The sequence below is a fragment of the Pseudochaenichthys georgianus genome, chromosome 8 (assembly GCF_902827115.2).
Source record: "Pseudochaenichthys georgianus chromosome 8, fPseGeo1.2, whole genome shotgun sequence".
NCBI classification, from domain to species: Eukaryota; Metazoa; Chordata; class Actinopteri; order Perciformes; family Channichthyidae; genus Pseudochaenichthys; species Pseudochaenichthys georgianus.
Window position 1 is genome coordinate 10186709 of NC_047510.2, and position 144179 is coordinate 10330887.

The 144179-nt window shown below is 39.9% G+C and overlaps 4 protein-coding genes across 4 annotated transcripts; 2 read left to right on the forward strand and 2 right to left on the reverse strand.

Annotated features, from left to right (window-relative positions):
• Positions 1-8856: 8856 nt before the first annotated feature.
• Positions 8857-23986, forward strand: LOC117451096 (nuclear distribution protein nudE homolog 1-like). The gene is made up of 9 exons (XM_034089210.2): positions 8857-9091; positions 9825-9965; positions 10541-10694; positions 15960-16108; positions 16529-16665; positions 17043-17294; positions 18554-18639; positions 19890-20005; positions 21823-23986. Exons 2-9 carry the CDS (start codon positions 9880-9882, stop codon positions 21869-21871), a joined length of 1029 nt encoding a protein of 342 aa, XP_033945101.1. The 5' UTR covers positions 8857-9091; positions 9825-9879; the 3' UTR covers positions 21872-23986.
• Positions 23987-25205: 1219 nt separating this feature from the next.
• LOC117451119 (myosin-11-like) lies at positions 25206-49664 on the reverse strand. The gene is made up of 39 exons (XM_034089237.1): positions 49625-49664; positions 46842-46941; positions 46092-46127; positions 45559-45651; positions 45282-45345; positions 45088-45186; positions 44242-44385; positions 43456-43551; positions 43236-43354; positions 42611-42763; positions 41884-42057; positions 41639-41806; positions 41173-41287; positions 40804-40991; positions 40191-40312; positions 39745-39814; positions 39422-39582; positions 38749-38857; positions 38268-38399; positions 37988-38194; positions 37182-37319; positions 36990-37113; positions 35748-35919; positions 35034-35246; positions 34489-34633; positions 33754-33960; positions 32437-32541; positions 32137-32289; positions 31569-31817; positions 30494-30706; positions 29845-30057; positions 29444-29605; positions 29165-29293; positions 28231-28319; positions 27768-27891; positions 26636-26844; positions 26344-26452; positions 26089-26261; positions 25206-25416 (listed from the first exon to the last, which is right to left on the reverse strand). The coding sequence occupies exons 4-39, from the start codon at positions 45610-45612 to the stop codon at positions 25206-25208; spliced, it is 5313 nt and encodes a 1770-aa protein (XP_033945128.1). The 5' UTR covers positions 45613-45651; positions 46092-46127; positions 46842-46941; positions 49625-49664.
• Positions 49665-61925: 12261 nt separating this feature from the next.
• On the forward strand, positions 61926-62729 carry hoatz (HOATZ cilia and flagella associated protein). Its single transcript, XM_034089717.1, has one exon. The coding sequence runs from the start codon at positions 61995-61997 to the stop codon at positions 62463-62465; it is 471 nt and encodes a 156-aa protein (XP_033945608.1). The 5' UTR covers positions 61926-61994; the 3' UTR covers positions 62466-62729.
• Positions 62730-90988: 28259 nt separating this feature from the next.
• gsg1l (gsg1-like) lies at positions 90989-128722 on the reverse strand. Its single transcript, XM_034089845.2, has 5 exons — positions 128276-128722; positions 115734-115781; positions 97472-97624; positions 94033-94144; positions 90989-91548 (listed from the first exon to the last, which is right to left on the reverse strand). Exons 1-5 carry the CDS (start codon positions 128562-128564, stop codon positions 91185-91187), a joined length of 966 nt encoding a protein of 321 aa, XP_033945736.2. The 5' UTR covers positions 128565-128722; the 3' UTR covers positions 90989-91184.
• Positions 128723-144179: the final 15457 nt, after the last annotated feature.

Here is a 144179-nt window from a genome sequence, read left to right on the forward strand (position 1 = left end):
CGTTTGCTTGTGGTGACGTGAAGATGAAGGGAAGGCCTTTTGCCGAACCATGCGCTAGTTTCTTGCACAATGGGGAAGAGCGGCCAGGGCCACCGTTGTAGGCATCTTTAAACAGGCTGCCAATAACAAGGGGGAACATGTGACTACAGGACATTTCAACCTGCAGATTAATCATTTCATCGCATTAGGGGATTAGGCTGAGGAAATTAAGTGTTGATGAGGTTAAAGTCTTGCAAGTTTGTTAAAAAGCCAAATGTTAGATTTTTACTATTTGATTGAACGTGAAACCTGTAAATCATGTTTGATATAAAGTTTTGTCCAATTGTTTTTCAATCCGAATAACAAAAAAAACATTGGCTTTTTGTCAAGGTAATCAGGGTAGTGCTAGCTTCCGGTTTGGACTTTAAAAATCTCCCTGCAGCACCATTCTCTAAAACAACCATTAACTCATTAGTAATGCCAGCAAATCCTGAGGGATTATACAACAAAGCTGATGAGAACTCTCCAAACTGGTCTTTCCTCAGTTTCTCCTGGGTCAAATCATCCACTCTGCAAATCCTCCTGCCGCTCGTGCCCCCTGCTGTTGTCGCAGAGGGCAGACACTAAGTCAGGTGAAGGGTGTTCTGGATCTGCCATAGTGAACATCTGCCGTGTGGTGTGTTTGTCTGACAGCAGAGGAAAAGCATCAACCTCCACATGAGACACAGCACTCCAACAAATGAGAGCTCCACGTGTGGCAGACACGACACACGTGCACACAGGCAGAATGCATGGCACTCTGACACTGCTCTCGTTTGCTTCGTATCTTTTTTCTTCTTCTGATAACTTCCCTGACAACAGCTTTAGAGAGGGAACATTTGTTTTGTTATCCATCAAGGCTCTCCTCGGTTTGCCGTGACCAAAAACAGCTTCTTACAGTAATTAAAGTGTTTTATTATTACCATTCTCCAAGTACAATAGCATAAATATCCTAGCTTGTTCTTGCATTTCAAGAGGTGAATGATGATGATGATGATAATGATTCAGCTCGTCTCTTCGCAGCTGTGTAAATCACACGAACCGTGGACAGCTGGTTATCTGTCGCCTGGCTGTAAATTAGAGCAGCATCAGCTTCTAGCTAGAGAGGAAAGCGATCGCTTGATTGAAGTCAATCTGCATGAAATACATTGTATCAAAGAGATTCTGGCACCACATGGTGTTGATTTCCAGTCATGGGTTCCACTACGATAATCCAGACAGAATTATGACCAAAAGCAATGGAGGGATTGCCATGAAATGTTGCAATGATGGTACTGCTCTGATTGGTTAGCTGGCCGCATGCCACTTAGCATATGCGTGCAATGTGTTGGGGCACTAGCTAATAGAAGCAAGAGTGTTACATATAGGGAAGTACACAAAGGAGTCCAATGGAGGCGTTTCAGGCAGGGGGGGGGGCATCCCTCTGGAGGACATTTTGGGAATTTAGCCTTACGCTGCGGCCACACGAGGACGAATTTGGTCGTTTGCATTACTGTTTAGTGTCATATAGACCGTTCGGCCACACGAGGACGACCGAATACGGCACTAAACGACTGAGGAAATGATAACGGGTCCCAAGGTGGATAGAAATGCATACGCCACTCTCTGGGGGGTCAAACGGCTCCGCGTGTACGCCCTATCCGAACATTTTCAGATCACTGATAGTGATTGCGCAATAGCCCCGCCTCTCCCCACCTCTTCTGCTCACCTCCGCTTACCCCGCGCCATTGCTGAAGTGTTTCGCCACCAACAACAACAACAATGGCGGATCGCAGAGTTGCTATCGTGCTCCGGACGCTATTGACCATGCTACAGTTGTTTGTGCAACATCTACAGCAATAATGATGAGGCAATAGCCCTGCCTCTCCCCACCTCTGCTGCTCACCCCCGCGTCAAAGTAAACTGTACCCTGAATTCAGATTATTTATCTTTCTCTCGATATGGACCTAAACGCGAGTGAAGTCTAATCTGACAGGACGGAGACACGCAGCTCTGCTCACCTGCAGCTCCTCCCGCTGCAGCAAAACACACACTTCAAGTCAGATCATCACCCTTAGCTATTTTAATTACCCCTCAAACTACCTAAACTAGTTATAAATATGTTTATTTTTACTGTCGGCCGGGTCACTCATTACTGGATCAGCTGCTGCATGAGACAGACACTGGCGCTGTCCGAAGAGAGGGAGGAAAAAGAGAGGCTCCGTGTATTTTATTATTATATTATATAGAGTCGTTATTCATTTGTTTTAAAGCTCAATAAATAACAAAGAAGACCTTTGACCGGCACTTTTATAATTTTTTTCGGAAGATTTCAACTTTAATACACGCTGACTGGCGAAAAACTCTGCCCGGTTCCCTCGGCCCCCACCGCGGAGAATAAACAGAAGGGCAACCATGACAACCATGCTTCTTCGCTGCTTTTGTGGAGGAAGTTACAGCGCCACGTAGAGGCTCCTGCATATGTACTGCAGCTTCTCCAGCGGTTGGAGCTAAACGGAGCGGTCTCGTGTGGACAGACACTATCCGGATAACTATTGCGTGTGGACGGAAGCTTGTTTGCGTTAATCCTATGCGTTTAGCCGTTTTCGTCCTCGTGTGGCCGCAGCCTAAGGCTTAGAAGACCATTTGCATAGAAACCTATATATAGCACACTATACAGGGAAGGAAAAACCCAAAATGGCATAATAGGGCCTCTTTAACTTGTGTTATCTCCGTATGAGGATGTTGGTATTTTGCTCACGGTATCACGGGGCCAGCACAGTAAAAATAGGTTCAGATATATACTTAACATTTGAATAATAAGGGGCAAACTCATTCAAAGATCGTTTGGCTTTTGCGGCTGCGTAACCTGCACACTTCAAAATGAAAAGAAAATACCTGATTCTAACAGCACCTGCAAAAGCTGAAATCAACCGCTAACTGCGCTGCCAGGCAAAAATAGATCAAATGTATCCATCAGATAGCAGCAGAGCACGTTGCAGTATGAGACTGTGAAGCAGATGGCGGATAATGTGTTCTTCTTGTCACAGATGAGTATACTTCACGTTGCGGATTGTGTAATTAATGAATGTGTGTGCATGAGCGGGCTTGTGTGTTTTTCCTCTTTAAGGCCACAGAATGTGTGTGAGGTTTAGTCACGTGTGCATGAAGGGATGTCAGCTCGTCCTGATCCGACAGCTCACTGCTCTGATATGAACTCCCTCAGTAGACGACAGACGCACAGCACTCCACGCTCAGACAGCAAAGAGACAAAGAGGGTTCAGCATGGGTTCCCAAGCTCCATGTTAGCTGTCATAAAGTTGACATTGTTTGTTTCAAAGAATCTTTTTTCTGGCCCATCTGCTTTCTATAGGGACATATTAGAAATGAGATGGAAAAAGGCATGCAAGAGAGAAGAGAGGATGACTTGCAGCGAAGGGACCAGGCAAGTGTTGAACCTGGGCCACTGAGGTTACACTCATCATTGACAACGTGAAAATGTACCATTACAAAAAACATTGACTAACTCCACGTGAGACATTTCTCTAAGATGGCACAACTCAACACACGACTCAACTCAACAAGGGCATCACTTTAAAAAGTGGTGGGGACATAAGGGCTTATAGGAAAAAACACTTTAAGCTGCGAGCATTGTAGGAGAGGTTTAGTATGAGACCAGTGGAGAGAAATATCGGGTAAGGGAAGAACTGTATAATCATGCATTTAAGGGCTTATGATATGGCTTAGTTAAAGGGGCCTTTTATACTTTTGGGGTTTTCCCTGTAGTGTGTTGAATAGGTTTGTGTGCATGTAAAGTTCACGTCGGAGGGAGTTTCTCTCTCTCACACTCTGAAACGCCTCCATTGGACCCCTTTGTTTACTATACTGAAGTCCTTTGTAAAACTTGCGCCTCTATTGGCTAGCCAGCACGCTAAAAGGCGGGTCCTTTCTGACACATCTCTAAGCAGTTGACCAATCACAACCAGCTAACCGATCAGAGCAGACTGGGCTCTGGTTTCAGACAGAGGGTGAAAAGTGGCAGTATAGACTGCTGTGCTGCTTAATTTTACAGGCTGTCAATATAATTACTTGCGTGTCTCTGTTATGATGAAAGTTGCTGTTTCCCAAAAGAAAGTGAAACAAGTGAAGCTCTGTTCCCCTCACTCAGTTATGAACTTCCAAAAGCACTTCTGATGATGAGTACCAAACCCTTTATTGATACAACGAGGAGATTCGGGGACTGCTTTGAATTGTTTGAATGTCAAATACAAAATAAATCTCTCTTTGGATGAAATCACTTTTTGAAGTTGGCACATCCATTTCTCTCTGCTGATTGAACTCTTCTCATCAAGAATAAGAAACCTCTGATCTTTGAGGTTGTTTCAAAGTGTCAGGCTCCTGATAAATGCTCTGTAAAGTGGAGGCACACAAACACAAAGCAAGGTCGGGTGCAGACGACGGTCACTCGTTTATATTCAAACTCGATGTGATTGGTGGAGGAGTTTCTTTGTGCCGCAGATGGTGAGTCAGCTCTTAAACTCATCTGTAACATGAGTCTTTAGAAATTTTAACACTGACAAACACAGTTGACATGGATTTATATAAATAATTAGTTTGTGATAGGAGGACGCTGTTCTGATGAAACTCAATGCCTCTACGGTAAAATCATTACATGAACCTTTTTTTTATAGAATTGTTGGTGTTTTTATTCACCTTAAAAACACAAAACAAGCAGAGCTACTGTATGTTCAATCTACTACTGAGGTTCATGTTCTCATTTACAAACCTGCAAGACAAATATAACACTCAAGTCTTAATTATGCTTTACCAACACAACAAATGTTACTTTCAAAAGAACAGAAACTACGGTATAACAGACTATATATATATATATATATATATATATATATATATATATAGACCCGGATTTGCTCCTGTGGGTATTGTCCACAGTACATGTATGATACCAATGTGTACGTGTAAAAGCGCCTCGAGGCGTGAAGATGGACGGTGTGGCGCAGTGCGCTGTGCAATGATCATCAGATCAAGGGGTGAAACCCGCCGCTGCTGTGTCTGTAAAGCCGGTGTGTCCTTGGGCAAGACACTTCACCTGAACTTGCTCCTGTGGGTATTGTCCACAGTATCTGACCATTGCATGTATCATATATGTGTAATGTGTGTATATGTAAAGCGCTTTGAGTCATTGAAAAAGCGCTATAATAAATGTAAGGAATTATTAATTATTATTATTATATGTAAAGAAGTACTTCCTGAATCAAGGACAATATATAACTTCAAAAAGCCCTGTTGTGCTTTTTGGAGTTTTCCTTTTCTGTAGTGTGTCATAGGTTTTGTAAAATATAAATGGTCTGCAAAGGATAATCCCAGCTAACCAATCAGAGCAGACTGGGCTCTGGTTTCAGACAGAGGGTGAAAAGAGGTGCTGCAGCACAGGCAGTATGAGAAAAACAAATAGCTTTCTGAACATTAAAGCATGGAGACATGTCACAGTAGTAGAGGCAATACATTTCATTTTGAAACCTGAAATGAGCACAATGGTAATGAGGATTTACTGGAGAACAGATTTGAAGATACTAACAAAAAATGAACCATTATGTAATGATGAGGTTCAACATGCTTCAATAATGATCTCCAAAGATGCCCCACGCTCTCCTATTGGCCAAGGTATCTCCTGTCAAATTGGGAAACCAGATTACGCACACGCAGCTTCTCTATACATGTTTGCAGATTCCTGTACACAACCACAAATATCAGTTTGGATTTCACGATTATTTTCCACATTTACAAATCGGATTACTCACACACTGATTGAAATACTGCTCCAACTCTGCACACATATCTGCGATTAGATCTGCCACGATTATTGCTGCATAGTATTCCTTCAACTCTTATATGTTTGGTTTTGGGTATGCAGTAGGGTAGTACAAACGGAAATGACACCCCCCAACATCTCTTAGTGCATTGCAGAGTTAATCTAGGTCAATTCCACGCTTCTCACAACATAGATTTAGCATTGCTGGAAAATATGTCATTCTAAAATGCAGCACTTCTGGCTTTTATTTCAAGCAGGCATGAAACAGTTTTCCAGCCGACGATGAACTAGGCATTCTTCCAGCATCTCCCGATTCATGTGATACTTTCCACACATGGCTGCAAACAGGTCTTCAAGACAAGGCATTGACATTTCCTCAAGTGAAGTTCAGAAAGTCAGGAGTATATTTGTTTGATTTTCTACTTCAACACATTTATACTTTAGGAGTAGAAGAATACTGTTATTAGTCTCACTGTCAGAAATAATTGAGCCCACTGTCTCTGTCCTGCTGCTCTACAGCTGCAGGCAGTAATTTATGCAGAAACATAATGGTCTCGTGAAATACAGCGGATACTCCCCGAGCAACTAAACACAGGGAGCAAATATACATCAATGGCAAAGAGAACAAAGATATTCTGACGGCTTCTTTCTTTTTTAATGCAGATTATTCTGCATGGCAACGAGGATTTAATTACTGCAGCATGCCTCACCTGGAAGCGATCCCATATCAAAAAGGGAATTTCTTTGGTGAATGACATCTGTCTGCACCTGCACCTCAAGTGAACCGCTGTTGAGTCTGACACACTTTGAGCGATGACACATATATTGCTTTTATAGCAACGTTAACCCATGACTTAATACAAATTAGATTATAAAGAAATAAGTTATTTACAGGATACAAATATTAATTCTATTCTAAAAAAAACAAGTATAATAAAATAAATACGTTTTAAAGAAATACGCTTAATTAAAGGAATCATAATACATACAATAATTGGGCAGGACAATATGACAATAACATTCCAAGGAAATAAATACATTTAATTTATATTTTACAAATGTCTTGTTTTTTTATTCATTTATTTCCATGTTTACCTTTTTATTATTATAATGCAGCTTTAGTCCTCCATGTTTGTTGCACACACACTACTGAAATAAGAAAGAAAAGAAGAGCAACAACAATGGTTTCCTGAAGCTATAGCAGAAATACTGAACATATAAAAGGGAATACAAACAATGTCCATCGCGAAAAGCCATGTGCTGGTTCCCATTTCATATGCATACAGCTTGCATGCTTACACAATTCATCAGAGAGAAGGAAAGTGTGTCATTGCATTATGGAATTATCATTAATATCATTAATACCACAGAAAAACGATCTATATGTTCAATGTAATATTTCATGGGAGAAAAAGTAGGCTAATGAAAAATGCAGCGTTATGCATAGAAAGAAATAATTGCATGATTCGTGATTATTCCAGAATATGGAAAAACATCACACAATACTCTGAAGCGTAAATATATGTATAGTCTGCAGATGGACATGCATAAGATTACAGTCAGCCATGTGTTGTGCATAATGCCACTAAAGATTATAGATTTAATTTAAACATTGTAAAGTCCTTAATTACATGTTTATTTTATTCAAACAAACGATTGACATGTGTACTCTGAACATAATAAACAATATATTACAGTATATATTTAAGGAATTGTACCTTACGCAGGATTTGAATGTACGCCTTTTAGTTGTCACTATATGGTACACATCAGAAAAATAATGTTACTTTTATTTGTTGAAGTAGTAATCATATACAGTACCTACATAACATGCACACTTTCCTTATGTCAAAAGTAATTTAGTGATGATAACATTTGGATCCTACTTGGATATTTGGTTGAAAAGCTTTAAAAATAGAAATGCCATTTCTATGGCTTTTACACTTCTCATGTTTCCTCCTCATTCAGACTTCTCTGGGTCCAAGTTTGGAAATGTAAAACACAGAAACGTTATTTTGAATAGATGATGGTATTTAAATAGCCTCCATATTCTCGATGCCTGAGTATCTGGGAGATTTGTCTCTAGCCATTTATTTGACCACATCAGATGATTTGACAGCAGAAAGCAGCATGGAAATATCCATGGAGTCTATGGTAAATACTGACACCGTGTGGAAAGAGGAGGGAACATGCATTTAAATACAACTATGCTTTTAACTCTACTATCTGACAGCTTCCTTTTGCAGCTTCAGAAGACATATACAAGTATATGCACAAAAATATACATCAATTCCATTAGAAGTTAAGCTACCCAGCAGTATGCACCCATTTAAATGTGTTATTTCACTACCAGCTAGTGAGTAAGTGAGTGAACACTTACCCAAATAATATGGGAATGGGCCAGTCATCATAATGCTACAGTCTTGATTGTATTGAATTTCGGTAATTCAAGTATATTTTATGCTACTACTTTGTTATTGAGTACTTTGAAGTGTAGCTACTTCTACTTATGTACTATTTCCAAGTGCTCTTTCATCCACTGGATTCATGTAAACTTGTATTCTTTCCAATGTAGTGGAGTAGAAGTAAACCATTAGAAAATGGAAATACTCAAGTAGGCCTACTACAAAGATGTGATGTGACTCAATCAACTTGTATGTTTATAGATAGCCCAATATCACAAATGTTACATTTGTCTCAGTGGACTTTACAGTTTGTACATAATATGACTACGACACCCTCTGTCCTTGGAATACTTCTCCCATCACTTGACATAGAACAACCAACCAACAAAATGCACTCTTTTATAACGTTATATAAAAATATATTGTTCATGTTTCCGACAGCACATGAAGGCACCACTGGCCCTGGTAATCCATCACAAACGTCTAGACTAGACCGTGAAGATTCTGCCGTCACCCAACTGACACCCCTTCTCTGATTGGACAATGATCTGATCCCGCCTTTTATTTTTTGATTGATAGCCTAATGACGAATAGCAATTGGCAACGAGCTGTCATCTAACTTGTGATTGGTTTAGCGGTGCGGACAATATCAATGGTAACTTGTATTGTTCGACGTCTTCCCAAGACAGTAGCAACTTTGCGGTTTCCAACTACGAGAAAGTCGTTTTTATAGTTTTCTCCAGCGGGTTTGCTATTTTCATTAAGCGAGAAACTTTGGTCGGTAGTCATACCATCATATACAGATGAATTAGAGGACATTGGTCAACATTGCGTCGAAAGAAGCGATCTGTTAAACGTAAGTCATAGCTTTGTTATGTTTGCCTCAGCTGGGATTTAAATGGTTAACGCCAAACTCCGTTAGCTGGATTTGCGAATGTATTCATCTTTAAAAGCCAAGCACATTCATAACATCATTATGCTGTCTTGTTTAACACTATGTTGTTAATAGTTTTAGCTTATTTTATGCAATGTTTATAGAAGCAGGTGTTTGTTACTCGTGATAATGAGGGTATGGATTACCCGTTATCTTCAGGGTAAGGCTTGCTTTAGGTTCCTGTTTTTAGTGGAGCTTGCTCTGACCAGACTCCGTATACATCTTGTATCTAAAATACGTCAGGAGTAGCTTGAGATACATTTGATTAACTTTGAGGTATAACAATATGTATTCTCAATCGATATGAACTTTTCTTTAATTCGGCATGAAGAAAAATAAGATTTATTATTGGTTGAAACTTATTAGCTGCTTTTTCTCTGTTATCTCTGATACTAAACACATCGTCAACATCATGGGTGACGGTGACTACCGAAATGTATATACTAAGATTTAATCTGCAACGTTGTGCATTGATGGTTAAATCACTTTGCCGAATTAATGTGGAGATCCTGGTGAATAGTCTGATGTCCTGTTTTAAGATCATTTCTCATTTCTCATTCAACAGTGTCACGTTAACTTTAAATCGACATATTTCGAAACGGACTTTCAACCGACCTTACCTTGTCTAAATGTCTTGTTTTAAATTGATCCACAGGCCAGTGTTGGTGTGCTGAGTGGAGACTCACCTCTCCCCCTGGGCCGGGCTGGAGATGGGGGATCCGGAACCTCCAGAGTTTGGGTCCCTGGAGGAAGAGCTGGGTTACTGGAAGGAGCAGGCTGCCACCCACCAACAGAGGTGTGTACCCCTCTGTGTTTGTTATTTTTAAACTGACCTCAGACACCACCACTCCTGCCTCCTGCACTGCACAAAGATGTGAAAGTGCTCCGTAATTATATAACCAATGCAGTTCTTGGTTAGTTTTTGTTGCATGCTGTGACGTATTTCATAATGTTTTTATGCCTCAGAAATGGCCTTTTCTTAAAACTTTTTTTCTCTCACAACTTCTGGGGCCCGTACTAAATTCTGGAAACATAATTAACTTTTTCTGCTCTCCGGTTAAGTTTGTAGAAAAGTGAGTCACCGGGCAATCCTGCAAGACAGATTCTCAAGGTGTTTTCCTATTAAACACATTTCTGTGATTTTAAGACTTTAGGATTTAATTGATAATGCCCAAACTTCCTGTGGTTTGGTGGGAAACTCGTCAGGTTTTGTTGTTTGTCCAAACAGGTCGGGTTTAGAATGATGTTGGAAACCTTCCTCTTTACCAAGTCTTGGTCTAACTGGTTTACTTCAAACATGAATGTGATTATTAGGGATTACTAACATGAATGATAGCTCAAATGGCTTATACTCTGCGTATGTTTGTGCAGTGCGGAGGAAGCCCAGGAGGAACTGCAGGAGTTCCAGCAGATGAGTCGGGACTACGAGGGTGAGCTGGAGACGGAGCTCAAACAGTGTGAGGATCGAAACCGCGAGCTGCTCTCCGTCAACAACCGCCTCCGCATGGAGCTGGAAAACTACAAGGTAAAGAGGAAATCATCAGTTATTAGATACTGTTCAACATCCTGCATACAAACTTACAAATAAAGACATAGTGGTAAAGAGTTTACCGAACCCTCTCAGAATATGTAATACCAGTCAGGAAGGCATTTAAATAACGTTCAACAAACTGTTAAGTGTGTTTGACTGGGGATTTCCAAATCTATCAGCTGATAAGAGGGTAGGTGTCATGGCTCCTGTTGCCTCTGCTCTCTGGGCTTGACTGGTGCTCTTGTCTGAACACACACACACATATATTTCACAGAGGATTTATTCAGAGCAGAACGAGGCAGCTGATGACTCTACACGGTCTGTGTCTGGAGGGGATGGCAGTGCTTCTCATAAGATCGACCCCAGTTATGAAGCAGTTCTCTCCTTTTCAAACATGTTAGTTTATCCTTCTGCTAGCATTCAAGAGGCATGTGCAGGGACAGTGGCTCGAGACGGAGAGCGATTGCTTTACATTTCAGTCAGTCTGTTCAGGCTGACAGTGAGGTCATTGCAACATGTGTGGAGGCTGCACTCTCCAGCCATCCAGCATGTGGTTGTCCTCTCCCCATTTGTGTAACTAGGCGGTTTTTCTCAACATTTCATAGGGAACATTGAGACTTATTATAATGATGTAACATTTAATATAAAGAGCCGCCTTTATTTGTGTCTTATTGTCTTGTCTGGCTCTGTCACTATAAACAATGTCCAACAGCCAAAACAAGCCTCATTTGTAAAATAACATTAGGCTTTGAAGATCACAGTCAGAAAGCTAAAATAAAGATTGCAGGTCTCAAAAAGCTCGCCTGAAGTCGGACGGCGCGGCGTCGGCTTCCTACTATCTCTTACCTCAAACCCACGCCCCTGGAACTTTGTATATTCCCAGCCATGCTGTAGTATTCTGTTTGTGATATTTTCCTCTCCACTTCCTTGTAGCCTGACCCAGTAGGCCTATGACAGAGCAAGTTTCTCTCTTCTAAAGAATGCACACATGTGTTTAATCGTTAATGTCAGATATGTACTAAGTAAATACATTTGTTCCTGCTCAAGATTAGATTCAACTTTATTGTTATTGCACATATTACAGGTTCTGAGACAACGAAATGCAGTTTAGCTTCTAACCAGGAGTGCAAAAAGCAGAAAAGTAATGTACACAATCTACAGAATAAAATATAGAATGAATTGAATGATGAATAAACAGTGAGGGGTATGAATACACTAGATATCAGCCTGTGAGCAGTATTAACAGTGTGTATGAATATGCTAAGATATATAAAGTATGAAAACAGTAAGCAGTGCAAGTATAGTATAAAATATATAGATATTAATTTCATGATGATAAACATTGTGGAACAATGATACAAATGTGAAGTGGCGACGTAAAACTGACACAAAACAACAACAACAACAAACTTTTGCCAGCCAATTGGAGAGTTTCATCAGGAGCACGGGGTAAAAACCACCAATGAGCGCTCAGCTCGAGATACCAGCGAGCCGTTTCCCATCAAGCATTTCGCTTCCGCAGCCGGTGGAGAGGAACTGCGTCGCCTCGCCGCGCTTCGCTCTCAAGTCTGCGGGCGTCTTTGTCCCGCGAGATTTCAACGTCTCATGTGGGCGAGCCTCCAGAGCAAGTCGGACACAATTACTAACCATCATGCAACGCACTAGCAAGACGGCGATCGCAATTGCGCAGGTCGGTCTCGCTCATCTCAAACAAGCCGACTGAAAGGTTAAAGGCTTCAGAGGGTGGAGCACCATTTATACATTAACACGAAGATATGTTCTGAGGTGGAGCTACTTCTGCAGATATAATGGTCGTTTTCAGCAACGTCACTAGTGGTTAGATAGATTGAAAGATACTTTATTGATTCCAAATTGGAAAACTCTTGTGTTACAGGAGTGTGTTTAGGCCATTTTAGGCCTTAAAATATAAACAAATGGAGTAAAGTATAGACATAATAAAATATACAGCACATTTTAAATATAAAATATCAATTGCGTTGTATGATATAACCGATTACACTATAAGAGTTGAAGTGTTTGTGTAGTATTTATTAATTTTAAAAGACCACTATGCTTTGTAAACAATGAAAATGAGTATACAAATATATTTAAATGAATAAATCCTATTTTACAAAACTATAGAACAAAACAACCTACATGACAAAAAGAGTTGCACTAAAATGTCAGCACGCAACCTATCTTAGGCCAAATCCTAGGTCAGAAGAAATTACAACGTTATTTATTATATAACTATATCATATCCTATATACAGTGGGGTAAAAAAGTATTTAGTCAGCCACCAATTATGCAAGTTCTCCCACTTAAAAAGATGAGAGAGGCCTGTAATTTTCATCCTAGGTACACTTCAACTATGAGAGACAGAATGGGGGGAAAGAATCCAGGAAATCCCATTGTAGGATTTTTAATGAATTAATTGGTAAATTCCTCGGTAAAATAAGTATTCGGTCACCTACAAACAAACAACATTTCTGGCTCTCACAGACCTGTAACTTCTTCTTTAAGAGCCTCCTCTGTCCTCCACCCGTTAACTGTATTAATGGCACTTGTTTGAACTCGTTATCAGTATAAAAGACACCTGTCCACAACCTCAAACAGTCACACTCCAAACTCCACTATGGCCAAGACCAAAGAGCTGTCAAAGGACACCAGAAACAAAATGGTAGACCTGCACCAGGCTGGGAAGACTGAATCTGCAATAGGTAAGCAGCTTGGTGTGAAGAAATCAACTGTGGGAGCAATTATTAGAAAATGGAAGACATACAAGACCACTGATAATCTCCCTCGATCTGGGGCTCCACGCAAGATCTCACCCCGTGGGGTCAAAATGATCACAAGAACGGTGAGCAAAAATCCCAGAACCACACGGGGGGACCTAGTCAATGACCTGCAGAGAGCTGGGACCAAAGTAACAAAGGCTACCATCAGTAACACACTACGCCGCCAGGGACTCAAATCCTGCAGTGCCAGACGTGTCCCCCTGCTTAAGCCAGTACATGTCCAGGCCCGTCTGAAGTTTGCTAGAGAGCATTTAGATGATCCAGAAGAGGATTGGGAGAATGTCATATGGTCAGATGAAACCAAAATAGAACTTTTTGGTAAAAACTCAACTAGACGTGTTTGGAGGAGAAAGAATGCTGAGTTGCATCCAAAGAACACCATTCCTACTGTGAAACATGGGGGTGGAAACATCATGCTTTGGAGCTGTTTTTCTGCAAAGGGACCAGGACGACTGATCCGTGTAAAGGAAAGAATGAATGGGGCCATGTATCGTGAGATTTTGAGTGACAACCTCCTTCCATCAGCAAGGGCATTGAAGATGAAACGTGGCTGGGTCTTTCAGCATGACAATGATCCCAAACACACCGCCCAGGCAACGAAGGAGTGGCTTCGTAAGAAGCATTTCAAGGTCCTGGAGTGTCCTAGCCAGTCTCCAGATATCAACCCCATAGAAAATCTTTGGAGGGAGTTGAAAGTCCGTGTTGCCCAGCGACAGCCCCAAAACATCACTGCTCTAGAGGACATCTGCATGGAGGAATGGGCCAACATACCAGCAACAGTGTGTGAAAACCTTGTGAAGACTTGCACAATTGGTGGCTGACTAAATGCTTTTTTGCCCCACTGTAATTATTAAAGTCCAAAAAGTGTTAAAACGTTAAACAAATTGACAGATTTATTTATTTTCAAGTGTAAGTTCTAATAATGTGAACTTTTAACTTATATTTACCTATACCCAGTAAATACTAAATCTGACACTGTGTTGAGAGGGGAAGGAGCTGATCACTCTCAGAGCAGTTGAAGGGGTTTGTCTGAGACTGCATGTATGTGCAGTATGCAGAGACTTCATGGAATTTAGCGAAAGCATGCTGAAGCTTGACCTGTTCTCACACACCGCCTCCTGGGAGCCCAGCACTAACATATATTTTACATTAAAAAAACTAATGTGTATAAATATCCAGAACCACATAAGCCACGAGACAATGTTCATTATGTTTTGATTTCTGCTGTCAATGTTTGATATTCTATACAACACATGATTGTTAGGGATTAATTTAGTCTTTACTTAAGATATTTGACCTTTCGGCCTGTTGACGTTTTACGACCGACCCCTAAGTCTGTTATCTGTCTTAGGTAATGGGAAATCTTTGCTATTGCTTACATTACCAGTTTTATGACCGCTCAACTCTCGGTCACAAGAGCCATAGAGTCAGATGAGTGATTCGGTGTCTCCAGGTGCTCACGGATACCTTCCCCCAATATGCTGATTAGCTCTCGGTAAACGTTAAAGGGCTACCAAGATGCGAGGCGGATCAGATTTGACATGGCAAACCACCCGTGCGGTCAGAACCTTTGACTGTGTGACTTGTGATGTGCATTTCTCCGGCCGATGCTTGTAATAAACTGCCAGTGTTTGACATCAGAACTCCTGCTCGTCCCGCGTCTCTCTGAGTCCTGACTCTCCATTGCTACAGAAGTTTCCCTTACAATGATGTCTGTGCACCAAAGTATGTTCTTAGGCTTGTACCTTTTACATGATACTTTTAATCACACTTGACATGTTTTCAAACATCAAAGTTGTTTTTGGTCAAAGGTGGGGTAGGTAATTCACTTCAGAAGCACTTTTTGTTATATTCCATGGAATGCTCTTAACATCCCGATAGCAATGAATGTCTTAAGTGCTTTGACAACAAATCCATAAACAAAAGTCACCTGTGGAAGCCGTAGCGCTGTAAAAAGCACGACCAATCATCTGAGCCGGCCCGGCTAAAATAACTGGATGGCCTACCTGCCTGTCAGCCTTCCATCTGTGCAGAAATTTATCTCGTGTCCTCATTGGTCATGAGCGCGTTCGTGTGTGTTGGAGGAGGGGCTTTGGAAGGAAGTGGCAGATTTGTTCCGGCCGTGTATTTTCAAATTCTAGCCACTCGAGCTGGTTTCTCCAAAATGACCTGCCCCACCTTTAAGCTAAATAGCATCACATTTTCAAAACATTTAAACAATCGTACTATTAATCAGAATTAGTGCCTTACATCAGAGTAAAATATATTAGAAGGTAAAAACATTAGAGCAAATATTCAAACAAAAAGAGATATAAAAATAATATGAAAGTATTGCAACATAATAAATGTGTGCAAGAAAACGAATGTTCAAAAAAAAATACAATAGATATACGACAAACTCCTGAGGAAAAATATTTGTATTGTCCTTTAACATTCTGTCTCCTCCTGCCACGGTCTGCAGGAGAAGTACGAGACGCAGCACTCGGAGGCCTACAGGCAGATCTCCACCCTAGAGGGGGATCTGGCTGAGACCACCGCCGTCAGAGACCAGCTCCACAAATACATCAGAGAGCTGGAGCAGGCCAACGATGACCTGGAGAGAACCAAGAGGTCAGCGCACAACTTATGCATACTTCTTTGACCACACAAAAAGAACTGTTATTTTTTTAAAGGTTTGGGATTTGAAATGTAAGCCTTAATTATGAATGTTCTGCTTTCCATGAAACAAGAAACCCATTGCCATGTGTATGTTGTCCGACAAAGTGGCAAGACGCATTGATTAATGTGGATATCAAATATTTGAACCTTTTTCAATTTTATATATAGCAACCATTTTGATATGAATGATTGAAATGTCTGGTCATTTTAGTTCAGATACTTTGAAGGGCTTGACTAAAAAGCTGTCAAACCCAAGTGACCGAGGCCAGATCTGCAGAAACGTAGCCGACCAAACCAATGCTTTTGACTGCCTTTCTAGACCCCCTAATATTTGACCTGAGCTCCACTAACTTCTCATGCTGTGTGTTTCAGGGCGACGATCATGTCGCTGGAGGACTTTGAGCAGAGGATGAACCATGTCATCGAGAGGAACGCCTTCCTGGAGAGCGAGCTGGACGAGAAGGAAAACCTCCTGGAGTCCTTCCAGAGGCTGAAGGACGAGGCCAGAGGTACAGCGTGGAGAATAGTTTTACAAACGTGTTTGATATGGCTTAAAAAGAGAGCAATGTTCACACTGTCGAATAAAATCTCATCCATTTCTGAGTTTTATAGCAGATTTTCGTTTTTTTGGTTAACCAGTCATTATAAATACAAATATTGCAACATATGTACTTGTATAAGAACAACTACTCAATTATTATTTAAAGAAGTAAATACAGCGGTTGTTGTTTTTACTGCTTCAAATTCAGATTGAAATGCAATAAGGCATGGTGTTTTCCAGCGAGGGTAGGGAAAGACCGATTTTTTTTTTAATTAGATGTTCTGGTTCTAATAAAATCACAAGTCCCTGTTTCACTTCTGTAACTGTTATTGATTTGTGTCCCAGACCTGAGGCAAGAGCTCGCGGTGCAGCAGAAGCAGGACAGGAGGCCATCTCTCAGCAGTGCAATCAAAGACCCTTCCTCTTCTTCCTCCTCCACCACGGCGTGTCTGCCCACCCCGCCCCTCACCCCCCCGGACAAACGAGCCGAGGACAACACCACGTCCTCCACCCAGCCCCCGCCCTCGGCCACCACTCCGTCCAGACCTCCAGCCTCAGTGGGGAGCTTCAGCACCTCCCCGCCCTCCGTCAGCAGAGGTCTGGTCATGTGTTCTAATTATCAACACATCAGTATCAAAGGGTTTCATTTCCTTTGGGGACGCCTGTTCACTTTCAAAGTCCTGTTTCTGTTGGCTCTTTGAAAGTATTTACTCACTCGATGCGTCCTGCCCCCAGGTTTCAGATAAGAGGGGCAGAAGAAAGGGATTTGTATTTGATCCTGGAGTTTGCCTCTTAGTCAACTTAGAACAGGCTATAATTCACAGGATGTAGCTCAAAGGGCTTTGACGGCTTGAACAGCACAAGACAAAAGGAGAATACGTCAATGCAAGTCAGACATATTGTATAAACTAAATGTAAATAGGAATATATGAAGTAAAGTAGAGTTAAAATTACTAAGGTTTAGTTTTACACTCTATAAAATTTAACCAAAGTCAAAGATAAAGGCTTTTCTTTTTGTATTAAAGATGGAAATACAATCATAAAGTATCAGGCCTTTATCAAGAAAACTTAACTTAAGTGGAATAAAATGTGTGCATTGATATTACAGAAATGTACATACTCTCCGATTTGTTTTGTCTTTAACTCCAATATTATAACAATTAACCATTTTCATAACGACAATATTCAGGATAAAGATTGATATTCCTTACTTACTTACACATTGAAATTTAAAGGTCACCTATTATGCGAAATCCACTTCTTCATGTCTTTCGTACATCAAGCACGTGTCCCCTCTGCGTGAAGACACTCTGAAAGTTTCAGGACAAAAGATTCTCTCTCTTTTTGTCCGGATCCATTTCTCTAACACCCGGTCTGAAAAAGAGCTGGTCACATTTTGGCCACTTTGTGATGTCACAGCTTATCACCTGAATCTCCTTCTAGAGCACCATTGTATATTTTTAAACCAATCACTTCTTTGAGGGGCGTGTCTAGCAGCAGCTCATTAGCATTTCGAGCTACAGACGCAGAATCAGCACTTTTGAAACGGGGCTGAAACAGAGGGGTTTATGGGATGTTACGATGCACGATCCGTTTGGTATTTGGAGCCAAACACTTTAGAGACATGTTTTTGATATATCCGAGATCTTTAATATATTGATGAAAAACAGTATAATGGAGGACCTTTTAATGGTCTCGTGTTATGTGCATAGCAAGTTTAGATGATATTGCTCTCTAAAAAACATACTTCTGGGAACTTCATATGAATCGTTCCCAACTCCTCCACTGAGGATTCACCCTGTTGTATAACACTGACAACTTGTATTTCTTCATATGAATCTGATTCGCTCCCGCAGGTGAAAGCCTCTCAGCGACTCCTCTCCCCTCGTCTGCGAGGATCTCGGCTCTGAGCATCGTCGGAGAGCTCCTGAGGAAAGTCGGGGTAAGAGACTTGTGTTTCTGACCCAGAATGTATTAGCTGCTGACTTCTCGGCATGTGACGCTGCAGGGCACCCACAACAGAAACAAGCACAAACCAATAATTGTTCTTCTTGAATAGATTAGAACATTTCCTTCCACGTGTCGGCAGTTAAATGCCATGTTCTCTTTTTCTATTGAGGTTTTTCGATGAAGCTTTAAATCTCTATTGCCATATTTTACTTTTAGCTTAGAAATATCAACTCTCCGGGAAATACTCATCACTTCTTCGCAATGTGAAATTGGCATTCTGTGTGAACGTGTTTATGACAAAGAACAGTTAAATCTGGTTTTTGTTTATTTTGCAGCACTAAAACAATTCGGATTCGGTGAGTCTTTTATTCAACGGGTCAAGATCTTATTCACTTCCCCGATGGCCACACTCGCCACCAGTGGACTGACCTCACAATGTTTCACTTTACACCGGGGTACTACATGTACCGTTTTCCATCGATTGGAAATCACGACACAAAAGCAATATCACAATTTGGAAAAACCTGCTTATGGAATTAATTTCAATGGGAAAATTATCTGCCGGCATAAAAAAACCAAACAATGATATTGATGCAATCTGGAAGCCATTCATTGATACATTTAATTAATAATCCTCGATCCGACTTCAGCCACCACCCTTTCTACTTCTTTAAGGTCATGCTACTATTTATATGCCCCCCCCCATCCTAGGATATATGACTATTATATTGTTACTCATTCATTTGAATTATAATGTTGTCATTTACACACACACACACACACACACACACACACACACACACACACACACACACACACACACACACACACACACACACACACACTTTTCTTTTGTTGTCTCCATGTATATGTTATTATTTGTCTTGTATGCACTTGTCTTGGAACTCCTATATCGCTAAATACAATTATAATAAAAGATACTATGATTGCAAAGTGAGGCAACAATTAAATAGACATCCAAAACAATCAGTGTCGCAATTAAATGTTTAGAATTTGAATATCAACATGAGTGAAGCCTCTTAGCTATTTGTGAAGTAGTGACATTTGATCCTTTTAACTGTAGTTTTTTATAATAAACATGGGATTCTTCGCCTTGTTCACATTTCTCCTCCAGTCTCGTCTTGCTGCAGATGAGGTTTATTTTAAATACTTCACCGTGATTCTAAACTCCAGGATCACAAACATAAAATAACTTGAACCTGTTTTCTTCGCCTCTTGTAGAACCTGGAGTCCAAACTGGCGTCGTGTCGCAGGGGCCCCGATGGGGGTCCGGGGGCCACGCCCAGCCAGAACAGCTCCTCAGAGAGCCATCCTGCCAACGGCCTCTACAACAAGGGGTGAGGTTGACAGATTTAACGTTTTTTTGTCATATGTCAATCTTAAATCTATAAGGCATACAATAAATACAGAAATAAAATAGTGCAAGAAACGTAATGGTGTTAATAAGGAATCCATATAAATAACAATTCAACACTGGAATGACTGCCAAACATGTAGAGATTGAGATTTAAGAAACATTTGGAGTGGTATCTTAATATTTTCCAGAGCTGTACTCGCTTTTCCCCCGTTGTTACATCCCACTCAGTGATTTTTAGTGGAAGATGTACGTGCAAATAAAAGTACTGCATATACATGTCTACTTAAGTGACATAAGTATTTTTAAGTGTTATCAAACATATTTACATAAAGTCCAAATCCTAGGATGAGGAATGACCCCTGATCAGCGCTATATTACACTATATTATATTTTCCGATCATTTGTTGCGGTATTAATGACATTTCAGTTCATATACTGTTGTAGTATTTCATTTCTTGACAATGTTCAGTGGCGACTGGTCATTAGGGGCAGGTGCAGCCCCACCTAGTGTCAGCAGAAAGTATTACAAATAATGATTACAACAAAATGCAAAAATATATATATAATATATTTTAAGATCATGTTTAATCATCCGATTCGTCTGTACATTGCTGTTTTAGTCTGTGTTCTTCTAATTAGTGTCTACAGTGTGTGCCTATTGAGCTGTTTAGAGCCATGTGGGACAAAACCTGCCCCTCCCTCTGACTGTCTAAGTGAACGGTGACTGTAAAAACTACACTGCACATGCTCAGAGTATTGTCCTATTTAATGTGTGTGGCAAAAAAATAATGACCATAGGGGCAAAGTGCTGCCATCCCCACCATACGTCATCTCACATAATTCAGAGCTGATTGGCTGTAACTTAAGTACGTGTGCCGCGAAAAGTGTGGTGTGTGAAGAGGAGACGAGAGAGCTGCAGTGAGGCGTCCTAAATGAGCAATGAGATTTCTCCATAGGATTTTAGAAAATATCCCAAAATAAGATCTGTGGGAAACGTAGCTGTTAGATAAATGTACGTTTTGTTCAGCCGGAAAATATCCACATGTCTACCCTACTTTTATCATTTTCGAATCATAAATCTATTGATTAGATTAGATTTATGATAGAGTTTTGAAACTACAAGAAGATAAGGAGGACTTTTACAAAAAAGTAATAGAGATTTTTGTCCAGAAGGATAGGCAAATGGACTTAATCTTCAAGTCAAGGTAAGACTGCAATTTTATTGAAAATGGGATCTTACTAAGAGAGAACAATTCAATATTGAAATGATAAAATTACATGTTTTGGGTATCCTTTTGTTGAACTGTCTGTTTAAAATTAATTGAAGCATCAGACAAAAAAAGTAATAAGAAAATAATATTATATTTTGATTTAGGTCAAAATATAATATTTGTAAACCTGAAGAGTCAGAGCCAGTGCCTCACCAGCCATGAACCTCACTGCACGTCACTGCAGAAGCTTATATATAGACACCTACGTTTTTTGTGCCCCACCACTTTTGTACATATAAAAACGCCACTGACAATGTTTAATGAAAGAAAGTGTTGCCGTGGTGACCTTTAATCTGAAAACTTTCTGACATACATTTACAACATATTCCCTCTAAATGTGTTGGAATAAAAAGCAGCATGAAATGGGTTTATTCATTCCAGTACCTATAGGTTTACTTGAGCTCTGTACCTGAGTAAGCACACTTAGCTATCTCTACCACCAGCCGACAGCAGTCCACTTCCTCTCATGGTTTGAGGGTTTCTTTGTATACTGTTCCTTTGTAAAGTGTGTGTTGTGTGTTTATAGGCTGGTGAAGAGGTTAGACTTCGGAGCGGGACCCAAGCTGCTACTGTGAAACGTCTCTCCTTCCACCCTCACCCCCCGTCCCCCCGTCCATCCTGGATTTAACGGTACTGTGTTGCACGTCGTACAGACACTGGGAGCAGCTGATGTAAACCAATGAACGTTTCTCTGGATACTTTGGATACTGGCTCAAGTTATCACTGCTCTGTTTGTCAGCAGCGCTTCCTTCAGCACTCGCACTTAGCTTGAACGGACTCGTGCTGCACGTCACCCCATCACTGTGTTTTTGTATTTGTGTGTCAAGACTGAACTCAAAGCAGATTTTAGGGTAAAAGAAAAGTCACAAACGGATGCAGGGTTACGCTGAGACGAAGATGCATCCATGTTTGAACTTAGGGAGGAAAAAGCCTTTATTCTTAAACGGCGTCACTCTAACTATGACAGGGTTTCCCACAATGTTACAGATGAGTAATATCCAGTTACAAAGACAGACGCAGAGATAAAGGCGAGAAGGCCACATTTACATTTGTCAATTCATCACGATTGAATTGAAATGATATTCTGCTTCGATACATATTTGCTTGCGTGAAGCCTTTAAAAAACAGCATTTTTTTCAATATCCTCAAAATACTGCCGTCCTGCTGGCTGCACACAAACAAAAGCTCACGCTATGTAATCCCTTTACTCAAATGAAGGGTTTTTATCTTTAGGGAGATGACATCAAAAGCTTGATTTGACATTTTGAGCTTATCTGAAAACATCAATAAAAGCTTTGAATGTCAAAGAAAATCCGTCGGATGTCGTACTTGATTTACTTTGGGTACTACATCTAAAACCAGGTCAACTCTAACATAACTGGATTTTAGTAATTCTCTTTTTTTTGTGAGTTACACTTGAAATTACTGTTAATATGTTTTGTAGGGAAAAAATAATGAACTTGCCAACATCTAGTGGCCATCAACGGTTCTGCATCTTAAAGCTGCCTTATTTCATTTATGGTTAATAATGAATTAATGTGAGAGGATTTTGTACAGCTCTCTGCGGATCTTCATTGAACTAGATCTGGTTGTATTCCTCATTCAGCTCAACGGTAACTGTTCAAGACATGAACGTAGGAATAAGGAAACTCCTGTCGACTCGCTAATATCTGTTTTGGCTCTCACCAGTCTTTCCATATCTGCTATCTGCGATCGAGATACTTACATGTACCTTCATGACGCAGACGCCCTGCGCTAAAACCTGAAAATAAGCTGATAGAATAAAGGGCATCCCAAATAAACTAAATAATTGTGCACATAGAATAAGCGCCGGAATGAATATTTCACCCACAAAAAGATCCCTTGCATATTAATCTCCCCTCCAGTCACCTTTAATGAATACCGCCACGCGTCTTGATGAACTGAAGTAAATGGACGTGTTTCATAACATCAAACTCTTCCACCACGTGTGCAGTATAATCCAAGTGTCTTTTATCTCGCTCCCTACTTCACAAACACACTTGCAGGAGTGTCAGGGTTATGGTTAGATGATATGGTTAAATTATACGGTTTTAGCAACAAGTTGTACAGCGAGATAATGAGAATTGGATTATACTGCACGGATTTCTTTTTAAGATATAATTGTATAATGTTACTGTATGTTGTCCCATTCTTTGATGCTGTGTGTGAATGAGCTCTGATGCAGCAGGGCTGACCCTCTGCAGAGCTACTTCTGGGTCTCAGGAGTGAAATAGGAAACGTCTCCTGTTAGCCAGGAGATATGAAAACTTCAGTGAAGGCTACTCGTGTTTTATGTTAAAAAGGAAAAGTATGTAATAGGTTTGAATTGTAGTGTTAAATAAACTGTACTTTGACTGTAGAGTCACTAATAAAGATGTTAGGTGCTCAGGGCAGACTGAACGCTTTGTGATAATGTGGTCATTCATACATTTATTTTACTAGAAACAAACAATTCATGATGATAACATATTATAGAATGACTTATTGTATTGTTTGTTCATAGTAAAATAACTTGGTTTTTAATTCCAATGGTTATTGTAAATGTTTTTGTTGTTTTTTCCCGAGGCCTCATTCTGATTACTGTTGAGTAATACCATGATCTCTGTCAACCTTAAGTGCTGCTTATGTTTCTGAGAAAGCAATACAACTTGAAATGTTAATAAAGTATAAGAAGAAATCATCGTTTTGTTTCTTCTAGAAAGCCAAAAAAGAGGCGAAACATCGGTGAGGATTTTATTTAGCAGTTTAATAGCACTTCAGAAAGTCAAGCTGCGTCAAAGCACTCATTGCACAATGCACATTATTATATTTGATATTATATTGTGAGGTTTAAATCACTCCGCCTAATCTTACAGTTGGTTATACAACATTTGGGTTACATGTATAGCTTTACATACAGTTTCCAAATGAACAGATCGTCTCTAAAATACTCAAGAAACCAGAGCAAAAGCCTCTTTTTCCAAAAATGATTTTTTTTAAATGCTTATTTTTATTTAGCTATTCGATTGAGAAACTATATTTTTTGCTGCATTCTTAAAAAATATGATTGAACCCTTTCTCGATTCCCCCTCAATTTTTAATATTCATCAACATTTTAAAAACTTTTTTTTTAAAAATGTAAATGCATATATCACAATATATTGACATTTCTTGTTCAATATGTTTTCTTTGTGTTTTACAAACAAATGTTTTCTGGTTACCTGGATGACAAATACAGCAAATTGAGAAATTGATACAAAAATCAGTTTATTGGGAAATAGATATATAAGAATAATTGTAATGTTTAGAAAAGTATTGTAGATTAGATTTTTCTGAATGACCGAGTAATATATTCATTTTGTGTGGAAAGGTTACTTGTGGCATCATTATAAATAAATACAATTAACATATTTAAAATACATTTAATATAATTTAAAGACATTTTCAATATATTAAATTCACATAAAAAAATGTGAAGATCATTTTGTGCACATTTAAAAATGTTGAACTAAACCAGACCTGGATGTGTCCTTTCAACCGTGTTCAAATTGTTACTTTTCATTCATACATCATGTTTTTCCTAACTCCAAATTATTTGTTGTTTTACTTTGAAATGAATTTGTTTCCATTGTGTCATAAAATATCAAACTCCTTCAAGTTATAATATAAGGAAACTATTTAAATAATTTAAATTAAATGTGTGAAATATTTCTGGCACAGGTTCTGCCATAGAAAAGAAAAATATTGTTGTGAATATGTATTATTATTATAATACTTTTTTCCAACTTGTTTGTGTAAGTGCCTCTAGAGTTTCCACATAAATCCATTGTGATATTCAAATATCTCTTTATAATATAAGGCAACTTTATAAATAATTTAAATAAAAAGTGTGGAAATATTCCTGGGCCTCTACTCGTCGGGGGAGTAGGACTCCTCGCGGGGGTCCAGTGGGGGGGACGGGGAGCGGGACGGAGGCTCCTCCTCCTGCAGATCCAGCGAGTTCTCCTTGATGCTCCTCCGGCTGAGGCCCCCCCCCAGCCCCAGGCTCCTCATGCCTCCTCCTCCACTGCTGCTGCGGGGGCTCGGGCTGCTGAACACCGCCTCCCCCCCGCTGCTACGCCTGGGAACACCCGCCACACCAGGAGGAAGAGGAAGAGGAGGTCAGGAGGAAAGAGGAAGTGGGCTTATTGCAAAGCGAGTTTGAACAAAATAAAGGTTAAAGCCCGTAAAAGTGAAAAGAGAGCGATGAGGAAATGAGAAAGAGAAGTCCCGTTGAAGCAGAGAAGAATGTCTGCAGGAAGCTTTGAGGCAGTTTGCAGATCAGTAGTGTCTGAGGGAAGTGAGGCAGGACCAAAGGAGGAGGACGACATTTAATAATAGCAAAAATGTGCAATATTATTCAATATTTAAGAAATCTTTCAACAAAAAATATATGAATATATATATATATATAAACAAATATTGTTAGGATTTTATATTACATTTTGTTGTGTATTTTTTTTATTTGGATTTCTCGGATTTGGTTAATTTTGTTTTAATATGTTACTATTTATTTTGTCGGGAAGTATTTATTTAGTTATGTTTCTTTAAAATAAAATGTATTTAGTAAGTTAAAATCACAAAATAAACGTTATTTGATCTTTTTTTAAATAGTATTTATTTGGTTGTGAATTTTAATTTGTATTTTGTTATGATTTATTAAAGTAATATTTATTTTAATGTTAATAGTTTTTTTTAAATAAAAATCATTGTAATGTATGAAATAGCATTTATGTAACTGTCCCTGCGGTACCTCAGTTTGCTCCTGAGTGAGGCCATGTCTCTGTTCATCGTGTCGTTGGCCTCGCTGGCCTCCTCCAGCTCCCTCTGCAGCTTCCTGCGAGCAGCGGCCACGCGCTGAGCCTCCTCCTCCGCCTCCTCTAGCTGGTGCTTCAGCTGCTTCACTCTCACGTTGCCCTTCTCCGCCTGCACAAAGCAGCAGCAACAAGTAGCATCAGTAAAGACAGTTACATGCAGCTTTACATACTTCTACACTAGCTTTACTTACCTGGTCTTTGTACTGCTGCGCCTGCTTCCTCTCGTCCTCCATCTGGATGGTTAAATCCTTCAGTTTCTTCTCCTTCTGACGCAGATTCTTGGCGTTGGACTGACGCTCTCTGCACAAAATAAATACAAAATATCACCAAATATTTATAAGATAGAATAAGATAACAAAAACCTGTATAACAATGTAATAATGTGCATGTACAATAATGATCTTTTATGTAACTTGGTTTCACTGCATGATTGTTAGTTGGAAATGAACTTGACAAACTCCATTTCCCACCATGCACCAGTACCTGCTCTCTATCTCCAGCTGCTCTTCCACCTCTCTCAGTTTGAACTCCAGGGCGGTGATGGAGGACTTGAGTTTGGAGCGGCCCTGGCCCTCCACCTCCTGCAGCTTGGCCTTCAGCTCCCGGGTCTGCCTCTCCAGCTGCTGTCGGGACGCCTCCTTGCTCTGAGAAGTGGAGCGCTCCACTGCCAGCTCCGCACCCAGCTGATCCACCTGCACACCGAGGGACAAGAGGAAAAGGAATTCACTCGGGGATGAAACGCCTTAAACCAGTGGTTGAAGAAGTGCTCAGATCTTTTAGCAGTAAGATTAAGTTGTAAAAATACTGACAAGTCACACTTCTGCATTTGAAATCTTACTTAAGTAAAAGTAGAAAAGCATTAACATCAACATATACTTAAGTAGTAAAAGTTAAATTACTTTTCATTTCAGAATTTTTTATTTAAAAATATTGGATTATTGATGCATTATTGTTACCAGCAGGTAATGGGTAAGTAGGATTTAATTTATATAGCACTTTACAATACATATATTTATAAACACAAGACACGTATACAAATAAATACCTAAATAAATAGCAGCTCCTATAAAGATGCGCAGGAAAGATTCCCTAAACCCAGAAACAAGTCAGCTTTTTAGCAATTCCTTAATAAATGTGTCAGTACATAGTCAACTGTTACCGTACTGTAGCTTCTTTTGTCTTCAAAATGGCAGCTGCTTATGACACTGGCAAATATCATCACTATGACATTAGCAAACTTTAGCTTAGTCGTGGGGAGATGAAGTCATATGACCGTGCTTTAGTTACATTATAGCCTAGCGTTAGCTTTTTATTACTGGTGATTGCATTTGTGCCTCAAAAAAAGATATAACTGTTAGTATGTGGACAGTATTTTGCTGAACAAAACTTGTAAGTATCATAAACTCTGCTTTTTTTCTGCCACCCTAACCCACTAAGCAGTTTGCCTCAATGTAACATGAAAAGGGAAAAAAACATGGGGCCCAGGATTGAACCCTGTGGAACTCCGCAGAGTTAAAGGAGTATATGAGGATGCAGAATTATCTTTGGCAACTTTAAAATGCCTATTTGATGAGCAGGACGACTAAACCCACTCCACTTTCTCCCACACCCTCACCAGCTGCTGGCTCTTTCTCAGCCGGTCATTGAGGCTCTCCACGTTGGCCTGCTCTTCCTCCAGCTCCTCCTCCATTTGGCTGATCTTTGCATCCATGCGGCGATTTTCATCAGACAGCATTGATCTGAAGAAAAAGGGGCGGAGTATCGAGAGATGAGCACAAACAAGAATGGAATGTTGGGAAGTAAATACAAAATAAGATGAAATTCACACAGTTTTAGAGCTAATTTGTATGCTAATATCTTCAATGTAACTTACCATATTTTAAATTATTATCTTTTATCTCTTTTTACCTCACCAATAAAAAGATAAATTGTAAAGCTTTAGAACTGAATGAGGTTTTTAGTTGTATGGTCATTCTTATTTGACACAAACTCCAACACAATGCATTTAAACTGTAGGGCTAACACATGAACATCATAAAATAAAATATAAACATGTGTTCATCAAACAAGACACTCACTTTCCAGAGGAGTTACTGGTGAGCTCATCAGCCAGCTCGTCTCTTTCTGTCTCCGCCTGTTTACGAGCTCTCTCCGCAGCTGCCAACATCTGGACAGACGGACAGACAGGCAAGACACACTTTTAAGAAGAGTGACCTTATGATCAAAATATGATATCAAAATCATATTGATGGGTAAATGCCTGGTAAATTATCACAATCACAACACATCCCCTCCAACCTGATTTTGAGTTCGTAGGAGCGTTTAAGATATTATTATTTGTGTAATTATTTTGTAATATAAGAGTTGCTCTCCTCAGCACGATGCTAAAACTTAGCAAAGAAAAAAAGGTGGTTTATTTCAAATGCAATCAATGTGGGCAAAAAAAGATGGTAACTGTACACTTAAAGGAGTAGGTAAGAATGGAGAAACCAGCTCGAGTGCGCTAGAATTTGAAAGTACGCAGCCGAAAAAGAGGCCTCTTCCTTCAGACTTCCTTACAGAGCCCCTCCTCCAACACACACGAACGCGCACATGACCAATAAGGGCACGAGATAAGTTTGTGCACAGATGGAAGGCTGACAGGCAGGTAGGCCAACCAGTTATTTTAGCCGGGCCGGCTCAGATGATTGGTCGTGCTTTTTACAGCGCTACGGCTTCCACAGATGACGTTTTTTAATGGATTTATTGTCAAAGCACTTAAGATATTCATTGTTATCGGGATGTTAAGAGCATTCCATGGAATATAACAAAAAGTGTTCCTGAAGTGAATTACCTAACCCACCTTTAATGTGAGAGGGTATGCTGTACAACATGTATGTGGATGCAATTTGAAAGTCATTGTCTTTTTTGATGTGATGTTTTTATTGATATTTTCCTGGGGGAGACCAAACAATGGTCCTGCCTCTTATAAAATGTAGTTTATTTTGAAGCTGCAGGGTTAAAAGGCCTCACCTCGTGCAGGTGGGCGATGTCGGCCTCCATGGCCTTGGTTCTGCGCTCAGACTCTCTGGCTGAAGACAGCACCTCCTTCTGGGCCACACGAGAGTCCTCCAGGTCCCTCTGGAGATCCTTCACCTGGCCCTGAGAGGAGAGCAGAGGATGTCAGGTTTTAAATATATATGACTCTTACAGTAACGCTTAGTAACTCCATCAAAATAAGGAATTATAGGATGCAGTTTGATTGTTGCTCATCAATGGGAAGATATTGAAAAATGAAAAGTGTGTGCTGACCTGGATCTTGCGGAGCTGCTTGACGGCCTCGTCGCGGGCCCTGCTGGAGGCCTCCATCTGGTCCTCCATGTCCTTCAGCTCCCCCTCCAGCTTCTTCTTGCTGCCTGAGGCCTGGCCGCGCTGCTTCCTCTCCTCCTCCAGCTCCGACTCCAGCTCTCGCACCTGATGCAGCAACAGACGGACAAAGTTACAAAGTCCTGTGTTGAAATGAATACTAGCATGAGAACGAGAATCAGAATCAAGTTTATTGCCAGGTACGTTTAGACACACAAGGCATTTGCGCTGGTATCTGGGGGTGCGAACATAAACAATCTAATACAAATAAGGTGCAATAGTAGGTAAAACATTTTTTTACGTCCTGCAGCATGCTCACATCTCACAGCGGCTCCTTTGTACTCCACCTGTTTGACGAGCTGCTTCCTCTTCTCCTCGCCCAGGTCATCGCGGCCGTGCAGCTCCCTCTCATGCTGCACCCTCAGAGCCTGGATGTTGACCTCAAGACGCAGCTTGGCGTCCTCGGCGACCTGCAGCTCGTCCTCCAGCTCGTCCATCTGCATCCTCATCTCGTCCGCCATGGCCTCCAGGCCGCGCTTCGCCTTCTCCAGGTCGTGGACCTGAGGCAGGACGGAGAGAAGTCAGAAACTGATGTTCACTTTTAAGCTCTTTCCAACATAGTCTTAAAAACTCCACATTTAATTCATACGTTAATGCAATATTTGTTATTATATATATATATATATATATATATTTTTGGATTTTATCAATTATTTATAAAATGTTTGAGAGTTCAGAAAAATGTATTTAAAATAATTTATTACCAATGAAAATATATTTTTTGGTAAAAAAAATTCAAGGATTGAGCTCCCTTTTCACAACATATTTTTTTGGGCATTTTATACGTTTATAAATACGAGTAAGGAAGTGATGGGACACAAAACCCACAGAACAAAATAATGTTGAAAAGGAGTAATTCATAAAATGTTATTTATTTTTCACTTCCTTTTTTAAATAACGCGTGAGTAATACATTTATTGATGATGTTTCTCTTACGCTCTTTCCCACGTCGTCCTTGGAGCTGATGAGGTCCTCCATCTCGCCCTTCAGACCCTTGGTGGTCTTCTCCGCCTCCTCCAGAGCGTCCTGGCTGTCCTCCAGCGCCCGGGCCAGAGATAACAACCGCGTCTCCTTCTCCCTCACCTCCGCCTCCGCCCGATCACGCTCATCAGCAAATTTAAAAGACACGGCGCGCTCCTCTGCCAACATCTGAGGGGCACAAGGAGGAAAGAGACACGTTTTATAGAATCTGCAGCTTGAGCAAAGTTCCATTTGAAAATACATTTAGGATCTTTTTTTTATGCTTTTTGCTTAATGCGAAAGGCTTCTGGTTCTTTATTATACAAAAATCATAACATTTTGTTTACATTACATTTTTTAAGTCAGAAAGAATAACTATTCAGAAAATCCTACTACTCATCTTTTAGAATTATAATTAATGTCTTGAATATTATTTAAGACACTTCAATACCAATAAATGCATTATTTTTGAATAATATATATTTTAAGACTTTTTAAGGATAAGTAGGAAAACCTTTGAGAGGAGTTTTTATTAAGAATTATTGGAGCACTTTATACTTCTTTTAGTGTGAATGATGGGATACACAACCCAAATACATTTAAATGAGGGTCGTCACATTATACCCATATGCACAATAATCATGATTATATTGTGTAAAATAATCCAACGCCGCACACACGTTAAAAAATGACTAAAAGGGACTAAAGTGTAATATTAATTTCTTATTGATGAGGATTCTGTCGTGATTAATAATTGTGTAAATAATAATTATAACGTTTCTATATCCCGATGACATATTAGATCAACAACTTTATTTATCTTTCACAGCACAGTAACTCTTTTCTGTTTTTTTTATGCCGTCTTATTTTATTTCAGATTGCTTTTTATATTTGTGCTGGCTTTAATGGCGATAATATACAATGTGTTTTATTTATTATGTTTTAAATGTTTTGTAAAGCACATTGAAAGACCTTGCTGTTGAAATGGGCCATATAAGTAGCCTTGCCTCAGCTATGAAAAACAATAAAGTTATATTGATTTTTTAAACACCTGGTCGAACTTCTTCTGCCTCTTCTCCAGGTTGGAGACGAGCTGCCGCTGTCCGTCCAGGTCCATGAGCACGTCCTCCAGCTCCTGCTGCATGCGGCTGCGACTCTTCTCCAGCTTATCGTAGGCCGCCGCCTTCTCCTCGTACTCGCTGCTGGCCGCCTCCAGGTCGCGCTGCAGACGCTTCTTCCCCTCCTCCAGCATCTCCACCGCCCCCGACGCCTCCTCCAGCTTCTTCTTGTAGTCTGACAGCTGACACGAGGAGAAGGGTGAGAGAAAAGGCCATTTACATTTCTTCAGTTGTAACATTCAAAGTAGCCAAAGAAGCTTCAAGGTAATACAAACTGGTTTTTGAGAGATTGTAAGAAAATGTATTGGCATCTATAAAGTTGATTTTTAATTGATTTTGAATAATTAGTTGGGTGTTATTTTAAATGTAATACTTTAACTAAATGTTACTGATTTAATATACTTAATTACTTTTAGTTATGATATATTTTCAATGCATGCCTTTGACTTGTAACAGTATTTCCTCTGTACTCTCCTCACCGACAGTTAGACCGTCACTGACCTGCATGCTGAGGCTGGAGAGCTGCCTCTCCACGGCCCTCTTGCCCTCCGTCTCCTCCTCCAGCTGCTCCATCAGGCTGTTCCTGTCCTCCTCCATCTGACGCAGACGCCCCGACACATTCAGCTTCTGACGGGTCTCCTCCGACAGCAGCTCCTGCAGGAGAAGGAGGGGGAATATAGGGTGGAGAAAGGTGTCAGCAACCTTTTTGGTCCAGACAGAATATCTCCAAAATGACCTAAATACAAAAACATGTACAACGCGGACTATACTTTTTGAAACATATCTATTGTGACCCCCCACCTGTGTGTCCTGCAGCTGGGAGGACAGACTGGAGACGTCTTTGCTCAGCTTGATGTTCTTCCCCTCCGCATCGTTCAGCAGACCGGTCACACCGTCCAGCTCCATCTGACGGAGGCCGAGCAAACGAGAAGATAGGCAATCTTTTTTTTCTTTGACACTTTATTTTTGAAAGTTGTTTTTTTTTTTTTACAAAGAAAAATCATACAGAATGTCATTGAGCAGTCAAATACATACTGTAGATGCAACAGTGCACATTTAAACCAGACTGCCAAAAAGCAGATCAAATATACCCCCCACCCCTACCCCAGCATGAAAGAAAAAACAAAACAGAGTAAATGAGATAAGTGTACACGTTCTCACAAATGATAAAAAAAAGAAAAAAAAGAAAACAAACATACAAAGCAAACGACAAACCAAAAGACAAAATATATGCAAAACGTACGATATTGCTTTAGAAATGGTAGTAACCCAGATTCAGCAACACTCAAATCTATACACAATCTTCTTTAAAGAGTTAAGTCCAGCTTGCACTTCTCTACGTGTGTGATCAATGGCTGCCAGGCCTTATAAAATCTATCAGTAGATCCCTTCAGAGTGGACCGGAAGATAGGCAATCTTAAATAATAATAACAACAACGTGGACTTATATAGCGCCTTTTAAAAACGCAAGGACGCTTTACAATAGGAAGAGGGAATGTGGGGGGACACAACAAAGAACACAGTAACACAAACAGGGCAGAGAAAATAAGAAGATAAATAAAGTCTCTAATATACGGTTTTGTCTTTCTCTGTCCACATTATAAATAATTCTCGCAGCGGTAAAACCAGGACTAACTCCTGGTTGGAATGACCCATTTTATGTAGATTCTTTACAAAAGAAAATACATGATCACACGAAAACAGACAAAAGAACAAAGTCAAATCAATGCATCCTGCTTAACACTTATCAGCAGATCTTCAAACAAACATGAATCAAACAAAAAATGATAATATATATAAACAAATATCTTTTAAATGGAGTAAATGAAAAAGAAACGCTTAATATGATCACCTTATCATCCCTACACTAAATCTTCTTTTAAAATGTAACTATTGAACAAAACAACCTAAACTTCATAAACTTTGTCCAACTTTTCAAATCATTTTAGAATTTAGAAATTGACTTGCAATACATCCTTTTAAAAAAACAGTAGAACTAATTAATAATATAACCGTCTATCTCAGTAGGCCAAATATAACAGAAGTCTCTTGGAAACAGCAAGAACAATAAAGAAACATTTCTAGTGATATACTGCATCGTTTATTTATGTATCTCACAGTCATCTTGGAGACCCGCTCCCCCAGCTCGGTCCTCTGCCGCTCGCTCTCGCTGAAGCGTCCGTTCAGGTCGTTGAGCTGCGCCTCCACCTTCTTCTTCTTGTGCTCCACGTCCTGCTTGGAGCTGCCGAGGGAGCGCAGGTCAGCGCTGAGGTCCGCCTGCTCCTTCTCCAGAGCCTGCTTTGCCTTCTCCAGACCCGCTCTCACCTGGGGGCAGAGGGGGGGTTCGTGACACACTGCTCCTCCCTAAATATATCTTTATTGATTCAAAGGAAGCAGGCCTGAGGAAGTAATTCAAACCACCTTCATCTAATATCATTATCTTTCATTACTTCATTCTTTATTTCAGTCATCACGTGTGTTTATATTGCTACACCAGGTGAACTGTAAAATATAGTTAATGTGGAAATATAGGGTCACATTTTAAGTATGTCTAAACTAGAGGTGAGAAAATATTTTGTAATTAATGCAATTTAAGTAAACTGACCCTTTAATATCAGAGCGAGGAAATGTTGTGTCCCAGGTATGCATCAGTGTGTGTGTTGTGGTGTGTGTGCGTGTGTGTGTGTGTGTGTGTGTGTGTGTGTGTGTGTGTGTGTGTGTGTGTGTGTGTGTGTGTGTGTGTGTGTGTGTGTGTGTGTGTGTGTGTGTGTGTGTGTGTGTGTGTGTGTGTGTGTGTGTGTGTGTGTGTGTGTGTGTGTGTGTGTGTGTGTGTGTGTGTGTGTGAGAGAGTACCCTCTTGGCCTGCTCCAGCTGCTCGTTGAGCTCCTCCACAGCCTGGCTGTGTCTCTGTCGGAGGTCCTGGACCTGCGCCTCGTGGCCCCGGCCCTCCTCCTCCGTGGCTTTCTTCAGCAGGGCCACTTCCTGCTCACGCTTCGCCCTGTCAGGTACAAATACACACATTTACGTACAATAAATACACACACAACATCAACACTACACATCTGGGGTCACAGAGGTCTCTTTGTATGCAGATGAAACCCTTTTTTCATTCTTCTGCACAATCTTAGAAAGAAGCTGTTTTTAACATTGTTTAACACAGATTTTAATATTTGCTTTAAATTAAGTACCTTTACGGTCATCACCGGATTAAGCTATGATCTGTTTGAACAAATATATTATTTATTTTATCTTAAAAGTCCTAGGCCATTATAAATGTAGACTCCTTTAGATGTTGCCATGTTGTAAGTGTACCTGGTTACACACTTTGAAATGACACATATACCGTGATAGAAGACTTTGACCACACAGTGCCCCCCCCCCCCCTCCCCAGTACCCACCGTAGCTCCTGCTGTGCGGCGGTGGTGTCCAGGCTGTCCTCCAGCTCGGTGCGGAGAGCGTTCAGCTCCTCTCCCAGATCCCTCCGGGCCGCCTCCACCTTCCCCCGGGCCCCCCTCTCCGCCTCCAGGTCCTCCTGCAGCTCGGAGAGAAGAGCCTCCAGCTCCCGGACTCGCTTCAACGCCGCGCCGCGCTGGTTACACTCCTCCTCCAGCCTGGGGACACCGGGAAGGTTCAGTATTAAGGACGTTTATGTAGAAACACCTCCGTAGAGTTGGCTGCTAAGACACACTCAGGGCTCATGTGCTCCGTGTTGTTTCTTGTAAACACATATTTAAACATATGCTCCCTCACTATGAGAGACCACACACGTCCACGTACTAGAGATCTGCAGTGTCATAGAATATAGTTGTCTCACTTATCACTCTCTTAACCTGCCAGGTCAAAATGGTTCTGGCCGTCAACTTCTATAAAAAAGTACCCAGCAGGTTTAGACCAATATAAGCCTGAATTCTTGCCTGAAACTTTATGGCGGGAAAAGACTGTTACATTATCTTTACATATAAACAAACAGAATACAGTATTAGCACCTGTTATAACTCCCGAATGTTTCCTTTAGCGCCCCTCCCAGGATAATTTTTACATGTTTAGCTCCACTGCTGATTATTCCGTGTAACACCGCGTGTTGAACTGTTATCTGAACCTCCCCAGTTTACCGGGCCTGCGTGGCCTCCAGCTCCTCCTCCTTGGCGGCCAGCTGGGCTCGGAGCTCTGCCAGTTGGTTCTGCAGGTCGGCGTTCTGCTCCTGGAGGTCGGCCAGCTCCGCCTCCACTTTCCTCTTCGCCTTCTCCACGTCCTGACGGCCCTTCTCCTCCTTCTTCATACGCACTGCAGCAGAGAGGAAACCAGTGTCACTGACCTTTTATTAAGGTTCATTAAACAACAACTGGTTTTTAAGGTCATCAAGTCTTGTGAGGCCCCTTATTTGTTTCAAATCACTGGTCCCCGAGTGGGGCACCTGAGAAGAAATTGGATTTGACAGCCTCGAAAATACAATGCAAGTTATCTTGTATAGGCTAAATCTCACCTACCATTTCCGTGCACAAACACATATATATAACACACTACAGGAAAGGAAAACCCCCAAAGGCATAACATGGGCTCTTTCTTTTCAGTACATGGTGTCAAACTCAATTTCATCGCGGGCCACATCAGCATCATGGTTGCACTCAAAGGGTCGGTTGTAACTTTAAGACTATATAAAAATACATATAAATATAAATATTTTATATATATAAAATAATGTATTATATTACATCATTGCCTCTGCATTGGATTATCATCGGATAGGGTAATAACTTCATAATTAACTACATCTGAAAGCAGAAGTCTAGGGCAAGTCTCTTCAGTGCGTATGTCCCAAAATGATTTAAAAAGAAAAGCCAAATTCTGGAGAAAAAAGAAATAGAAGTGACATTTTGAAATAATAATCTAATTCTGAGAAAAAGGAATTCTATGAAAAAAATGCATATTTTGAAGAAAAAAAGGCAAATTCTGAGAAAAAAGTCATATTTGAGATGCATTGTGGGACATGTAGTTTATGGGCAACGTGCTTCTGTAGCATGTAATCGTATAATAAACATTATATTCTTTGCAAGCTCTTGTGGGGCCACATAAAATGAAGTCGCGGTCCGAATGTGGCCCCCGGGCCTTGAGTTTGACACCCCTGATGTACACAGTCAAATGGCTTGGGATCAAAAAAGAAAGTAGACATATTTCTTTAGATGTAAAACGTTTATGATTGCTGGTTCCTTTGTTTGTGTCTGTTACTGTGGGCTTTGATCCATTCCGCTGTCTCCCTTACTAAAAGATCCTTAATCTCATTTGCACTTTTCCATTTACCTGCAAAATAAAGCGCCATTAAGGAATAGAGTATTGTGAGTGCTTCGCTGCCTCACCCTCCAGGTCTGAGATCATGGACTCATGCTTGGTTTTGAGTTTGGTCAGATTTTTGGACTTCTCCTCCTCCTCGGTCAGGTTGGAGTTCATGTCCGACATCCTCTCCTCCAGAAGCTTTCTCTCCTGAAAACACACAACGGTAAACATTGCATTGTGCTATCTACCTAGCAAAGCTTCCGGAGTGTGTGTACCTTCTGCAGCTTGTTGTTCTGGTCCTCCATCACCAGAACGTCCTCCTCCAGTTTCTTCACTTTCCCCTCCACAGACGCTTTCTCCAGCTGCAGCTTCTGACAGGAGTCCTCCTGCTCCGCGATGTGGGCCTCCATCAGCTGCAGAGAAAACAGCGGGACATTACAGTTTGGATAATGCCAAGTAGCTGAAAGCTTGGTTTGGTGAATCGGTCGATACATAGCGTCAAAAGAGCAGGATAAGAACCCAAAATGAATATTTGAAAAGCTTCACGTTCATATTTCCTCATAGGACCAAGCACCGAACCTGAGGGGACAGAGCCTTCTCCCTCTGGAACTCCCTCCCCAAACTCATCTGTGACTTCACCGATATCACCATGTTCAAATCACAAATAAAAACTCACCTTTTCAGAACTGCTTTTAATCTGTAATTTATGGTGTGTTTTATATTATTATTTTATTTTAAGTGTGTGTTGTTTTAATTATGTTTTTTAATGAATTTTTACTCTGAAAAGTGTCTGAGTTTCTGGAAAAGCGTTAATAAGTTAATAAAAATGCATTATTATTATTAGTTGTTTTTTTAAACAATGATATATGTCTTTGTTTCTTTTAGTTTATCAGAATTGTTATGACTATGATTATTAATATAATAATTAATTTATACCAATAATATATTATTATTATATTATTATTCGTATTATTATTATACTATGTTATTTTTATATTATATTTGTATTGCTGTTGTTATTAATATTGTTGTTGTTGTTGTTGTTATTATTATGATTATAATAATAGTGCTGTGCCCCCACCTGCAGCTGCTGCTCCGTCTCCTTCCTCTCCTGCGTCAGGGCGTGGCTGCGGTCCTCCTCCTCCTCCAGCCGGGCCTCCATCTCGTGCAGCACCTCCTCCAGCTCCTGCTTCTTGGTCTCCAGCCGCACCTTCATCTCCTCCGCCTCGGCGTATAGCTCCGTCTCCGCCTGAAGCTTCGTCTCCAGCAGGGTGCGCTCCTCCATCAGCTACAAACACGCACTTCAGTCACTTCGGGATCTTCTAAGGTCCTAATCTAATCTAAATGAAATGTTCCCTCACCTGGGTGTGTTTCTGCGAGATGTCTTTCAGCTCCGCCTCAGACTTCAACGCCACCTCCTTCGCCGACTTGAGCTCCTCCTCTTTCTGACCCATCTCCTCTTCCTGTCTGGTGACCTGCAGCAGGGGCTTCACCTGGAACACACACACACACACACACACACATTTTGAATATACACCTCATGGTTTTCTTACAGTCTCTTCTGAAATCATACTTTTATTGTAAAGCGTTTTATTGTTTTTTTATTTCTTGTTTAATTTGTAAATGAATTTGTACTTGTTCTCTTCACGCAGGCCGATTACTTATTATGCAGCACTTTTTTTACAATTAGGAATATCATTTATTTGTGTTGTCATACATTGATATATTATTTTTCTGAAATAAAAACAGGGATAATGATTACCTCTTTGTTAATCTTATATTTAAAAACTTCTAAAAATGACAAAACGTTGTTCTGATAGTGTCAGTAAAAAGGTGTGTAACCTTGGTGAAGAGCCTCCACCACTGCCAGTTCTTCAGTTTGAGGTAGCAGGCGCAGTTTCTCTGGATCACCTTCATCGCTGTCAGCTGCTGCTGCAGTTTATTGAACGCTCTGAAAACACACACATAAATAATATGATGTGAGCTGCAACAGGTTGAAGATGTATCCAGAATTCAGCAAACAAGTCATTTTGATCAGGTTAATTTAAGATGTTAATACTTAATACATTTTCAGATTATTATTTCAATATTAGATGCTACACATCCGAATATGCAGAGTAACACAAGTTGTCTGATAGCTGTAAATGAAAAGTGGAGTGCAGTAGTGACACACAATTGAAATACTCAAGTACAAGTACCTCAGATTTATTTTATATTTAATAAGTACTTAGTTCCTTAATTGCCGTATAAATAAAAAATATATATATGTGTAATGTGTATCTGTAAAGCGCTTTGAGCACTGGAAAAAGCGCTATAATAAATGTAAGGAATTATTATTATTATTATTAATCCAAATCCTTTGCACATACCTCTGACAATTGTGCACAACACTTTAATTGTTAAACCTGCAGAGCAAGTCACTTTGTATTGACATATACTGTGCATCATCTTTAATGTTAAGGTTTTCACCAATACTCTAAAATGAATTCCTCGTGTCTCAATATGTTTCTCTTACTTGCGGGCCAGGAAGCCTCGTGCCTGTGCCTGGAAAGCGATGATGACGACGGTCATTTTGAGGTCGCGCTCCTCCTCCAGCTGGGCCAGCACTCCGGTCCTGAAGAACATCTTACTCTGCCCGATGCGGAACAGGTTGGGGTCCAGGTCCAGGTGCTTCACCTGCAGGAGGAGAGGAGAGGGAGGACAGCGGAATAACTGCTTACTATACCTCCTAATTCAGCTAAATCCAGATTCCAAAGACCTGCACCGGAGCTGTTAACGTGGACATTCTCTGCCCTGCATGTTAACACTGAATGTATGCATTAATAATACAAAACGTACCATCAGACAGCACGCCTGCTTCCCGTCCATGAAGCCTTTTGGGATGGCGCTGGCAGCCAGAATCTCATATCTGCAGACAGAGAAACTCATTTGTTTTCATTTTGCCGTGACCTTTATTAATTAAAAGAAGTAAAAACACTTTTTGTGGACCCTGAACAATTCTCAATTGATGCTTTTGGTTATTTTATTTTTTGAATTGTAAAATGTGTACATCTGTGTTTTCCTCCAGTGGTCAAAGTGAGGAAGTGCAACACCATGTTTAAATGAATGGACAAGCACTTTTCCCATCACGATGTCTGCTCTGCATAGTATCTTTACAGATGTAATGCTTACTGTAGGCTGTAGTAAGGGTGTTGTTTATACTATTATTCACATTTCTATTAACAAACACAAATAATATAGTTATGGAACCTCCAAAGAACACTAACAGCGAGTGGTCTGCTCACCGCTGTCTGAACTCCTGGAACACGATGCGGTTGGGGAAGCCCTGCCTGCAGATGCGGATGCCCTCCAGCACGCCGTTACAGCGGAGCTGCTCCAGCACCAGGTTGGAGTCCATCTTCCCCGCCTGCAACAGCACACTCAGTCAACACACCGCAGCTTTAGTTCAAACACAGTCATTGTTCGGGGTGTATATAGGGACATATAACGTAGCATGTCACCTCGACTCGTATGCATCACTAGGGACCTATTGTGCTTTCCAATTATTATGTTTTCAATCCCACTTTCTTATACAAATGGAATTGCAACTCGAGCCCTGGCTTAGATGTTTTTGTTTTCAACTATTATTCAAAAAGATTCATGAGTTCTTTCGTTAACATGCTATCTTACTGGTTCCAGGCACACAAATGCATTCTGGGAATACATTTGGTAGCTATGATTGGATGATAGGACTGAATTATTTAAAAGACTTATCTAAGTGAAAAGTCAGTCTTTTGATGCTGATACTTTTGTCCTCCGAGGACCTCTGATCAACTTGTTCAAGCTTAACATTTAACTTCCTTGTAGATATAAAACATTGGATTAAACATAGCTTTATAAAGGCTTGAAGCTTCCTACCCTCTTCTCGTGGTTGGGGATGATGCAGCGGACGAAGTTGGGCTGCGTGTTGTGCAGCGTGGTCATCAGTTTCCCCAGAGACTCCTTGTACAGCTGACCCACCGTGCGAAACATCCCCTTCTTAGATTTAGTGGGAGCTGAGCTCTCCGACATCTTGGTCATCGTCTCCAGTCCCACCACACGGTCCACTGACGGCAACAAATATACTGATTTTATACCGATTTCTAACTCATAACTGAGCTATATTTACTAATTAAATGATTATCTGAGGGTTAAAAACGGGGGCTTTGTTGATTATTGCAGCTCTTCTGTGATGTAAGATGACTTTGAGTGTCATTGCATGTTATTACTATTTCTTTCGAGACCCACCATCTTTCCAGAGGTCCTGGATGAAGTTGCTGGAGGAGACTTTGAGCAGCGCCGTCACGTTGTCGTTCAGGGGGTCCATGTTCTTAGTCAGCCAGCTGGCTGCGTTATACTCAACCTTCAAACATAATGGAAGAGCGTTGATGGTGATCAGGATGCGGTTCATCTCTATTTCTCAACACATTTCATGAGGAATACCTCAGCTCCAAAACCAATTAGTGTTGAGAATAACGTCCAAATAAGGGTTTTAAAAAATCATGTTTTGTCACAATCTATGCAAAATGTCATGAAAACGTTTATGGAGAAAAAGAAACGCTTAATGCAGTGTGGCTCATTGATGTGTTTTTAATAGTGTTTGGATAATAATATAGCTTTGTGGGCAGAGAAGGAAGTTCTATAGGGATAGCAATATACTGTTTTTTGGCAAAAAGGAAAACGTTGTCAGGTTTTTAGTCTGAAAGGCCCTCACATTGCCGGCGTAGTGCATGACAGTAAATATCAGTTTGTGTTGTTTGGCTTTGGAGAACTTGACGTGGCCGGTGTGTGTGTTCAGCAGCTTCTCCACGAAGGAGACGTCGGTGGCTTTGGGGAACCAGCACTCCTCGTCCAGCAGGGCCAGGATACCGGGGGGGTTGTTCTGCAGGACAGAGGCTTAGCTTAGGAAACATCTTATCTTTGTTTCTGTTGGGTTTGAGGTAAGGACCGCTGACTGACCGCCCTCTCGATGAGCTCGATGCAGGGCTGCAGGTCCAGTCCGAAGTCGATGAAGTTCCACTCGATGCCTTCCCTCTTGTACTCCTCCTGCTCCAGCACGAACATGGTGTGGTTGAAGAGCTGCTGCAGCCGCTCGTTGGTGTAGTTGATGCACAGCTGCTCGAAGGAGTTGTCCTGAGGCGCAGAAACATTACAGTTGTTAGGAAACAGTGTGAATACTACCAGCGGTAGTACGTAATCCAACAATGACAAAAGTATGTCAATGTATGTTTTCATTAGGGGTGGGGCAAATAATCGTACAGCATAGTATCGCGATACAGTGCGTGGCGATATTGTATCGATACACGGACGCCAAGTATCGATATTTTATTATATAAACGTTTCATATTGCAAATCCAAATTAAAGTTTTTGGTAACAATTGCTTTTTCTATTCACTGGTGCTGAGCTTTTTGTTGTGCGGTCATGGCCAAGGGTAAAGTCAGTGGGAAGCAGGAAGTTAGTCAAAACAAAGATGGAGTCAGCGAGGAAAGAAATCAGAAATGCGCCGGTCGCATTTAAATCAAAAGGTGTGGAATTATTTGGGATTTTTTAACCAGGAAGGGAAGACACTATCGCAACATATCGCAACATATCGTATCGCAACACTTAGAAAATCGTAGAATCGCGATAGTATCGTATTGTGGGGAGCCTGGTGATTCCCACCCCTAGTTTTCATAAAGCGTTCACCTCAAAGATCTCAAAGCCAGCGATGTCCAGGATGCCGAGGAAGGAGGACGACTGCCTCTTGCTCTTGTTCAGAGTCTTGTTCACTCTCGCCAGGATCCAACGGAACAGACGCTCGTACATCGCCTTAGCCAGAGCCTCCACCGCAAAGTCAGCCTGAGGAGGAGGAGGGGGAGGAGGAAGAAGAGGGAATGCAGAAGGTGGACATGTTTTAATTTCACCCAGAACTTAAAAAAGTTAAGACCTTTTTTTATGCAGAAATTGCCACTATCGGGAAATGTGTGACATGTATCCACGAGGCTTTTTTTAAAGTACCAATTATGTCTAGATGTTGCAATGCAACATCAGAAAAAACAGGATTACAAAAATCATACTTTCCGTTTCTTATCATCTCTTTAGGATTTTTAAATATTGATTTTTGAATAATTATTTGTATATTTGTGTTGCTCCAACATTGACCCTTTAATAGTCAAGAAATATTTAATTAATGTCTTTAACTTTTTGAGAGTAAGTGCTTCCATATTTGCCCAGTTTTGCCACATGAGCTTTTCATAAACTAAAAAAGAGAATATTACAAATGTACCTTGAAATCATATTTGAGTTTTAATGGCGTCAGTTTCTCCATTACCTGCTGCTTAGTCTGCGCCTTCTGCACCACCTCGCGGCCCACCTTGATGCGGGGGTTGAGGATGGCGCGGGTGAAGTCGGTGATGTTGATGCCCTGCAGGTGACACAGCTTCTGTGCAGCTGGGGTTGATGGGTAACAGAAAGTTGGGACGAAGACAAAGTCAGAGACGTTTGAAACATACATTTACCAACAGTGCTGGTGGTGTTTTTCAAAAGGTTACCGGTGTCGTCGGGCATGGTGGCCTGCTCGCTGCTCCTCTCCTTCTCAAACTTGACGTTGCCCAGCTGGAGCACGGTGGACACCACCTTCATCATCCCTGCAGGAGGAGGGACATCAAGACGGTGCAGGAATTTACAGAAATGTTAAAGATGTCCAAAAACAGTTTGCGCCTCATTCAAGTAATGAGATTACAATTGTATAGCTGGTAAATCCAGTGGAGAAATGTAACTAAATACATTTACTCAAGTACTGTACTTAATTTTTACATGATTGTACTTTACTTGAGTATATTTAGTTTAGGCTGCTTATACTTTTATTGCACTACATTTCAGGCAATATTGTGCATTTTATATAACACATCTAAGTATCATTCATCGTTTTTTACATATAAAACGCTTTAGGATATGTACTGTACTACTAATTGACCTGGTGTTTTACATAGTATCTCAAATGTCTCCACATTAACAACATTCAAGATTAAAAGGCTTTTCGATGCATGCGTGAGTGATAATACAGTATAATATAGTATTCTAATATATAACTGTGAACAAATCTATTTTGAATACTGAGTACTTTTAGCTCATAATACCTCTGTACCTTCACTTGAGGATCTTTTTTTATTTCAGGACTTAACTTTTAATGGAATATTAACACCATTTTCTTCCTGCTTTCACTAAAGGAGGATCTGAGTACTTATTCGAGCTCTAAGTAAAACCAAATGTTTTTTGTAAGATCTGTTCATAGAGAGAAATGGTGTATTGTTGGAGTTTTGGAGAGCCCCCTGTACCTATCCTCTCCTCCTCGGCGAAGCCCATGATCTCCATGGCCTCCAGAGTCTCCAGAAACATCTCGTCGTCCTCCTGACCCGGGATCTCCACGTGTCCCGCCACCAGGAAGCGGTAGGCGCTGAAGTCCTCCAGCAGGAGCTCCTCTGCACACACATTATAATATGTACATGTGAATGTATTAGAAACTGAACTCTTGGATCCGTGTGTGAGAAATTAAAGTGACATTCAGTAGGATCAATGGATAATAAATACAAACAATTATTCCTAAAATGTAATTATTAATGTATTGATGATGCAAATAAATGCTTAACTGAAAAATAAAGTACCATTCTTTTAAGAACCCCTGGCACCAGTGAAGCCCAAAAGTGTTCATTATTAAATACATAAGCAATTGAATAATAATGTAAATTAATTATATTAAATGTATAAATAAAACAATTTGTAAAACTATCCTTTTTTGTTATTACTTATATTTTATTATTTCCAAAAGTTATTTTGACTATTCTTGTCTTCATAAAAACAGCTTCTTCTTTAATTAATGAGATTATTGTTTATTTATTTTTTACAACAATGCACATAAAATAAGAAGAATGCATGATCTGATTTATCATGAAATTCAAAAGATATTGAGAGGAACAAATATTTAAAACGGAACAACATCCGTCTCTTTAATAGGGGTTTAATGTTTTATTATAGCATATTCTTATTAATCTTTATTTTTTTGTATTTCCCACTTTAGCTGCTTGGTGTTTTTCTTTGTTGTTTACTCTAAGTTAAAAGCTGTATTGTAATTTAAAAAAGGTAAATAATGAACAGTTAAATGTCACAGTGAAAACCCCTCTCACCCTTCAGCTTGCCTTTGGCCCCGGCCACCAGGTAGTAGAAGATGTGAAAGGCTCTCTCTGTGTTTCCCTGCCGGATACAGCGAGACTTCTCCAGCAGGTCTGATCTGGTTAAAAAAATAACCAGGGCTGGCAAAAATAACACTTTATCTATTTCTTTCCAAAGTATATTCATATATTAACAAACTAAAGGATACAGGTTTCAATGTTGGCCCCAACAATATATCCGGTCACATCGAAGTTGAGCTTGATGAATTTTCCCTGTGGACAGAGGACAGTTCTGATATTAGGATTCCTTATTTTAAGGACCACGCATAAAATCATTCATCTCATAAAAGGAGGATTCATGCCATAAACTGTACATTTCCACCAGCAGAGACGACACATGTGAGTTACATGGCGCCATAAATCACTACATTTATTTTTTAACGCTGTTATTGAGTGTTTTTTCAAATAAGGGATTTAATAACTTACAAATCGTGAGGAGTTATCGTTCTTGATGGTTTTTGCGTTTCCGAACGCCTCCATGATGGGGTTGGCCTGCAGCAGCTGCTTCTCCAGCTCCCCCTACAGGACAGAACACATTGGTACATTTACTTAAGTACTTCACTTTCCATTTTAAACTTAAAACAAAGGATAACATCACTTATAAATAATGATATAATATTATAATTAAACAACACAGAAGTAAATAGTTATTTTAAGCTGTAGTTGGTAATATTAAAGTGATAAATGGATTAATTCAAAAATCATTTTAATGCGATAATACTTTTGGTATCTTTTGTTGTGCATTTAGATGCTGATACTTAAGACTGTCAATGCAGGTAAGTCCTGCGTAGACAGTCCTAATTATGTACCTGCATTACTGCTTTAACTTGGATTAAAATATATAAATATTTCTATACTGCATATATAATATATCTCTTCATTATTGTGTGTATTCAACAGTAAGAGAATAACAGAATTTCAACTATTTATCATGTAAAAGTGTGAATTGTTATACTCACGTAGGCCAGAGATCCAGCCTGCTGCTGCTGTGGCTGCTGAAGCAGGAAACAACAAAAACAAAAACAAAACTGGTCAGAAACTTTATTTATCTTCATTTAAAAAGTTACATTCCCTAAAAAGTGTCTGCTTAGGGTCTCAAATTAATAAATGATGATAAACAAACCTTTTAATCAGAGTTATGGAGGATGTGTAAGAAGAATCAATTTTTTTTAGTTATAATAGTAACCAGATTGTTTCTAAATTGAGGCATTCTTCATGAAGCAAACCAACATTTTCAAGTGTTTCCAGTAAAGTAACTACGTATAGTACTTCCAGTAAAACATTTTTAGTATTTAACAATAGTTAACAGAAATTACAACATTAAAAGGCTGCATATTAAAAATAAAATGCATTGGAAATATCATTTAGCATTCACTATTATACCCCTCGAAGTGTACATGGATCAGATTGAGAACCCTTAGCAGTTACCTCTGGGTATTAACATGTTGTGTGACTGCCACTGCCCTTTCGCAACATTTAAAAAACATTTAAAAAACATAATGCGGCTGGGGAAGATTGTCACTACTAAGATATTTATTAAAATATTTTGGAGATAATGTATCTCACTATATATGTTTTATAAAGAGTTACTTTTGTTGTTCTTATAAATTATATTCTGATATATTCAACTTGTATTTGTTATTAGATGTGTTAAGTCATTGTTTAGTTTCCATGTAGATTAATTTTCTTCTGGAGGAATCAGTACTCACAGGATTGGCCTCCTTCTTGCCTTTGTGCGAGGATGCGACCACAGCCAGGTACTGGATCACCTTCTTGGTGTTTTCTGTTTTCCCCGCTCCAGACTCACCTCTGGGGGACAGACAGAGGGGGGGGGGGGGGGGGGGGGGGTAAATAGATTATATTAGAGGGCAGATGATATATTAAAGGAGAGTTTAAAATGGAGACCGAATGCCAAATAAATACTGTTAATTGAAGCAGGGTATTTTTAAAGATGATTGTGACAATATAAATAGATAGATAGATAGATCTTTATTTGTCATTGTACAGGTACAACGAAATTACAATAGACTCAAGGTGCCAACACGCAACAACAAGACAATATAAAAACAACAAGACACTATAAAAACAATAAAAACAATAAATGGGACTTAAAAGACATGATAGGGAATATGTACATAGATAAATTATAAATAAATTAAATTGCACGATTCCCCTCGTATTGCACGGAAGGCTTATACAATTTAAATATTAGCAGCGTTTAGTGCGCATATGGCCCTGGGAAAAAAACTGAACTTGAGTCTGTTTGTCCGGGAAGACATGGTACGGAAGCGCCTGCCTGAGCGCAGCCGTACGAAGTGCTCGTTACCCGGGTGGTGTGGGTCCTTGAGGATTTTGACTGCCTTCTTAAGGCAACGAGAGCTGTACAGTACCTCCAGGGAGGGGAGGGGGCAACCGATGATCTTCTGGGCCGAGTTGATGACCCTTTGGAGCGCACCCCTCTCTGCGGCTGTGCAGCTGAGGAACCACACGCAGATGCAGTAGGTGAGGATGCTTTCCACGGCGCAGCGGTAGAAGGACACAAGCAGATCCTGTCTGAGGTGGTAATTCCTGAGTATTCTCAGGAAGTAGAGTCTCTGCTGTGCCTTCTTGACGGTTGCCGTGGTGTTGGTCCTCCAGGACAGGTCCTCCGCCAGGTGAACGCCCAGGAATTTGATCACTGAGACTCTCTCCACACAGCCTCCATCAATGTACAGGGGCTGCATGACGGTCTTCTTCCTCCTAAAGTCAATGATCATTTCCTGGGTTTTCAGCTTGTTCAGCTGCAGGTTGTTTACTTTGCACACCGCTAGCAGTTGCTCCACCTCTTCCATGTACGCGGTCTCGTCACCCCCTGAGATGCAGCCCACCACGGTGGTATCATCAGCGAACTTTATGATGGAGTTGCTGGTGTGGGCGGGGACGAGATCATAGGTGTAGAGGGCGTATAGTAGGGGGCTCAGCACGCAGCCCTGTGGTGATCCGGTGCTGAGACTGAGGGACGTGGAGGTGTGGGTGCCAATCCTCACTCTCTGGGGGCGATCAGACAGGAAGTCCTTAATCCATAGACACAAGGAATGGGATACTCCCAGGACTGATAGCTTGGTCACCAGTCTGTCAGGGAGGATGGTATTAAATGCAGAGCTGAAGTCCACGAAGAGCATCCGTGCGTAGCTCCCCCTACTCTCCAGATGAGACAGGGTAGAGTGGGGAGCTGTGGCGATGGCGTCCTCCGTGGACCTGTTGGCCCTGTAGGCGAACTGGTGGGGGTCCAGACCGGGAAGGAGGGATGAGACGATGTGGGGACGGACCACCTTCTCAAAAACTTTAGCGGGGGTGGAGGTGAGTGCCACTGGCATGGTTAAAGTCCCCCGCAATGATGTGGACAGCCTCAGGATACATGCTTTGTTGACTGCTAATAGTATCATGTAGCTGACTTAGCGCCGCGCTAGCATTGGCTTCTGGTGGAATATACAGTATACTGCCGTTATCAATACAACATTGAACTCCCTCGGAAGGTATCTAGGTCGGCATTTAACTGTCATAAATTCTAGGATCGGGGAACAGTGGTTACTCACAGTGATTATGTTTGTGCCCCAAGAATCCTTAGTTAAAGTTCCTGAACATTCGTTTAGGGATGCAACAAATAGATGCTCAATCAATAGTGTATTGACTTAAACATGTTATTGTCTTCCATTATAGTAAACTGATTATTTGGGGGATTTTTAAATCTTTTTTCTCTAACAAAAAAAGAATTTTCACAATTTAAAGCCTTTTATTAATAATATTAGCTGACATTTTAAAGATTTACGAACTAGGATGGGTCCCTGGCTATTCTTGAGTTTGTGTGCTATTTTACTTTCACACCATGTCTTCTTTCTGACAAGTGGAGGTGTTTATATTTCTAACTTTGTGTTTTTGTTTCTGCATCGTTGTTTTGCCTAAATTCACTAGGTAAGCATAAGCAAAACTTGTGCTGTTGTTATACTGTATGGGTAATCAACCGGGTAAACTTCATGGTGATAGTTAGTAGTTCTCCCTTCATTGATGAATATAGAAAACTAACATGTGGGACTTTGGAACTGGAGTGTATTAGCATGTTTGCTTTACGATCAATTGATTTTGGGAATTGTTGCCTTTAATTCTGTCCAAAACATTGTTGAATTAATCATCTCGTTATTTTGGCGATTATCTAGATGAATTACTTTGAGAAATAAATTATAATCTAATTGAAAAAAAAGGCTTTCACATGAATTGGTAATGATGCTAACCGTTAGTTGCAGCCTTACATAAACCTGAACGTACATCCATACAAAATAAGTCACATGGGGACTCGCTTCCCTTTTGGGGACAGAATCTAAATCCCAAAACATAAACAGGAACATGTATTCCAGGAAATGTCTATTGGCCACTGGCCTTTGAATTGATTGACACTGTGTGTGCTCACATGCATGGTGCAGTGTGATGGAAAATGGTTTAGTGTGTTTTGACTCACGTGCAGAGAATAGACTGATCCTCACGGTCTGTGGGGGGAGAGAAAGACAGAGGGGGAGAGGGATGTAAGAGGGGGAAGTAATGTGAAATGTTGACTGAGCTGAACTCATTAGTGGAAGCCGGGCTGAACACACCAAACATGAACTCTGAAGGCGGTGCTTCTTCACTCGGACACGAGAGCAAACAGCTCGGAAATCTCGTCCTGAGGGAGCTTAGCCTCCATCACTCATATGGTCTAAAAATAGCAGGTGGATGCGGGGCTCCATCGCTGTAAACTGGTCTGCCTGCTCCATGTATGGCTATTCTGGGGCTGAGTGGAAACTACGCAGTTGGTCTGAGGTCAGCGGTGGACCATGAGGCGGCACGCTCCGGGGCTCCAGGCAGGGCTGCTCCCTGCACCATTTCACTTTCATTAAGCAGCTTTCACTGGGCTATTGTGTCTGTGTGGTGAGGTACTCTAGGAAAACACTCACTTAGGACGGTTGCATTGATAGTTTTCGAGGCATGTTGTGCTATGAATCAGCATTTTTTAAACATTACAAATTCTAAACGTGAAAAAATAGGGAATTAAAAGTTTCAAAACAATAACAATGATGAAGAGGTTCGCATAAAAGTAATTAGAAATCAAAATGAGTGCAGTATTGCAGAACATGTTTAACTTCTAAAGGGATACTCCAGCAATTTAGAATAGTTTTCTCTCACATAGAAAAGTGTGTTTTTGTTAGTTATAATATATACAGTGCCTAGGGAGTAGTGCGGCGGTCTAGTGCCTTACAGAAGGGCACTTCGGCATGTCTTAAAACACTCAATCTGGTCAGATCCGCCTCTTGAACCAATGAAAACCATCCCTTAAAGGTAAGCTTAAGTGGCTAGGGAAAACATTTAGGCTTTTTGTTGTCCCATTAGAAAGGACAAAATATGTGTTAATTGTTTTGTAATCTGGTAAATGTACCCTTTGCATGTCAATATCATACATGGTTGTATCGATTCACAAAAGAGGTTTTTGCTAAGTTTCACAAATAAAGGGTTATCATTCAGACACAAGCGTTGAAGGCGGGAATGCTGATGATATATACTGTGTATATATATATATATATATACATGATTGCTCACTGACACACACGCAGAGTTACCCTGCATCATGTTCCTGTAGGCGTTGTCTGTGATGGAGTAGATGTGCGGCGGCACCTCATGGCGTTTCTTGCCCTTATACATCTCGATGATCTTCTCAGAGTAGATGGGCAGCATCTTGTAGGGGTTCACCACCACGCAGAACAGACCAGAGTATGTCTGCGGGAACAGAGAGGAAGTCACAACGTCAGAGCACTGATCATCTCTCTGGTTGTTAAAAGCAGTGTTGGGCAAGTTACTTTTAAAAAGTACAGTAATAGTTATAGTTACTGCTCTCAAAAAAGTAACTAGTTACTTTATTAGTTACTAAATTATAAAAGTAACTTGTAACAAGTTACTTTACTTTAAAAATAATAACAATAAAATTGAAAATGAAATGCTTTCACTGGTATTTTGCTGACTAGTTATCTGAAGGCAACAGACTCGACCGTTGCGATGGGCAGCATGTCCTCAACAACATACCTGGCAATCAATCTGTTTAGTTGACTCTGGGTGACATGTGGCGATTTAAAAAAAAAATGTGGCTGTTTAGATGGTGTTGCTCCATCTGGGTCACTGCCGGTGGTTGAGATGGTGGGGTATTTGGCGACTAGTTTTATAGCCCCATCAGTACACTACTTAGTGCTTCAGGAGATTGACATTGCTGTTTTTAGATGTGGACAAGGCTTTCTGTCCTGCACACAGTTTACATTTTACCGTAATATTTGTTGCGTCCTTTATCCCCACAAACTGAAAATTTGCTGTGTGTGTGTGTGTGTGTGTGTGTGTGTGTGTGTGTGTGTGTGTGTGTGTGTGTGTGTGTGTGTGTGTGTGTGTGTGTGTGTGTGTGTGTGTGTGTGCTGGTGCGAGTTGCTGTGTGTGTGTGTGTGTGTGTGTGTGTGTGTGTGTGTGTGTGTGTGTGTGTGTGTGTGTGTTAGCAAGTGTGTGTGTGTGTGTATTTCCCCCTAAGGCAAGACCCGCCCAACTCTGTCTCTGATTGGCTTACCCTGAAAAGTTACCCCGCTTTCACTTTTCCATGGTGCTGTGAGAGGACATCGCTGTATTCGCCTGTAAACTACATCCGCAGGGAGATTCGGTTCAGTTCCATCACATACTGTAACGCACCCATTTAAATCACAGTAACTATAACGGTGTTACTTAATGGGAATAGGTAACTATAACGTTATTAGTTACCGCACAAAGGAGTTGCGTTACAGCAGTGGTTCTCAAACTTTTTCTGTCATTCCCCACTTTGAACAGGTGGGCCTTTTCAAGCCCCACCTGTTCCTTATCGCTCCAATAAAATGGTAGGCCAAGCTTAAAATTGTCAAATGTATCGTTCTATAACAGGGGTCTCCAACTTTTTTTAGGATGAGGGTTACTTTCAAAAAATAAAACAAGTCGTGGGCTACTTTTACTCCTCTTTTTTGTTTTTTTGCAGTGTATATATTTAGCACATTTTAACATTATTATATGCTACCTTTAACCTTTGAGTGCTGTTTGGGTCTGTGGGACCCGTTTTCGGTGTTTACTAAAATAAAATGTATGCAATTTAATTATTTTAACCTGCTTTATTTGGTGGTGGACGTCACATCCTCGAGGGTCCGGGGGCATGCACCCCCAGGAAGATTTTTTTTAAATGTTGAAGTTGAATGCATCAATCTGGTGCACTTTGAGCTAGGGCTGCTCAATTAAATCGTATTTTAATCGCAATTACGATTTTGGCTTGCAACGATTATGAGAAAAACAATCGAAATAAAACGATTTTATTTATTTTTTAAATAGGTTTTTCAGTTGAATTATACTTAAAGTTCAGGGTAATCAACTGTTAAAAACATACTTTTCAAATTATTTTCTTCAATAAATTGATGTTTTTCAAAGTAAATGGTTAATCGTTTTTAATAATCGTGATATCAATTATTGACCCAAATAATCGAGATTATGATTTTTGCCATAATCGAGCAGCCCTACTTTGAGCCCAACATGAATTTATGGATACAGCTCTCAACACTCAGATGAAAGGGAGCTGTATACTTTTCAATAATCCAAACATCTTTAGAATATGATCACAACAAATCATTTAAACTTGTTTATTCTTATCTTATGTTACCTAGTTAGCATTCTTTCTTTTTATTTATGCATATTTGACTAATCACTCCCCTTTTAAACTTTTTACTGTCCTATAGTACACATTGGAATGATTTCTTACTTTATTTTGTACAACTTTATTAAATAGATAAAGGTGTGCTCTCTCTCTTGCTCTCTTGCTCGCTCTCTCTCTCGCTCCACATTGCTTTTCTTCCCGTCTGCAACGCTGTTGTGTGTGTCTGTGAGAGCGTTTCACATGTGTGTATGAGAGATTTTTACCAGTGGCGAGCCTGTCTCTGAGGGCCTAAGATATTCTACAAAATAATATTTAAAAACATTAAAACAAATTATATTTTTCTTTATATATTTTTTTTAAATATGTTTTTAGTAATATTTGTCAATAGTTTTACCAAAAATAACTTGATTAAATTGTATTTAAAATAACATTTCCAATTAAATAAATCCTTTGAATCTGCCTATTCAGTTTCTGTTTGAATGTGATGGGTTAAATGAAAGAAGCTCCTCTCTGCGAGTCTGTGAAGACAGGAGCTGTTGGACGTCCAGCTATGAATTCACAGAGGGCCAGCTATAGTAACTGAACGAGAGTAATGTCAAATGACAGTACAATTGACCAATCATATCTTCCCTCTAAATGGGTGGGCTTTATTATCGCGGACTTTATGACAAGTTCCGCCCGCTGTGAAACGTTTCTTGTTTCCATAGCAACAACAACTGTCAACAGCGTAAACTTGCCTTCAAAATAAAAGCATGCCAAATTACACTTAAGACATACAACTGCAACGAAAGTAACAAACACAATGCAATATCCTTTTCAATTTCAAAGAACACAAATTGGGTTATCTACAGGTGTTGTTTTGTGTGGTAGAGGGTCGCTTTTCATTGATACGTTTTGCACCCCGGGCGGGTCGTTGTTTTGATATTCCACCAGTGTATAAATAATAAATAAATGTGGAAAAAAAATGTAAACATTTTTTTGAATTTTATTTTAAATATTTTTTTTTTTTTCGCGACCCACCTATCACATCTCTGCGCCCCACCAGTGGGGCGCGCCCCACACTTTAGAGAAACGCTGCGTTACAGTAACGCGTTAGTCCCAACACTGGTTAAAAGTGATAAACACACTCTGCTGAACAGATTGTCCTGGAACACTGTCCTCCTTATATCATGATTTTCCAAGAACATAGTAGGACATGGTGTAATAGACACATTAAAAATGCTTTGTGTATTAATGTTAGTTTTAAGTTTCATATCAATAAATCCTCAGAACGTGTTTTCCTATACAATTAGGTCAGCTTTATCTTGTTTGTTTCCTTTACTTTTAACCTCTCCATGGGCAGACATACATGCAAAAGGCTGCAACATATGTCCTACGAAGAAGCAAGGTACACATAATGTTGTACTCTGTTATAGTTGCTTTGTGGACTTTTTTTCAGTCAAGGCCAGGGCGCCCTGGACCTGTGCCTAGGACTGTTCGGTAACCCATCATCCACCAACACATTAAAGGACCGGGTGAAAGGTACAGTTATTTCAGTAGTTTGGTACTTTCCCTGCCTTCTCCTTCCTTGTTTAAAGGTGTCAGATTGCTGAGCCCCTCATTTGGCACGAGCAGGTTTTCCTAAAAATGTCCTCTTGTTTTCTCTTTTCCTCTGGTGCCTTTTCTTTGTTTTGGTTTAATTGTGCCTTATGCAACAATATGTTAGCACATACAGTTGATATACTGGTACTTCACCATTGATGTGATATAAAGTAAGTATCTTTTGGGTTTTGGACATTTTTCACCATTTTCTACAGAAAAGGAAATTTGTCAACAAATCAAAACATTTGCTTTAGATTAACTGAGAACAAAATTAAATCTCAGACACATTTATTAATGCCAACTAAAATAAACCCAAATATATTCGCTGACACATAAATAAATCATATATTTTAAACCTTAAAATCCCATATGAATAGTTTACACAAGCTTTTCTGACATACTGCACAGCCTCCAAAACTTTAATATCATGCACAAAAAAAAACATTAAAATGACTGCTTGCAGTTTGAATTCAAACCCTGCATCCTGTTTGATTTGGAATGCAGGTTTAGGTGGTTCTCAATCATGTATTTACTTTACGTTGTGGGATCAGCTCTAAAATGCACAGTTCACAGTATAATATTGTTTTTGGCTGCTCAGGTTTGGCCTGCTCATATATGGACTTCAGTTCCTAACCTGCAGTTATCTTCATGGCCGTCTGTATTAGATGCATCAGCCTGGCTTTTTTTATTTTACATCGCCCTACCTTATTAGACTTTGTAAGACTGAAACAATTAAAACCATAAGCCCTTGATCTATTAGCGCCTGCACAAAGTCCCTGAACAAGGACTTTTTCACCTAAAAGTGGAGTCTGTGTGGGTTTATAAGGAGAACAAAAGCATCTTTTTAGTCCTCATATTTAGGTTTTACATAGATATAAAAGAGCTGCTTCTCTTTCTTTTTCCACAGAGATAACATCAGTTAGATTTGTATGTAACTTTCATTGTTTCACTTTTATCCAGAGAGGAGTCATCCTCAAGACATCAATACGGCACTATTGTTTAAGACATTTTATTTGATTTCCCGTAACTCTGAGTTCATGCTTTCTTTTTATGGAAAGTAATCCTTGGTTTCTTCATGTCATTTTTCCTTCTTCTTGCACATATGATTTATTTAATCCCCGATGATACATTTTAGGACAAACATTTTGAACTGGATTATACTATGATTATACTTTGAGTAAAACAAAAATGTATTTGCATTTATTGGCTCATCTTATCCTGCAAAGTGTTTGTGTGTGTGTGTGTGTGTGTGTGTGTGTGTGTGTGTGTGTGTGTGTGTGTGTGTGTGTGTGTGTGTGTGTGTGTGTGTGTGTGTGTGTGTGTGTGTGTGTGTGTGTGTGTGTGTGTGTGTGTGTGTGTGTGTGTGTGTGTGTGTGTGTGTGTGTGTGTGTGTGTGGCTCACATAGATGAGGCTGGAGAAGTATCTCTCCCGCAGGTTCTGGAGGACGGAGGCCTCGTTGAGGAAGGTGAGGGCGGCCATGTCCTCCGTCTTGCTGAACTTGGGCGGGTTCATCTTCTGGATGTCGTCTTTGTTCACCGTCACCTTCTGACCGTTAGAGAGCTGCACCACCACCTGCAGCCCAACACACACCCAGGATTCAAAGCTTTGCCTGCCTCTGTGTTGTCGTTTAAGACCTTATTGTTTCCAACATTTTCCATAAAAACTGAATGTTCAAAATAAGAAAAAGATGAACACAACAAAATCACGTCACAAGATGCAACTTCAGTGTTCAACAGATTCCGCTAATGTTTTTAATTAAATAAATGTTGTACCAACAGATTGAAAAAAATAAATACAGATAAACACAAACAAAAAATATTTTTGGAAAAATATCAGATTTTTGCCATTGAACATTAAAACCTTTACTTTTGTTATTGTTACATGACCATTTCAACATTTTCTGAAGTTCTGCACTTTAGTCTCTGCTTAATGCAGCTACCGATTATTTTCCAATATCGATTAATGTGCCGATAACTATTTAAATTAATGGTACCTCATTTAGTCTATACATTTTTTTTATATTTTCCCAAAAATTGCAATTTTATGTCCAGAAACCCCAAAATATGAAGTAACCTATAATATATGAAAATGAAAAGTTTAAAATCCTCTAATTTAACCTCTTAAGGGCGGGGGCAATCGGGCTTAAGAGCTGTAAATCAATTTTCTAAAATTAATTGATTTTAACACAGTTCCCAAATATTGGCAAATATTGTATTTTTAACTGAACTCTACCTTTTACCCAACCCTTTTTTCTTTACTGATATGATATGCATAGGCGGAGTTTGACATTTGCGCTTGGGGGGGCAAACCTTTTTTACTGACGTCACACAGTCCCAACTATTGCGTGGGGTGCTACGGATACAGAATCAATAAAACCAGCGTTTACCGCACTGAGTATGACTTTTCCACATACGAACACAACTTGTCTCGTCATGCACGCCTCATGCCCGCCGTACGCACACACTCATATGGAAGGGGCGGTCTCTCCCCCCAATATCAGTGCATTACATAACTGTAAAACTCATAACTGTGCACATCTTATACCTATTTGATAACTACTATATCCCTTGGTTACTTGAACACACTACAATATTATTAACCAGTGTCCTACCTTAGTGCAGAAGTAGACACCTTAAACGTCCCAGAAATTGATCGCCGCATATCTTATTGTAATACAATAGCTGAATCACTTGTAGGTAAAAAAAGCGAGGGAACTTGTGTCCTTAACCTCATACGTCACACACACACACACACACACACACACACACACACACACACACACACACACACACACACACACACACACACACACACACACACCCACACACACACACACACACACACACACACACACACACACACACACACACACACACACACACACACACACACACACACACACACACACACACACACACACACACACACACACACACACACACGTCACAACATGCGACTGCTCAAAAATGAAATTATTTCAAACAAAACATGATATTATTCAGATTTGTATTGTAACAATCATGATATTACATCTATTAAAATATTGATATACGAAATATTTGAATTGGAACAGTTTTAGAAGTAGTAATGCTGTAACATATTTCAGCCACTAGGGGGGGCAATGCCCCCCCTGCCCCCCCGCAAAATCCGCCTATGATGATATGATGAAATAATATTCTACCAAGTACCTCACATTGGCTCCATATTGCCAAGCTGGTAAAGGAGTATATTTAGAATGTGTTATTTCTACTTTTCCTCAGCAGTAAAGAATCAGAGTACTTGGTATGCAGTTATGCGACTACAGTTGGATTATCTCTACTGGCGTCCTTTACCTCGTCCCCCTTATCCTCCTTCATGCTGGCGGTCTCAAAGCCCTCCTTCTCCGACGGGATCCACACCATCTTCTTGGCAGACCAATCCGCCTGCGCCACCCCACTGTTGCGGAAGTCGTTATCCAGGAAGAGGAACTTGCTGTCGTCGGGGGCCGGGTCAGCCATGTTGGAGGTTTCAGCGTCAGGAGTCGAGTCGATCTCAGGCTCAGATTCGGAGGCTGTGGTGTCTGGGTCGGTACTGACGACTGGGTCGGCCTCTGGTGGGTCGATGGGAGTCGGGTTGACCTCTGACCTCGGTTTGACTTCTGGCCTACTGACATAACAGACCACATAATCAAAATAGCTGAAAACGTGAACCACAACATGACAACAGGAGCAGCAGAATCCTGCAAATCATTGCTGCTAGAAAAAAAATAGTTGAACACATAATTTCTTGTGAAACAACAATTCTAGGTGCTGGTGACCCCACAGTCCCCGGTTTACCAGCTGTATGTATGCTACGCTAATCGGCTGCTGGTGGTAGCTTCATACATACAGTGCTGTACAGACACAAAACTGGTATTGATCTCTTATTCAAGCAAAAAAGAAAATAATCAGATTTCCCAGAAAACTATTTATTATCGTTTTTCTTGAATTAATACCTTATTAACTTCCATTTTTATTCTTTTGCCCTACTTAAAGCTTACAGTATTTCTTATGTTTTCTTGAAAAATCTTTTTGGGCCTTTTTTATGATTTATTGGAAGCACGTTGAGTTGCTTTTGTTAAAAATGTGCTGTAAAATTAACTAGTAATAAAATATGAATTCACTAACAAAGTGTTGTGAAAAGTCTTGCGGACCGAAGAAAACTGATCCTAAAAAAATAAGCAAAAAACGTTGACCGTTAGTTTCAAGTATTTCTTTGTAACATTTTATATTTATGCTTTAAGAATAAACAATCAAAGTTAAAGCCTTGTGAAAATAAATCTATTTTAATATATATCAAGGGTTTAACACTCAAAAACTTCCTTAGTTAATCAGATGTGATTAAAGAGCTGGAAGCATACAGTGAGCAAAAAAACCCAACCTAACCCAACAACTCTTCAAAACTATTTGAATTAGTACTTAATCAGTGTAAGATTTAAAGAGCTCAATTATCATCCAACAGAGGAGGATAGTTTTACAACACATCACACAGAGGACAAACCAGCATCACAAAACACATCCTCGTCTCTCAAACTGCTGCCTTTTTGCATCCGACTTTCACTCTTAATTTAATTTACATTTATGACACATTACTGCAGATAACTGCCTCAGTGCATTTCCCTACAGGTTCACAATGAGCTACTTACTCCCTTATCCTCTTCTCTGCCTCTGCCTCTGCCTGCAGGTCACAAGGCTGCTTTGACCTCCGATGGAAGAGCAGGCAATAAAACATGAAAAGCAGCACACAGAAGATAATACCTATAATCAAACAACTCGGCTGCCATGCTGGAATGCCCATGTTTGGCTAACCCCTTTGCTCCTGGTAGCTTTGGTAGCCCAAAGAGGGATGCTACGGGACTTAGCAGGCATACTACCTTATAAGGTGTGGCTCATGTGTCCAGCCAAGCTCACCGTTTACACCAAAATGGTGACATGTCACAAGGTGCACCCAAGGGTGGCACAGGCGTGCACGCACAACAGAGTAGGTGTGTGAGCAGGAATCTCTAATGAAGATTTCTGACATTTTTACTGAGACATTTAATGATTTAAGTGAAGGTCAATGATCCTCCGTAATGATCCAAATACCAAGAAGTGTTAACACTACAAGAAATTCAGGAAAATGTAGCAGGCTACTGGTTTTTTAATCAATGTTCATATCTACTTAATTAACAACTCTATTAATAATTAATTAATATTGTCACATATTTCTCTAAAAGTGACATAACTTTTATATTCAAACAAGTTATTTTTGTGCACATTAAAATGAATTCAGAAGGTTATTTCAGCTGAATTCATTACATGGGAGTATTAGCCTGCCCTTGTCTTCTGTATTACATATATGGTAGTATACAAAGTATATAATATATGGATAAATTAAGTATTTGTACTCACTGTGCAGTTCTTCAGTTCTCAGTGCAGGATGCAGACTCCACTCCAGGGTAATGAGAATATCATGTCAGGTAAATGAACTGATGATGATGATGATGATGATGATCATGTCCTTCCTCCTTTCTCACTATTTAAACCGGCCCGCGACACCTGGGGGTGGAGCAGCAGCGCGCGCGGCCCACCTCGTTTCCAAAGTTGGCAGAGACGTCCAGTCAGCCAATCACAGAAGCAGGAGAGGTTTGCCTTCAAAACAAAAGCATAAATGTTCTAAACAGAATTTGGGTTTTTTTGTGATATTGAGCAATTGTTTCTGTTATTATTCTTGGCTGCTAAATTCACTCAAGCAGTGTACTTAAAACAACTTTAAGTTTCTGATAATTTAACTCTTATTTTGTACGTTTACAGTTTAACTCAATTCATGATTCAAAACATTCATTTGCCAGATGTAGTTGATTGTTGATTTCCACATAATCATTTAACACTTACACAAACGACTATAGCCTACAACATAGTCTATCTAACAAAATTCTTTGTGTAGCCTATGTTCTTATTTATGTACCTCAGATAACCAGTTTGGCGTCAAGGCTAAGCATGGTACTGAGCTATGCTTCTATGCTTTGAATGAAATGGTAGAAACATATAGAAGACAGAATTCCACTGTTCTGATTGGTTTCATTGTTGCCTCTAAGGCTTTTGACCGAGTTAACCATCATAAACTGGGCTCCTCTCACCGAGCCTTTTTAATATCTATATGAATGATCAGATGATTTAAGTGTCTGTAAAACAGGGTGCGTGATTGGTAATGTGATTGTAAACCATCTTATGTATGCCGATGATCTGGCAATTGTTTCTCCTAGCAGTGCTGGTTTTCAACAGTTGCTAAATGTTTGTTCTGATTATGGAGTCAAATTTGACGTTTAATACAATGCTAAGAAGAGCGCTGTAATGATCTGTAGAGCAAAAGGGGATAAGAACCTTTGTTTTCCAACATTCTACCTGTCAGGACATGCTGTCTGTTTGCTGTAACACGAAGTATCTGGGACACATCATCACAGATGAAATGGCTGATGATGATGACATGTATAGACAGTGGCGTGTCTTATATATACAAGCCAACATGTTGGCTAGAAAATTCTCTTGGTGTTCAGATAAGGTTAAGGTGAACCTCTTTAGAGCTTATTGCACTCCTCTCTATACTGCCCCCTTGTGGCTCAAGTATAAGAAGGCGAGCCTCCGGAAGCTCCAGGTTGCTTATAATGACTGTTTGCTATACTGCTTAGAAAACCAAGGTGGTGCAGTGCAAGTGAAATGTTCTGTAATGCACGAGTCAACACGTTCCATGCTCTCTTGAGAGGTCTGATGTACAAATTCATCTGTCGATTGAATGTTTCTCATAACTCTGTCATTATGCTGCTGTCAAATCCGTGTTTCAGTGCTGTACGATACCAGTCACCTCTGTGGAAACATTGGTATAACTGCCTTTTTTTATTTATATTTGAGTGTTGTATGTTTTGTAATAATGGACCAAGAGTCTCTTTAAATAAAGATGATGATGATGATGATGACGACGACGACGACGACGACGACGACGACGACGACGACGACGACGACGACGACGACGACGACGACGACGACGACCGACGACGACGACGACGACGACGACGACGACGACGACGACGACGACGACGACGATATATATCATATTTAATATCGGCTAATTCCCAAATATCGTTAAAAGTAGGCCTATAGGCCTACTTACAACCCAAAAGGGATATGTGAAGCCGGTCATTACTAAAACAGATCCGACAGGGTGGTGAATGTTAAGTCAAGGGCCGAGATGTAGGCCTAATTTGTTTATCTTAGTGAACTGTAGCTTAAACAATTATAATAATAAACGGTGTTAATGTGGAGAACATCCTGCTGAACAAATGTGTAAGTATTATAAACGTTACTGGGTTGACATATTACGAATACTGAAAACGATATTTTTGAGTAAACTCAGTTGTCTTAAGGGGAAATCAAGTTAACTAACATACTATGGGCCTAACGTACTTTTATTTTGAAAGGTTTACGCGATGTCTGGTTTCCATGGTGACTAATGATTAGCAAACAACAGGTACATTCACTTGCTTCAAGTTTCTTTTTAACACTTTTCTGTAAGACAATTAAAATGTCTGCATCGGTTGAGCAGGAGGACTTAGATAAATGCTTCACCGTGTTTGACGGCTCTTCTCCGGAGGATGTGTCCCATGCCCGGCAGCTGTGGAGCTCGCTGTCCCTCCTGCCGCCGCTGGAGTCCCGGCTGGTGTCCGCAGACATCCGCCAGAGGCTGCCGGTGTCCCGGCCGCAGCGCAGCAGCAGCGCCGGTCCCAAGCCCTCCGCCCCGGCCCCGGCCCCACAGCCGCCCAGCGTGTCTGCTCTCCGGCAGAGACGGGAGGAGAAACAGCGGTATGCCGCCATGGCCGACCAGAAGCGGGAGATACTCACTCTGCTGAGCCGGCAGAGGGAGCATAGGATCCAGAAGGAGCTGCTCTCTGTGGGCTTCAAACCGAAGCTGAAGCTCGGCAGGGAGAACATGTTGAATCTGCAAAAACCTCCAGACTCTGTCACTGACGAAGAGCTGGTGAAGCAACTGCAGTAAAAATACTTTTTAGACTTATTAAAATACTCTTTATTGGCTCTTAGATTTTAAGTTAATCAAGTTATACCTGTATGTAACTTTATAGTCTGGTGTTAACTCATATTTCAAAATGGATGTTGTCCTAGATATTAATGGTGAAAGAAGTATCTAGATCAGGGGTGTCCAAACTACGGCCCGGCGACCAAATGCGGCCCGCGGACCATTTTGAATTGGCCCTCAGCAAATTCAAAATGACTTAAGTATAATAAACTTCTGCTTGTCTTATATTGTACTTCTTCAAAATATATGTTCAATAATATTACACTGTATTCATGTGTTAACAAGCCCAATTTTCAAATAAATTGAAAACATTTTCTAACAAATCTTAGTTGATGAGAAAAGAGCCCAATAACAAATGTACATAGCCTAACAACCTTGCAATATACCCTTCGTATTTCCTCTTATTATAAGCAATCAGAAGCTTCTGTTTTAAGGAATGAGCTGCTAACAAAATAAATGAAACCCTATGGAGAGCAGTTATGTAGGCTGTTTTTTTCTTCAAGCATTTTAAAGTATCAAGAATAATTTACTTGGATTGATTTTTCCAACTTATAACTGACCTTATGAGGCAATACACCTCACCTGGCCCAGCCCTTCGTATATGTTTCTGTATAGCCCTCGTTGAAAAAGTTTGGACACCCCTGATCTAGATATTTTACTTAATTTAGTGAAAATAAAGTACAGTTCCACAGTGTACACATTTAAATTCATTACAAAAAAAGTTCAAAAGTATTAACATCAAGATGTACTTAAAGTATCAAAAGTAATAGTATATATTTTACAAAATGGGCCATTTTAGAATAGCAATATTGGGTTATAATTACATCACTTTAGTGTTGTAGTTGGTAAAGGTGGAGCTACTTATCATTTATTGATATGCTTTTTTCTGATCCTTTACTTGAATGAAAGTAGTTCCAGTGTAGAAATGCAATAAAGCCCTTGAATTATCCAAAGTAAAAGTACTAAACATTCAAAATTGGATAGTTTGCAATATCATTATATATAACAATATTGTATTGTAATTATTTATATGCTATATATCATTTATGATTATATATTATAGACTTTTTTCTTGCACAAATGTCAGAAAAATGCAGTTCAGCCTCTTAAAATGTCCATCTTTTCTGTTTGATATCAGATAAAAGTGAACAGCTTTTGTTTCAAGACTGACAAAACCAAGCGAATCATCGAGCAGCACTAAATTACTGTATATTTAAGTATTTCCAGTGACAGTCTTTACTTATTTATGACAGTCTGGTGTTCTGCAGGTAAAATGCTTGCATGTCAATAATCACAGAGTACATTTTAGGCGAATGTGAACTGGACAAATTGAACTTGTTGACCTGATCAAGGCACCAGATGGAAAGTCAGGGGATCAGCAAAGTCCTTGATGTTTTTGGACATTTTTAAATACTATGCACATTCACACAGGTGTTTTTAATTACCCGGCTGATTAGTCAGATGGGGGCAGCAGCTGTGCTGACTTTACACAGGTATGTTAAGGAGCCCAGGTGTAACTGATTAACTGTAACATTTAACATTAATCAAATAACCAATAATGTGTCGAGGGTTGAAAACAGCAAACCTTGGAAATAAATGAAAGTTAAACAAGAGCAAGATTTATAATAAAAACACTATTCTTTTGTGTTTTCCTCGTGCTATAATAAAACCTTTGTTTACTTATTATTTCTGAATTAGCTGCTGTAAAACTATCTAAAAATACATACTTTTTTTTCTCTTCTCCTGCTTTCAAAAGTTTAAATATCTGCTGTAATAAATAAATGATTAGAATTATAAATGCAGGTTTATTTTTGTAAAATAATTGGCCTTGTTTTAATAACATAGAGCAAAAATTAAAATCAAAGGTAAAAAAGAATGCAATAGTCAAGGAAAATTGGTATAAATTAAAAACATTTAGTCTACAATAAGAAATATGTAAAATAATATACGACAAAACCATCAAAAAGGAAGTAAAAAATAGGTAATAATACAGACAAAAACATATAATAATAATAACATTCCGCAACTGATGCCTATCAAGTTTTTTGGACTGACAGTATTTAAACCTGCTATAGTTTTTTGCTAGACTATTTATGTAAAATGTAATGATCTGATTGTATCTCATGTCTTACCTCTTCCTGGTGTCAGCACGCAGCACTTTGCTTCGAACAGCAGTTATTACATAACATGAAGTGGAGCCTGTGTGGTTATTCAAATACCCAGTGGAGAAGGCCCAACCATAATAGGATAAGAAGAGGCCTGCAGCATATTGACTTTATCTAATTTGGTTATAGTTTTCAAAGCACAGAGATTACGCTGAGGCCTGCAGTCTATAAACGCTCTTTAACCTCGAGCATCCGTGTAATTCATCCTTAAGTAGCTCTAAAGTGATCGTCCACTTTGAATTCCATCTTGATTATATACAATCCGCTTCTGTTCTGGACGCCATAACTTTATATTTTCTCATGTGTTTATCTAACTCACATGAATTAGTGATAAAGGAAGCGGCTGATATTCTGTCAGAAAGAAGACTATAAGGACCAGCATAAGGGTAAATAAATCAATACAAGGTTACAAATATTAAGAATAAAGTCAAAATATTGAGAATAAAGTCAATATGTCGAGAATAAATATTATAATATTGAGAACAAATAAAAAAACATTGATACTTCAATATTCATAAAGTGGAAATGTCGGGAATAAAGTCAAAAATCTTAAGAATAAATGGAAGTGTTTGGAATTAAGTCGAAATGTTAAGGAGTTGAAATATTTAGTGAACGTTTAACTTGATTTAAAGCAGAAATACTATTTTCTGTAATACTTATCTGCAAAAATAGAAGTTAGAAGTACATAATTATGAATATTGTTCTTCAATAAAAGTCACAGGTAATAGCACTCAGTATGCAGAATGGTAGTATTAGGTTTTAATAACATGTAATGTAGTTTACATTTAGTTTACCAATGTTGAGCCAATTTATATTTAAAAATGTGCTAGTAACTCAATTTTAGATAAATATATGATATGGCTAAAAAAGTACAATATTCGACACAAAGTATATGTAGCATAAAATGAAAATACTTAAATAAGTGGCACAAATATGTCAAAAAGTACAATACTTGAGTAAATGTACTTCAATAAAATCAACAACTGTCCCGTTCACACACACTTGGTTGTACCATGAAGGTCAGTGTATTGATAAGAATTCACCATGAGATGTCAGTAAAAACTCATTTATAGACTTCATTTGAAAAACAGCAACCTACTGTAAGTGTGTGAGTGGAAGCTACTAAACTGTAAATAGTATTACAAAAGAAAAGCTGAATTTACGTTGTCCTCTATCTAATCTGTGTGTTGAACCCTACAAATATTCACTTCATTTACGCCTTGACATTTTCCCCAGCAGTGTTTTTTTAAGGAGTGAGAACAGATGACTGCAATATCTGCACCCCAGCTGTTGCTCACTCACTTTGCTGCACTTCATCACCGCTCATATGATAGCTGGAGCTCTCTGAGGGAGTATTATGGTCAGCGGGAACTGATGTCTCTGATATTTAACTGACATTTCATGCAGAGCCTCGGGAGACTCTACTGTGTGATGCAGAGCAGATCAGATAAATGTTCAGCTGCACAACTTTTCCCTTCTTCTTTGTCCATCTTCCTGATCAAATACTTAAACAAATACATCCACATGTCATACGTTGTTCTTTATGTGTGTATGATGTATGTATTGATATGATTGAATTCCAACTTGATTGAATAGCTTCACTTCATTAATACTAACACTGATATTTTAATAATTTAAGGAAAATACGTAATATGTTTGTTATCCTCAAAAGACATCTGACTCTGTGTCTCTCAGATCCATTCCCACTATAAAAACAAACATATATAGTTTAATTTTTCAGTAATCAATAATTTCCTTAAACAGCTGCTTACTATAGCATTGCATTTGCTGGGGACTATTTTCAGAGGCAGATTTGTCCACATTTGGTGCTTTAGCAAGTATGTATGTGAGCAATAGTGCTGTATATGTGTTTAAGAACACGTGTTTACGCTTGGAGGAAGTGGAACAGCTGAGGCCTGGGGGGTATACTACGAAGCAGGATTTTCGCTTAGCCGGCTAACTTCAGGGAAAACTCTGGGTTTCCGGTCCTACGAAGCTGGCTCTCTTTTTAGCAGGCTAGATCTCCATAGTAACTTATGCTGTGCGGCTAACCTGGTTGGGACCACCAGAGGCCTGTACTACGAATCTGGATTTTCCTAACCTGGATATGATATGTTTGAGTTAGCCGGTTGGCCTAATTCAAAACATACGCGCTGTCGCTAAACGGTACTACGACGCTGGTTATTAAGTGGATCGCTCAAGCCAGCCGTGTCCTATCTACTGTAGTTAGGTGCGAGTTCACATGAAAGGGGTGGTATTTGGAGCATTCGACCAATCACAAACATGGAGAAGTGCACTGACAGCGCAGCGTCATACTTCCTGAATGAAAAGTGAACTTTAATACTAGTCAAATATGAAGAAGTTAAACTTTAAACATCCATGACGTAACCCTTCTCTTGCGTTTCGGGTCAAAAGTGACCGAATGACTTTTATTTTAATCATAAATATTGTGTTTTTCATCCAATTGCCTCAATACCTTATGTTATCCTCCACACTAGGCCTCTGAACATATACACTTGACGATCACCACTTGCATTGAATTTTGAGTGATTTTTTCAACAGTGAAACACCCATCCTGCAGATGGAAAACACACACACACACACACACACACACACACACACACACACACACACACACACACACACACACACACACACACACACACACACACACACACACACACACACACACACACACACACACACACATTACGGGAACCTCTCCCTTTCTCGCGCTGTATGATACAATGTATCATACGCAGGAAATATTGGTAATTACTATTTTGCTCTGAAATAGTGATATTTAATCATTTTGGAGTGTGTTTATTACTCATAGCTTCTAGAGTGCGATCAAAAATGCAGAGTCAATTCTATTGGAGTTAAACCATGACCACGCTGTAACGTGATTATATAGCTTCATTATTGGCGAAGTACATTACTTTGTTCCACGCTAAAACATTGCACAGGAAGCATGTGAATCTATGTCATTTATGCATCTATTTGTCACGATCTGTCTATGTTTTAGTTTGTCTGTCTCTGTTTCCTGTTGTAGTTTGAAAAGTGTTCCCCCTCCCGTCTTGTCTGTTGCTGGTGATTGTGTGCACCTGGTGCCCTGTGTTTCTCCTCCCTCCTCACCTGTGTCTTGTTGGTTTGATTAGTCCTGTGTGTATTTGTTTCCTGTTAGTGTGGGTGAGATCCTTGTTGCTGGTGACTGTGTTCACATGAGACAGTCATATTGAGGCTGTGTATCATGGATCACAGCGATGAATAAATGCCCACACCGGGTTTTATTTGAACTCTCTGCCTCCTTGCTTGGTCGGGCCGCTCAATTGTCAGCTTCACACACGCCCACTCATGTTCCTTAAGCACTTTGGTTTATTGACCTTTTTTAATATAAAGATCATTATGGCTCATGTATTCTATTCTGAGTAAAATTACCTTCTACATGAAGTTGGAGTAAAATGACATTCGATTGTGAGTAAAATGACCTTCTATTATGAGTAAAATGGCAGTATAGTTGTTTTTAATATACATTACATAGAGTAAATAACCCTTAAGCAGAGTCAAATGTAAGCACAGAGTAAAATGAACTCTAAAAATACAACTCTGAACAAAGAGTACATTTTACTCTATATAGGTTGGGACCAAATGTAATAATTTTAGAGTAAAATTTTCTTCAATTTGAGTAAATTTTACTCAGAGAAATTTACTGTGTACCTTCTCACAGGTGCGCTCTGTGCCTCTCAAGAAACACAAACCTCTCACTTTCTCGCGCTAAATGCGCCTCCCTTACTGGCTCTCAAGCAGTTATATTTGTGCCTTGCTCACATTTGACTCATTGACACAATGAGCAGGCGACCGATTAGGCGATTTTCTGTACGAGGGGCTCTGGACACATTTTTGAACCAGATGAAGAGGAGATTGAGGAAGATGAAGAGGAGATTGAGGAAGATGTCTCAGAAATGGAAGACAACAGCGATCCAGACTATGAGTCTACAACAGACCAGGAAGAGGCACCTGAGGGAGAGGCCCCTGACTGAGGGAGAGGCCCCTGAGGGAGAGGAGCCTGAGGTGACATTCCACACTTTTGCATGGCCTACTATGTGCGTGAACACACGTGAACACACACACACACACACACACACACACACACACACACACACACACACACACACACACACACACACACACACACACACACACACACACACACACACACACACACACACACACACACACACACACACACACACACACACACACACACACACACACACACACACATGTTCTGTTAATAAATGTTCATTGAAGAAAACAGTATCAGTGTCTTATTTTATATTCATCACAGTGAATGCTGAACTTGATGGGCCCACCGGTGGGTCCGGACCATGACATGAAACACTGGCTTGCTCGTATCAAATCAATACATCCCATACATCATTGGAATGGGAAGAATCTCAGCTACAACACTACCTACATCATTTCCATCTCCAGTAAACACAGCCTACATGGCAAGCATTTTTATAATATACAGTAATGTAAAATAAGCACTATCTTTGAACTTACTGCCAAAAATAATATGAAATTCACCCCTGGTGTCATTCTGTCTGTCATCCCTTTATTCTACTTGCTTTGACTGTTCAAATGAGATGTCAACCATCAAAATTGGATAAGGGGTTCCAGAGATATCACTGTGCAAAACACACCGGTCAATTTTGACCGAAAATAGCATGGGAAGGGGGGTATGACCTAACGCAAGAGAAAGGTTAAACACTTTATCCAGGATAAAAGCCACAGAGCTGCACCTGCAAGGTGAATACAGCTGGCAAAAGAAAAAGTGTTTGAATGCGATCATTAACAGGTTTATGATATCACTGCCCCATCTAGAACGCGATATGACTTTAATTACATTTGTCTCGAGTGTTTCGTCAACTTAATGTGTTACAGTATGTGACACTGTAAGTGTTGCACGGCCAGATACAGCTCAAGAAGCTGACTCAGATAAGGAGATATATGATACATTATGATGTAATATGATGATGTGATATGAATGATAATGGGACACATCGACGTCTGCACTCAGTGTACTTATGTTGTGGCAGATATTTAAGTAAGCTTTCTTAACGCTAATGTTATAATAGTCAGATTGCTCTGAAGATGGGAGGTGATATTCTATTCATGTTCACGTTCAGTGATGTACCTGAACGCGTTCAATGAACGATCGTTCATGAACGCGTTCATATTTTGGGCGAACGTGAACTGAACGTACTGTATTTCCGCTAGATGAACGTAATTGAGAACGCGTTCATTCTCAGCGCTGTATAACGGCGTTCAAAAGTGCGTTCATTCTCAGCACTGTATTATAACGGCGTTCAAAAGTGTGCCAGATTTCATATGACTTTCAGCCGAAAACCCAGTTAAAACACACCGTAAACAGGCTTCAAAATAATGCGGAAAACCACCCAATCTGGCAACAGCAAGCTGCCTGTGACGCGTACGCGCCTGTCACCCCTGGCTGTCGCACTGAAATATAAATATACTAAATATATCAGACTCCTCACAACAAACAATGTGGAACCGCGGAACCGGCGAGCATTGAATGAATGAATGAATTAGTATGGACGAAGCCGAGAGCAGCTGCAGCAGCACTCGCTCAGAGTGAGACTCTACGGCAGGGGTGGGGAACCTCCGGCCTCCGTCCGTATACGGCCCGCGAGACAATTTGGTACGGCCCTCGAGGTAATTTATAAACACACGCAAAAAATAAAAAAATGAAAGAAATCTAGACCGCAAAAAAATTAAACAAGCGAGTGCCTGTTTTTCCTGGCCAAGGTCAGGGTCCTTGAACACAACACGAGCCTAACGTGTCATCACGTGGTATATGTCTCGACTGACAGGGTGCAGTTCTGACGGAGAGCACCAGAACGCCACTTCAGAAATTGCAGTACCGATAAGTCCATACACATGCCGCAGTTTCTGCGTGTCTGTGTCTTTAGTTGAAAGCCCAGTGGCGATCTGTTCATCTGTCATACTGATCAGACAGTCAATAACTGTGTTGTTATCATTAGCATCTGGTTAGCTAGCTATGCTAACGAATATAAGAAGCTTTGTCTACAACCAGTGAGGTAAAGGCACATCTTTATATGATCATTATAGTTATAAAAAAAATAAGAGAATAAAGTAAACGGGTATAAAATACTATATGACAGTTATTAATAAAGAAGAATACAGTTTGAAAGGGGAGTGATTTGTCAAATATCCATAAATTAAAAGAAAATCTGCTTACAGTTGTGTTTGGGTGTTGAGAGATGTGTCCATAGATCTCCTAATGTTGCTCTCAAAGTGCAACAAATCTTCCCAGGGGAGCATGCCCCCCGGACCCCTCTAGAGGAGGTTAGGTCCCCCCCACTTAAATCATGTTCACATGGATAGGAAACTAAATACATTTGCACACATCTTGTGTCCATATCTTTCTGTGTTGGTGGTCACGCCACACCGTGCACGTGCATGCATACGCGAGTCATGGTGAGATATCTGGATTAGGAGGTTGCTTTTTCTTTGCACAGAATGAAATGAATGGGCTGTGATTTTAGTTTTTTTAAGCAGAGGTCAATAACTTGTACGGCCCTCTGAGGATATTGTAAAAATTGAAATGGCCCATTAACATCGTACAGGAGACAAATAATAGCTCGCAGCAACGTATTGAAAAAAGAACTATAAACTATAAATTAGTTCATTTTTGAAACCATGAACTTTAGTTCAACATTTTGAATTATGAACTATGAACTGAACTAGTTCATTTTAAAATGTGTGAACTGTGAACTGAACTAGTTCATGTAGAAAGTGAACTTTCCCAACACTGTTCACGTTCACACAGTCGGTGATTTTTGCCGGCCGTCTTTCCTGCAACGGCAGTTTAAACTGTATTTCCTTTCTCCTGTAATATGACTTTGCATTAAACTCTGCACACTGAGCTCTGATTGGTCAGTAGGCGGTGCTTTCACTGAGTTGATCTCTTAGCCTGCAACCTAACCTGCTCCGGAGCAGGTTAGTCGCACAGCATAAGTTACCATGGAGATCTAGCCCGCTAAAAAGAGAACCAGCGTCGTAGGACCGGAAAGCCGGAGTCTTCCCTGAAGTTAGCCGGCTAAGCGAAAATCCTGCTTCGTAGTATACCCCCCAGGTTAGGTTGCAGGCTAAGAGCTCAACTCAGTGAGTTGCCTCTGGTATATCAATAAATGCAAATTGTGACTAGCATTTGAAAACAAACAAACAGAAAATGTTATATTTAAAGTAAAACTGAACTGATTAAGATGACATGTTTTGGTACATACACTTAAAGGCCTTTTACACAGAACAATTTACAAGTTTAAATTATAAATCTTAGACATTGGCAGGTGCTCATGACAAACGATACATGTGGAATGATACAGAAGCTTCGATTTACAAGTTTTATTACAACTTTTACATCCAGAGACAAGCAATATTATAGGTGGGGTGGGTAAGTTTCAGAAACCGGCTCGAGATACACTTTTTGTTATATTCCATGGAATGCTCTTAACATCCCGATAGCAATGAATATCTGAAGTGCTTTGAGAAAAAATCCATAAAAAGATTTCATCTGTGGAAGCCGTGGTACTGTAAAAAGCAGTTTAGCCGGCCCGGCTAAACGGATTGCTGCCCTGTCGCCCTGTCTGTCAGCCTTCCATCTCGTGCACGCACAAATGTATCTCGTGCCCTCATTGGGTGTGCCGTAATTGGGCGTGCATTGCGCGTTCATGTGTGTTGGAGGAGGTGCTCTGTAAGGAAGTCTGAAGGAAGGGGCGGATTCTTTTCGGCTGTGTACTTTAAAATTTTAGTGCACTCGAGCCGGTTTCTGAAACTTATCTACCCCACCTTTAAGATGATAATAATAATAATAATATAATTAAGACCCAGAAAATAACTGTTGACTGAAAACTATTTAAACCGTTATCACATCAAAGGTCCTGTAATTAAAATGTAATTGTGTGTGTGTGTATGTTTGAAAAGGTTTGTTTGTTGTTTTGTTAGTCCCTGCCATTACTCTCAGTATATCATGATGGGGAAGCTGCTCTGCCAGACTGCCAGCCTACATTTATTTATAATTTACAATTGATTGTGTGGTTGGGTGTATCAGACACACAAATCATATTTTTAAAAACCTGATTTGGGTTTGTTTATAAATTACATCAGTTACTGACACAAAGTTGTACCACTTGTGGGGACCCTGATTATTGGACAGGGTACAATTGGTGCCACTTTCTGAAAATGTTGACACTGTCAAGGTCCTAACAAAGGTGGAACAACAACAACAACACAAGTACGTTTTCTCCCTACTGATCCCACCCTGATTATCATGTATTATCTTTCCCTTTATCTTGATTTAATAAGAACCCGACAAAAAAAGGTAAAATCTTTCGAAAAATGTCTTAAATGTCAAGGTCTGACACTCAAATTGGTCCTAACAAAGGTGAACACACACACACACACACACACACACACACACACACACACACACACACACACACACACACACACACACACACACACACACACACACACACACACACACACACACACACACACACACACACACACACACACACACACACACACACACACACACAATCAGTGCCTTTGGTTTGAGGGGAGTGTGTGATTAACAAACTGACATTTCGTTCCACTTGCAGACGCGACTTCATGTACTTTTGAACCTTTTTAGCTTGACTGTGTTTAAATAATACAACACTAAGAGCATCAAAGGGCCGTCGCTCGCTGATGCAACCTCCCAGTAATAGTCCAGTTAGGAGTCAGTAATTGTGATGAAAGGTCCAGACTTTTGTATGAATTATTTGGTGAACTTTTTGGGAATCAGTTGTATTAGAAATGTCTGAGATGTTTGCCTAATGTATAATAATAATAATCACTTATATAGTAGACCCAAGAGCAGTGTAAAAGCAGGTTACATACTGTATGAGCAAGACACACAGACTTTATAGATTTAGTCTCTTTTTTGTCTTTTTGTTGTTCTGCGTCTATCTGTGTTTTTGTGTCTCTTTGTTATTGTTTTTCCATTCATCACTGTCATTTTGAGTGTCTCTTTAGTCTGTGGCTGTTTGTAGATGCTTTTTTTTATATATCTATTGTGAGGGTCTTCTGGTCTTTTTGTGTGTCTTTGTAGTTGTTTTATATCTGTTTGCAGTCATTCTATGTCTTTTGTAGTCTTTGTGTGTCTTTGTAATTATGTCATGTCTCTTTTGGTCATTATGAGTCTCTTCCTGGGGGGTATACTGCGAAGCAGGATTTTCGCTTAGCCGGCTAAATTCAGGGAAAACTCCGGCTTTCCGGTCATCCGAAGCTGGTTCTCTTTTTAGCAGGCTAGATCTCCATGGTAATATATGCTAAGCAGCTAACCTGGTCGGGACCAGGTTAGGTTGCAGGCTAAGAGCTCAACTCAGTGAAAGCACCGCCTGCTGACCAATCAGAGCTCAGTGTGCGGAGTTTAAAGCGATCAAGTCATATTACAGGAGAAAGGAAATACAGAAAAACTGCCGTCGCAGGAAAGACGGCCGGCAAAAATCACCGACTGTGTGAACGTGAACATGAATAGAATATCACCTCCATCTTCAGAGCAATCTGACTATTATAACATTAGCGTTAAGAAAGCTTACTTGAATATCTGCCACAACATAAGTAACCGGATCAGACTACATTAAGTACAGTCCGCGGCATATCACTTCATAATGTATCATATATCTCCTGATCTGAGTCAGCTGAGCCGTATCTGGCCGTGCAACACTCACAGTGTCACATACTGTATGCAGAAGTATTATTTTAAGCAACACATAAGTTGACGAAACACTCGAGACAAATGTAATTGAAGTCAGATCGTGTTTTAGACGGGGCAGTGATATCATAAACCTGTTAATGTACGCATTCAAACACTTTTTCTTTTACCAGCTGTATTCACCTTGCAGGTGCAGCTATGTGGCTTTGATCCTGGATAAAGTGTTTAAGTCATGGATGTTTAAAGTTTAACTTCTTCATTTTTGACTAGTATTAAAGTTCACTTTTCATTCAGGAAGTATGACGCTGCGCTGTCAGTACGCTTCTCCATGTTTGTGATTGGTCGAATGCTCCAGATACCACCCCTTTCATGTGAACGCGCACCTAACTAGATAGGACACGGCTGGCTTGAGCGATCCACTTGATAACCAGCGTCGTAGAACAGTTTAGCGAGAGCGCGTATGTTTTGGATTAGGCCAACCGGCTAACTCAAACATATCCAGGTTAGGTTGAACCAGGTTCGTAGTATAGGCCCCTGGTTATGTCTTAAAGGGATATTTTGAAGATAAAAGGCAAGTGGGACCAGACCCTTTCGGCATCATGACCAGTGGTGTAGTGGGCGTTGGACGCGGGGGTACGCCGTACCCCCACTTATTTGGAGCATGATCTTTTTTGTAATAGTCTAATAAATATAAAATCATTGCCAGTCTTATCAGTTGCAAGTGTGTATTTGTTGTAATAATGACAAAAACATAATACATTTCACAGTAATTATAATAAAAAATAAAAACGATTTCCTTAAAGAATTATGATTAGTCATCAGGCTCGTGACCCCGCGGCGAGCTGGGGGTGTGTCAGTGACACACCCACGGCCAGCTTACCGCCCGCCGATTTTGCGGCAGCTCTTTCCCTCAAGAACGCTAACGAAAAAGCTCTATAATGGCAGGCAAACATTTTTTACTTGACTTCTTTTCTAAAAAGAATATAATTCACAAGAAGAAAGAGTCTAGCAGCACCGAAGCTACAAGTGAAGCTGCTACTAGTACTACAGTACATCATCAGAAGAGCCGCCTAAAGACGTGGATAATGCTAGCTAACGTGCACGTTAGCTGCGCTAGCAACGTTCCCCTGGCTAGCTCAAGCTCACCGTTCCCAGAGGTATGGACGGCGGAGGAAACAAGAGGCATACCCGTGGATACACTGCAAAGCTGGGAAACTGGGCTGCAAAGTTTGTTCATCCATATCTGATGTATCAGTCTTCAAAACGCAAGGTGTGTGTGTGTGAAAAAAGCAGCGCTGTCTGCTTATTTGCAATGTAGGCTAGGCCTAATCAGAATAATTTCCAGATTCAATGTTTGCATTAGTAGGCTATATATATTTTTCGTTTTGTTTATTTAATAAGTTCATTTCAGGACAACTTTGGGAATTTGGTTTGTTATGAGTTTTAAATAGATTTTGAAAGTGGAGATAGAGAGAGAGAAAAGCAGCAATTTAGGCCTATACATTGTTTATGTAACGTATGTGCCAGTGTGTCCATGGTTTTGAGTCCGTGTGTGTGTTGAGCACAGCGCCGTCTGCTTTTTGCAGTACAGTAAGTAAAGTAGGACTAAGCATACCGGTAGTTTCTGTGGACCTGTCTGCCCGTTTTGTGAGTGCACTGCGCGTGTGCGCACTTGTTTGGGATGACCTAATTTAAAATAGCGTCCCCCCAGTAAAAAAATCTCCACTACACCACTGATCATGACTACACTTGAGAATCTTGCAAATGCAGGTATTTCTGTTGGGCAGGAAGTAAGTTAGTACAAAGCAAAACAAATTACAGACGAAAACAATGTCAGCCAATCGTGACAAATTGTGACAAAGCGGCAGTAAGTGTTTACCATTTAATATGAACACACAAGTGCTTTATTTGCTCAGGTGGTGGTGAATAACACTGAGGATATTTATGGACCTGTCTCTGCAACAACCTGTTGTGTAACAAGAACACAGATGCATGAAAAAAGTCAATGACAATAAACTGGAGAGGGACACAAATCACAGAAGCTTTCCAGAGGCCCGTCCCTGAGGCTGAGTTTAAAGGGAGGTGATATACAACAGTCTCCTCTTCAATAAAAGCTGCGTACCCAGCGGGAAGTTTTACAGTTGATAAGTACCAGTAGCCGTCTTGTAAAAAGTCCTGCTTTAATGAACAGGAATGGTGGATGCTCTGTGACTTTGAAACGTCCTCTGGGATTCACCACAACGGTCTCAGAGCGGTGTTAAAGTGTGTCACCGCTCTTTTCTCTGATCCTGCAGAGACATGCAGAATGTTAAATGTCTCACTGCTAATAAAGAGATATCCTGATGTTGTTTTTCTTGGCCTTGGCTCAAGCGACTGGAACTTGGTTTGGCAGAAAACACCAGGCTGAATGTGAAGCCTTTACGTAGCTTTATCGCAGTTTATTCTAAATTCGATAAATTATAACTTTAACCAATACCATGCCATCCTGAACCATAGTCTTTCTGTGAAAAATGCAGTAGTCAAAGAGGCCCTATTGTGCTCGTTTTCAGGTTCATATCAGTATGTAGTGCCTCTACTGTTTACATACTTCAATGTTCAAAAAGGTCTTTATTTTTTTTGCAGCACCTCTTTTCACCCTCTGTCTGAAACCAGAGCCCATTCCGCTCTGATTGGTTAGCTGGTCAGCCAGCTTTTGTGATCCATATGTCGACCATTTAGAGATGTCCCACTCGCTAGTTTATCATGTACATTGTGTTGGAGAGCTAGCCTATAGTGCGTGTGTTATGCAGTGATGTCACTAGATAGATAGATAGATCACCAGAGTGTCTGAATAATACACAATATAACGAAAATATTGAATAAATGGAATACTCTACAATCTACAATCAAACTATGTCACGTAAGAAACAAAGGAGTCTTATGGAGGCATTTACATCTTCATAATTTTTAAGCGAACCCTCAATCTTTCTCAAACTGCACATGTTTACTTTGAAAAGACGTGTGAAAAGAGCAGATATTGACTTGGAAACCCACATTTTGGAGTGAATCCGAAAAACGGGACAGATACTTACAGATGTAGCACTTCGTTTCAGACGCCTACCCGTGCGGGTCCGTGATCGGCACGGGGTGGGCCCCTGCTGAAAAGGAAAACCCCCCGCAGGACTTGAAACGCCCCCTTGATAAATACATTTAATTATAATGAAACCAGCTGCAATGGATCATGGATCCACCAGGGGGAGCCGTGAAAAGCTGCCACACTGGAACTCATGTGAAATAAACAGCTGATCTACAGGTATCTGATATAGCGGATATTTGTTAAGATCCATATATGTCACGGATAGGATCATATTCTGTGCTTAAGTAAGAGACATGTAATCATTTACTAAACATCACCATGTTTTTATTTAACAAAATAATGTTTAATTCACGTTGGCGTAAGTATAAAACCATCGCTATGTTTTTAGATCAGGAAATGCATCCAGACTCAAACAAACGATTTTCAATCATCATCCTATCATATATGTTTGACTAATGGGTAACGGCCTTGGTGGATCTCCTTGCTCTCTGAGTGTTCAGTCCACGTTTTTAGTTTTTTCTGTTTTTGTTAGACAACTGCTTCCGCTATAAGCATCCAATTCCAATTAGCAGAAATATAAAATCATACTGTTTATAAGATCAGATATGCATTGAACCTCTGAGAACAACTGGGTAGTCTGTAATGAAGGATGGGCAGTTCATGTCATGAGAACACAGCGTATTGATTGCTTTGATGTCTCATTGGAAACCAATGGTGTAAATATGAATGCCTCCTGTTTTCTGATGACCTGTTACCCCTCCTTCTTCTGAACCTATTGTGAACAATTTATTTGTATTACTGATGCCAGATTCAGTCACAAACACTGTCTAGGGATGTATTGTGCAGAGAATAAAGCTCTTGTTTAATGCAGTGTTGTCACTAATAGAGAAGGTCATACCTGTTTGTTGAGACTGAAAAATGCAGGTCCACCTTGAGATGAAGCATCGCTATCATCAGGCCCCATTAAGCCAGGAGCAGCACACAAATATTAAACTAATGTATTTTCCAAGGACTGAGACTGTGCTGTAGCTCATTTAGAACCAAACAAGAGCCTCCTGTCATTATTTGGACGCTGCAGTACATCATGGATCAACTTGGAACATAATACAAAGTTAAATCAAAGTTTTAACCCACATATCAAGGTGCTGCACCAAATAATTACTTTATATCAACAACAGATCAAATAATTTTTTTTAAATCTGTTAGTTTTATGTTTTTAGATGATTCTATACCTTTCAGCTTATATAGTATATGAATGTTTGTCTTACATTTGTGGTGTTTAGACATGAGTATCTGGATCGGTGGACTTCAACATTTATGCCTGTTACGATTCGGGAAAAGGTAGGACCCAAATGCAGTTTAAAAAGGGAAGCGGGTTTCAAAATGTAACAAAAAGTGAGCTTTATTTACAAAAAAAGCTGTTGACAATGAAAATACTTAAACAAAACCATGAATTCAAAAAGTAGGTAACACGAGGTAATCCAAAGAGTAGGTAACACGAGGTAGCATCCAGACAGAACTAACCGTGACAAACATGAAGGGTGACAGGAAAGACAATGAACCGACCAGGAGCACGGGGGAAGACAAGACTAAATACAAAGAAGGGTAATCACAGAACAAGACACAGCTGGGCAGGGGAGGCAGACACACAAGGGCAACAGGTGAACACAATCAGACACACTAGGGAAAACACAGGAAGGAAGACAAGACACAGGGAGAACAGAATGTCAACATAAAATCATGACAAGACAGACAACTAAGATTGTGACAGAAAACTAGGATTGTGACAACGCCCTTGTGTATTCCTAGAACAAAGAAGTCAATGAGTGAATGATGTAAGGTTATGTAATATCTGTGACTGTATAAAGAGATTGCATTAGGTGACTGAGGTCTTTCTTGCAAGTAAACCCACAAAATCATTAACTCATGTCTCCAGGCTTTTTCTAGAGATGTCCAGAATTATACAATTACACAACATAATGACTTCATTTTTGTACAATATTTAATTGTAGATTCTGTTCTTGTATCATATTCTATTTACGTGTATATAGACTTCTTATACTATTTTGTATTTGTATTTTTGTATTTTATATAACCAGGTTGCGTTGTTGGAGGAACTCGGTTCATAAGATATTCATTGCCATTTATGTGCATATGAGATTAAAACTTTTGAATCTTGAATGGCGTCACAGACAAGAATAGATAATGTAAAATTAAATAGTAATAGTAAAAGTAGTATTTATGACTAAAGAAAGCACAAGATGCTAACCTAAAAAAAGACAAATCAACATTATACTTTTCTGGGAATCCAGGTTAAAATGCTACGGCAAACACAATGCACATAGTACATTGAGGTAAAGGATATGCTAACTGTGTATCTGACTCAGATACACTGATTATATTATATTCTATAATCATACAATTACACAGTTTAACAGTTTGATTGTAATGGTGATAATCACTGTATACAGGGGGATGATGTGCCAATCTGAGGTTTATACATTTTGCGTTCACCATCCCAAATAGCCAAACAATTAATTATTGCTTCTTTAAAAAAGCTATCTATCATTTCGTAACACAATAATAATTGTATGAATTGATTGACACTGTCTAACAGCCAATTCATTCTACTTATTTGGGTGTGCCATAAAAACTGGATTTAGCCTAAAATACAAATTGCAGTTGAGATAATAATGTTAACGATAATTCAAACATAGGGAGCAAGTTTTATTCTTGTCTTTGTGGTAGAAAAAGACATTGAGGAAATTCACCAAACACTATTAACGCATCTCTCTTTACTTGAACTTTAAATGAACTTTGAAAAGACGGTCACCTGGATTTATAATCAAAAGGTATGGATATTGACAACAACCAGTTTGGAGGAGATGAATCATTTAGTGTTTAAAATGCTCTTTAAATTCAAGAAAAAACACATTTTGTGCGTTGGTAAAGTGGTTTGCAAATGTTCGTGAAAAACACATTTCGTTTTAAAAGCAATCAAAAGGATTCATGCTGTATCTCCACTATCTTTTTCCTTTCCTGTGTCAGTATGCCGCTCTTGGCAAGGCAGTGCTCTCTTCACTTATGAATCCTCCACCTCCTTTTACCACGCCCAGCGATGCAGTGAAACAGAGGCTTTAACTGCCCAGCTAATCTATCTCTACGTCCATATATCACGTCTGCAACTGGATATATTATGGATCAAAGTCGGTCCAGCTGACACATCTGTGAGAAAGATGGGAGGGAAAGGAATCCATAACTGCAGGTCAGCATGGAGGTCCATTCATCTCTAGAGCTCGCTGCAAATGTGTAAAGTTCAGGCAACAGGCAGCGCTCATTTTGATTTTATAATCAAATGAGAATTGTAAGCATGCTGTTGCATTTCTTGAGATTTTTGGGAAATAACATTTCCCTCATTACTTAATTTTTTCCACTGAATTAGTTATCGATAGTATAGTTATATATACTTGTAGCTCATGTCCAATGAAATCTACTATTAAAAGTTAGTTAGTTTAATGTTAAAAAAGGATCAGGTATTTCCTTGATGAAAGCTGGCCACCTGTTTTTTTCTGTAATACAAACAGCGGCTGTTGTGTCTCGTCAAACATGTACAGTAAGTATTAGCATGTTTCTCTTTACTTATACTCAAGTTTAATGTAGTCATGTTTCATGTTTTGTTTAGTTATTTTTGTATTGACAAGTCATGTCAGGGATTTGTCAAGTTATCGTGTCACACGTCTTGTCTTCCACTTGCTGTTTTATTTTGGTACTTACCTCTTGTGTCTCATTTCAGATCCCTTGACTCTCCGCCATTTTGTGTTACCCCGCCTTCGCCAGCCGCCCCTGATGGTTTCCACCCGGGCCCGGCGCCACGAGGGGGCAAAAGGGGGCATTGCCCCCTCAGTTGTATTCTTTGCCCCCTCACTTTGAGCATCATTCATCCATCAAAAAGTACAACAAATGTCACAATTATTAAATAACTTTAAATAATTATCTTCCCCAATACACGTTACTACGTTTAGATCAGATATGTGGGCAGGCAGTCAAGCAACATGTAAAAAAGTCTCCACCCCAAGTGAGCTTGTAGTCTTTATGTGTGCTTAGCTGTAAACAGAGTCGGATGGGTGACAAAAACTACCCCTTTTTTCCGGGCAGAGTCCCCGTTTTCGGTGGCTGGTACCCGGTTGAAACTCCCGGAAATGTTCCCATTTTTTAACGTGCGTTAAAAAAATAGAGCAAGGTGAAATCAAATGTTATATTTCAGTAAAAACAGAGTAACAGTGTTGTGCCTGTTTTGTAGCGTTAGCATATTTCTTCTTCTACTACTACTTCATCTTCTTTTTTCTTTAATGGCGAATCGCTTCCACTTGGAGCATATATCGCCACCTACTGTTGATTTATTAAATGTTTATATTAAATCCTTGTCCTCAGACCAGTGTTTTTGAGGAACTTGAAGATCAGCTTGTTTACTTCATTTCTTGATTTACTTTCGTATATTGACTTGAAATCCATGTCCTTGATGTTATGTTGTTCCAGTGCAGTTTTCAGAATGAGTCTTTGTCTGTTATAATCCGGGCAGCTAAAAAATACATTATGTAATTTTTCTCCCCAATTTTCGGCACCCCGATGGGTTGATGCCCTTAGCATTCGCCTATACTGCCTATGCAAAGGGCCGGCCCAGGTGAAAACAATATGACATCAACAAAAAATAAGACAGACAACTACAGATAGCACCACACATGATGGTTAGCCTAGCCTGGATCAGGTTTTTGCCAAAGCGAGCCCTTTTACTAGAATAATAATATGTTATGTATTATATCAACCATATTGGTACAATGAGCGACATCTAGTGACGGATTTTGGAACATTGATTTGATTTTTCTCATGGCAGTTAGACTCTAGAGACAAACCAGGGGACTTTATTTGTATTCTGTGTCTGTCCATTTGGTGTAGTATTTTATCCAATATTACATTTGGTTTATATATTAGTCACTTTCTTATGAAATGCCAGGTTTTAGGCCTTGATTTGAACATTCAATCCTGAAAATAAAAAATCAACCAGATTAATGTTTCTTTAATCCTGACTAGAGGTAAGTAAATCTGTATAGGAAGACGAGTTAAGGGATAGATGAGAAAAGGTTATGGTATAATTACAGAGCCTGTCAATTTATAAATTGAGGAAATCAATGTTAGTCTGTTAACCAGTGGTGTAGTGGGCGTTGGACGCGGGGGTACGCCGTACCCCCACTTATTTGAAGCATGATTTCTTTTTTTAATAGTCTAATACATCTAAAATCATTGCCAGTGTTATCAGTTGCAAGTGTGTGTTTGTTGTAATAATGACGAAAACATAATAGGCAGATTTCACAGTAATTATAATAAAAACGTAGCTCAAGCATTTATGCAACTTGATTTGAAGCGTGTGTGTGTGTGAGGGGCAGCACCGTGTGTGTTTGTAGGGTAACCAGGTGTCCCGCACTGTGCGGGACTGCACACACAGCATTTTTATTATTTGTCCCGCGTCCCACAAATTGAGACTATGTATCGCATTTGAGTGATAGTCGCGCAGAAAGGCTGGATCGGTTCGCTGACAGCCGGCACCGGCCTTTATTATTATATTGTCTAAACGGCATCATGTAAGTTGCGCTGACAGGCGACACAGAGGTCCCCCCCCCCCCGTTGACAGTTCACGAGCGCGTCCATAGTGTCTCCCGTCCACCCACCACCCCTGCCCCGTCCCCCCAGTAAAAAAATCCCCACTACACCACTGCTGTTAACTAAAGTGCAGCCATCTATCTATCAACTATCTACTATCTATTATTAAAGATCAGAGGAAAAATAACAGAACGAGAGGGGTACATCCGGAATAAAAATAAAGAAGCAAAGAGATTGTAGAGCAGTGAGAAGGAAAAAAGCTCGGTGTGTCAATTCATTACATTGCCAGTATTTTTCGTTGTTGTGAAAAAAAATCGCCCCCTCTGATTTTTTAACAGCCCCCTCAGTCATTTCATCCTGGAGCCGGGCCTGTTTCCACCTGTTCCCAGTTACCTCGTGTTTAAATACTCCAGTCTCCCCTTGTCTAGTGCCAGTTCGTCTTGTCCTGTCCTTGTGTCAGTAGCCAGCGTATAAGCAGTTTTTTCCATGCATCAAGCCTGTTCCATGTTCCTGAGTTCTTAGCAGTGTTGTGCTAGTTACTGAAAACCAGTAACTAGTTACCATTACTAGTTACTTCATTTCAAAGGTAACTCAGTTACTTTACTGATTACTTACACCAAAAAGTAATGCGTTACTGTAAAAAGTAACTTTTTAGTTATTTTAAAAAAAAAAAGGGCTCCCATTATATTAATGCCCTTATAGCCTTCATTTCAGTACTGTTATTGCATTGGAGAATAATACAATCTGTTGATCAACTTGACATGCATTATATGCAATCTGGATTGCATCGATATTAGCTGGCTTTCCATTTTTGTATATTCTTTCTCCAGGTAGTTGGAAAAAGTTTTCCGTCCCATATGCCGTGTGCCGCCCGGACATGGTATCATGCTAACTAGCTCCCTGAAAGCGGTTGACTCCACTGTAGCAATACCCTGCATGTGTTCTACAGTGCAATGGCTTTATCGACTTTTCCCTGGATAGCAGTCCCTTGGTTAAAATCCAGCCGCTGTTGCTTAGGTGGAGTGGCGTCCGCTGAGTCTGGGTCTGAGCCGGGTCTTAGTTACTAGCTTCGTCCCAGCATGTTGTTTTTGCAGATGTTTTAAGATATTTGAATTACTGGTTTGGGCAGTAGATAGGCTCTTTGACCCAATAGTATGAAGCTGCAGCGTCGGAGACAGCAGTTACAGGACCACACTTGTAGAACCGCACACACAGGTCCGACGGAGCACGTGACGGATATCTCATAGGGCTCTGGCCCTGACCAGGGAAGCCAGCCGCCTCTGGCTTCCCTTGGCATGGCCCTGACTAATCACAGGTTGGCAGGGGCATGACGTGAGCCTTGTCTGATTGGTCAATCCCTCCAATTTGTTCACCAAGGCGCTGTTCAAAATGGCAGCCCACTGCTCCTAACACAGGATGGGTCAAATGCAGAGAAACAATTTCCCCACGGGGATTAATAAAGTATATCAATCAATCAATCAATCAATCAAGCGAAGCCAATTTCGGCTGGCCTCCTCTCGCAACAGAGAGTGCAATCTACTGTTTCACCATAACATGTAGAGGGGCGCTGTTTCACTATTTGTAAAATACTCAATGAGGGAGAGGAGAGGGGAGAGACGGGCCGGCAGCAACACACAGCACAGAAAAATTACCGAAACCAAACGAAGTGTTTTTATTTATTTATTATAAATTATAACTACAATCCAAAAAACAGGGGAAGCCTGGCTTCCCTTGGCCTCCTGGAGAAAACGCCACTGGTGAGCGTCCTGAGTCTTTTGAAATTAAAGTATTTTGTTATACTTTACCTCTGTCTCCTGGGGGGTATACTGCGAAGCAGGATTTTCGCTTAGCCGGCTAAATTCAGGGAAAACTCCGGCTTTCCGGTCCTACGAAGCTGGTTCTCTTTTTAGCAAGCTAGATCTCCATGGTAATATATGCTAAGCAGCTAACCTGGTCGGGACCAGGTTAGGTTGCAGGCTAAGAGCTCAACTCAGTGAAAGCACCGCCTGCTGACCAATCAGAGCTCAGTGTGCGGAGTTTAAAGCGATCAAGTCATATTACAGGAGAAAGGAAATACAGAAAAACTGCCGTCGCAGGAAAGACGGCCGGCAAAAATCACCGACTGTGTGAACGTGAACATTAATAGAATATCACCTCCCATCTTCAGAGCAATCTGACTATTATAACATTAGCGTTAAGAAAGCTTACTTAAATATCGGCCACAACATACCGGATCAGAGTACATTAAGTACAGTCCGCGGCATATCACTTCATAATGTATCATATCTCTCCTTATCTGAGTCAGCTGAGCCGTATCTGGCCGTGCAACACTCACAGTGTCACATACTGTATGCAGAAGTATTATTTTAAGCAACACATAAGTTGACGAAACACTCGAGACAAATGTAATTGAAGTCAGATCGTGTCTTAGACGGGGCAGTGATATCATAAACCTGTTAATGTACGCATTCAAACACTTTTTCTTTTACCAGCTGTATTCACCTTGCAGGTGCAGCTATGTGGCTTTTATCCTGGATAAAGTGTTTAAGTCATGGATGTTTAAAGTTTAACTTCTTCATTTTTGACTAGTATTAAAGTTCACTTTTCATTCAGGAAGTATGACGCTGCGCTGTCAGTGCGCTTCTCCATGTTTGTGATTGGTCGATTGCTCCAAATACCACCCCTTTCATGTGAACGCGCACCTAACTAGATAGGACACGGCTGGTTTGAGCGATCCACTTGATAACCAGCGTCGTAGTACAGTTTAGCGAGAGCGCGTATGTTTTGGATTAGGCCAACCGGCTAACTCAAACATATCCAGGTTAGGTTGAACCAGGTTCGCAGTATAGGCCCCTGGAGTCGTGCATTTGAGTCCAACTGCCTTGTGTCTGAAATTCGTAACAGCGGCGGATTAACCCACATTTGGTGCTCTAGTGTGTATTTGGGGCAGCATGATGCTGTATGTGCGATTTAGTAAAAAGTCATAGACACCAATATCACTCAGCCCAAGTTTAAAGATACTGATATTTCCCTTTAAGGTTCTTATCATGTTTATTACTATTGTGCTTTGGAAATGCATATCAGTATTCCTATAACCATTTACAGTAACCACCAACCAGGCTGAGTCCCATCTCCAGCACTGGGAGCCATGCTGATAAATCAGTGTTTATTGAGCTTACTCATGAACTAAAGCATTTACATCCCACTGTTTGATTTTATGACGTATAGTGTTTTGCCGCTTATTGTTAATAAATAATGTGACCTGCTGAGCGTATATTAAACATTACACAAGTCCATGCTTCTGATATAAGGTATAGTAATGTTAAGCCCTATACAACCCTTACTAACCTCATGAGTTTGCTAATGGTAGCTATTGTTTGCTTACTGCTAATGTTCTGTACAACAACAACAACAACAACAACAACAACAACAGCCTTACCATTTCAGCCAATGTTTGAAAAATCATTATGTTAGCACACATTTGTTGCTGCTAAATGTAAAGTTAGCTAACATATAGTTAATTATATTGAAATATTAAGATATTATTGTTTACTTTGGTCTTATCAATGAAGGTCGTGTGGCTTTTTCAAAGAAAATGTAAGCTAACGTATCCTAATGATTGTCACTCACATTTTCAAAGATTGAGGCATTTATAATTAATATAAAATACATTTAATAGAATTAATAGAATACTTAATTGATTGGATGATAATGAGGATAGTTTTTGTTGCAGTATCAATGCAGGTTTTATGGTAATGTTTGACAAGAAATACATAAAAAGCAAAACAATTTTGAGTTAGAAGCTGTATCTGTAATGTGTTTGATGTTTTGGGGGAAATATATATGTATATATATATTCCGGTCTGGTTGGAAAAAAGACAGGACACAGGATGTGTAATACATAGATAAATATATGTAAATAAATACATTCAACAGATTTTCAGTCGTCAGCAGCATGTTTACATCTGTGTACAGAGGGTTTATGACCTGCTACAACCAAGCAGTTTACAGACAGGCAGGGAATTAGACATCAACTTCACTTCTGCAATCCTCAACCAATTCAATCCCTGCTGTTTACAATCTGCCATGCCTTACATAACACACAGATTCCCAGGCAGAGCATCACACTGTGGGGTGAGCGCAGCAGGAGAAGAAAGAGTTTTTTCATCCAGCATAAAGTCTCATGTCTCACTGAAAATTGAAATAGCTGACTCTCAACATCACAAAGATCCCAGACATTCATCTGTGCTTGTGAATTGGGATTATTTATCAGGTCTAATATATATGACTTTCTTTTGTAAATGCATCAAAATCAAACAAATATATATCTAAATTCAAGTGGTACACAAATATACAAGAAAACAACTTGAATATTCTCTGAGATTATAAAGTCATTTGCGAGAAATGTATGACTTTGATTCAATCTTGCAAAATTAATCCGATTACCTGACAAAAACGATATGTTTGATCTGATGTTTTTTCGGGGGGGTTATTTGTAACTTAAATCTAGAAAGAGAAATCCGATTTTCTTACTAAACTTTTCTCATAAAAAGGTGAAGGTTTTTATCTTACATGAAATGTCATGGATTATTACCCATTTCTTGTAAATGTATGAATTTGATCCGACTTTTTTGGTTTTTAGATTAAAATCACATTTATTGGGGATTTTGGATGAATAATATATAAAATACAAGTTTAGTTGTGTTTTAACATATTTGTCCATGTATACTGTACTGTAGATGTTGTGCACATAGCTATCTTCTGAATCGTAACATTTCCTGTAGTGAAACGAATGTTCTACAGATATACAATTATATTCAACAATGACAATGATATCATTATTATTTTATTTCGAAAATAAATTATGTGTTTAGTTTGTCTACTTTTGCTATTTTCCCATCTCAAAATACAATCATCTGTGTATATATATGTCTGTCAATGTACACTTTATATCATTTTATATATATTTGTATAACTCTTACAATAAATAACGATATGTGTCCAAATCACGGTTTTGGCTGTGTAGGGACTAAAAGGATACAAATCCAAGATAATCTTTTGAATACTCACTTCATATTTGAACAGAAGTGTTTGTTTAGCTGTGATGTATCGATTTTGGCTGCTAACACAGCCACTTAATGTCTGCTTTTTCTTTTAGAGAACTTTAGCTCTGGGTTACTATTTTGAGTTATGTTCTCGATACAGTGCACATCCCCTTGAGACTTACACCTTTATGCAGTACATTTTCAGAGAGGTCGGAGGTCAAGGCTTCCCTGCAGCAGCTTCCCCAAGGACACTGTGCCGTAGGAGCACATTAGCTTCCTGAGAGGGTTGACCTCCGGGTGATGGAGCTTAGCGCAAGTTCAATAAGGAAGACCTAACACGAGTCACGTACACGTCACTCGATGGCTCCCTTCCCCCCTCATTAAATATGAGGGCATCACCCCTCAGCAGCCAATAGCTGCACATGCTAAATTCCTTAAATGCCTGCTCTTCCTCCCTGTCAGTTGTCATTTGCAGATGACCGCAACCCGCCTCCACCCCTCTCGCCTCCTCCAGGACAAAGCTAAACCTTCCTTCTTCAGACCGGTCTCACCTACTCAGCACCACCACCAGTGTCTAGACCCCGGGGATTTCATCGGAGCGGTGCTTTCCCTCCTAAATAATTATCCTGCAAACCGGGGCCTAATCGCCAAGCACCATTACATCCTCCTGTTGTATTATCATGGCAATCATTTCATTCATATGACGTGTAAACAATAAATATGTAATTCTTACATCACGTCTCTCCGGTTTGAAATGGAGCTGTCAATCATGTGTTTGGCCCCAGTACAACCCAAAGCCCTGCCAAAAAATAGAACTGTCCCTGTCCATGAAATATGGGAAAGAATTCAGTTTGTGCATGACTGAAAGCCTTTATAATTAGCTTTATGCTCTAATATTTTTTTTATGGATGCATTGTGTCAATATTTGCCCAAAGTCCCTAAATAACTGAAAACTACTCATGTTAAAGGAGGGATTGTGAGGTGGCGGGAACTTTTTCTGGAGGGAACTTTGGGATATTTGCCTTAACAGACCATTTACATGCTCAAAAACTTTTATAACACACTACAGGAAAGGTTAAACCCCAAATAGCATATCGAGGCCCCTTTAAATACTTCTGAAGATATAAAGACAGTATAAACAAATACAATTAGACTCATACAAGAACCTTTTTCAAGGATTATTTTCCCAAACATCTCAGTCTTAGTGTTCAAAGTCTCATTCATTAAGCTCTCCCAACTACAGAACCCTGTCATAAATTGCCTGTTTCAGCCTGATAAATCCCACCTGTTCATGAGCAGGTGCACACTCGTACCGTTTGATCATTAACATGCTCGATGCCCTCAAATTGCTCCATTTGCGGTGAAAGTCTAATTAACAAAAAAGTCACGAAAAAGAACTTCACACGGCAGAGTTTCCAGTCCTGCCATCATAAAAGCAGCTGACAAAAGAAAAACTAATTTAGCAGAAGCAGTAGAGGTGTTAGGGGGGGAAATGCCAAATATGGAAGAGAGAGGGATTTATGGTTTGAAGTCTGGTCTAAAATCAAGTTTCACAATTCAGTTTGTAATGATACTTTACGGCAGTCTGCATATAGAGGATGTCAGATCGAGTAAATGGATTACAAAGACCAAAGTCAATGTTAGGTTCTTACATTTGTATTGTATTGTCTAAACCTAACTCACCTAACATAGTTGTAGGCAAATATTCACACCTGCACTCATAAAGTGCATTATTAGAGGACAGCAAAATGACTGAGGAATAAAGAAGTTTAAACATTTGGTCTTAATACTCCGTTTCCACAAACAGCAATAACACTTAATCAACATTAGTATTCACAGTTTGCGACATAAATAGAGCATGGCCTGGACAAGACCTGTTTTAAAGTGCTATGTGTAGTATTTTGTGTTTTAACAGATCGTGCTACTTCAGTCCCTCTTTGTTCCGGAAAGCCAAAGGGAGAATGAGAGACAATATCCAGAGTTTAAAACTTCAGTCGAATACCCATCATCTCACAAAGTTACAATATTCAATCCGTCAGCATTCAAAAACTACAGCTCCCATTAGTTCTACCTGCATGCATTACACCTCATCACAATTTTAGTTTTCTCTCTTATCCAAGATATTCACCAAGACTCTCTTCTAATGTCATCTTTCTACCTTCAAATGTAGCTTTAGAACAAATATAATATAGAACTAGCTTAGAGGGGCTAATGTTAGATATTCCTGTGTAACTTCACATTATAACGTTTATACTGTAACTAGCATCCATTTTATTCCTGCTTTTCGCCAAAGGAGTTACAAATGCCCTCTTTCGTTCATCAAAATCGTTTATATCATAGTTAGAATAAATGTCTGTTCCCTTGTTTCTTGTTGTAAATATTTGTCCTTGTTAATATTTCAAATTGAAGCTGCTATAATGCAAGAAAAATTTACACATTATCTGCCAATAAAGTATTATCATATCCTATAAAATACTACACATACTGTAGCACCTTGAAATATACTGGAACACCTGTTTTACGTCCTCGAAGAATCTTAATTCACAGATTTCAAAGTCAAAAATCTCTCAAAAAGTTTCTCACACTTAATGGTGATTTGCATTTCATATAATAAGTACATATTTGTCTAATATTCTTTAAAACAATTATTTTGTTACAACTTATATGAAAGGGAATAAGGGCTGCTGTGCTTTTGTTCTACACATAACTCCTTGAGAAGTATCCTAATTCCCAAACCTCTGTTTTTCACACTTTATATTAATTATCATTTAATATATAAAGAACACACCTCTCTAAAATTAGTTACTACAACTACTCTGTCCCTTCTTGTCAAGTTAATCGTATTCATGAAATAAGGTATGCTGTGCTTTTGAGTTCGGTGGCAGAACACCCGGACAGTTCGAACCAAAAGAAGCTTTTCCCCCCCGATACTCAGCACTGCTCCTCCCCCAGCGAGTCTGTGTTCTCCCCCAGGTCTATGGAGGCTGACGTGGCTCTCTGGCCCCGTCCTGGACCAGAACCCAGCCCTGGTCCCGGCCCTGGACACTGCCCCCCGACTATGAGCCCGCCTCTAGCTCCGCTGTGGCCAGGGTAGACCTCCACCGTGCTGGAGATGGACTGCATGGAACGGTCCCGAAAGTAGTGGAAGGCCTCCTGGTCCAGGAAGTTCTGCTCCTCGCGCAGGCCCTGCTCGAACAGCTTGCGTTTGTGCCTGAACTCGATCACCGTCTTGGTGTAGGAGTTGAGCGTGGTGACGGAGGCGGCCATGCAGCAGGTGAAGGAACCCCAGGCCATGCTGGAGGGACAGAGACATGTCTGCTTTCAGAAGACTACTAACTTATGATCATCAAACAATGACAAGCCGGGTCATGGTTTTAAAGATGTAAATGTAAGATGTAAACATTATTTTTTTCTGAAATCACCATCCACTTAATAGACAAGAGCGTTTCACATAACATTTAATTTAGACTTTTTTTATCCAAAGCAACTTAGAATAAGTGCAATAAACCATGAAGATATACGTGAAGATCTGAAACGATAAGGACGGGGAAAAATGGCAACTCATTGCATATGTCGAAATAGTGGAAAATAATTAAACATAAAATAATTAAACATAAAAACATAGGGAATAAAACATAGAGAAATAGAGCAATGTCAATCACAGAGAAATAGTGCAGTATAATAGTGTAAAGTCAGTAACATGCTTTGGTAAAGAGATGCCTTTTAACGTATTGGCTTCCCTAATATTGTTAGGTAACGTGTTCCACATTTTTGGGGCGTAGTTTACAAAGGCTGCATCACAGTAAAACTATTTCACCACAAATATTCTCAAATATTGTGTTTACCAAAGTAAGAATTAACTTTGCACAATATCCTACTATTGTCTTCAAATACCTTACATTACATATTATATAGCTGAAACTTTTATCCAAGAGACTTACATACGTACTTTAATAATTTAGTAATGCCTATTTTGGGGTAAGGTATCTTGCCCAAGGAAACTGTGAAATGTTAACTGCAGGGGTTGGGATCAAACTGTAGATTCCTTGATTGGTAGATCATCAAGACCCTGCACCCCAGTCGCCCCTAAGTACCACAGCTGGCCCTTATGTCAAGGAGATCAGGCTGTAATCAAACACCATTGTTCATTCTTCTAACACCAGAGGCTTGATCCAAATTAGACAAGTGGCGGTTATACAGGGTGGCAGCTGTCACCTCAGAAAAATGCCTTGCCACCCCAGTTGGCAGCTTTGAAAGAAAAGTTGTGGCTCATCGGACATTTATGAGAGAAAATCTCTAATGTCCGAGTGCAAGTGAATGCAGCACAAGATGCGAGCCTTGTAACCCCTCCCCCGGCCCTGGCGCGAACGTGGAAATATGATTGGCGGCGATTTCATTTCGGGACGGCGCAAAACAAGAAGCATTCGGACCCAAGCACTGAAGGAATGAGGTATTTGCGGTCTACAATGACAGAGAAGAGACCGTCAAGTTTGGCTGTACTCAGCATTGAATCAAAACGTACTAAAGCTTTAGATCTTAATAAGTTTGTGAGGCGATTTGCTGAACAAGATGGTAATCGCCGCATTCAGCTGTTATAGGCATGCCAACTTGATGCTCTGCTCACGGATGACTCGATGAGCATAACAAAACTGTTAAGATGATGACCTTACGTGTGTATAACATTTTTCTTCTTTGTGGGGTCTGCCCCCAAAAAACAGTTTCAAGTCCTGAGAAAGTCAAATAAGACGGTGTGTAAAACTTCACTGCCCAGCCAAAAAAAGTAACCACTTTGATTTAGCTAGGCCAGTAGTTAAGGACTTTCCACTGGATAATAACTGCAGCGATGTAATGTATATGTTTTAGCTGAACACACGTTTTTTAACCCTAACTGATGCAGTTAGTCACTTCTTTAATGTTTGTTCTTTCTGATGTAAAGTCAAGGTTGTAACTGTTTGCAGTAAAGTCGTGGGGCGCTGAACTGTTCCTTTGGATATTTTGATATATGATAGTAATTACGTGTCTTTCAAATTTGAAGGAGGGTGAGCAAGCATCTTGAGGAACATTCATCATTAACTCCTCCAACAAATATTGTTTATTTAATAATAACACTGAATATGTGAATCCTAACAGTGATTGACAGCTGATAGGAAGTATATGATTGTTAATAGTATCATATTAATTCAGACAAACATCAATGAGACAGTTAATTAATGTACTTATTGCAGCAGTCTGCATAGATGTGGTACCCCTGCTGGTCTAAGAGTGAAACAAACTCATTCAGTTATTGTTCAGTTAAAATTCATTAAATTATGTCTGCCACCTTGTATATTTATATGTAAGGCTTTACTGATGAGCCACAATAATGTCACCTAATGTTATTGAGTTAAAATATAAATATTGTGGCTTTCCAAGTTAACATTGATATGACTGCGATTAAATCAGCATATATTTCTGCCAGGGAATGCCACCCCTCAAAATCTCCTGCCACCCTCTTGCCACCCCATGAATATTTTTCTAGATCCGCCCCTGAATTAGAGGTATATACTTATTATGTGTGTGTGTGTGTGTGTGTGTGTGTGTGTGTGTGTGTGTGTGTGTGTGTGTGTGTGTGTGTGTGTCTGATCTCAACAGTTGGATGTCTTCCTAGAAGCATAGATATTAATTACTTTGATTCCCAGGTCTCTAGGACCTTGGGAAAGGCATGTCACAATTTGCCATGTTTTGTTCACAAGTCCTGATATATCCTATAAACACGTATCGTGTGCGTGTGTGTACTGACCAGAAGGACCAGCCGTAGTCCCAGCTGTGAGGCCTCCAGTCCTCTGGACCCAGACTGACTGTGATCTGAAACACCTGAGTGTACATCATGTGGGCCACCATACCCAAGAGACCTGCAACACAAACGCACACAGAAGTGTAAATATCCAAACATTAACCTGAGACATTGAGGCTTGACTTGTCTGAGCAGTTGCTACGTAAAAGCAGTCAACCTGTTATCACAATGGTTCAAGAAATATGTCTATATATAAAACAGTGGTTCATTCTGTTCAATTAAAGTAAGCTATATGATGTAATGCATTGAAGTTTGGTTCATTACCCATGTTCTCTTCAGGATAACAAGAAATAACTCTTTCACTGTCCTAAATATGACATATTTATGTTGGCCTCTTTTATGTGATGCAGGCTTATTAGTTTTTTACATACAAATAGATAGGCCAAAAAGTAATGAAAACCTACAAATATTTGAGGGTTGGATAACATTTTTAAAATAGCCGGATTCTGATTCTGGTTTGGGACATAGGCCTTTAGTAAGTAATGGTGTGTTTAAACTAAGCTAACAGCAAGTATAATTTGCAACAGATCAGAATTTCTAAGTTCTAGCTGTATCAGCATTCCAACTATCCCTTATGCTACACACAAAATTCTTTATTATTCTGCCGGGTTATTTTGCGCCTCTTCTTCTCCCACATTCCACATTGCAGAAACTCCATTTCAAACCGTTCAGCTCGGTCGGGAATCGATTACTTTTCTTATTCATAACTTTCATAATTCCAGAGATAAATCCGATAATTCATGACATTTTTAACATGGAAGTCAGAAACTCTTCAGACTTGAACAATCTTCATGCAACTTCAACTGCTAACTGCTCCTTCATACTTTCACTCAGAAACCTCATTCCAACTTCAAAATGTTACACATCTTTCTGACATCATTCGTGTAACACAACTTTTAAATCTGATTCGTACTTTTAGAGATATTAAACATTGTTCAGACCTTGGTAAAGAGGCCTTCTTCAGATTTTAGAGTGGAGGACAGATTTAATTTTGCCTTCATATTTTCTTTTAAACCTGCCATAATTCCCAAACCCTACATTCCTGAGACATAATTTTTCATGAGAAACGTAGGAAAACATTTCGTAGCTTGAAAAAAAAAAAAATGAAGCAACATTTTTTAACAAAATGCATCTTGAGGGCATGAAGTGACAAAAACATTCAACATGTCTCCATTAAGGCCCATTGTAAGTTCAGCCTCATCTTTCCCCACCACAGCAGCCACACACCTTTAGTTAATCTGCCAAAAAGGCCACATTATTAACCTGAAAGTACACAACAAGTACACTTCAGATGCTGTAACTCCAATGGACACGGTCCGATCGTCCCCCAAACTTCGCTTGTATATCACCGGTCCATGCCTCAACAGCAATACGAGATCTCACCATAGGCTGTTGCCATGGAAACGCATCCCTCGCCAAAAAACACGATGTTGTCGTAACTGATATGAAAATGGTCAAAACACCACTAGACTTCAGATGACAGTTAATGGTCCAGCCCTCAACATGTCTATGTGCCTTTAGTGAGTTTTCCTCAAAAGCTGTTGCCATGGCTGTTGCCATTCACAGTAAAACACGATATTATATAAATGGTCAAAAAGTGCTCAGACTTCACATGTGTGCTAACAGTCCAGCCATGAAGACAGCTACGTGACAGTTTTGAAATTTCTTCAAATGTTGTTGCCATGGCAACACAATGCTCGCTATGAAACACGGTTTTCTCTTAACTTCAGTGCTCCAAACGGCCCAAGACTTCACAGGTTTGGTAACGATGCAGCCATCAAAACATTTAAGCGTATTATGGGGAGTCATCAAATACTGTTGGCATGGTGACAGATTATTCGCCATCAAGTTAGTTCAAAAGTTTGCAGTTCAAATATTCTGCTGCTTTTCCAAGCCTTTTTACTTTCTTTTCTTCTCTCATCACACATTCAAGCCCCCAGTGTTCATGTATCATTTCAATCTAAATTCTTCACTTTCTTCTTACACATTACATTTCAGCGTAGCAATTCAGCGTCAGCTTTTCAGCATAAAGCATTCCCACTAGCAATTTCTTCAGAAATTGCATTCTCTAGTTGGTAAATGCTTCGCAGAGGATGAACCCTACAGATTTCGTAATAACCCTATCCTCTCTCCTCTTGCACCAACATCAGGGTTTACATTATTAACCCCTCCCTTTCAACGCTTTAAACGAATGCTGCTGTGTACACCCTCAGTGTGTTTCCTATTTTTTACAAAAAGATAATCTGCCTGGATAATTACAATTAACCGAACAACAGTAAATCACTTTCGCTATTCGCAGCTCAACATATTATCAGTAATAAATCAGAACACATATAACGTATGATAATTAGTCATTATACAGCACCAATTGATTAAACATGAGACACCCAATCAATTAGAGATAGGGTAACAATCGCTCATAATCATACAGTAAATCAAGAAAGCCATAAATGTAAATGAGGAAATGAGAGAAATTAATGAAAAGGTTATACATCACAATCTTTATGTGTGTGTGTGTGTGTGTGTGTGTGTACAAATAATTTCTTCTCGACCTTGACTCGTTTTTGTGTGTGTGTCACATGCCAGTGTTATACAGTATTCATTATAGCTTTGATGCTACCCGTCAAAAATGTTTATGTCCAAAATTATATATATAAAGCAGGTTGACGTCATCATGCTTGACCAACACCACTAGGCTTCACCCTTTACCATTGTGACAACCACTTTAGCATAATTTTTAAACATGCTTATTGTCCACTTGGTAACTCAAAAAAAAGTACTATATCATTATGCTATATGGTTTCCCTTTCCTGTAGTGTTATATTGGTTTTTGTGCAGGCTAAAATCCCAAAGTTGAGAGAGTTGCTCTCCCGCACACTTTCATGGGTGAAAAGAGGTGCTGCAGCACAGGCAGAATGAGAAAAATAAAGAGCTTTTTGAACATGTCACAGTAGAGGCACAAAATAAAAATATGAACCTAAATTAACACAACCTTTACATTGAGGTCAAGATAATTATTTTGCTTGTTGTGAAAAAAAATCACTTTACACACTTAATTAATGATGTAGTGTTTATCATCTTTTAGGTATAGTGCCTGTAAATGTGCTTTAATGTGAGGAAAGGATAGCCGTTTGCAACATGGTTGAAATGGAGCCAACTTCTTGTATAAGAGGTTTAACATGAGTTGGGGGAAGAAATCCTACAATCCTACACAGCGACAGCTTCCAGGGGATAACCTCTGACCATGGGCGACCTCTGACAAATCTCCAACTACTTATCCTCATGTCTGAATGTGTTAAAATAATACGATGTGCACTACTTCCCCGGAGGAACGGCCATAAAAGGTTAAGAGGTTTCGCATGTCTTTTCAGGCGTCCCATCTTACCCGACAGCACGGTGAAGACAGCGGCGAAGGCGTTGAGTTTAAGTCCGTCGATGACGTTGTTTGAGTGGAAAAGCTCGAGGCACATCAGACTGAAGCCAACCACCAGCAGCAGGATATAGAGCACCTCGGACACCACCGACAACCACAGCACACCTGCAATACACACATTGCATATTGCAAAAATAATTACACAAAAAGCAAAACAAATAGCTTCAGGCTAAAAATACAGGGTGAATACTGATAACACAATGGCAGAGGACTATTTGGCAATATTTCGGATTAAAACCCAATGTAGGTAGGTAGTAGCAACCTGAAAGCGATGTGGTAATCTGTAAATGTTTTGGTTAAGATCAGTACGTGCTCTTCAGATATCAAGAGTCAGCCTATTGAGTAGCTAACCCTACTGAGTTCTCACTTTAAAACAGGTCAGAAACATAAAGAAATGATCCATAAAAGTACGTTTTCAAACACTTTTTTTTGTTGAAAAAACTTGAGAAAACTTTGAGAAAACTCTACTTGGATTGCGGGAATTTGTGGCATCAAACACAAACATCACAACAAAACACACAAACATTGAAATATGAATACAGAACTCAAGTGAACATATGAGATAAAAACAGACTTCACACATTTAAAGGCATAGATCCCAAAACACACAAACATCCACACACACACACACACACACACACACACACACACACACACACACACACCACACACACACACACACACACACACATTTACACACACACACACACACACACACACACACACACACACACACACACACACACACACACACACACACACACACACACACACACCTTTGTACATCAATTACAAGCTAAAGAACACATCTAACTTTAAGATTTTACATGAGCAATACAAACCTAAAGTTATCTGTCTCCTATAATCTTCTATGTGACCTCAATGACTGTTCAAGTGATCATTTGAACAAGTCAAAATAGAGCTTTTTAACAATGTGCTTAGTTACCACCTCTTAAATGATTGGCAATGGGAAGCTTCTTAAGTTTACTTTTATGTGAATACAAAACCATAGTGAAACAAAAATGCCATTTGACAATCAAAATAACTACATTTCACAAATGTTTCCAATTGAATCACAACATTTCGAATGCCAATATGTATTTGTTTCAAGTGTCTATTTTCCGTTCTTTGTAACAGATCACTTTGAGATCATAGCAGAGATTGTTGTAGTGTAAAGTAAAAAACAATATTCCTTACTGCATGGCTTATATTACATTGTTCTCAAATGATGATCTTAAGTAGGAGTGTGTCTGTATCAGGCATTGTCTTTCAGATGACACACAAAGAGCAACGGGATAAAAACATCAAACTGAAACTAATAATCCACCAAAATCAATGTTGTTGCTAATCTTTGACAGATCCAAGACTGTGATAAAAAAAAAGCCGACCCCCCCAACATTCATTATATGGAAAATAACTGCTTTTTTGTGCATATTTTTCATAGAAAACACAAATTCATGTTTTCAAACTGGCAGTTCAAGGGTTAAAATCCTGAACATAATTTAACATTTGGTATTTTTGATCAGGACTGAAGTTGATTGAAAGATTTAACCCCAAAAAGTTTTTTTAAAAATTAATCTGTTGTCATTTTAGAGCAGTTTTTTTAAGTGGACATTTTTGTCCCGAATGACTAATTTGTATCTTTTGTGTTCAATCTGATTTTGTGCAAAAAGTAATAATGCAAAGAAATCCATTTTGATGCTAATCTTTGACATATCCAAGACTGTTATAAAAAAAAGAGCCAGTCCCCAGATATGTATTTTTGGGAAAATAACACATTTTCTCTGTTTTCATCATGAAAAAAAACAGCGGATTCATGTATTCAAAATGGCATTTAGAAGGTTAAAATCCTGAAAATGATTACATTTTTGGTATTTTCTATTAGGGCGGAAGTTGCTTTGAAGATTGAACCCAAAAAAGTTGTGAAAAACACCTTTTAATATAATGTTTTTTGCAGTGGAAATGTTTGTCTCGAATGACTAATTTGCGTAGTCCAATCGAATGATACCGGAGGGCAGAGGTTGCGCTATACTTTTTCGCTGTCCGTCATTTTGACGGACATGATCGTAAAACTTCCGTCAAAATCCAGAATTACCCGTCGGCCTTTACACAACTCTGGGGGGGGGGAAGCATGCTCGTGAACTGTCAACGGGGGGGGGGGGGCAGTTCAAATGTGCCGTGTTATGCATGGCTGTTGCACCTCGCGGGAGCGTGTAAGGCGTAAAGCCAAAACTCACTGACATTTCAATGATTTGTACGGCACAGTTAGGTTTGGAAACGGTATAATTAACACGCATAACATAAGCATAAGCATGCATAACACGGCATTATACCGGAGCCTCGCTGCGGGGAAACTTTGGCGCTGTTCCGAGTTTGTTCTAATCTGTCAAAATGACGGACTGCTTTCAGATTTGTCCGTCATTGTTAAAAAAAATCCGTCATAGACGGAAAATATTCGGTTAACGCGACCTCTGCCGGAGGGTTACAAAAAAAATCTGATTTCATATCGCATTAACACCATATCCCTACATGCATTGCGGCTAAAACATCCAATCAGTGAGCTTAAACCAACTGAGGATCTTGGGTAATCAGTTCAGTGGCTGTGTATCGCAATGATGCTCGAAATGTCCCTTATAGGCCTATGTCTGTTTCCGGTTATTTTTATTTTGAAATTCAGTTCCTGACGCCAAAAAAGCCCGAGATGATGGAATTAAACAAATACATAAAAACAAGGATAATTGTGTGTTATTGGTGAGTAAATAACAGTGTGTTATTTAGAAAAGAATAACAAATTAGAAGGAAAAAAAGATTTTAAAAAATACAGATTTCAGTATTCTGAGGCTCTGAGCCCCATTTATTTTCCTCACAGACGACGAAAAAAGTCAGACATTATACGATTTAAAATAAAAACAATAATCGTGGCTTGATATTGAGTAAGAACATGTTTTATGAACCCCACAGCTTCCGGTCTTCCAAGACCCGAACGGACAAAAAGACGTGCTGCAGGCACGAAACACACTACCAATAGAAATACATTGCTTTTAAAATCGTTCTGTGTGACACGAAAAAAAGGGGAAAATCGTGTTGGTGAACACGAATCAATAGATTAAATGTCGTGACTATAACACGAAATGCCGTGAGACTGGGTTGGAGGAGCTGTGAGCTCTGAGGGCTAACAGCTAACGGCTGATGTTGGTTTTGTGTTTTGCATTGAAGATGACGTCACGGCTCCAACTACATTGCGTTACTATAGTTACTACCCCAGTTCCTAAACTGTAATGGAAAAGCAGCATAAAGTGAGCCTGACCTACCACGCCGTGCGGGGCCCTGCAGTGGAAATGCGCCATTAGAGAGGTCTCGTCCCTTAGCTTATCACGTACAATGTGTTGGAGCGCTAGCCAATAGAAGCGTGATTGTTACATAGTGATGTCATTAAGGTGCTGTTTACACGAGAACGCAAATGGTTGTATCCGCTACTTTTCTCTTTCGTATAGCCCGTTTGTTCACACGAGGCCGTAACGGAAACACGGAAACGGACCCCGCAAACAATAACGGGTCCCAAGGTGGATAGATCTGCAAACGGAACGCTCTGGGGGGCCAAACGGCTCTGTGTGTACGCCCTATACCAGGGGTACACAAATACAAATCTTAAAGGTCCAAAATAAATGTTTCAATAAGACAAAGGTCCGTTTATTACGGTCATTCAAACTTTTAAACAATTGCAACAAGATTCTTAACACGAGGTTGCAAAAACAAAAATAATCTGTATGCAGCAGTTTTCATTGTTATTGTGTCTGTGCTTGATCCCTCAGAGTCGCAGTATAAGAGCTGCACAGCCCCCTTGTGTGTCCACTGAGGTTCGTCAGGCCCAACACATCTTCAACAAACTCCCCCTTTGCCTCATCATAAAAACTCACAAACACCAGCAACTGAGCATTGTCAGTGGTGTCAGCGGACTCACCCACAGCTAAGGAAATGCACTGTGCATTTTTTATTCCATCACAAAGCTGATTAATCAAATCACCAGCCAGTATTTATGTTCTTCTGGTTGCTGTGGAATCTGAGAGGGGATTTGCTTGATTTGACCTGTTATTTCCTCTTTTTGTTTGCCTTCAACATGGTCTCCATCACTTCAGTCATGCATTCTTTTATACTTCAGTTATTATCCAGTGGAAAGTCCTTACCTACTGGCCTAGTTCAATCAAAGTGGTTACTTTTTTTTGGCTGGGCAGTGTAGTTTTACAGACACTCTTATTTGACTTTCTCAGGACTTAAAACAGTTTTTTGGGGGCAGAACTAAATATATTTACCCACGTAAGGTCATCATCTTAATAGTTGTGTATGCTCATCCGTGAGCAGAGCATCAAGTTGACATGCCTATTACAGCTGAATGCGGCGATTACCATTTTGTTCAGCAAAACGCCTCACAAATGTATTAAGATCAACAGCTTTAGTACGTTTTCAATCAATGCTGAGTACAGCCAAACTGACAGTCTCTTCTCTGTCAGTGTAGACCACAAATACCTAATTCCTTCAGTGCTTGGGTCCGAATGCTTCTCGTTTTGCGCCGTCCCGTTCAAATGAAATCGCCGCCAATCATATTTCCATGCTCGCGCCAGGACCGGGGGAGGGGTTACATGACGTGCATCTTGTGCTGCATTCACTTGCATTCGGACATTAGAGACTTTCTCTCATAAATGTCCGACGAGCCACAACTTTTCTTTCAAAACAAAGCTGCCAACTGGGGTGGCAGTAGTGTTAATTTCGTTGACTAAAACTATGACGAAATATGTTCGTCAACGACCTTTTTTTCCATGACGAAAACGAGACGATGACGAGACGGCACCGACGGCAGTAAACAATAACTGTAACGAAATCATCATGCAATATCGTTGGCGAAAAGTGACGAGACGAAAATGTAGTTTACTAAATAAAAACTATGACAAAATCTCTCTTTACTTTCGTTGACGAAAAATGAGGAGACGAAATATTATCAAAGATAACGTTAAATCTCTGATAGTCAGTTTTTCTCCCAGCAGTTCCATTTCCGGTGCTGCGGCAGAGCAGCAGCTGTGTCTGTGGGGCGCGCGGCGGTACATTTGAATTACACCGGGCAGCAGCACAATATGAACTGTCAGGAAGACTCGGGTCTAACTCATTGTCTAACTAACCTTATTTAACAGAAAATAAAATGGCAACAACAGGGTTTAGGAGCAGTGGTCGCGTTAACCGAATACCCCCCCGTCAGCGCGAGTGAGTGATACATTGTGCACTCGACGGATAATAATGGATTATGACGGAAATGTTACGATCCTGTCCGTCAAAATGACTGACAACGAAAAAGTCTAAAGCCACCACTGCTTGGGAGAAAGAAACGATGTGATATTTGGGCCCATTTTCGCTACAATGAGGCGGAGAAAAAAAGCGAATGCATTGTTTTATCAGAAGGGAAGCAATGTGGCCACAGCTGGTAAAAACACCACAAACCTGACCAGATACTCTCTGCAAAGCTGCTTTCTTAATCATTCAACCTGTGTTTTTCATTAAATAAGGACAAGATAATCTTATTTATTTATATATTAAAATGACAAATTATTGGTTTTGGCTAGACTAGTTTGACTGAAATGTTCTATATAATCTGATGACTAAAAAAGACTCAACAGTTTTCATTGACTAAAATAATTAGTTTTCTTTGACTAAAATAAGACTAAAATGCTCAGACTTTTAGTCGATTAAATCTTGACTAAAATGTTTACTGTTTTAGTCAACTAAAATAAGACTAAAATGCTCAGACCTTTAGTCGACTAAAACTTGACTAAATAAAAACAGGATGAAGGTGACTAAATATGACTAAAACTAAAAAGGAAATTTAACACAGGACTAAGACTAAAACTAAATAAAAAAATAGCTGACGAAATTAACACTAGGTGGCAGCTGGGGTGGCAAGGCCTATTTTTAGGGTGTCAGTTGCCACCCCCGGTAGGTGAAACTAGGCTACTAGCTACAGTACAGATGGAACTAGATGAGCTGTTAACTCTCGCTCTGAATTTTTTTTTTTTTAAACTCTCGCTCTGAGGTTGAAAGAGACGAGACACACATTTTTCCCACCCGCATTCCGCGACGACCCGCCCTACTGTGCCTCTGATTCGCAGATTGTTTGGGGGGGAAAAACGCTGACGGGATGCTGAATGTGATTGGACCAATGGGTTGACAGACACACACAGACAGTGGAACAGGACATGCAGAGCGCTGTTTGCAGTCTATGGACATAGCGGATCATTTTGACTCGTTGCGGCGATGTCTCGCAGATAACACAGATAATACATATGAAAAGTATAATTTGCTCAGAGTCCAGAGACAGTTGTGGTTCGGTCCGGATCTGGACCGGAGTCTGGACTTTGAGGATACCTGCCCTATACGATCATTTCCTGATAACGATGAAGCCATAGCCCCACCTCTCCCCACCTCTGCTGCTCACTGCTGTAGCATGGTCAGGAGCTACTACTACTGCTACTGACCATGCTACAGATGTTAGTGAAAAATCTACAACTCCTCTACCACAACCATCAGCAACAAGTGGAGGTGGAGAATTACATGAACTACATGTTGCTAAATCCACCGCGGGGCATAAACAGAAGGGCAACCATGGCAACCATGCTCGGGGGTCTTCTTCGCTGCTTTTGGTGTATTTTGTGGCAGAAGTACAGCACCACTTACAGGCCCGGCATATGTACTACAGCGTCTCCAGAGCTCCCGAGCGGTCTCGTGTGAACTCTCTCTCTCTCTAGGTCGTCCTCAGACGAGCCCTCCATCGTCGCTTCCAGTCATCCCGGTTCTCCATACATCTGGCCAGTTCATTGGTACTTTGTGCTCCTGCGTCGTTCTTGAGTACGTCCACGTATGTTTGTGCGGGACGTCCTCGTGACCGATGCCCGTGTGTTGGTTCCCACAGCACCAATTTGCCGGCTGGCAGCTCTTGATGCCTTTGGCAATGTCCTGCTAGTCTCATTCTCCTGGCTGCAATTTTCTCGCTCACCCTTGGTATTCCCTCGTACAGGATGTTGTTGGTTACATGTACACTCTTGCTGATGTTAAATACTGCTCGCAACATTCTGGTGTAGCATCCGTCTAGAGACTTTTGCAGGGTTGGCTTCAGGGTCCAGCATTCACTGCCATAGAGGAGAACAGACTCTACCGTTGCATAGAAGAAGCTGAGTTTGATTTGACGGGGGAGGTTGGAGTTCCATACACTGGTCATGCCGTTCAGGGCCCTCCATGCAAGTGCCTTCCTCACCTTAAGATCTTGCTCGGTTGAGTTGACCCATGAGCCCAGGTACTTGAAGTCCTTGACTTCTTTAAGCACAGTGCCTTCTGTTGTTGTCAGAGGTGGATGTTCGGGTAAGATGTTATAGGTGATAACCTCAGTTTTCTTGGCGTTTAGCCTAGGCCAACCTTGGCACACTCTGACTCCACTCTGTTCAGGAGTTCCTGTGCTTGCTCCACGCTGTCGGAGAGCAGGCTGATGTCGTCCGCATAGTCCAGGTCTGTCAGGACTACTGTGGGGTGTCGTCTCGACCTCCTTGGTGTTAGAGTGAAGCCGAGATCCTGCTCTCGTCCACTGATGGCCTTCCTGAGCGCGTAATCCAGGACCATGATGAAGAGGAAGGGGGCCAGGGTGTCCCCTTGCATTACCCCAGCCAGGATGTCAAACTCCTCGCTGTTGCCATCTGGGGTCACCACCCTGGCCCTTGTTCCTGCGTACATGGTCTCTATTGCCCGGAGTAGATTGGGAGGGACACCGTAGGCCTCAAGGATCTTCACCATTGTGCTTCTGTGGATCGAGTCAAATGCCTTTTTGAAGTCGATAAAACACAGTACAGCAGTCAGGTTATCCTTTTTCACCTCCTCGATCATTCTCCTTAGCGCCAAGATCTGGGCTGCGGTGGTTCTCCCCTCTCGAAAGCCATTCTGGTTCTCCCTCAGGTGAGGATCGATGGCGTGCCGTATCCTGTTCAGTATCATCCGGTTGTAAACCTTTGCGGTGATACATGTCAGGCTGATGCCTCGGTAGTTGTCTGGCTTTGAGAGGTCTCCAGCTTTAGGCACCGGGATGATGTTGGAGAGAGACCATATATCAGGCTGCATGTTGTGCAGTAGAGCGAGGTTGCAAAAGTCTAGGATGAGGTCATCGAGATCACAGTACTTTAGGACCTCCGGGGGTATGCCATCCGGCCCAGCACTTTTGCCCTCTCTCACTGTGGACTTCGCCCTGGCAAGCTCAATGGCTGTGAAGGGACCAGGTTCTGGAGGAAAGCTGGTATACTTTCCTCAGCTCCATCCGCTATTGTGCCCAGCAGGCTTTTGAAGTGGTTGAACCGGGTCGTTACCCTCTCCTCGGGGCTGTGTCCCTCAACCTGTCCCTCCTTAGTCCTCTTCCGCCCAGTCATCGGATTGATGACCCTCCAGGCCTCCCCATATTGCCTTTCACCTTGCGCTGCCTGCACTCTTCGCACACTCTCCATCAGTTCCTCCCCTTTGATGGTGTCATAGGCACTGAAGAGAAACTGTTTGGCCTCGTTCAGTACCTCGTGTGAACGGAAGACTTTTTTTATATCGTATTCGGTTCGTTTGCGTTTCGTATGCATTTGCGTGTAAATGGGGTCCAAGTGTGTTGGAGAGAAACTCAACTAAACCTATTAAAACTGTTTTTGAATCAAGCTGAGGCTTACTGGCATTTTCACTTAATATATTCATTGTTTCCCTTATAATTTTGATAAAGCATTAGAATGCATTATATAAAGCACTTAGAGTCTACTTAGCACTCTATAAAATGTAATCTACAAGTAACTTTCTTATTAAATAAAGAGTCTTTGTTGACCTTCACTTCTGGTGCTTTTGTGTGTGGAAAATGACCAGATTTCCATTTTGTTGTTCTTCTGCCCTAACTGCAGACTGAAGGTGGGGACGTTGAATTGTCCTTCCATTTATTCTGTTTACATACATTCATCTAGTGTTGGATGACAGAGATACTGCGATGAATCTCTAAAGGATGATGATACATTTCTCCTCTGCAGGCAGGACACAACCCCTACATGTCAAAACAAGGTGAAGTATTTGTTTCTGATCTGGTAGGGGAGGGGGCGTTTGATATCCATCTTCTTGTCTGACACTCACTGGGCCCTCGGGTTGTACAGGGCTGTACAAAAATCCCATCAGAGCAGAGAGAGACATTTTGCAGGATGATGAACACGTTTTACAACCCTACTGTACTTCTTCACGCTCTCCTCTAAAAATGTGAAGATTTTTAGAGGAGAGACGAGTTGTCATGCCCTCAGGATTCACTCTTACCAGCAGAACTCGCACATCTTTCTATATTTATATTTTCTAAAGTCAGAAGCTTCTCTTGAATACACAATCTTTAAGTAAGTTTGAGAGAGGTTAAGGATCTCCAAACTGCTAACATAAGACACAAGACATTGGGTGCAATTACAAAGGGTCAAATTTAACTAAGAGAATTTGTAAGAAGATTACTTGAATATTTTAGAAGTTTGTTCACACATTGTTCATTGTTTCATCGGATTGTGTTAAATGCAGACTAGTTTCCTTACTAAGGATGTTTCTTTACAACACAACTGCATTGTCGTATAGTTTTTGAGAGTGTTTTCTTTTTTACATATACGTTTCTAAACACACACTCGAGACTCTTAATCAGGTCTTCGTTCTCTGCAAATATCAACATTGACACTCTTTTATGCATGTCCGTTTATTAAATTAAATGTTTATTTTAAACCAAACCACAATCTTTGACTGAGAAGCTTTGTTGTGTTTTTGTTTTAAGGTGTTAAAAACAGTCCCCGTAATCGTGGAGAAAACATGTTTTTCTAAATGATTGATTGAGGATTTGGTTTAGTTGTACTGTATAGGAATGTCAATTAGAAAAAGACAGGATGGGACAGATGATATGAGCTGAGGGTTTATTTCAGACATAAAGCAAGTAAAAATAATTAATCCACACAAGCAGAGTTTAGTGACTAAAAGTCATAAAGTTCTAACTAAACCTGAGAATGAACTAAATTCATTCATCATTAAAACTTAAGAATATTGTTTGCTAATAAAGCCATAGTCATTTAAAGGACAGTATTCACAACAGACAGAAAGAAGGATATAACATCTGGATCTGAAAGAGACAAATACTTAAAGTTTCTGTTTCATGATATGAAACACCAAAGTCTGAAGAAATCTCTGAAAAATGGAGCAGGAGAAAAGAGGATGAGCAGAGACCTCGGGGGGACGTCGGTGATAAAGGTATCCACTAAGCACTTTACGATGTCAAGGTGCAAAACTAATGTGACGTCTGCTCAGATCATCTGGAGGAGAAACACACCTGGGGCTGAACCCTTCAGGATGACAAACAGCGTGATGTTTTCTCTTGAGAAACCTGCTATGCCGTCGGCACGGTTCTATGGTCTGTCCAGACTGAAATATCTTAACAACTGCTGTTGCAACGTCATGAAGTTTAGTTCAGACATTGGGGTTTCCCTCAGGATGAATTGTAAACACATTGATGATCCTCTGTTTTTCAATCTAGTGCCATCAACAGGTCAATAGTGTGGTTTATGACTTTCATCAACTCTCGCTGTACTTTGTTTTTACCATCACAACTCATGTTAGCGAGATTGTGATATGAGACCAGATATCCTCGTACCCTGGTTTTAAGGTCTATAATTTTATATAATACCTAATGTTTTTAAGGTAGTATTATAACAACTCAGGTGACTCAGGACAGCTGATTGAAATCGGGACTGTCTCAAGTTTTCCGAACGCCTAATCACCCTCATTTCGTCTCTCACTTTACTTCGTCTTACATTTTGATTTGTTACATTTGATTTTTGCACCTTGTACTGAAAAGGCAACCTTATGGTCTGAGAAGAGAAACCAATGCTAAAATAAGCAGAATAAGCAACAACAAAATAGACCAGTGTCTCACCTCAAATAAATAAATAAAATGAAAAAAAGTTAGATTTATTGATACTTTAAAAACTAAGAAAACTGTAAATAGTTTTATTATGGCCGATATGTTTTGCATTTCTCAGGTGGGCTTAGTTCTGCCGGTGCAGTCTTGACCACCGCACAGTTTATAAAGTCCTGGCTCTGGTCCCAATTTGATTTGTGTAATCAAATTTGTGTTGTCGGTTTTTCATTAAGAATGAACTTGGCTGTGAGTGAAGAGCAGCTGTGTGTTATAAAACACAGCAGTGATCATGCAGGGCTCAAAGGAAGGCAGATTAACATATTATATCCTTGTGTGAAAAGCAAGGTTGCCCCACTGGATGCACCATATCACTGCTCACCACCGCTCCCTGCAAAACACTCCTGCTCTTCTTCCAGATGGCATGCACAGATGAAACCATCAGAAACATTCATTATTAACAACCTGCTCTGCATGGAACAGAGAATTAGAGGCTACGCCCACCTGCAGCAGAAATATTACCACTCAAATATACTTTTTATGAGCTGCAGTATAAGATAATAAGCTGCTCATGTCTGCAGTTATGAATACACATATGTATTAGGGTCAAATTCAAAAACAAATAAGACAAGAAGCAAGTACTGTAAGGCCAAAGGCAGCAGTTGGTGGGAAAACATAATGTATGTGTAAATGTAAAGAAACTTAGGACACACTGTTTTGTATGATATGTTACGTTTCACATATTCCACACATCAATATATTATAAAATACATTAATAAAGTATACAATATGTATTCTACTGTACAGTATTAAAGTTTACATCCTGTTTCACCTTTTTTCAATTGTATGTGTATACTGTATATTTGCCTATACTTGCAACTTAGCTGCATCGTTATTCGTCTTGCACTAGTTTATTAATTAATTTCCTGTTATTTCAGAATTGTTTTACATGTTGCAATTTTAGAGGAGCCTAAGTTAAAGTGTGAGAAGCTATTATGCTTTTCCTGTAGTGTGTTATAAATGTGTGTGTGCATGTAAATGGTCTGCAAAGGCTAAAATCCCAAAGTTCCCTCCAGAGGAAGTTTCTCTCCTGCCTGAAGCTTCCATTGGACTTTTTTGTTTACTTCCCTAACAGTGATGTCACTATGTAACACTCGCACTTAATTTGACTAGCTTCTAACACATTGTACGTGATAGGGCAAGGAGCGGGACATCTCTAAGCGGTTGACCAATCACAACAGAGCCGGCCAGCTAACCAATCAGAGCAGACTGGGCTCTGGTTTCAGACAGAGGTAGAAAAGAGGTGCTACAGCACAGGCAGTATGAGAAAAATACAGAGCTTTCTTTTTTAACATTAAAGCATGTCACAGTAGAGACACAAAATACTAATATGAACTTGAAATTGAGATTTATATGTCCTCTATCATCAATCATTTTCTTGATAGATACATTTTTTGTTTTATTCTGGGAGATTGGTTTGAATCTGAAACCTAAATCAAAACAGAAGGCATTATCTTCATTTTTGTTGGGAGCAGGTTTACTCTAACATCCATAAATCAAAACTGACACGTTGGAAAAATTCTGAGCTTGTTTCATTTCAATTAATACATGTCACTTTCCTTTTACTTCCTCCTCTGTCAATATAATTATGATGAAGGCCTCAGGAAGCCTCAGTTAAATCAGCCCGGAGAAAATATGAAACCTTTGGAATAGAAGGTTAAGTCTGAAACGGTTTTGACGGATAATCGGGCACAAATGGGATTGGCCAGATGTTTTGAGGCAAAACATTAGAATGTGTTTTTCATTCCTTCTATAACTGCCTCCACCTTTTCAGATGTGTCTATGGAGGATAGTGAGTAAATAAACACAGGAAGTACATCTTGAAGAAGGTCCCATTTGCCCTGTTATCAACCAGTTTTCATTTCATTCTCCAAATAGATTTTCTACGTTTTCTGATCAGAATGAATTATCAGCCTCAATGATTTGAGATTAAACAATGTAGATTTGAAAAAAGGAAACGTCATACTTGTTTCTTAAAGAATAATGAGCCCTTAGTGCAGACTCCACCTTAGTTTGCAGTCTCTTAGAGGAGGACTAGGTAGAAGCACAGACTGCTCCTGGAAAGATGTTGGTTAAAAAACAGTTTTCACCCAAAAATAACAGCATTGTTTTTTTTGTTCCCAAGCTCTACGGCTGTCAGACTGAGTGGTTTATAGTTTATAGTTTATAGTTTATTAGGATCTGAGTGGTGATGCTCATTTAGACAAATAGTGAAAGCGACAACCTTTCAGTTGGTTGTAATTGTGAAAAGCATTATCAAACACAAATATAAAGTAGCACTAACAGATAATGAAATCCAAGGGAGCGTCACTAGTCCGTCATTCAACAGTGGTAGAATTAGAATTGGAGGGATGAAACCCTCTTTAAGCGTCACACATACAGAGCACACAGCGCACACAATGAAATGTGCTTTTAACCCCTCCTAGCACTAGGAGCAAAGCCAGTGTCCACATAGTGCCTTCCTGACAGAGAAAGGCACTACAGTATGTGGACACTGGCCCTAATGTCCTTTTGAAACGACTGCTTTATGTCAACAAAGCGTGTGACTTTGACCTACCGACAGTATAGTATACTATATAGCAGTGACCACCAACTGGCGACCCGCGGGCCACATCCGGCCCGCCAGACATTCTCATCCGGCCCGCACGACGGGGGTGACTGTGGCGTTGGCGGAGTGGTTACTGCGTTCGCCCCCCACCCATTTCTTTGTTTACAACGTCTCGTGAGTAAGGTGCAGTACCGGAGTCCAACAGAGAGGCAGCAGCTGCGGGACAGTAGACTGCGTACTGCGAAACCTTCCCTCCCCTGAAGAAGAAGTGATCCTTCGTTGTGAAGAGTCTGGTTAATGCGCTCCGCACCACAGCAGTAGCCCCGCTGCGACAGAGTCCAACAGAGAGGCTGGAGCTGCGGGACAGTAGCCTAGAAGCAGGGTTGGGTTGTAACGGAAAACATAACGGCGTTACGTAATCAGAATATAAAAATCAAGTAGGCTAACTGTATTCAGCTGGCGTTACATTTGAAAAACGAGTAATCTGATTACAGTTACTTTCGTAAACCTGAAGTGAATACATTTTGGAATACTTATTGGAATTATTGGTGGAAAAGTTTCCTCACAAAATGTCATATTCATTACCGTCAGAACTGTGTGCATGCACACTGCACAGCGCTGCAGCATGTCTGTGAGCGAGAGAGAGATGCAGCGTGTCTGTGAGGCCCCGCCCCCGCACGCAGATGAGAGAGAGAGAGATCTCTTTTAAAATATATTGAAAGTTAGAAACGGAGATGGTTGGATAAAATGTGCAAGATAACGTTTATGTATAATTTCTTTATTGTCGAAATGATGACATTTCATAACGGGATGAAATCAAAGAGAATGGCCTGCTGCTGCTGAATGCATAGGGCAAGTGACTGGACAAAGTTTTAAAAGTTATTACATCGTTTCAGATAATAAATAATAATGATAATTCATTCTATTTAAGGGCGCCTTTCAAAGCACCCAAGGACACCTTACAATTCATAACATATTCCAAGGAAAGGTTTTAAGACAGTACAAAGAATGCAGTCCGGGTGATGTTTTTTATGTGGGTGCAGATGAGAGAGCTGTCCAGAATGACACCAAGATGTTGTGTTTGCAGCCTGTCCTCCTACAAAAAACGACCATATAGGTCGATTGTTCAGCAGCTAAATACACCCAGAGACACGTTTTAAAGTGTAGCCCCTCTAGTGGTCGTGTAAGAAACAACATGCTCCTGTCGATTGCAAACGCTCCGGAGGGTCGCTTATTCACAAATAACCCTCTCTGGAAAATCCTAAATTGTGGAATAGTTTGGCCATTAAAATGCTTTTTTATTAGATTTCTAGCGAGAAGTGTATATTGTACTTTTATAATCCACGTCCAGTGGATGTGTAGGATCTACAGTTTGATAGATATACGAAGATGATTTGAGGTCTCGCCAGGAGAACGTGTACTGTATATGGGGCAACTTCCATGTAAAGTTAGCGTGGGTGAAAACAGTATTTCCGGTCTCGAAGTTTTCATAATAAAACCGGAAGTATTCCCCACACTGTCAAATGATTACGCAGTGATATCTCCATTACTCATCCACTAAAAAACATCAGTTTATCCTTGTTAATTACACAATATTGATTGGTTTAAATTGTGTACAATGCTTTTGTGTTTTTAACCTTCGATTCGGAGAAACAAATTGTTTTTTCGGAGTTTAGACACGACAGAGTTTCCGAAGACACTACACTACCCAGAATCCCCAGCTATCGTTTGGGACTACAACATCCGCCTTGCTTTACAAACCCCGTGATTAGCCCTCAAGCTCTGTGATTGGATATTGGAGTGGCAGTGCGACAAGGTTACGCTGAGCGTCAAAGCTCTTTGAAATGGAATGGAACCACGCCAGACTATCCAAAACTGGACTTGGACGGGTCCAGCCCGGCCCTCCCCCCCAGAATTACACTTGCTGCCTATTGTGTGTTTCGCAACATGTTCTATGGCACGTCTCTACTGGGAAATGTAGTTTTAAAAGACGTTTTCGTATTTCCCACAATTAGAAGTTGCCAGTATTAAACTGTATACATCCCTGGAGGTTTAGGGGACACACAACACATTGGTGTTATCAAATTTAAAACATATAATTAATACATGGGTGAAAATTGCTTGTGTCCATAATGGGCAGCATTAATACCACATGACAGCTGGTCTTATGTCTGTGACCCCTCCTGTTGTTAATTGATAAGCCTGAAACATGCACTTGTCAAGGTTCAGATGCACATTTAGCAAATATGGCAGTAGCCATCGATCATCTTAAGATAAGATACTTTATAGATCCCAAGTTGGGAAATGTTTTTGTTACAGCAGCATGTACTACTTTGTTCTACTCCACTACAATTCAGAGGTTAACCAGGTATTTTTACTCTACTACATTTATTTTTGTTACTTTGCAGATTCTGATTAATGATGTGAAATATAAACAACCCTTAAATCAGACTTTAGTTACACCTCAGTAAAATTCAGCCTTATCAGTTTGTCTGTTTTGCACATCCTCCTGTTAATATCTTTGGACGTCCTGCACTAAACTGTTTTATTGTAGAGATCACTACAGTATCTTCTAGATATTTTCCATTCTATATTTCTATCATTGACCCCTATTTTGTATGTAGGCTACTCTTAATATTTAAATGTTTTCATCAATAACTAAATAAATATAACTTATTCAACAACTACATTCAATAACGTGCTTTAACCACTAGGAGGTGCGGTTTAGACCAGTGGTCTAGTTAATAAAACATAATAATATCGTACATAATATGACTATTCACTTTATTGTGAGTTTAAAACAGAACGGTAAAGGAAAATACAGTTTCAGTCTCTTCGATGTGAAGCTTATGCATTGTACCATGAACCTGTATAGACCTGTAACAGTCAACTGCATGAGGAGTTGGAAAGGTAGTTCAGAAAATCAGTAATATCTTTAAAAAGCTGTGCACCGTTATGGTGTAAATACAGACTATCTACTAATTGGATCAAATATAAAAGTCAGCCGAATTAGTGTTGATACTGCAAGGAGACGTATTGTGTGAAAAGAAATAGAAGATGTTGTTTAATTGTTGATATATTTATGGTTCACGTCACGTATTCAGTTTTGGCGGGATCTCTTCCAGTTTGTCAAAAGGTCTTCTCATCAGGGCTCTCTAAATATATATATACGGCAGATATGTAATATTTAATGCAGCCGAACCGTGTATTACAATGCCGTTATGTGATGACTTTCAAAGAGAAAAGCAAGAACACTCGGAATAAAGTATTATTATTATTTTTTTTAATGTTTTCCGATTTCATATCACATAAACACCATATCCCGACGTGCATTGCGTCGTGATTTTAGCCTATCAAAACCTCTGAAAAAAGAAATGTGTCTCTCAGAATCGAAAGAGAAAAACCTATGGGAAAAACACAAAAGCATTGTACACAATTTAAACCAATTAATGTCGTATAATTAACTAGGATAAACTGATGTTTTTTAGTGGATGAGTACTGCAGATATCACTGTTAAATCATTTGATCATTGGTTTTATTATGAAAACGGCGAGACCGGAAATACTGTTTTCAACCCGTAACTTTACATGGAAGCTTGCCGCATATACACGTTCTCCTGACGAAATCTCAAATCATCTTCGTAATATCTATCAAACTATAGATCCTACATATCGACTGGACGTGGATTCTAAAAGTACAATATATACTTCTCGCTAGAAATCTAATCATAAAGCGTTTTAATGGCCAAACTATCCTATAATTTAGGATTTTACAGAGAGGGTTATTTGTGAATAAACAACCCTCTGTAACGTTTGCATTCAACGGGAGCACTCGAGGCCGACAATTTTAAAACGTAATTATAGGTCGTATTAAGCGCTTGAACAAACGACATATTTGGTCGTAATAAGGGCTTAAAACAATCGACCCATTTGGTCGTATGAGTTGGAGGACTTGTTGTGTGTTTGAGTTCTTGATAAGCCATGAAAACAGTAAAAGAAGTGTCTCCTGTGCACCAAAACATACCCATCTGTTATGGAAAAAGAAAGTATTACAAAAGTAATCTGAATACTATTTATAAAATTCTGGGCTATATAAAAATCGCTGGCCCGCGATAGTGTCTATTGGTTACATTTCGGCCCTTGGACAAATGTAGTTGGTGATCCCTGCTATATAGTATAGTTTTAAAGCAGACGCTCAGATGTCATTAACTTTGACCTCAATTTAATTTACAATAAACGTCTTTAAAATGAATGTCCTTCTTAGAGCTGGACATCATAACTACTTACTACCAGAAGTGAAAGAGAAATCAGGCCTATATCTTAAATAAAAGTCAAAATAGTATGACTATAAAATAATCTAGTCTAAATCTTACTGAGGTAGATAATACAGACGTGTTACAGGATCAATGAAGGATAAATAAGACGTGTTTCTCTAATAATATAAAAATTGATAGGTACAGTCATTATTTATATATTTTTAAATTGTTAGAATATAATAATGTTAAATGCCGATGAAAATAAGCCAGAAAGGTGCCCAATAAAGAGATGTGTGCATATTTATTTTGGTTTCCCTTGGACTGATGAACAGGTGGGAGCGGCAGGAAGTAGCAGCGGTGGCTAATGACGGTCATTACTCACCTCTCTCCGATGCCGGGGCCAGATCAATGAAGCTCCGACACTTCTCACCTGAGAAAGGGGAGAGAGGGGAGAAGAAGAGATAGATATCAAGAGGTGAAGAAGGCAAGGGGAAATGAGATGGGAACGAAGCAGACAGAAGGAGTTGGAAGGAAAGTGGAGAGGATGAGGGGATTTATGAGACAAGGAGAAAAAGGAGAACATGTGCATTAGTGACAGTGCTTCAAACCATACAAGTTAATAAAGCATCAGGCCTGCAAACAGTGAGACTCTCCAGTATCAACACTTGGTTGAAATGGTTGATTCAGAGAACATGCTTTATTTTGCACAAAAGTTAAATGATGCTTGAATTATGGTAATTTTTGTGAACACTTAGTCATTATTTTGCGATTCTATGCCATAATTAGGGTATGCTTAGTCATAATGCCGCTATGGTTTCTCTTTTTTTCTGTCAGTCATTAGTTAGAATCTTTTTTCCCACAATTCTACATTTTTATTTGAGCTTTTTTCTTTTACTGGTGGAAATGGGCTTCCATATCTATCCACGCCTGCAACACAGTCAACAGTTGAACTCAATAGTACAATATTATTCTGAGAGTATCTTTGCATAAGGCAGTCTCATGTTGGATTTGGATGCAGAGTTGATAGGAGCTCAGGTCACAGATCAGCGGCTGCAACACGAGCCATAACTCAGCCTCTGCATAGTCACCGGCAGCAGGCAGGGACATCCATTACCAGCCTGGATACTGCTACACACTGGCATGCACACCGACATACACACTGCTACACACACACACACTGAAGCACGAACAACAGATGAAGACACTCAGTTAGTCTCCTGGATACCGAGTCAAAATCAGACCTGGAGTGCAACTTTAATCCATGAAAAGTGCTGCAAAATAGAACAGACCAGTTACATACATGAAACATATGAAAACAAGTCAAAGTCCTGCATTCAAAACATTATTTAATTAAACATATTATTAGCAAATTCAACACCTGAAATACTTAAAAAGTAAAAGTATTGATTCATCTCTATCTCCATCAGCTTTGTGATGATGGTTTTCCTAGCTGTTCCGAAAGGCTTTTTCAAAACTTAATAAAGATGTAGGAAATGTTATGAACACACAAAAGAACACTTCATTTTTCAGTTTATCACATATATTTTATATCATCTGGAGAAACGTGCTTTTAACTGGAAATAAAGGGGTTTAAGGGTTGCTTAAATTATTATAGCTAGAATACTATTGTTAAACTGATTCCTAGCAAGGAAGCGTCCTGGACTTTGAAAACATATACTCTAAATAGGAAGTGGGTCATTTTGAGGTCACCAATTGTTTCTGGAGTGTTTGAATCTTCGAGTGACACGACAGAGGAAAACTGAACCTCAATCCAAATGTCTGAAAGAGACATTTTCAGGCAACTGTAACGTTACACTTTTCAACATAAACAATTCCACTGCACTAAAAACACTATGGGTTAATCAATCAATCACAATGTACTCCTTAAAGCATGCACTGCATTTACAGAATGAACCTCCTGCTGTAAGACTCGGAGACTTGCAACTAGTGATTGAGACCATTAACTCATAAGGTGAATGTTACCTCAAGTTAAAAGTAGGTTCATTTTCTTATAGACTTCTATGCAATCAGACTTCTGTTTGCAACAAGTAGAGTCACTTGCCTTTTCAGGACTGTATGTTTTTGCCTGACTGAGAAACAAACATTGCTGATGTTTGTCTGAATCCATGTTATCCATTAAACCACCTTTAACTATTTGAATGCTTTTCATTTGAGTCCTCCTACCGGTCCAACAGTTCCCCAACTCTACCTAAATTAAAGTTAACATGTCAATGACCCTAGCTAAAAGTTGATCCATGACTCCCCTGTTATAAATGCAGAATGCTGTATTTGACGTATACTGGCCAGAAACTTATCTGAAGTGTTATAATGAATCTTTCCAAGGTTAAAACTCGAGAGGGACTTGGTGAGTTGCAGAGAAAGTGTGTGTTAAGGTGAGCAGCATGGCGTCTGATTAGGACATGAATCTAAAATGTAATTAAAGAATGAGCGGGCCTGTCTGTGACCTGACGACAGCACTAACTTACAGAACAATCAGTATTCCTACGCTTTCCCACTGCACATAGGAGGCAAATTACCCTATAATATGTCAATTATCCCAAGAAATCCCTGTTATCACACTGTGAATCCATCAGGCTGAACTGAAATAGATTTGCTTTAAAGAGGCTTCAGGTGGATTCCCATTTCTCTCTCTAGTACCTTTTTCTTTTACGACACATTCTTCCCTCGCCCTGCAGCTCCGCAGTCAGTTTAATCAGTGATCCGATGTCATACGGGGCTAATTGCAGCTGTAATGAGTATGAATGGTCTGGTGAAACAACGGCTAATGTAGCATTACTTCTACAGTAGTGTCTGCATTGTTCAGCCAGATCAGGTGCAGATCGCACGGAGAGACACACTTTTATGACAAGTTTACTCTTTGCCATGTCGTTTATTTACACGCAAACTAAGGTAGAAGGTAACATTTATTCAATTATTTTAAGTATTTCCGTTTTCTGTTTCTGTATATTTCTATTCTAGTACCATTCAGAGACAAATATTGTGCTTTCGACTACATTTCTGAAAAACTTGCAGATTCAAAATGCTCTCTCAAAACTTTCTTGTAGAGTTATTATTTATTTATTTTGCCATTCAGCTGCTGTTATGTGGATTCACACTGATGCGCAGAGAGAAGCTATGGTGCCAATGCCGGCTAGCATGGTGGTCAGAATAACTGTCAGTGAAATCTGGAGAAGGACACAGAGGATGTAGTGGTAAACCGAAGAGACAAAGGAGGAGAGCTGGGTCAGATTTATGGAGAAAAGGAGATATATGTATGTCTCCTCCCTCTCATCATGGGGCAACGTAAAATAACTGGCTAATGAAATGGATACGCTAACAGCGTTAGCTAAGAGTCAGAAGGAATAACTGGAGTGCAGTTTAATGTGTGTTTGACGGAAACATGCAAGGCCGGATTAACCATATGGGCAACTTGGGCAAGTGCCCAGGGGCCCTTGAGCAAAGAGGGCCCTCAAGTGACAAGATAAAAACATTTTAATTATTATTTTTTTTTTTTTTTAACTTAAAAGTGACGAAATAGGCTAGCAACCACAAGGAACGGTGGCTTAAAAGTGACGAAATAGGCCAGCAACCACAAGGAACGGTGGCGGCGGTCACGGAGGATGTTGTTGAGCTAGTGAGCAATGTTAGCCTTGAGCCTTGGATTTTGATGACCTAATCACAGACTTCTCAAAGAGAAAGGCAAGGAAGAAACACTTCTAAAAGGTAAGATCCACTGTCTCTCACACACACTCATTCTCTCGCTCTCTCTCTCACACACACACACTCAAACTCACTCTCCCTCTCACATATATACACACACACACACACGCACGCACACACACACACACACCACACACACACACACACACACACACACACACACACACACACACACACACACACACACACACACACACACACACACACACACACACACACACACACACACACACACACACACACACACACACACACACACACACACACACACACACACACACACTATCTTCCATCACATATACTGATCACTTAGTTGAGCAACCACACAATTTCACTACATATTTTAGTGTTGTAACTCTCAATGTTTGTGACTAATATAACTCCTTGTGTACTTGCACAGCCAGCCAATCATATTTTGGCATTAAGTGGGGTGCTGCTCTGAGATTTTGAGTGATATTACCTAGGTCTTCTTGAGCCATACACTGTCTTGAGATCTTATCCATCGTATCTTTGTCTTGTGATTTTTTACTAAAAGGGCAAAAGGCTAGACCTACTTTGGTTGAACTATGTGGCTGCGTCCCTGCTTTTGACAAATAGGTGTGCGATTTGACATGCCAGATTGACATTGACATTGACATGGGTAGGTGTGGTGTTACTTGTTGGTACGTGGGTTTGGGTTTGGGGCAGACTGGCCATCGGGAATACCGGGAGTTTTCCCGGTGGGCCGGTGCTGTACGTGGGCCGGAGGGCTGCTCGGATTTGAAAAAAAATACAATACGATACCGCGCATTAAGTGGGCCTGTCTGTCAATTAATCCCCGGGCAACTTTTTCCCCCTAGTCCGCCACTGGTTGGGGGGGGGGGGGGGGGCATGAGCGCTCAGTGCCCAGGGGCCCCTGGAGGTACTAATCCGGCCTTGGAAACATGGCTGCACCAGGATATATCTAGGAGAGCTTTGGGACTGTATGGAAAAACAAGGATTGCACCGGGAGGTTCACCATGTCTTCACCAAAGATCTATGATTGAATTGAATAATATATTTTCTGAATTATGAGTGATTTTACTCTTGGCGATTTCTTGTATATTTAGATGCAAATCATTTTATTAGGGCAGCATACATTTCACCTAAAATTGTGTATTTCCAAACTGTAGTATTACTTCAAAAAGATATGCAATAACATTGACTTTCTTTTGCCTTATAGCATTTACAGGTCTTCTATAACATTGTTGGACTCACAATGGACAATTTTTATAAAAAAAGATCTAAATCAATGCAGAAGAACAAGAGTAATCATCTTCTTCCTTGGTCAGAATCTAGCACCAACATTACCCAAAATGCAACTCAACTGCTGCCAGTTAAGTCAGAGATTATGCTATTTTATGCTACTGTAGTATCAGCTACAGTAGTCTCACTTCTTCTTAAATTCACACCTCTACAGTAGACTTCACAAAGCTTCCTTCTGGACACACACAAGCCTTACTTCTTTCTTTCTTCCTGTATTTAACATATGCAGGTGTAATCCCCAACACCTGAAAACACACTGTAATGGGTCAAATCAGTCGAGTTCCCAACTCTTTTCAAATCCAAAGAACCCGACAGGACTCTGGGTTTTTGGGTCAAGATGAGCCAGTCTTGTGTGGGTCAAAATGTTAGAGTTGTATACAATCCTATCCGGTGGTGTAAGAAAATATGGATGAACTTGTGTATTTAGATATTATGTTTTTTGATATTCTATTGATTCTCAAAAACACTGTACGCATATTATCTTTTCTGTGATAGGCAATTGTTATAATTTGTATTGGATTGCACAAAGAGTATAGTGCTATATTGTTTGATGTTACAGTTTTTAATACTTGGATGCATAGTTCAAATTATGTCAACTTTGACCTTCTTTTACTTTCGACACGCAACCAATCAGAATACATCTGTATGTATTGGTGCAAGCTAGCAGGAGATGTAACCATACAAACAAAACGTTTTACCTCAAGGCTCTGCATCCAACCTCGCAGCGAGCAAATCGTGTATCATGTGAATGCAGCTTAAGGTAGATTTTTGGAGACCTGGGGACAACTCTGATTCTACCCATTAGACAGTATTTGCAACTGGATCCTCTGTACATAAAATCCAGTTAGTTTACAACCTGTGAAATGAAATGCAACCAGTTACCAGATTGAACTTGTTTAGCTGCTGTCAACCAATCACAGTCCAGCATGGATGACTTTTCATTTCATCCGGTTGAAACACTTTTAATTTAATTGCAATCATTCTGCAAAACATAAAGAAAACAATAAGAAACTGAAAATACTTCACAAACTCAACAATTTCCACATTTAATTAAATCAGTATTCAAAGTTAAATATAGTTGAAAAAAAGCTCAGTTTGGTGTAAAAGTGAACTTCCTGAAGACTAACCCTGTCAGACTGTGCTCTCATTGCTCTTGTTAAAACATTATGGAGCTGAGCTGCTTACCAGTCTCTGCGCCCTGCATGCCAGAGAGCGTGATGTAATTTAGTAAGCCTGCTGAAGAGGCAGCGTGACAATCTTTTTTAATTTAACCCTTAAGACCCTTCACACAGATTAAACAACTTGTATCAAGGGTCATCAAGTTGAGTGAAGGCCAAAGATAAACCACTAGTCTCTTACTTGACATTGCCTCGCACCACGTCTGAACCGGAAGTTATTGTTACCGGCCATCATGCCCCCCTATTGATTATCAATTAGTGATTAGACGCTGCCTGCAACTGCTCTGATACACTCTAACATCACTGTAGTTAACATCGGAGTAGAGACAGATAACAAAATACTCTCAAGTGAATCACTGCCAAATGTTCTACTGTTTTATTGTCTTAAAAGAGAGTAGTTTTTTTATTATTTCTATTATTATTTATGTTTACCCACGTGAGGCTGATAATTGAGTTAAAGAAAATAGCTCAACAATTTAATAAACAATATGCCAAAAACTTCCACAAGCACACCATGCTCTGTCAGTGAGCTGCTCTGAATATCTGAACGACATGAACAGAGTTTAAGAATGGCACGGTTTGTGCCAGAGAGCGCTCCGGCACCCAGAGTGACTATTTACAAGTTTAGTTACGTTTTTAAACTTTGTGGCATCATGACATCCCATTTGAGAATGCAGCATTCTATAACACATAGGTTTGAGCAAGCTCTCTGATTGGTCAATAGGCGTGTTCGATTCCACGATCAAACAACGATCAAATAGAACGTGCCTAATCACAAAGTATCCAGTGGCCTACACACGCCACTAGCCTACCGAAACTACTTCCATGAGCCTACATCGTGTGGTTTCCATAGCGACGTTTAGCGACACACAGCCGTTACACTGTTATACATTGTCTCGGAAATCGGTAGCTACAAAATGTCAGATTTGAAAGTTAATTTTGATTTGTTGGGGGGCCTCAGTATTGATGAATGGTTGGACATGGACACAGACCACAAAACCAACGAAAGATTTGCGGCTGTTTCAACTGACGAGTTGAGTGCGTTGGAAAAAGTCGCAACGAAAAGAGTACATTGGCGTCAACAACCTGGGCTGTCAAATGTCTCAAAGCGTTCTTAAAAACCCAGGAGAAAATGGTGGATTTCGGAACAGTGTCCAAACCGGAGCTGAACAGCTTACTTCGCTCATGGAGAGCTGTTTCAAGAATTGCACTTTTAATGGCAGCATGAACATCCACCTTCATTCTGAACCCAAAATGTTTCAGCACCATGGACAGCCTGATTTGATTTGTTCCGCTAATCCCACACAGTGATTACTCAGATATTTAAATAGCCTAATTCAAGAATTGTTTTCAATAAAATGTTTTCAATAAATTGGTTAATAATATATTATTTACTATAATTATATCAATAACTGTAAGCGGGGTAGCAGGAGTGTTCGATTGATCGGCTATCGTTACCATGGGAACTACTTTCTTGGAACTACTTTCTGACGGAGATTAACTCAAGCAGATAGCGTAGGTTTGGGAGCAAATTAGCCCACATTATGAAATTATTTTACGATATTGTTGATTACAATGATAGTTTGTGTAATAGAATCACAAGCGCCTCGGTCCTGCCGCAGTACTGTCGTACCAATAATGACGTTCAAGAACGGCCTCTCGTGTATGATTGCTTAATTAGAACCATCTCATCTGGTCTTCAACCTTCCTAAATGTTCCCACACCACTTGCTCCACCGCTCACTTCACTGGCTTCCAGTAACTGCTAGAATCCACTTCAAGACACTAGTATTTGCGTACCATGCTGTGAATAGTTCTGGCCCTTCCTACATCCAGGACATGGTTAAACCATACACCCCAGCACGTGCACTCCGCTCTGCATCAGCCAACCGGCTCGCTGCACCCTCGCTGCGAGGCCGTGCGAGGGGGACCCAAGTTCCCATCAGCAAAAACACGTGGGTTTGCTATCCTGGCTCCAAAATGGTGGAATGAGCTCCCCATTGACATCAGGACAGCAGAAAGCTTACACACCTTCCGGCGCAGACTGAAAACTCATCTCTTTCGACTCCACTTTGAGAAAAAAAAAGCACTTATATACTAACTAAGCACTTATATACTAACAAAGTACTCATATACTAACTAAGCACTTATATGCTATCAAAGTACTTACATACTAACATAGGACTGGCTTATCTAAAGCCAGTTGAGTAGCACTTGAAATGTTTAGCTCTATGAAACCTAATGTACTTATATGATTCTGTTTTCTTCAAGTTTGTATCTTCTTGGTCGAATGTACTTATTGTAAGTCGCTTTGGATAAAAGTTTCAGCTAAATGCAATGTAATGTAATGTATCCAGTCTGTGAAAAGCATTGGTGTAATGTAGTGAAGTACATTTACTCAAGTACTGTACTTAAGTACAATGTTGGGGTACTTTACTTGAGTATTTTTATTGTATGCTACTTTATACTTCTACTCCACTGCATTTTAGAAGCTAATATTGTTGCTCAACATGCTGCCTTTAGGTGCGTCATGAAACAATGCCACTTCCTCGGAAACAATGAATCTTAAATAATAACATCATGATCTTTTCTTTTTACCTTGGTTGGTTATTGGCTAATTAAGCCAAAAAAAACGTTATGACATCATAAAGTGTCCAAAATCTGGTTTTTATAGAAATGGATCAGAACAAAAAGTGAGTGAATCTTTGTTCCTGAAACTTTCAGAATCTCTTTACACAGAGGGGACACATGTTTATGTATAAAATATTTGAAAAAGTGGATTTTTCACAATAGGTGACCTTTAAGTTTTGACTGAGAGAATTAAGTAGCATCTTGTTTCTTATTTTGATGTGATTATGTGTTTTATAAACAGTTGCGATGCATGGTGGAGCTTCTGGGTGTTCCTGCAGACCATCTTCTCAGTGCAGGGGAACACCTACCCATATTTATATATATATATATATATATGTATATATTCAGTGTGAGAAAAAGTTTTTAGAGAGTACTTGTCCATGGACAAGTGAGTTTGGAAATGTACTTGTCCGAATACATTTTTCACTTGTCCAGAATGGACAAAAATTGGGGCCACTGGAATCTTCTTCTTCGTCATCGTATTTTTTACATTTTCCCACGGTTTTTACGACACCGCTAACGTAAGTGAGAAGTGAGATTTTACTGCATCACACATAGGGTTGGGTATCGTTTGGATTTTAACGATTGCGGTTCTGCTTTTCGATTCTGGTTATTTTCGGTTCTCGGTTCCGGTTCTTTGAGAGGGTAAATCAGTCCCATGACAAACTGGGAGAAAAATATATTTATGAAAACATTAAGTCACATCTGTATTCCTATTTACAAATCACTTCATACTGTTTAATTTCTTACGGTTATTGAATACAATTATATAAAAACAATCTCTGCATTGTTTAGTTAGTTCCAAGTGGTGCAGTTTGAGAATGTACAAAGACTCCAGCTCATTCAACACTCTGCAGCTAGACTACTAACGAATACCAAAAGGAGGGAACACGTTAGTCCTGTCTTAGCTACTCTACACTGGCTTCCTGTAACTTTTAGAATTGATTTGAAGGTGCTTCTCCTCATATACAAAGCTCTAAATGGACAAGGACCCAGCTACATTGCTGACTCTCTAATGAACTACACACCTGCCAGAACACTGCGATCATCAGATGCAGGTCCATTAGAGGTCACCAGAAAGAGTCCTAAGAAGATCGGTGATGCAGCCTTTGTAAACTACGCCCCAAAACTGTGGAACATGTTACCCAACAATATTAGGGAAGCCAATACATTAGGCATTTTTAAAAGGCAGCTTAAAACCTATCTCTTTACCAAAGCATTTTACTGATTTTACAATATTATACTGCACTTATTCTCTGTGATTGACATTGCACTATTTCTCTGTTTTATTCCCCATGTTTTTATTTTTAATTATTTTATCCCACTTTATGCTTTGCTCTTGCTGCTTGTTTTACACAGATGTTATGTCTTATTTTTTACTGATGTAAAGCACTTTGAACTGCAATCCCCTGTATGAAAGGTGCTATACAAATAAAGTTATTATTATTATTATTATATTTATAGCCTATAGGCCTAGAGCTTTTCTACAACTCAAAGACACTTGCACGCTTACACATGTCCTGCAATACACATGCTGCAGCTGCCCAGCTACTCACTGTTTGTAAAAGTTAATAAATAGTATAAATAGCATTTCAATAATGTACTTTCTATACCCTGCTTCATAAATAATACTGACATCCGTGTGCTCCTCCGAGTCTGGGGGTCCGGGGATGTGAGGACAGCGCGAGGACACAGACAGGGAGGCTGCTTCACTTCATAAAGGAAATGGCGGTCAATATTAACAACACAGGAGCTAAAACGCTTAATAACCTTCATTACGTGTTAGAGAAAGAACACAAGAAAGTTTGACAAAGATGAGGCTGTTAAACAGGCAGCGGATGCGCTGTGTGTAGAAAGAGAGAGAGAGAGACGCTGAGCGGCACCGAGCAGCGATCAGCTGATACGGAGCATAGAGAGAGCTGCGGTCCGGGGCTCGGCCTCGCCTCCTGTCCTCACAACTCTTATTAATCCCGCTACCGGACAATTGTTATTTGTTCTTACTCGGAACAGAGTTTTGCTTCCCAGCCCTGCCACTGTGCTACACTTCCCACCCCGTCCCCGTCTAACTGTACAGAAAGCGGCGAGATGCATTTCCTTATGAATCGACAAGCAGAACCGAAACTAACACTTCTAAACGAACAATGTCGGACACGTACAATTTGCGAATGAGTTCTGCCTTTTGTAAACTGAATGTATCAATAATTTGTCAATAAATCGGGGCGAAAAACGTCACTTGTCCGCCGGACAAGTCAATTGAAAGATCTACTTGTCCGATATTGTAAATAACACGTCCCGGACGGTGGGACGTGTACTTTTTCGCACACTGTATACATATCTAGTAACCTTCTTTTAGACACCACGAGAGCTAACTATGACACCTCTCTATCGCAGACAACAGGCGTACAGATTACACAATTCTGACTATTACGAATAACCTTTTATGGATAATTTACGTAACGCTGCCTCGAATGTGATAGATGCATTTGCCAATTAAATGACGACTTGTCGAAAGTCAAATGCAAGATATCTGCAGAGCTGTTTATTCATGATTTCACCAAAAAAAAACTAGTTTACCAAATGCTAATTATTTTCTATAATGACTAATCTGCCCATTGTTTTTTCGATAAAGTCTTGTTGCTTCTGTAAATGTCGGAAAAAAGTTAAACCTACCTTATTTAACAGAGCCCAACATGACATCTTCAAATTGGTTGTTTCACTGAATTATAATCCAAGTCCTAAATATTTTGTTTAAGTAACTAAGTACATTTTTAAGTAGTGCACTTAAGTACAAGTACTTGGAATGTATTGAAATGTTCCATTCCCAATACGTAATACTTTTCTCAACTACATTTTGGAAGCAATTGTTGTACTTTTTACTCCTCTATATTTATTTCACATTAGTAACTAGTTTACTTATTTTAAGTTCATAACATTAATAAAACATATAAATGAAGGAATCAATTGTGATGTGCTATTATGGACTAAGATACCCAGCAATATAATTACTTGTAACTAAAGTTAGTTTAGTTTTGGTACTTAAAGTGTATGTTGATGCGAATACTTTGGTCCTATTACCTAAGTAAAAAAATGCATGCAACACTTTGACTTGTAACAGAGTATTTCTACACTGTAGTTGAATATATTTACTTAAGTGAAAGCTCTGAGTACTTGTTCCACCTCGGAAAAAATACAAAATAGTGAGATGACTTGACTTTGATGTTCAAATCAACTAATCATTATATGAACTGTCAAATAATTGCGGCTCCACACCAAACAGCCAATATATTAATGACTACTGAGCCTTTTTGAATGTGGTTTTGAAGATGATGTCATGTTTATAGTTTTGCTGCAATTTAAAAATATATATTTTCACTTTTGACTAACCTGAGGATTATTTTCTAGATTTCCCAAAGTCAAATGTCACATTTTGAAATCGTGTAGTTATGGCATACTAACTAGTGGTGGAAAGTAACAAAGTACATTTACTGGAGTATACTGTACTTAAGTATACATGTTGGTACTTTACTTGAGTATTAACATTTCTTTTACTCCACGACATCTCAGATGGAAATATTGTAATTTTGACTTTATTTGTAATTTGTGGTGGTTGAATTAAATGTCATGTTTTTATATATTGTACTAACTTACCCAGTATTTGAAGTATACAAAATATGCTCCACCTTAGCCAATTACAAGTTCAAACACTCCTTTATGAAAAATAGTGTAATATTTAATATTACAGCATTTTCAAGAGACAATTGAATAGGCTACTGAATACTTTTATTTTCTATACTTAAACTTGTTATTGTTTACTTACTTCCAAATTTTAACTCAGAACTTTCTTGTAATAGTTGTTTTATACTTTACTGCTTTTACTTGAGTAAAGTATCCAAGTACATTTTCCACCAATCATACCAACAATCAAAAAGCTTATTTAGCCTAATATTAGTTAAAGAAAAGCACAATCTTCTTATTTTGAGAACCAGCAATAATTGTAATTGAAACCATTTCATTTGTTCTTTTCAAGAGTGTTTTATGTTTTGTTGTGCTATGTGCTACCTTAAAGTGCAAATTAATTCCTAAACTGGTTTGATTTTCCGGTATGGACCCACCTGCCTCGTTGATGTTCTCCTCGCAGGAGTACCAGATGCCGGTGTGGAAGCGGCGGAAGAGGAAGCGGTCGTCCCCGGTCTCCCAGCTGTAGTGCACCTTGTTCTTGTCCGTCTCGTTAACACCGTAGTCGATGCAGTTGTGGCGCCGCTGCTTGCTGCAGTTGGGCTTTGGCACGCGCTGGGTGCCCTCGCACCAGTACGTGGTGATGAAGGCAGTGGTGGAGAAAAACAGAGCCACGAGGTTCAGACCCACGGACAACAGCGCGCGACATTTCCGCGTGGTCTTCATGATAAACAAAGTTCATCCAAAGAGGTTGTTGGTCAGAGGATGAGAGGCATGACGCGGGAAAGACACACAGAGGAATTACGCGCGTCTGCCTCTTTGCTCCTCTTTGTGTTAGTTTGTCCTCGCGGAGAAGTGACAGGTGGTGCAAACTGCACGAGAGAAAACCGTTATAAACCTGCCATTTACTTCAGCATTACATCCCTCAACTCCCAGCGTCCCCGTCTCAACAACTCTCAACAAGGAGGCACACTGAGGAAACGTCTCTCTGCCCCCCCCCCCCCCCTTTCTCTCCCCTCTCTCTCCCTCCTCGTGCGTCATCGCTGTGACCGGACTGTTTTTTATGGGGAGATGCTCTATGATTCTTTCACAAAATACTGGAAAATAATCATAAATGTTTTATCACAGGAAGTCACCTTCAGGTTTTATCAGACAATCAGGATAATGAATGTATTGTCATATACAAAATAAAAGCAGCAAATCTTCTCTTATAAGAAGCTTACATTTTATTTTATTGCCAACGTATTATAACAACAATAACTTTATTTTCGCACCTTTTTCAGTGCTTTGACATAGTTAAATAATGCTTAGAAATACATGTGAAATGTCACCTTCAGATTTTTTATAAGCCAAGCAGGATATTTAGCTAACCCTTTAGGTTACATAACAAACAAAATAATGTTTTCCAAAGCCACATGTGCATCGCTCACATTTAAAAACGTGTTACAATGCTATCAATACTCAAACATTTGCTTGAAGATTCAACGAAAAGGGCTGCTACAGGATCAACCCCTTCAGTTTAAAGCTGGAGCAGAAATAAAAGTGTTTTGTCAGTATTAAGCTGTTAAAAATGATTTACCAACATTTGTATTGTAGGGCACATCTGTAAAACAAAATGTTTTGCAAATTGTTGGGCTAAAACTATTGTACAGTTGATCAGCATAACAACAGCAGGCGATATCTTTAAAAAAATAAAGCTGGAGAAGATGCAAAAGGCATAGGATCCAGTCTGGAGCCTTGGGGAACACCAGAAAACAGAGATTAATGTAATGAGAGTTCAGGTATGCACAGTTGGTGCAAAAACTCCTGTCTAAGAGGTAATCCAGCGCATAGGTGATCCTAAAATGTACTGCCCAAGCCTCTCAACTCCGTGTTGTGGTTTAATGTGATAAATACAGAATATTCTCCTGCACCATGACATCAAGTCAAATTCCTCATACGTGTCAACCTACCTGGTAATTAAACTGTTTATAATATTATGAGATCGTTGCAGCCCATCTGAGAAGAGCCAACCTACCTGAACACACCCCTCCTTAATTAGTTTTTCCAGCTGTGACGTGTTGCAAGAACATGTAGAAACTAGCCATCCCTCTTTATCGATCTCTGCCAAATGAAAGCTCACTTCTCCAGGCATGAACATCACCAGCAACAAGGCCGAGCCGCCCACCACATCCATCTATCACCCCTCATTTTATTGCTCCTACCTCCAGATCAATACAGTCAGCCTGTGTGTGTGTGTGTGTGTGTGTGTGTGTGTGTGTGTGTGTGTGTGTGTGTGTGTGTGTGTGACAAAGCACTTCAGAAGGGTCAATAAAAAGAGAAGAAAACGGTGCGTTGATAAATATGTGATAATGCCGTTGGATTTATCTGCAGTCGCACTGAGCAGTTCACATATTAACACGTATATAAAAGTATAATGACTGCAGCCCTCCTTTCTGGTTAACAGTGACAGCATTTGAAACACTGGGAGTCCAGTCTTTGACTTCAGGTAAAGAAACTGATATATTTTAGTATCAGGGAATATTTTATTCTCTATATCACAACATTTCTAAGGGTTTTGGTCTTTTCCACAGGTAATTTAACATTCAAGATTCAATCACATCATTGTCATCGCACAGTTCAAGTAAATGTTTAGCATCTCACCAAAATTGCTAAAAGCAGGAATAATCTACAGAAATGACATAACCTAAACCCAAATGTTAACTTACTTGCCTCGCCTCATCTGTAGGTATATATTTATTCAGTCCTTTTGTTGACTAAATTCCACGAGATGTTTCTTATGAAGAAGAAGGTTTCATTTTAAACGTAACTACCGGAAATGTGCACATAATGCTGGACGTTTGTAGGACAAATTACGAAAATTACAATACATATATATATATATATTTAAATATCATAAAAACTGATGAATGGTATATTGGTATGATTTCAAGCCTCCTTCAATCGGTCAAATTATGGCTTTGTGATTCCAACAATTTGAGCTGCCTTTGGATTGCTTTCTTTTTCATTTTATTATCCAGAATGTAACAACACTAACTAATTTAATGACACAAATCCAAATAGGACACTCTTAATTTTGTTAATGTTGGTATATTTCTGGTTATGTTTTGTGATCATGAAACCAACATGTTCTTTACACGTAACACCTTGCTTCCATCATAGCCTGTAGTAGAAAACGCTTTCTGGCTTGAAAACACACACACACACACACACACACACACACACACACACACACACACACACACACACACACACACACACACACACACACACACACACACACACACACACACCACACACACACACACACACACACACACACACACACACACACACACACACACACACACACACACACACACACACACACACACACACACACACACACACACACACACACACACACACACACACACACACACACACACACACACACACACACACACACACACACACACACACACACACACACACACACACACACACACACACACACACACCTACATATGTTGTACTCTGTAGTTGGATAGATGCCCCTGACAAGATTTCCCATTGGATATATGAGACCATCTGTGGGTTCGCCCCGGCTTTGTTTGCCGTCTGAATTAAAACCCGGCATCAGCCCGTAGATCATGACGTCCAAGTGAACACAGCTCAGTGCTGCTGCAGCCGAAACACGATACACCCCAGGCAACAACAGCAAAACACACCAGAGCTAACTTATCTTCAAGTGCACACTCAGGAACAACAACCCTCAAGCACCGTTTACTTCACAGGCTTTGTTTTGTGCAGCATTTTCTTCTGGGGACATTGTCCAGGTATTCTTTTTGTTTCTTTTTGTCTGGCAAAGTAGAAATACCACACTGCATCATGTCCTTGTTGTATAATGGTCCGTATGACATGTGACAAAAAGTATTCCTAATTCTTCATGTGTTATCCTTGTTTCAGTAATAGTATAGAGATAGCATCATAAATATGTATGGGTAAGTATTAAAAAGTACTTTTTAAATAGTACTTTTTAAATTTAAATTAATTGTATTATTATAGCATATTATATAACTGTTTTTTCACCAATTAATTATTGTGTTGTATACAGTATGTTGTATATTTGTCCCTAGATATACCATAACTGTATTACACATGTGCTTGCCTTTCTTATTTAATTTCATCTGTACTTTTATTGACGTAACGCTGTAAATTGTACCCGCTGTGGGACGATTAAAGGATTTCTGTAGGGATCAACACCTGGACTTGCTGCCTGAGGAACAGACTCGCTGCTCCTGACTGTTCTCAGGTATCACATTTCTACCTGTTACACAGACGAACACACTCACTTTGTGCTGACATTTGAGAGCTATCAGCGGCTCAGAGCGACCTTGGTTTAAATTGAGTGCAGTCTGTGAACTGAAGTGGGTGCTGTGTTTAATCAGAGTCAGCGGTTCAGCTCTGCTCTGTGAGGCTGCAAATACACAACACAATCCAATTTATTACAAGACGCTGATCGTTTATGTAGAGTTATTATACAGAAAAGTCACAATATACAATCAATATCAAGCCGCCCATAAGACTGATTCCCTTTCAATACATTTTACGTAACTGTGATGCCACAGCCACACAGGGTAAACAATTCCACTGCACCCTCACCTTCAGTAGTTTTGCTTCAGTTCAGCTGCAATAAAACGTGCCAATTATCAACACCACACATTTGATTAAAGGTCCCATGTCATGTTTTTCCGGTTATTACCCGTCCCCTTGTGTGTTATGAAGGTTTTACTGCATGCCCCCGGACCCCCCTAGAGGATTTGAGGTCCATCCCCACTTAAAATATGTTCACATGAATAGGTTCCTAAATACATTTGCACATTTTTTTAAATAGTAACACATGTCCTTATGTTTATTTTTGGGTAGTAGATTTAAACTATAGGGCTATCACTATGGGCAGCAACGCTGTAAATATTGACAAATAAATCCAGCAAAATGGCACAATGGGTGTATAATTCCCGGCCTGACTTATTGTCCCAGTCTGGCCCTGCCATGGGTTGTGATAATCAAACTGAATTACTTGATTTGGGAAAAGATCATGATAAGGGTTAATATTGGTATGTTTGTCACGTAAGTTATCTACTTAAGTTAAGTAGCTTAGTCATCATAAATAAGTCAATGCTTGACATTTACACAGAACATGAAACCTGGTCCATTGCTTTCTTAATGCGCTGTACGTGTTGGATGCCATGACAGCGTTTAAAGATATTTAAATTATCCATCCTCATATAGTTTACATAAAGTGATTCCGATTCTATTATTACTAACTGAGATAACACTATAGTATTTCTGTAGAAACACAATAAACAGACTTGTTTTTGAAACTTTGATTCCCTTTTACTTTAATTCAAACTGTTTTTTATTACAAAGAAAAAGAATCATATTCCTGTGAGATTGAAATGTTTCTCTACTGTCAGTGTTTCTTTATCAGTACTCAGGTTGATCACTTGTTCTGGTTAATAACTTAAGATCAATGGTGTGAGATTGTAAAAACTGTATGTGATTGTTTGGGAAATGCTTGGAGCTGATCCAGGCTCAACGGCCCCTGAACATCTTGCATAATACAGATCAACAGTAATTTTCTTTATCCAGGCTTCCTGTTTCAACTTATAACTTATGTTTGATTACATTTCTCTATTACACAAGAGGCGCAGCAGATAAATACATGTTTACAGTCTTCAGCACTCACTGTCTGTATGAGCTAGAGAGTAACAAATAATATAAATATGTTTTGGTATTTTGCTGCTACTATGTCATTTAGTCTTTTTCATTTATTTGAATTGCCTTTTTATTTCTGCCCTCCATTCCCGTCCTTTTTCCCTCCATACGTTGATTTTAAATATTGAAAATTGACATACTTACAATCATTTCACTGACAGTATCCTTGAGATAAATGTGAGTTGTAAAAAAATTGTTTTATATAATTGTTGAACATTTTCGATATCCTGCCATGTCGATCGATCCCGGAACACATTTTGAGCTACAATTTAGGAGATTCTACCAAGACATGATTTTGAGAAAAAGCCCTTCAAGTTTGCTCACTTATTTTTACCCAACGTTTTTTAAAACGGGGATCCGTGTTTAATATTACGAGGGCATAGTACCCCGTGCCCCCCGAGGATCACCATTGGATGAGTTATGATTCTGAAATCAGTTGTTAGCTGTTCCTCTAATAATGTTTATCATCAGCTTATTTTTCACAGGATTCTTTCATCACATGGGAATTAGGCTAACTCCTTTTAAGCTAGTAGCATCGAGTACGTATTAGATTTCTACTTGGATGAGGGAATGATCGGATGAAAGTTGTCGAGTGTGTGTATGAGAGCGTAAGTGTGCTTGATTGTGTGTGTATTTTTTCCGTAAGCACACACACCAAACACCTGTACGTATGTTGTAATGCCTCTGCCACCTGGATATTGCCGGTAAAAGTTTCATATTCTAAAAACTAAGACTTTGTTTGTTGAAAATGAACAGAAACCTCAAAATACGAGTTTTGGACATAAATCCACGTTCAACTCGGGATGCACCATTGCTACTTCTGATTGATTTTGAAAGAGCGGGTCACACATTGGCAACTTTCTTTGCTAGATTATAGGAGCTATGCTGCAAAATAGATTCAATGGGAAAGAGTTGGCCTGGTTTTTTTTAATTGGGTCAGCGGACAAATAATGCACCTCTATTGATTGATAAAATGGCTATTATTATGATTTTTAAAACCAACCACTTAGAATAATATCAGCCCAGTAGATGGCCGTTAACAGGGGTCGAAGGGTTTGCACACATACTAGTAGGTTCAGATCTCCCTTAACATATTTGGTCAAGAATTATAACTTCATTTCACTGCTAAGTTTACTTTAATTACAGTGCATTATTTGTGCAACAATTGTACTTGCCTTTACTTAAGTAAATGATCTAAATCCCTCTTAACGGTTGTTGGTCCCATTGTTGAGCTTGATACCCAACCTCTCACTCTCAGCAAAATAAAAAAACAAGATATGAACAGCAGTCTGCAGCAAAAATAACCTGAGAATCAATTCCACGCTCAGCAGATTCCTCGTGGTTCTGTTTTTCCAATTAAGTGTCTGGATGGTTGCATGGACAAGGGGAGTCTGAGGAGAGCTAAGTTGTTTATTTTGGCCGGTAAATGACATTTATGCAAAGTCCCTGAGGATGGATTGCTGACAGCGGTGTGTCGATGCAGACGTTTTAACAATCAGTAGCTGCAGCCGTCTTCAGCCGCGCGACAACAGGAGTTAAATAAAACACAAGGTAGTGATGGAAAATAAAATCAACCCTCTCTGGCAGCAGCTAACTCCCAGATTCATCGTTTTTAACCCTGGCAAACATTAGGAAATACATTCTAAATATCTCAAAAAACATCGGTCAAATTTTCCTTTGAAATGTTTTTTAGGTTTGTGTCAGACACAACAAAATGAAAAGTAAAACATCTATGCACACCTTTTTTGGCTCCTTTCTACCTGTCAACTCTTGGTTTGGACTTTGATTGTTCTAATGTTATTATAGCTAGTATTTATAACTCCAGGAGGATTGTAATCTTTCATCAATAGTTCAATACTTTACCTCATTGCGTAAAACATCAAAACTACTTTGATGACTTGAAGTATGTTTAACATACTGTAGGTTTATATTTCAGAAGAATATCCATAAGATATCCAAATGTCTTGACCTTTGTCTAAAGGTATGTTTACACTAACCGTAAAGCAGATTTGCTCTTAGGCCTGGCTGCTTTTGGCATCACATTAATTTTGCAAAGCAGATTTGCATCTCAAGACTATTACAATAAATATTAAATTATAACACATGTTGGCTAGATCACAGTGCCACTCTGATTTCTCCCCAAATACTCTCTTCCTGACATACTTAATTGGGCAAATGACGAAACGGCCAGGTTAGTTAGTCTTTGTGTAATGCCTAAATGCTGCTACATAGGTAATTCATTCCTGTCGTGTGAAGAGGAGTTTGAAAGCGTCACCCGATGTCGTCACTGCACCCAAATCTAAATCATCGATCAAGTGGCGGAACATTTAAAGCTGACACAAACGGTCAAGATGAGGACATTTCAAAAATAAATAAAGAAGGTGTGAAAAATGATAACAATCGAAAGCCTGATGGGAGAATGTGTGTTTGACTGATCAATTAATCAGCTGCACCTAAAGAGCACACCTGGCTGAGCTATACACAAGTTTTGTTTATTGGAAGTATTTCATCTCCAGGAGACTTTCCCTAAAGAACTGAGAAGTGTTTCCTTTTCTTCAAAACGGTGGGCCAATCGGACATTTGAATAATTTGTTCCTGTTTTCAGAGAGTTAAAAGGGACCCACTCCTTATTACCTATTCTTCCTGGTGCTGTCCGGCAGTGGCTCAGTCAGTAGGGGCTTGCACTGTGATCCGTAGGATCGCCGGTTCAAGTCCCCGACCAGACCTACATATGGAGTGTGGACTGCTACTTGGAGAGGTCCCAGTTCACACTGAGTCTGCCAACAGAAAGGTTTTGGGGTGAAACAAAGATGAAACCAAATAAAAAAAAAAAAAATGTGCTGAGAAAGTAAATGGGTAAGGTGAGTAAAGCTTCCACAGCCCTAATTCATTTTTTCTTTTAATAAGAATAATTAAAACTATCTTGGACAAACAGTTACCATGAATTCACATTTTATTTTATTCTATTTGTAAGTGCAAAACTAGCTACGTGTGCCATTAGAGCTGTGCTACGTGCACAAAATAGATGTGACTTATGAAACGAAGGGTCTCTCTCTCTCTCTCTCTGAAAGATGCCAACACCAACAAAACTTAATATACAAATGTCCCCGTCTCTCACTCCGTAGCTCTCTCACAGCTAAAAAGCTAAATAGCTAGCTAGCTAGCTCTACTATCTATCAGCATTAAAACAGGAACGACATGGTAAAGTTACTGTAATGTAATGCTCACTGGTACAAACAGACCTGAAATGCAGGAGCACGGAACAGGAACAGCTTTTCATGGAGTTCAGTTTACCTTCACAGGTACAGGCAGGGTCAAAACGTGGAGACCCGTCTATCAGGCAAACAAGTTCAGTTAGAGGCAGGCAGAATACTCAGGGACCAATTAGGCAGACAGCCAGTGGCGGCCGGCCCATAGGTGCGCTTGGGGCGCCGCCCCACCTCTTCCCACATTCTAGATTGTCATTAAGAAATACTACTTGATAAATGTTATCCATATTTATTTTAATGAACAAGGTAAATATTTAGTTGGTGTCAGTTAAATGTATAATCTACGATAAAATATAGATTAAAATGGTTTTACGATGTCTAAAGTTACTGATTAGTGACATGTTTCCTGCTTGGGGCGCAAAAACGTTGCCAATAGAGTGGTGCAGGGATGACGTATTTACCCAGAAGTAAACTGCGCATGGGTTCCCTCGACAAAAAAGCTATGGGATTTCTCCATAGGATTTTAGAAGATACACTGTAGCTCGAAATAAGGTCTGTGGAAAACGAACCTGTTTGATAAATGCACGTTTTGTTCAGCCGGATAATATCCACATATATTCCCTACTTTTATAATTTTCGAATCATAAATCTAAACGCCAGAAGCAAAATGCTATCATTATGCTATAAACCAGGGGTGGGGAACCTTTTTCCTCTCAAGGGCCATTTCAATTTTTACAATATCCTCAGAGGGCCGTACAAGTTATTGACCTCTGCTTAAAAAAACTAAAATCACAGCCCATTCATTTCATTCTGTGCAAAGAAAAAGCAACCTGTTAATCCAGATATCTCACCATGACTCACGTATGCATGCACGTGCAGGGTGTGGCGTGCTCCCCTGGGAAGATTTTTTTTTAAATGTTGAAGTTAAAAGCATCAATCTGGTGCACTTTGAGAGCAACATTAGGAGATCTATGGACACATCTCTCAACACCCAAACACAACTGTAAGCAGATTTTCTTTTAATTTATGGATATTTGACAAATCACTCCCCTTTCAAACTGTATTCTTCTTTATTAATAACTGTCATATAGTATTTTATACCTGTTTACTTTATTCTCTTATTTTTTTTATAACTATAATGATCATATAAAGATGTGCCTTTACCTCACTGGTTGTAGAAAAAGCTTCTTATATTCGTTAGCATAGCTAGCTAACCAGATGCTAATGATAACAACACAGTTATTGACTGTCTGATCAGTATGACAGATGAGCAGATCGCCACTGGGCTCTCAGCTAAAGACACAGACACGCAGAAACTGCGGCATGTGTATGGACTTATCGGTACTGCAATTTCTGAAGTGCTGGAGTGGCGTTCTGGTGCTCTCCGTCAGAACTGCACCCCTGTCAGTCGAGACATAATATACCACGTGATGACACGTTAGGCTCGTGTTGTGTTCAAGGACCCTGACCTTGGCCAGGAAAAACAGGCACTCGCATGTTTAATTTTTTTGCGGTCTAGATTTCTTTCATTTTTTTATTTTTTGCGTGTGTTTATAAATTACCTCGAGGGCCGTACCAAATTGTCTCGCGGGCCGTATACGGCCCGGAGGCCGGAGGTTCCCCACCCCTGCTATAAACGAACTACAGCCGAGTACAGCAGGGTCGCACGACTTCAACGTCACGCCAACTTAAGATCGATATTCAAAAATACAGATTCAAAATTGTACAAGTTGAAGCGTTTGTTTTAACAGTTTGCAGGACGCAGGTTTCATGCAGAACAGGGGCAAACAAACTTAGCGGGAGTGTTTACATGTTTGGCGTAATGACGTTGTACAACGTCCTCGACAACTTATGTAGTCCTATTCAGCCACATGTTAACAACCAGAGTTGTAATATTATTACAGTAATAATATTACTTTTGTCAGTAACGGAGTAGTGTAATGCACTACTTTTATAATTCAGTAATCACACTACAGTTACTAACATTGCCCCGACACGCGTTACTTACTAAAATCAGTCATAATCAAACCTCAACAAAAACCTGCAAAGAACACATGCTAAGGTGAAGCTAACGCGCAGCTATTTGTTGTTTGTTTATATCACCTATTCTGTTCTTCTTCTCTGTTTTCCGGTTGTTGCCTGTTTTGAATGACGAATACACTACCGCTGCCTGCTGGTAAGGAGAGTTATTGCCACTCACGAAGGGCGCAGTTCGTACGTGCTCGGCTGAAGTCTTTGCGGTGTCTGGTTCCAGTCCAACACGCAGGAGAACACGCCGACGCAACAGCGTGAGCAGAGATAGACTGCGCAAAATATATAGATAGCAGGAGACAGAGGACAGCCATGTCATGATAGGAAAATATTCAGGATCTGGATCAGTCTTATGTGACAATGGAAACTGAACTAAAGAGAACATTTGAAACTTTAGCAGGCTGCGTGATCTGCCTGCAGGGAGGGGCGGGCCGGCCCTGCGAGTAAAGTAACGAGTAAAGTAACGAGTAAAGTAACGAGTAAAGTAACGAGTTACTTTATGTAGAGAGTAACGAAGTAGTGTAATATATTACTTTTTTTTAAAGTAATATGTAATATGTAATATATTACTTTTTGTTTTAGTAACGACCCCATCTCTGTTAACAACCATCGATTTTCAGACACGTAAACTCTTCAAAAATCACCAGTGGGGTCACTGCTGATGTATTTAATGTTGTAGAACAAAACCTGATCTGTCTCTTAAATGTGTGTCAAACACAGACCTTATTTCGAGCTATTTTCCAAAATCCTATGGAGAAATCCCATTGACTCTGAGACGAGGGAACCGGTAGGGGTAAAATGCTAACTCACTTCCGGGTTTTAGCACTTGTCACTGCACCACTCTATTAATAATAATAATAATTCATTTATTTTATATAGGTGCCTTTCAAGGCTCTCAAGGTCGCCGTACAAACACATAAAAAACAAGATACATAATACATAACACCAGCATAAGAGACATAAACAAGACAATGCAGTATATAAATCAATCAAATATCCAAATAAATAAAAACAGAGGATGTGTGATGGATAATGATCAGGGTGGATATGCGAGTGTGAAGAGATATGTTTTGAGGCGTGATTTGAAAATGGGGAGAGAGTCAGTGTTGCGGATGTCAGGTGGGAGGGAGTTCCAGAGGCGGGCTGCAGAGCGGCTGAAGGCTCTAGATCCCATGGTGGTTAAACGGAAGGGGGGTGCAGTGAGGCTGAGGGAAGCAGAAGACCTGAGAGTGCGGATGGGTGTGTTGATGTGCATGAGGTCGGAGAGGTACAGAGGAGTGAGGTTATGAATGGCCTTAAAGGCGAGGAGCAGAATCTTAAAAATGATACGGGATTTGACGGGGAGCCAGTGAAGCTGCTGAAGAACAGGAGAGATGTGGTTAATGGAGGGGGTTCTGGTGATGATGCGGGTGGCAGAGTTCTGAACCAGTTGAAGTCTGTGGATGGATTTGAGAGGGAGACCAAAGAGAAGGGAGTTGCAGTAGTCGATGCGGGAAGTGACCAGGGTGTGAACAAGAATGGCGGTGGTCTTAGGGTTAAGGGACGGGCGGAGGCGGTTGATGTTGCGTAGATGGAAATAGGCAGACCGAGTGATATTACTGATGTGAGATTTGAATGAAAGTGTGCCGTCGAGGATGACACCCATACTCTTAACCTGAGGGGAGGGGGAGACTGAAGAGTTGTCTATAGTAATGGAGAAACTGTCTGGTTTGGTTAGGGTGGATTTTGTGCCAATGAGGAGAACCTCGGTTTTACTGTCGAAAGTTAGAGTTAGAGTTATTGACTCTCGTTATAAGTGGTGCATGCACAGTCCGCACCTCTTCAATGCAACAGATAGGAGCAGCTTGGGGCGCACCAAACTACACCCAAAGCAGCTGTTGACACCGCCAACAACTATGGGGCAGCAGCAGTGGCGGTTCTAGAACATTTTACATGGGGGGGTCATGCCAGGGTGGCATAGGAGGGCGGACAGTACGTGGTATTTTATACTGTATATAACCTATTTATTGTTAATTCATGCCCTAACACAAGTGTTCTTAATGCACAAGAGAAACAAGGTGTTCAGACAAACAATCGGGTGCCCTTTGAGTCCCCCAAGCTTACCTCAACCATTTTAAATGAAAGGAAACTACAAAATGTATTTTAAAGCAATGAATTAAAGGAACAGGTTGTTTTGCATTACAATGTAAAATTAAATATATATTTTGTTTTAAAAAAAATTGGTTGTCTTAGACAGACATATTTGCATGTCCTCACTAATCATTATTACATATTAATTTAATATTAAACAAATTAAAATGGCCAATTATCCCAAAATGTTGCTGCTAATATAATCATATGCTTGTCAACTTTAACTCATCAAAAATCAATTCTGAAAAAATACTTGAATTATCTATGAAATTGCAATATTGTCCCTCAGTTTGTTTCAACCCCGTCACGCCATACCATTTACCCTCCTATTAAAATAATGGATCAGTCCATGTGTGATCTGCATTGAGGGAATTACATCACAAAAGTGTCAGTTTCTTCTCTTACCTATATTTCAGTTTTTGTATTTTCAGATTAAGATTGACAAACTCAACATTTCAACTATGTTGTATGAATTAATAATAGTAAATAATTAATAGTTTTGCAAAATATTACAATTTTGTAATGTCCTTGACTTCCATGTGGTGCCATATATTAGCTAAACAAGGTCTCATGCCTACTTTTTGTCAAAAACTTCAACCCTGTTAAATTTTTTCAAGGAAATTCCTAGTAGGCCTAATTATTTATATTTTGTGCCTGAGGTGGGAAAATGTAAGTAGTCCACTACCAGATGTTATGACCAAACATTTTGGTTTCATTTTTCAAAGATATAAAGACCCAAAAGGCACCCGATTCAGAGAATACTCAGAATTCTGCATACTGTAAGTACTTAATTATAATTAAGTACACAAATGACATCACCCATCTCTTCAGAGAGCTACAGGTGACCTGTGCAACAACACATTTCAATCAATATTTGTCAATACTAAGAGCTGCTAGATTGTGCTGCTGTAATGGAATATGTAAGGAGAATAAGAACATACCATGTGGTCCAGCTGGAGTTTCATCTGCCTCCTGATCCCTGCCTCTGGCCCTCTTTCTGATACTTCATCTTTATTCCTCACATATATTTATTCTTCTTCACTAATGTCTTCATCTCCTCCTCTTCCTCCTGCTCTGACCCTCCTGGTCTCTTCGTCTCATCCTCTTCCTCCTGCTCTGCCCCTCCTGGTCTCTTCATCTCTCTTTTCCTTTTCCTCTTTCTGTTTGTCCTGATCACTTCTCATATGTCTTTTTGTTGTTGTTGAATCACTCCTATATTCTGGCCTGCAAGAGTCTACTTGTGAAAAGCACTGGTACAAATGCTTGTATAACTTTACACGTTATAGGCCATGTAGCCTAGCTAATATGTAGCATATCATAAATATAACATCAGAAAGTATTGATCAAGCGCACACGGGCAGCTGTGTTTGGATCCAGTTTTTACGGTAAAGGATGTATCCTGGTTTCATTGATCTGGCCTCATGGTTGTGATGTGTAGTTTACGTGGATTTAATAGTAGGCTACCGCGTAGTTTGGCAAAGTGATCGATCTCCCAGCTAACGCTGTCTGCGTAGTATTTTGTAACGTAACGCCCCAAACAGCGCCCGTCTGTTAAACGCTATCGATTCAAACGGCAGTGTTTTATTAATATTTAGTTTCAAGCTCTCGTCCTTAGTAAAAACAAAACTAGTGGAAAGGGAAATGCTCCCAGGGGAAGCTGATCCATAGGTACTGGGACAGCTCGCTCCCTCTCTGCAGCGTTGTGAGCCGCGGTCTGTGTGAACGCTGCTCCGCAGTTTAATGCAGGGCCGTAGCTGCGTTTTTAACCGGGCCTAAAATGATATTTAAAATGATTCAATTTTAACTAATGTAATGCTTGTTTTGTTGCTTGAGAAGCTTGTGGAAATAGTGTAGGTTTGTTTTAGTACAGTTTTAGGGAAACAAAAGTTAGGGGGGCAGCTGGGGGGCAAGGCTCTACAGTGGGGGGGGGGGGCAGCTGCCCTCCCTTGCCCCCCGTAGATCCGCCCCTGGGCAGCAGGAGCCCAGAGTGAGTGATTGACGTTTGAATGAGAGAGAGTTAGACGGAGAAGAAGAGTGGTACAACTTTGCAACTTTTTTTGGTATTTTACTATGATATTCTAACTGTAACAATAAAAGGGAGGGGGTAAATAACCCCACGGAGCTCAGACCCCATGCAGCAACCAGGAAACAACACCAGTAATCCACCTCACACTGTCCGCTCCTCGAGCCCCACAGGGCAGACCAGCGAGCCCCGCAACGTCCCGCCAACACGGCACCCACGCAGCATTCTCATCTGTTTGTCATTACTGGTGTCATTTTCTGGTTGCTAACAAACGCCATTGTAAAACATAAACACTGATGTTCAGCTGTAACGGTGGTTGACTAATCAGAACGGAGTGGGCGAGCTGACCAATCAGACCATAGTGGGCTCATAGGGAGGGGGGGGGGGGGCAGGAGCTCCAACAAGGCGTGTAGGACCAAGAGTGAATACACATGCTACACAGAGATGCTGTATGAGAAACCAAATGTGATTTTGGAACATTGAACAATAGAATTATGATCAGTAGAAATGGCCATGACATGGGACCTTTAAGGTGATACTAGTTTTTTTGTCTGCCCTCTGGCGGCCAAACAAGTAACTATTGCAGCTTTAAGGTTTAGAAAAAAAGGTAGTGTTTATTCTCAGAAACAGATGGTGAACCTGAATGTTTTAAAGAGAGAATGAGATAAAAAAAATAGAAACAGTGTGGTGGTAGTCAGACTTCTTTTAATCCTCTCTGTGACTTCTGTAAGCTGTAGAGCAGCATGCATATCCGTCCATCTGTCTGTCTATGGCATGTGGACACACTATAACTGTATGCAGTGTGTGTGTTTGTTTGCAGCCCAGATTTTTCCTGATTTCCCCCCGGTAAGAAAGTGTGTCTGCGAGCTGACCTGCAACTCATTATACCCTCTGCTGAACCTCCTCTTCTAATCTAACGGGACGCTCTGTCTGTCTGTCTATCTGTCTCCACCAGCCATCCGCATCAGGCTTCCACTAAAATGACTTCTCGCAGGCCAACGGCATTATTTTCATTATCTTACGCCATTATCTTGGAATGGTTTTATGCCAAAGAGTTCCTCAAAATATGAAAAAATGTTTATCTATCCTTGTTGAAAGAGTAGAAGGCCTCTGAATCCACACCGTTAATGTATTAATATATGTCTGTATCAGTGTAACTGGGAGATATGCAAGGACACTTTAGTGTGG

Coding starts and splice junctions, on each gene's coding strand:
- LOC117451096 (XM_034089210.2), top strand. CDS start 9,880: ATGGGGGATCCGGAACCTCCAGAGTTTGGGTCCCTGGAGGAAGAGCTG. Junction 17,295..18,553: donor CCCGCCCTCCGTCAGCAGAG/GTCTGGTCATGT, acceptor TCGCTCCCGCAG/GTGAAAGCCTCTCAGCGACT. Junction 20,006..21,822: donor AACGGCCTCTACAACAAGGG/GTGAGGTTGACA, acceptor GTGTGTTTATAG/GCTGGTGAAGAGGTTAGACT.
- LOC117451119 (XM_034089237.1), bottom strand. CDS start 45,612: ATGGAGGCGTTCGGAAACGCAAAAACCATCAAGAACGATAACTCCTCA. Junction 40,313..40,803: donor TCCCCAACCACGAGAAGAGG/GTAGGAAGCTTC, acceptor GTGCTGTTGCAG/GCGGGGAAGATGGACTCCAA. Junction 27,892..28,230: donor ACCAGTAACTCCTCTGGAAA/GTGAGTGTCTTG, acceptor CTTTTTCTTCAG/ATCAATGCTGTCTGATGAAA.
- hoatz (XM_034089717.1), top strand. CDS start 61,995: ATGTCTGCATCGGTTGAGCAGGAGGACTTAGATAAATGCTTCACCGTG.
- gsg1l (XM_034089845.2), bottom strand. CDS start 128,564: ATGAAGACCACGCGGAAATGTCGCGCGCTGTTGTCCGTGGGTCTGAAC. Junction 94,145..97,471: donor TGTCTTCACCGTGCTGTCGG/GTAAGATGGGAC, acceptor TTTGTGTTGCAG/GTCTCTTGGGTATGGTGGCC. Junction 91,549..94,032: donor GACTACGGCTGGTCCTTCTG/GTCAGTACACAC, acceptor CTGTCCCTCCAG/CATGGCCTGGGGTTCCTTCA.